This window comes from Uloborus diversus, chromosome 7 (genome assembly GCF_026930045.1).
Source record: "Uloborus diversus isolate 005 chromosome 7, Udiv.v.3.1, whole genome shotgun sequence".
Lineage (NCBI taxonomy): Eukaryota > Metazoa > Arthropoda > Arachnida > Araneae > Uloboridae > Uloborus > Uloborus diversus.
In genome coordinates, this window is record NC_072737.1 from 27,536,806 (window position 1) to 27,680,984 (window position 144,179).

General features: G+C 33.8%; 1 protein-coding gene across 1 annotated transcript; it reads left to right on the top strand.

The window, feature by feature from the left end:
* Nucleotides 1-688: 688 nt before the first annotated feature.
* LOC129225936 (SEC14-like protein 2) lies at nucleotides 689-80,766 on the top strand. Its single transcript, XM_054860478.1, has 14 exons — nucleotides 689-839; nucleotides 24,742-24,820; nucleotides 25,399-25,468; nucleotides 27,859-27,902; nucleotides 43,923-43,985; nucleotides 47,366-47,459; nucleotides 50,340-50,434; nucleotides 51,422-51,500; nucleotides 53,186-53,266; nucleotides 56,225-56,311; nucleotides 63,298-63,404; nucleotides 71,681-71,904; nucleotides 75,501-75,643; nucleotides 79,217-80,766. The coding sequence occupies exons 2-14, from the start codon at nucleotides 24,767-24,769 to the stop codon at nucleotides 79,366-79,368; spliced, it is 1,293 nt and encodes a 430-aa protein (XP_054716453.1). The 5' UTR covers nucleotides 689-839; nucleotides 24,742-24,766; the 3' UTR covers nucleotides 79,369-80,766.
* The last annotated feature ends 63,413 nt before the right edge of the window (nucleotides 80,767-144,179 follow it).

Here is a 144,179-nt window from a genome sequence, read left to right on the forward strand (position 1 = left end):
GTAAAATCGTTTACGATTTTACAGTAACACGATTAACGTAGTAAAACACAATTTTGCAGTAAAATCGCAAACGATTTTACAGTAACACGATTAACGTAGTAAAACACGATTTTACAGTAAAATCGTATGATTTTACAGTAAAAAGCACGTGAACTTAAGTGATTTTACAGTAAAAAACACGTGAACGTAAGTGATTTTACAGTAAATTTTCAGCTCGCGAAAACACAGATATCTTCATTTTCGCGAACGTAAATGCTTTTACAGTAATTGGGCCAACACTGCATAGTACAAATGATAAAAATGACCGACAGTTTTTTTTTCTTTTTTTTCTGTACTTAAAACTGCCTACTGGTTAAAATTGACTCTAGCAACGCACTTCTTCCATTAAAACGCTTTGTTTTCCCCCTTCCATGCTCAATTTAAAAATCTAAAACAAATACAGCACTCGTAAAGGTCATTTCTGCAATGTACACTTTAACGTTTAGATGGAACACATTTTTTCCTGGTCACACAGGGCTTGTAATTGGGCTGCAATCTTCTATTACCCCCCCCCCCCTCCTCCTAAGTGTTGTCCAACTAATCTCTCCAATTTTGTTTCGATAATAGCTTCGAGGAACGGCCATGACGTGGTGTTATTCCAGAAAATAAATTCTGTTGTGTTGTTCTTTCTCTCTCTTTTGGGGGGGAATGGTTGCTTTGCTAACCAAGGACGTTGAGTTCGAATACTAGTTTTTGTTCGAAAGAGTGTATATCAGGTTGCAGGATCACGCATTCGCCTGGAAGAGCGGAGAGACTTGTTTATTCTACTGAAGTTTGTTTGTAAACCTTAGCTTCAACAGGTGAGTCTCGTGGTCTCAATGTCTTTAGTAATACCAATTAAAGATAATGTATTTCTTAATTTTTAGGACTTATTTGAACATGGTAAATTTGCTCGTACTTTTGTTCCGTGCGCTTTAAATAGCGTAAATAACACTTACTGTCTGTCAAATTTAAAATAGTTATTACTTTTTGAAATATGTGTTATATTTTTTTCTTCCTTTCTTTGATAGAATTGAAAAGTGTAACTTGTCGTAAGGAAATCTAATATGAGAAGACAAAAGGAGTGTTGTATTTTAATATTCCACAATCAATAATGTAAAGCACTCATATCTTTTATGTTTTTCGAATTTTTTTTTTTTTTTTTTTTCTGAAAAATGAGAAACGTACGTTTGTTTTTTGCAAAAAGGTTTAATTTTAAATCGTGTTTTTCTTATTGTGAGAAATATGCTGTTATCGATGATTTTAAACTGAGTTCATTTATTTACAAATGAGGAAGGGAGAAACTAAGGGATGCAAGTGGACTTTTCAAAGTTTTGGGTAAAACTCGTTTAAAGTTGAGATATTAAGTAGGCTCGAGTGGAGCTCGAGTTCTAAGTAGGCTCAAGTGTGATACTCTAAAATGGTTGTCCCACAACGAGGGCTCCAACTTTGAGTTCTTTGATATTGAACATTTCGCACAATGTGCAACTCATTGAACATTTGTGTAACTTTATCGGACAAAAAATGGTATACATATTTATTTTTAATTCCATGTATTACTTATTGCTATATGTGCAGTAGTTTCAAAAATATGTTTTGAAATCTAGTCCATCAGTTACTCTCAGCCTGTACAAATGAAGCAGTACTCTAAGTCAGGGGTTCCCATTTTTTTTTCGATTCGCTGCACTCTTTGAAGAATTAGCATTGTTGCTTCATAGACATTAATACCATGGACACTTCGTGGTACTCCTCACCTCTACCTGTGGTACTCCAGGGTGCCGAGGCACCCAATTTAGGAACCCCTGCCCTAAGTGGCAGAAATATGAAGCCAGATATGTACATTGCGAAACGCTTGAAGGCAAAAGTATCATTCTTCTGGGGTGTAAGACACCCACCTGACTAGCTAAGGGTTAACTTAAGTTAATTTTAATAACAGCATAAATATTTCAAAAACTAGATTTAAGTGTAGCTAGTCGAGATAGTATAATATCCAAAGATAAGTATTTTATAGAAGCTACACGATTATCATAACCACGAGAAGAATATGTCTCTTTGGGTTTGATCTTTGATGCAATTTCCACAAAGATAAGTGAATTAGAAGGAAACTACGAAATACAATGTCTACAAAGATAAGACATAAACGGGAAATACAAATGCAACATATTCTCCGCAATTATGTTACTTTTGTGTAGTAAGTGATAAGCATGATGAAATAATGGATTATAAAAAGATTAAAATTTTAAAGACGTAGCATTAATGAAAAATCTTTAAAAAGCACAAAATCTGAAGCCGGGTCATTAGACCACCCACACACGTTCAGTTTCATGTTACAAAGACAATCTTCCGACATCAGCTTATTAAAGGAATTATGTTATTTAAGTTGGACAGAAACCGTGCACTAAAAACTGCTTCCGTTGATTTTTCTTTGATTAAGGAGAAAGATACAGTAAATTATGTAGTTTAGAAAGATATTAAAAAATCAAGTGTACATGCTCCTAATGTAAATTGAACTGAGAACTATACAGTTGAATCCTCACACAAGCAATTTTATTTGAGCTTTTCAATTAAAGGGAAATTGAAATTTCATTCATCACTGTTGAACTGACAATGGAGGCTGAGTGAGAGTGAAATACGTATACTCACATGAACTTTACAGTTGAACTGCTCAATTTATCAGTTATAACTAGCGATTGCAATACCGGTATACCGGTATTGATCATTCATTTCATTCATCACAGTTGAACTGTCAGAGGAGACTGAATGAGAGTGAAATACGTATACTGACACGTACTAACAGTTGAACTGCTCAATGTATCAGTTATAACTAGCGATTGCAATACCGGTATACCGATGTTGATCATTCATTTCATTCATCACAGTTGTGCTGACAGAAGAGACTGAATGAGAGTGAAATACGTATACTGACACGTACTAACAGTTGAACTGCTCAATTTTTCAGTTATAATTAGCGATTGCAATACCGGTACACCGGTATTGATCATTCATTTCATTCATCACAGTTGAACTGTCAGAGGAGACTGAATGAGAGTGAAATACGTATACTGACACGTACTTTACAAGTTTAACTGCTCAATTTATCAGTTGTAACTAGCGATTGCAATACCGGTATACCGAATACCGGTATTTCGAGCAATTTTGCAGTTTCGTAATACCAGTATTTGCTGAGGTAAAATTCCAGCATTTTCGATATTACCTGAAAATAATAAATACTCGTAGTTTCAATTAAAGAATTTTCAATTTAACTTATTAAATATCTACATATATATTTTAAGTGTACATTTCTTTTTCCATGATATAGAACTAAAATCAATCTATTGACGCAAAAATTTGGCTTCAAAAGCACGAACTAACAGAATATCATCAAACAAAAGTAGCGGAAAGATTGCAAAATGATATTGTCATTTAGATGGTGAGATGAATCGCATTTTCGAGCGCTTTTGTGCGACAAGTTTTTATCATTTCTATTTCCGTGATCATCACAATCCCTTTTGTGACAGTTAATTTCGAGCGTAATTTCGAATGTATTTGTCCTATGAACAATTTTTGACAACCATCAATTTCAGTAATACTTTATAATTTCTTTCTTAACTATTCGTCTCAACTGTACTAAATTTTGGCTTTTTTTTTTAAGTATAACAAATGGTAATTGGTTGTCACCAGTATTGGTTTGCTGTTCTGTCTCGCTATGTGGCATTATGCTTGCCAAGATATCATTTGGAAACTATATAGTGCCTTGGAGTTTTGCAATTTGCGAAGAGATGAAGCATGATCAATTGAAACATATTTTCATATATTTACATAATTACAATTGTAAAGAATTTTGAAACGAAAGCGAAAACGAATAAGAGAAACCAGCGAGATTAAATTTGTTCAAATTTATAGAAATTTTCTAACCAATGGGCTAATAAAAAGCAAATACAAACCTCTCCTGCTCAAGGGAAAATGATGTTAATATTGGAAAAGTATCGTCTCTCGGAAAGAAATTACAACTAGCTTTAAATTATAAAATAATAATAATAATAATGTAATACACATACGTAATACAAAAGAAACACACACACAAAAGGATTTATCCAAAAATACCACCCAAGAGACTGAATTTTAATGAATTTTCTTTATTAGGGCAAAACTATTATACCAGCCTGTACTTCCTCCAGTAAGAAATTTAGCTAGAAACCAGTAATCTCTTAATTGTCTATTTGTTTCGTGAATACACATCGGGGAATAGAGCTCTTACAACTTGTCCAAAATAGGGCTGTGTGCCTGTGAATAGGTCGCTGTGGTCTGATCGGTAAGGCGTCGGACATGTAACCGACGGGTTCCGGGATTGATGCTTACCGGTCGAAGATCTACCATGCTCGTTATTGGTGACAGGAGCACTTTAAATATGCCGTGATGACAAAGTACTCCAAGTGAATCAATACCTAGAGGGGTGCTGGACCAGGGCATTGCTTGGCTTCTGGTCTGGATCAAAAAACAGAGCTGTCTTCAGGGCCTTCATCCAACCGATTAAACCACTATCAAAGGTTGTTCTCAGGCAGGATTGCCAGCCAGACGTCCCGGATTTCAAGGGAACTTCGTTCTATTGCTTGTTTTATTCTTTGAGTTACAGTTCCTCCAAAAATCTACTTACCCATAAACATACTGAGAGGAATCTTTCGAAAGCTATTGAAACACGATTGTTTATCACCCCTTAAAAATACACCATAACCAGTAACTGCCCTCAACCACAAAAATACTCCCCCCCCCCCCTTTCACTCTTAGAAGCCTGTCCCGTATTTACTGTTCTTAAATCTAGCAGCCCTGGCCCCGGGGGACATTGGAGTGTGATGTTGTGATGTCTGCATCGGAATGACTAAAAACAGAGCAAAGGTAGAAATAGTTCTAATGCGTAACGTAAACAGTGGTAGGTCGCGAAAATTTTTGCAAGAACAGAAGGGTTGTTCGGAAGTAAACTCAACTTAGTAACTGTGATTCTTTTTTATGCTTTTTTTTAGTAATATCTATTTATTACAAGTAGTTTGCACCAACTAAAAATAATTTATCATTTTAACACATATAGCCATATTATTCCAGTTCTTTATTCTTTAGAATAAAAGCACCATCAAAAATTTAGTAATTACCCATATTTAGGGTAACGGCAAAAGTCACAGACATGCTTAAGACATCGCTCTCAGTTTAACTCAATTTTCTGAACCTTTTAATGTAGGAGGGTAAATCAAAAAGTCTTTGCGCCTATTTTTTTAAAGCCAAAATATGGCTGGGAATGCAAAACGAATATGTACATTCCCAGCAGTGACAGTTCCTTTAACCGTACCAGCCGTATCTGCTTTTTGCTCGGAAGAGCGGAGCTGCTATCAGTCATTTAAGATGACGGTCCGTCTTCAGACGTCCACAGCTAATGAGTAGCGAAATGTTATGTGGAGCAAGGGACAAACGCAATTAGCAATTCGCAGGGAAATGTTCCTTACGCACGGGGAAGTGTCTCTCTTGGAGACTCACTTGAAGAGACACAAGGGGCGTTTGTCTCTTTTGCTCCATAGAAAACGAATAACTGCGCTCGTTCGCTGCTCATAAGCTGTGGACGTCTGAAGACGGACCGTCATCTAAAGCATTGGTTTCCTAGAAGCGAACACGCTTAGCGTCGGCGTCGTTCCTCGCCGAGGCGAAAACTTGATTCTTCTGCACATGCGCGCCTGAGCCAATTCGGCGTTCTGAGTGGTCACGTCGGAATCCACTTGACTTTGATTTCAGCGTTACGTCGATGAGCGACGTCGAAGATCGGCGATTCGCTTCTAGGAAACCAAGGCTTAAAGCATTGGTTTCCTAGGAGCGAATCGCCGACCTTCGGCGTCGCTTATCGCCGAGAGGAAAAGTTGATTCTTCTGCGCATGCGCGCCCGAGCGAAATCGACGTCGTGAATGGCCACGCGGGAATCACTTGATTTTGATTTCAGCGTCACGCCGAGTAGCGACGCCAAAGCTCGGTGATTTCGCTTCTAGGAATCCAGGGCTTTAAATGACTGATAGCAGCTCCGCTCTTCTGAACAAAAAGCAGATACGGCTGGTTCGGTTAAGGAGCTGTCACTGCTGGGAATGTACATATTCGTTTTGCATTCCCAGCCATATTTTGGCTTAAAAAAATAGGCGCAAAGATTTTTTGATTTGCCCTCGTATTTAGGCTTTTTAAAGTATTTTTCTCTCATGCAACTACATCTCATCTAGTGTTTGGCTGCTTCTGGCTTCTCTGAATTAGTTAATCCTGTTTTAATTTGCTCAATTTCAAGAAAAGGTCCAACCTCCAGTAACAGACACCGACAATTCTGATGATACCAAGTAACAGATAGGATGAGGAAAGAACGAGTAATATACAGAATTTCCCTTTTCTCTTCTAAATGTGCAAAAGTTTTTTTTTTATTTTTAGGTCTAAAACTTCATTGAACTCAAATGAAAATGAAACACCGACAGATCTCGTGGTAACTGATCATAACCTGCCACCACTGCCTTGTAAATACCAACTGACTCATAAAATTCACTCTGATAAAGCTTGACCACGAAAAGAAGGCGGATGACCTTGAAGCGAAACATCATTTGTATCATTTGTAAAAAGTAGAATCTGCTAGAAAAGACCAAATAGTAAAGAGGCATGGTCTCGCTAATCCCCCAAAATAATAACAAACAACCTAATAGAAATGATACAAATGATGTTTTTGCTTTAAGGTCATCCGCCTTCTTTTCGTGGTCAAGCTATAAACACTACATGGTTGCACCGTATTCATGGGTCGCAGCAACATCAGTTTTGCCCACCTAAAATTCTTATTATTTCAATCCAAACGTACGACTGTCTGTTACAGGACCCTTGACTACTACTGGTACCGTAACCCTACCTGATAATTACCCTTGTGTAATTATCACAAAGTTAAAACGTACATATTCTATTTTTTAAATGAATGGGGTTGTTTCCTTCAGTCAAAATTACTACTTTTAGTCACTGAAATTGATAGGATGAGTAAAAAAAAAATAACATGAACCCAGAAAATACTTTCATTTTCCCAACAGTTACTTTTTAACTATTTTTTTAAAATGTCCGATTTTGAAAACAAGGCGTGGTCTTTATGACGTCACAAATGAAGCAATTTGGCGCACCTTCTACCACGTTTGCACGTTATGATAATCAAGAAGCGAATTAAATATTGCGCTCTACGCTTGCTATCAACCCTATCGTTGCCAATACACGTGAGTAAAGATGCGAATTAAATATTTTTTTCCGTGAATGGCAACACTGAATGGCATTTCATCATTTGTGATGTCACACGACAGAAACGTAAACAATGAAAGCACACCGATTTAAGTAATTTTTTTAAAATATTAAACTTGAACAAATTATTTAAAAAATAATCAGATCCTATATTTTTAAGCATGCTCTTTCAGAAAAAAATACTTTTAAAATTTTGGAAACGACCCCATTGTAGAACTCCCTTGTCCTAATTCAGTAAGTAAAGAAATTGAAATATAAACTTTAACATTCAACAAGTCACCATAAAGAAATTGCAAATTTTTTCGTGATAGTTGGGCAGTAAGAGACAACCATTTGCGATCGAACTGTTTCAGTCACGGTAGCAAATGCTAATGACCTTTACACACATTGCATCGGTGGCACATTTTAGCATTTGAAATTTACTTTTTCTCGACAAGGAAAAAACTTACACTAAATTATGCGGCAACAGTGCTATTACCTACAACAATTGCAGGTTGCCAATGTGGTAGGGAAATGACACGCAAAATGAAACACTTGGGAAATATCAGTAGTTGTCAATGAGGTTCAGAAAAGGGGGGGGGGCGCTAAAATTGATGAATATGTTGCAAAGTTGATAAGTCATGCGACATGACCTTGATTTCTGACTTTACAATGACAAATAGGACGTTTTTACTTCCTTTTACGAAGTAAAGGAAGTACTGGATTCGCGCTAAAAAAAAAATGTCACCCAAATATCGGCCTTAATTTTCATTCTGCTCGCCTCCGAATGAATTTTGAGTTTTTTTTCCTACCCCACCATACGTGGATATACGCCTATGAACGTATAGACGGCCGAAATATCCTTTTTGACCGATCCACAAGTTAATTACAACGAGTTATCTCGTGACATCCGTATGTATATGCGTATGTATCTCGCATAACTAAAAACGGTATGTCCTAGAAAGTTAAAATTTGGTACGTAGACTTCTTGTGGGGTCTAGTTGTGCGCCTTTCCTTTTGGTTGCATACATTCGGATGTTCCAAAGGGGGTCTTTTACACCTTTTTGTGGGGAAATCATTGTTAATTTCAATGCAAACTCAAGTGGTGTCATAATTTGGCAAACACTTAGCGATATATCGCCAAGCTTTTGGTCGCCTAGTTTTTGTCACCAACTTGGCGACAAATTTGGCGTTTTATTTTAAATCTGGTTTCATTTTGGCTACTATTGGCTATATTTAGAGCGTCAATCATTGAACCACATTAAAATGTCTAATATTGGGGAAATTAATCTGTATAAAATGTTTTTTTTGTTTTTTTTTGAGCAATCACGATTGCTTATTGTTCTCATTTGACAGTCCTTGACGTTGGATTATTTTTCAGCTTGGACCAGCAGCACCACCGGCGCGGCGGCGGCACGGCTGCTCTGTTCCTGAGCACTGTCCCCCGGAATCCACTTCTGCTGGGTGGTGGCGTCCATGTCCTTCACACGCATGCTCATACACACTCGCCAACGCGTGAGCGCCTTTACACACATACACAGGCCTACGTGCACACACTTAAGCCGACAAACACACAACTATACACACATAACCACCCAGGGGGAGGGACATGCTTAGGGGGGGGGGCATTTCTAGAAACAATAACTCTAATGAGTAGGGTCTTGTCGCAACTCGTGATTGCGAAAAACATAATTTGAATTCAAAGTTTCAGAATTCAAATTAGATTTTTTTTTTTTTTTTTGCTTTGGTTCGCAACAAACTTGGGGTAACCATATTTGAAGTGTTTCTTTGCTTACTCCAAGGCACTATTATCATTGAATTGGCGTAAAAGGAAGTCATATGGTGCACACATCAGCTCGTTTTTTAATGCTTAAATGGAGCAGGGAGAGCAATAGTGGAGTAAGTCAAAAAAAATGACGATTTTAGTTAATGTAGCATGGATTTGAGTTGCCCTTTAGTTCCGTTTATGTTTTCAATTTTGTATAGCTTTTTCATGCCGATTATAATGTATTCAAATCCGACATGGAGATGAAGGGTGATGACGCTCACGTGAGCAGGTTAGTATATGACACCAGCTTTAAGGCGTTGAAACCAGCTCACATTGATGAGCCTCAGTTGTCTGACGATAATGGTGATGAGTCAGATGATATGCTTCTTATCAAATAGGATATTTAGACAGAAATCTGCTGTTTTGTGGAGAATTCGGGATAGACAACAAAATGTGGTTTTGCTGTACTCAATGAGTGGTTACCATAAGCGGAAAGTGTTCGCATAAAGCCACATGGACTGGTCAAAAATGTTTAGAGGTATGAAGAGCCCACACAACTGCATATCGCACAGGTAGTATGAAAAAAGGTACTTCTATAGTAATCCTTAATATATAATAGCGAATCATCGAGTAACGCTCCTGACGTCAACAATGAAACTCGCTCCACGGCATGATGATTTGATAATACTTTTTAACAACGTTTGACATGCAAGGAAATGCTCTATTGTGACAAGGCTGAATTGGATCCGGTCACTTAACTGTTTTACTGGTAAGACTATCATTTTAGGAGAGTGAAGAAACGAAAAAGGGGTCAACTATTAACGCTATCTACTGAGGTTTTAGGGTTAATCCACTGGAATTAGGATTGCTTCTGTAGAAGAGTAGAAGCAATTTTCCCCCGTCATACCTTGACGGGCGACTTTATAGTAATAATATAATTGGAAAAGTGCCCATTTCATTCTTCCTGTGCCGTACATCAGTTATGTGATGCTTAAATGTTGTACCCAAGCTTTGAGCTCAATTACCTTACCATGTCTGGCATCACCGAAGTAAACCGACCGATTAATGGTGTAGTTAAATCAGCGATAAAAGAAATGGCAGAAACTTTTATGCAAACTAGTAGATTGCAAACTGTTACAAACACTTTATAGTTATACTTTTTTTTTTTTTTTGCAAATCTGACTTGCTGATCATGTTCTCACCTAATTGAGCGGTATTCCTCTACTTTCCCTTACTCGAAATAAATTTACAATGCCTTACACCACTCTGATTTTTACCATGCCTACAGAGGTACAAGCATGAGAGTACAAACCGACAGAGTGGTGTAGTGGTTAGACGATGGTTCCATACGCTCTAAGGCGCAGGTTTGGCCCGGGCTCCAGTCGGTGGATTTTCAAGATGCCGGAAATCTACAGCGTCCATGTCGTATGATTATGCGGCATGTAAAAGATCTCTCGAGTACTCGTTTGGCAAGGAGTATCTCTTGGAAAAATTTAATTCCCAGTGCTGTTTCGCATCGAATAGAGCCCAGGTGCCTCCATCTAGAAGGGAAACTGGGCGTCAAAATTCTCGTGGCAATGGCATCGCACCGAAAGTGGTGCCACGTGAAAGAGTGCTTGTTTCGCCGGGGATCGCACTAGGCCTGCAAAAGGCCTCTACCTCAGCCCCATTAGAAAGGGAAAAAAAATGTACACTGCAAATATTTACGTGCTTACTAAAATATCAAATACTGTTCGTTTGTGGACGGTGTAAATTTGACTTTCCTTTCGGGTGTGTAAAAAATGCAAATACACACGAAGCCCAGCCAAGTATTTGGCACTCAGTTTTTCTAACGTCCGTTATTACGTGTAATAGTTACTAAGCATAATATAATATAATAGTTACTAAGTATATAAGAGTTATTAAATCATAATAAATTATACATGATGCTACATGTATTACGTACCACAGCTTAATAGCTCTTCTCTTTAGTAACAAAACTCGACTTTTTGCGATTCCTAGAGCCAGACTAACGTAATTCCAACAAGTAACTAAATTTAAAATTTTTAAAAACCCCTGACTGGGTCGCAAATGTCAAGGGGGAAAATTGAAAATCCTATTAAAAGCCCTATACCATTAAAAATCAATTGCAAATATTTTATTTGATAAGAAATAGAAACTGGTAACAGATAAAAATTTTAACCATTGCTTTTAATTTCCTTGTCGGCCAACATCGAGTTCGATTACCAAACGCTGAATAAAGGCCTAGCCGTATTTAAAATCAACTTTAAAAAGCGTAATAATTCGAATTCTATACAACATGGAAGTTCCAAACACATTCTATCAGACGCAAAAAAAAAAAAAACCTCTTTATTTTGGTACTAATTTTTAAAAATTTTAAAGACATTTTCACTGCAAAAATGGCGAAAAACCTTTTGGAGGTTTTTAATGAATATCTTCATTGATTAATGTCATCCGAAGACGCAACCTAGCTAAGAACACTCTTAACCAACTCTCCTATCGAACAAAAAAGAGTTTTTCAAAAACGGCCCATCCGTTTAAGCCCTTGAGTGCCACAGACAGAAACAAAGATACAGACATGTCAAACTTAAAAACCCCCTTCCTTTGTGTGTCGGGGGTTAAAAATGGTGATTTTCAGGAACGATGTTGAGAAATGTTCCTCTCAAAATGTTTCCCATTCCGAACATTTTCAGCGCAGAGAAATTGTTCCACTCTCTGAGGTTAATTACATCCTGTTGTGTAAGGTGAAAACAGAAGAAAGAAGAATAACTCATGAGAAAAATTATTCTTATTTCTGTTTTTCGCCTTAACATTTTTGTGTCTTTTTTTCTTCTTATTTTCCCTCTTTTTAAATGCAGAAAAAAAGGGGGTTAAAGAGACAGGATAGATATAAGAGCACTAACTTAGCAACCCAATAGCAACCCCACTGTGTTTGTCAAGAGACGATATATGATGGTTTTAGAGCCCCCCAGGTATTACAGCCACCCAAGGAATGGCATTTCAAAAATTTTCTTTCTGTTTTCCTTACATACCAGTACTGATACGATGTACGTAGATACGAAATGTTTAAGCATACTCATATCTTGCTTAGAGACGAAGAGACTGTCCTTTGGGGGGACTCTCCTATTCGTCGTTACGTCAACGATTATTTGAAATTTGATTTAAAGTAAAACTTTTGTCTGATTTAAGTGAAATTAGGTATATTTAAAGCCCATAATTGCCCTGATTTTAGGTGAGTTAAAAAGTGATAAAGATACTTCAAGAAAGTATTGCTATTTCTACTTTATTTTTTATTGCTAAATGTTTTGTTCAAGAAACTGCTAATAGAAAAATTTTATCATAAGCAGAGGGTTACAATTCATAAAATTTGTATCGAAAATGGTTTTCATTGAAAAGTTCTTTTTTTTTTTTTTTTTTTCAAATAAAAAATGGTAAATGCATTTTTTGCCTTGTTAACCTGTAAATACCGTTCGTAGTTTATTCCAAAAAAATCGTTTTGAAGTTTCAGGAAGTATTTTTCCACGTTCAGTAAAGTATTGAATCATTTTACTTAATATACTTTATATTTGATAGAAATAATGCTTTTCTTTTTGTAAAATTTTTTTTTTTTTTTTTTTTACTAAACAGTTAACCATTAACTTTTAAATATCTCCTCTACATTTTTTAAAATTGATTCTTTAATAAAACATGGAAGCTATATTTTATTTGTTGTTTTTACCAAATCTCCTTTCTTTTAACTTGGTGGTTAAAAATCTTTCTTGTAATTTACATGTTCAATTAAAATTATAAGTTTATAAAATTATAAAAACTTAATATTTAAAAATTACAAATGAGGCCGTGAGAAGCAAAGGGATGCAAGTGGACTATTTTAAGTTTCGAGTAAAACGCGTTTAAAGATTAGCTTCTAGGTAGGCTTTTATTGATTTTTTTTTCTAAATCATGCTATACAGCAGCACCTACCAGGGCTACTAGTACAATCTGTTGCCCCAAGAGGAAAGGTTCACCTACCATGTGTACTGCTTATCTCCAAATTTTTAATGTTGCCACTTGCATCCCTTTGCTTCTCACTACCGCAAATGTAACTATAAATTTAAGTTGAAAATTTATATAAATTAACTTGCAAACTTTTGGTTTAAAATTTAATGTTTCAAACAAAGAAATTTTAAATACATGGTATCATGTTTGTAAATTTCCATACAGGAAACAGTAGGTTTTTACGTTGATAAAAGTATACCATAAATCTCTTTCTTTATGTTTTAAATAATATTTGAAGTGAAAAATCTCCAAAGAACTAAAATGTTTATTTAACTATCCTTCCTTTTTTTTTTTCTTTTTCTTTCATATTTTCTTCATGATAAATGGAAAAACCTTCTTCATAAAAGAATATTTCCTTCGAGATTTCAACCTTAGCAAAAGGTTTTGTATGTTCATCAAGGGCGCCCATATAGGGGGGCAAGGGGGGCTCAAGCCCCCCCCCCCTTTTAAATGAGAACTTCCTTGATTTTAGTGCTTTTTTCTTTGCAATTATGTATAAAAATTTCTTTTCCAGCCATTAATGAATAAGTTATTAAAAATGTCAAATTTTAATGTCTCTAATCTGTACTGAAATCGGTTTCCATGGGGAAAATATTCTGCTAAACTATGGGAAAATTTTTTGAGCCCCCCCCCCCCTTAAAATTTTGAATATGGGCCCCTTGATGTTCATGGTTCAATTTCAATCAAATCTTAAAATTATTTCATTCTTTGTTGCAAGAAATATTATCTGTCTGTAATGCCTTATTATTTAAGTAAAATTTTATTAATATGCGTAATTATGCATCAAAATTTTTACGTCAATAATTTGATTCCCCAAAAAAAAATTTTAATGAAAAATTCTAAATATTCAAAAATATTTTTAGAATAAAATAGTATGGCTTTTTTTTTTGTTCATATCACACATTTGTTTCGTAGAATTTTTCCAAGAAGTACTATCCATATATAATGAATTTTTGCTTGGGCAAAAATTTAAATAATTTTATATAACAATTTGTGCGTGGATAATTTAGATTTACGGGGAAATAATTTGTGCGAGTAATCAAAGATGACATTTTTTCGCATAAAATAGCTACTAATTTATTTTCTGGTGGATTGATTGAATTGTTAATTAGACATCGTGCCTTAATAGCTTATTATTTGGATAAAAGTTCAAATTTATTTAAACTTTGATTTACGGGAAAAAAAATCAGCCAAAATTTATAAATGTAATTTTTTCGCATAAAATAGTTATGTAACTTTCTTGTCATTCTTTGTATTTATTTCACGGATGTTTAACAAGAAATATTGTCCATCCATAATGGTGTATTATTTTTGTAAAAGGCTGTGTTTATTCATAATTTGTTTCACGAAAAAAATTTTTTGCGAAAAAGTATCAACGTATTTTTTTTTTTTTTTGCTAAAAAAATAAATAAATACATTTAAAAAATTTCAGTCATGCCTTAAAATTTACAGATTTTTTCTTTTTTTTTTCAACTGCTTCCTTATTTATGACGGTTTATTTTTTACAAGAAAGAAAAAATTCACCAGCGAGTAGTATAACTCATAGCATATGCATTGTAAGATGAAAATAAAAAAAATCTTATGCTCCAATCATCGGCTCACATTCTCTACAATAGACCTTGATGAGGGGAAAAAAAACAAGAGTATGATTTAGGCAGAGAGTGTGGCTTCTAGAAGTCGTAAAACGGACTTTTCTCCTTGCATAATCCTCGAGGCATGTTTTTCTCCTCTACAAGAGATAATTGATAATCTCTCATATTTATATTCAAGGGTCATTGAAAAAGTGTTAAAAACCAACTAACAAACTCTTCATTGCCTTTCCTTATGGCCTGTTATTTTATTAGGGATGGAATATTTCCTTTCTTTCATTGATATTTTGTGGGAAATCACTTGTTGCTGTTTGTATTAATCAATTAAGTTAACAATGTGTTGGGACATTTTTTTTCCTTATCGCCTGCACATGCAATGATATAGTTTAGATAACGAAATGAAGTAAAAGTTTTGAAAAAAAGAAGTTTTCTGTTTTTTTCCTTATTGCAGACATTCATAGCTGGGTCATTCCACGGAAAACGGTCATTTTGTCCCGCACGTGACAGCTCATATATTTCACTAAAAATAATTACTTAAAAGGATAATGGTAAAACTTTTATTGCTTAAGAAATTACAAACGAATATGTGATTCCTTAAGCAAAAGATTTCGTCATTACCTTTTTAGGTAATTGCTTTTTAATGAAATATACGAACCGTCACGTGCGGGACAAAGTGACTACTTTTTCGTGGAATGGTCCAATACATATTTTTTTTTCAATGGTTTAAACTATTGTTTCTCAACAAATGACCTTTTACATTGGAATCTTTGCTCTCAAAGTCTACAGTTTATTTTAGCATTTATATATTAAAAGAGCAAATATATTAGCTAATTCATAAGCAAGTTACAAGAAGTTGATTTTGGATGTTCTGCACGTGACACATGCAAAAAAAAAAAAATAATAATAATAATAATAAATTTTAAATAGCAAAATTGTTTAACGAAAATATAACTATGTCATTTAACTATATCAGGAGTATCTTTGTATCTACTGTAAAGATTTAAAAAATTTACTTTCTGCTATTTCATTAAAAATATTAAGAGATATGACAAAATGTTAAAGAAATTTAATCGTCTTTTTGTCCCGCACGTGACGGTGGAATGGCCCAGCTATTCATTTCATTTCAGTTAGTTTCAAAGAAACAAAATCTTTTTTTTTTTTTTTTAAATGATTCAAACTTCCTGTTTGTTTACATATCTTTCTTGTATATTTTTCACGAAATTCCGTTGAATTCAATATCTGATCAAATAGAAACTACTGCAGTATTATTTAAAATTAACCTGTTTCATTTTAGATACTTCTTGATAAAAAGCAATACTATTAGCAAGCCTAACTATTTCAGGAAATAGTCAATTAAATTATTAGGACAAAAAGAAGTTTTCGCGTCAAATTTAAATTTTGATTATTTTTTTTCATTTCCTACTATTAGTTCACACTCTTCCTAAATATACAGTCGAATCCCGATTTACGCGAGGGATGCGATCCAAGACTCCTCGCGTAAGTCGAAATTTTGCGTTGTGGAAAAGGATATGTATATGATTTTTTTTCTTAACATAATATCAAACTATTCTGGACATCTTTTAAATACCTTTCAAACTGTTTTAGACAATTGTTTTACTTTCTATTACCGTTTCTTACATAAGGAGCAGAACTTTTACTGTATTTTTGAAAAAAAACTGCATTATTCAACATAAAATACTGCATCGATGCACAAAATCAATGATAAATTGGAGAGAGGGAGGCATAAAATAAAACAGTACGGTACGTACAGTATGTGGTAATAATAAAATGTTGCACCGTACACACACAGTAGGTACAGTTATAGTTATATTTATAACTTAAAAATTGAAGATGATGATTTATGATGCGCAATCAGATCGTTATTCTAATATGTTTTTCTTAAACTGTCGCAAACTTTCGCTTATTGTTCTTCACAAACTTTAGATGAAACAACGTGCCTAGGTGCCATGCTTATGTCATCACCTTTCATATAAAGCACAAATAAATGAAAAATGTGGAGTGGTTATTTATAAACACTAATAAAGTTATGTTTGGACTAGTGCGGTGTGGAAACTTGCGCAGTCAGTGATGCTTAAAGGATGAAAGTACATTCACGAAATCAATATGTTGTTGTTGTCGTGTGCCAGCTAGGCTGGCAATTTGGGGTGCGCTGCTTCACTTTCCCAACTGTACCGTAATTTGGTGTGAAGTCCGACTTCCACAGTACACACATGCCATAAGAACCCGTTTATAGGGTAGGCAACCATTTACAGCAGAACAACACATTCACACAAAGAAAGGACAAGGGCAGGAGAGAGAAAGTACGTCCATGACCGAGCCGGGATTCGAACCCGGACCTTCCTGTCGCGGTCAGACATCTCTGACCACTAGACAAGGCAGACGACACGAAATCAATATTCAGCAGTCAATTACGAAACCGACACTTAGTACCGTGATTCCTTTCCAAGTATGTTTGTGTTGCGAGTGAGAAATTCGCTAAAGCTATAAAATTCGTTGCTCGTGAAAAACGCGCGTTATAACCTTCTTCGCGTAAGTCAAATCGCGTTGTAGCGGGAGTCGACTGCATAGTTACATATCCTGTTCAAATTTTATCCACTTTCACACTGTCGAGAAACAACTTCCTACTCTCTTCTGCCACGCGGTTATAACAGATACATGAAACCAATTAACTTATAACATTTTATTTAAAAAATTTATGAACTAAAATGAACGAACATAAATTAAAATCATAACAGAACTAACCCACTTGAACATGAATTCACTGGGTATATATACCAAACTGCTTGGCTAATACTGTTGCCATTTTAAATAACATAAAAGTTTTTCCACACACACTGCTGTTTTTTTTTCTTCCGATTTCTTTAACACAGATTTCTTTAACGGTTAAGCATAATGTTACAACTTTGGTATCATATTGCTCAGAAACTGGTTCCTGAAAAAGTGATGCAAACTGATTATTAACAAAATAATTAAGGTAACAACCCTTCTTTGTTTTTGCAATTTTCGGTCCCTCTCTATGTTTTTCCATGTTACCTAAAAAATTTTTAAATATGTTTAACACCAGAATTACGGAAGGATTTTGACCCCAAGCAAACTTTTTTTGCTAATTACTCTTCTGTATTTTCATAAAAAGATTAATCCTTCCTTGACTTTTCCTAAATAATAGTGCTGTAAATTAATATTAAGTTTTCAAGAAACTTAACCTTTTTTTAAACCCCTAACTAAAGGGTTATACTTAAAAGTGTAGGCACGTGTGATTTTGAGCCTTTTGAGAAAACAGAGATGCAAATATATTTATTGTCCGTTTTTCACGAGAAGGCACTTCGCCCCCCCCCCCCCTTCTAGAACGCAGACTTCCATTTTACTCGGGGGTGATCGGTAAGCAATCCTTGCGCTTCTAAAAGGGTCAACCAGACAGCCTTAACTTGGGCGTGCATTTTAATGTGTGAAAAAGTGTTAGTGTCCTTTACATCACTTGTCTGTTGTCATTTTAGTTGTTCTTACAATTTAAGAACTGCTGCTTTTACAACAAAATGCTGTGATCCGAATATACCTTCTGCCGAAAACTGCGAAATAGAATCATCGGGTACCACGTGACGAAGGAGGAGTCAAGTGCTTTCTCGTGGAAAACGGAAAATACTAATGCTGAAGACACTCAAAAATGCCTCTTAGAACATACCGTTGCATGAACTTGAAGCATTCACAATATTTCTGTACATAAAAAGGAGCATCAGCCGCCAGTTTCTCAAATGCAAATAAAACAGCACTGGCTATTTTAAAGGTCATGAAACTTTTTTTAATGCTTATTATACATCCTTAAAATCTCTGCATCCCTTAAATAAACTGCAGTTATTTAAATATGTTTATTTTAAACTATTTTTTACAAATATCCATTCTGGAGGAAACAATGCAGATTTCTTCTCTCCCCCCCCCCCCCCCCCCGCGCCTTATTTCTAGGTATACAAGGATCGCCGTTATTCTAGTGTTAAGTTTTGTTTGAATTTTCGCCAGCGAGATTTATCTTAATTTGAGGCGCAGCCCTCAGGTAAAAAAGGCATCACAGGCTTAAACAATTATGTACATTCAAACTTTCTGTAAGCAGGGGCGGATCCAGACTATGGATTTGGGAGGGGAACTTTTCTAGCAAGTATGTTTATGGGGGTGGGGGAGTTATATGAAATTACTCATTAAAAAATAACCATAAATATTGAGTTTTACAACGTATCTACTGCTTCTTAATGCCTCTTATGAAAAAAATGTATTCATTACAAATTCTAAAAGTACAATTCTTAAATAATTAGTTTAAAAAGTTAGTTCATTTTTCTATTTGTATGTGCTTAAAGGAAATAATATTTGCACCAGTGGTTCAATCACAAAAGTTTTATAGAGGGTGCACTTTTAAAATTTTCACCATCTGATAGGGCGGTTGTTGAAAAAAAATGTTGAAATTTTAGTCTTAAGGACGCAGTTTTAGACGGCCTCTGGTGATGTTACGAAAAAGAAAGGTTTGGGGGCCGCCTGCGGAAATTAAAGTTTTAAAAACGCAATTATAGGCGATATTTATTGACGGTAGGGTCAGAGGTGGGATTTTTTTGGAGGGCTGCCTCCGTTTTTTTGTAAAATAGATTTAAATCGAAAATCCCTCCGCTAAATTTTCTGAAATTGAATTTCCAAAAACGCAGTTACAGACTAACTTTGACAATACTTCGAGCAGTACGGTTCTGGGGCTTTTCCCAAAAAATGTTTCGAAATTGAAGTCCTAGAAAACGAAGTTTTTGAGCGATATTTAGTGATAAAGGATTTAAACGCTTTCCTCATTCAATTTTTCAAAACCTTAATTTTTCAATGTTCAGATTTTCTACAGGAGCATTCGGACTCTTGTCCGGAAATTTTTCGTTATCGACATCTTAAATAAATGACTGTAGACCATATTTGGTAACGTCAGGGGTTTGGCAATTTTTCAAAATTGAAGCTCCAAAAAAGCAATTTTAAACGATTCTCGATGTTATAAGAATGCAAGGTGTTAGGTAGTTCTCCCCTTTAAAATTTTCAAAATTGAAGTCCTGAAAACAAGATTTGAGACGCGCTTTAAAGGTATTGGCGGAGGAAGCGGACTTCCGACATTATGAAGACTTTCTTATTTTTAGACCGACTAAAAAAGGCGACTGTTTCCAAGGTACGTTCTATTTTTCTCTTTAATAATAGGAAATGTTTTACAAAAACATTCTACTCGGCCTTCTGGGGGATCACGGATCCTGTCGCCCTGTGTCCCCCCCCTTCCTCCAGCCTCCACCTCTAATAGTGCCACTGAATTGCAGTAGCTTTAAATATAATGATCAATCCTTCACCAAATAAATGCAAAAAAACAGTTTAAACAGGTTTGTGTTTATTTATTTATTTATTTTTATGCAGGGAAGAGGGGAACATTCCCCAGTTCTCCTCTTTAGATCCGCTTTTGCAATTCTCTCCTATCTTTTTTTTTTTTTGCGCCTTTCTTCAAGCTAAAGTTCTATATAACTGGAGAACTTCGCTGTAATACGTTGTGAAAATTTTTAAGTACACATGAGAATTTAGAGGAAGGGGAACGTTCCCCCAGTTTCCTTCCAGGGATCCGCCTCTGCTGTTGTTTGATCGAATTTTCTGGAGCTTTTCCTCGAGTTTAAGTTCTATGAAACAGAAGATTTTTTCTACACTCTATTGTGAAAATTTTTAGGTATATATGGGGGTTTTGAGGGGAGGAGAAGGTTCCCCCAGTTCCCTCCATGGATCCGTTTCTGTTGTTGCCTAATTGCTTTTCCTGGTGCCTTAGTTCACGTTCTAAAGTGTGTGTGTGGGGGGGGGGACATTCCAGCAGTTCCTCTTTTTAGATCCGCTTTTGAAATTCTCTCCTTACTTTTTCTGGCGCCTTTCTTATAGTTCAAGTTTTGAAAAACGGAATTATTTTCCCGTACTCTCTTTTGAAAATTTTTAGGTACACTTGGGATTTTGGAGGGGGAACGTTCCCCCAGTTCCCCTCCCGTGGATCCGTGCCTGTCTGTAAGTGCAGGGTCATTTAATTATTAAAAAAAGTCTCAATATACTCTTTCGAATGCTACTATTTTAAACTTTTTTCGTTATTATATAAGTCGTGCACCCCGTAAGGATTTCCAAAATATCTAGAAAGGAAGGCGATTTCCTTACAAGTTGGCTATTTTAGGTCAATTTAAAAAAGCCGTTTGGCTATTTTCCTGAATTTTCACCTGGCAACCCTGACTTCTAACAGATAGTCACGGAGCCCCCCCCCCCCCCCCTCCGTCGTAGAACATCTTTAGAATGTTTTATGTAATTTAAAAAAAATCGTTTTTGTACCTATTTTACTGTCAGAAACATACACGTTTAAAAACCCAACAATCCTTTTCGAATAACCCTGCCTATTAAACTACGATGACGAGAGTTCAACGCTGCAATCCAGAACAATTTAAAATAGATTAAACAGGAAAATTCTTCATTTTTTTTCTTGGTTTCATACATCCTTGATGTTATCGTATCATTACCGAAAACTGCTGATGGCGTTTGATGATGTTATGACATTCAATGTTGTTTTCATTTCCGCCGAATTGTGAACTACATTATTGTCACGTCTTTGTCAACGGCAGTGAATTTGCAATGAAATTGCGCAGCAATATTTCGCCGCTGTAGAATATGCGGTGGTTGTTGGAGGAAATCGGGAGATAATATAAGCCGCAGATTTAAACTTAGTACAGTCGAACTCGTTTATAAAGAGCGCGAAGGGACCACGTTATTTGCTCGTTATAACCACGTGCTCGTAAAAAACGGGTTCACGAAAAAAACATAACAATTTATACATGCTTGCTTTGTTATTTTTACATTTCTGTACAGGACCAAAGAAGTTGGTTATTTGATTTGAACTGTCTTATTGGCTCTATATTGTTATTGTTTTTGAGGAATGTGGGATCCGAAAAACACCGCCATTTGAATCCGTGGCTTCAAAATAGTTTGAAGTTTTTCTGCACTTTAGAAGCCAAGTATTTAACTTCGAATTCTTCACATTTGTCGTTACGGTGGTTGCTTCCTTCCCCCCCCCCTCTCTCTTGACTTTCAGCTACAATATCTTCGTAAGTATTTCTCAGAAATGATAACATTCTCTTCGACAAATATATAATTTTTAAATACTCCTCTGCTCTACGAATTTTTTTAAAAAATGCCATGGCATCACTTGTTCTCATGATTTATGTCTTATCTCGAACTTTCGGTTGAATTCAAAATGTTAATGGATTTTTTCCAAAAATAGAATAATTTTTTCTGAGAAGGAAATCAACAGGCATTTTATGAATTACAAAAATATTGCTCGCTTTATGCGGGATTTGCTCATTAAAAGCAAGTTTTGTTCTCATTGACTTAACATTGTTCCAGCAAAGTCTTTTTGATTTCCTAATCCAAGTTTTCGTTAAAACAGGGCTCCCTATAAGAGAGTTCGACTGTACAAAGAATATTTTTCTCGAACATTTTTTTTTTAATTTTTAATTTAATGATACTTCTTGTTACGAGTTAAATTTCGTGAATTTTCAAGACGCAGAACCAACTTCCTTAAAGAGTAATTCTTGGAATTTTGAAAATTTCACGGAAAATTCATTATCTTTAAATGCTCGTTTTATTAACCTTAAAATAGAAACTCCACACTCAAAAATTAAGGTTGCATATTATTCTTCCTTTACAGTTAAATTAAGATAAAGTGATCTTGGTTTGTTCTTTTAAGCAAAAAATTTTAAGAATGTTTTGAGATAGTATATTATGGAGCAATGACTTTGAAAATTATTTTGGACATAACTTTGAGCTGCATAGTTTTCTTTGTATACCACTATATTTTTAATATTAAAAAAAAAAAAAATACACAAAGAGAAACTTTGAAAATGAAGAAAACTGCGGACGAAATTGTGTACATTCGATCACTAGTTACTTATGTATGTTAATTAATGGGTAACATACTAGGGCAATGATTTAAGGGAAAAATTAATAAAGTACTTTTTCTTTTTACTTACGTGTAACTAATGGGGTAAATGAGTGTAGGACAAAGGTATGAAAAAGATGGGGGAAAAATCTGTACTCTAAATTCATTCTAGAGTTTTGTCCTACACTTTAGCTAGTTTCCGTTTTATTCATTTTTTTCATCATTATTAAATCTTCCATATGGTGAAGTCTATTTTGCTGAACGAATTAAATATTGAGAAGTTTCTTTAAACTTACACAAAAAATTCATTATTAAGAAACTGTTTTTCTACTGACAATCACACAAACAAATTTTACTCTATATTTAGTTTTTTCCTCTTGTAACTTATTGTCCTTCTAAACTGCCTCAAATTTGGTAATAAGTTATCGTAAATCACAAAAGTTAATTTCTCCTTTGAAAAAACTTTGTATTGACTTACAGCTTTTGATCACCAAGATGAAAGATGGAACCAGGAAATAGATCCAAGAGGATAACTAAATAAGATCTAACTAATTTTTGGACGTTAAAAGATGTTTATTTCCTCGTTTAAGTTTAATTTGTCGATTATGTATCATCAGATTTCCCTTGCTAATTTTGACTATCAAGGAAATGTTTTAAAAGTTGAAAATATTCGCTTCACGAAAGTAATTCAGTTTTGTTCTCTGTTTTCACCATCGTTTATCAAATTTCTTTTCTGTATTCATTACTTATAATCAGCTTTTTTTTTTAAATCTGTATTCGTCACGTAAAATCAGTTTTCTTTTTCATTCGTCAAGTAAAGCCCCATTTCACAGTACTCTCTCCAAATTTAGATTCCGGACATTTTTGCCATAACTATTCAATCTAATGTTTGATTAGCACATTATTTTATTTTGAGTTAGTCCCATCAACACCCAAAATAACCGACAAAATAAAATAATGTGCGAATCAAACAGTAAATTAAATACTTGTGGCTAAAATGTCTCATGTTGTAGGCTCTATATTTGGGCGAAATACCATGAAATGACCTTAAAATCAATTCTCTGTATTTGTCAGTCACCAAGTAATCGTTACCTTCTTTTTGTTTCTCCGCTATAAATCAGTTTTATTTGATAACTTTCGCCCTTCACCCCTGTATTCGTGACCATGTATGAGATCCTTCTACATTTGGGCAAACCTAACTAGACGTAATTGGGAAGGTTACACAGATCTTAATCACAGCATTACAACGTTGACAGGTTAGGTTTGCCTCAACTGTAGGTATTCCTCACAACATAAGAAATGTAATTGTTGGAAGATAAAATTTATCGTAAATTTGCTCGTTCGTGTTATGGTAATTTTCTCGTCCATGTTTTGGTAATTTACTCGACCATGTTATGGTAATTCGCTCGGTCTTGCTGCAGAGGAATTAAATCCACCAATGATGGCTTAAAATTGGAATAAAAAAAGAACAAAATCGAATTTTTGAAAAATTGCTTCAAGTTGCTCTCCCCAATGCTACGAACTAATTTTGTGCCAAATTTCATGAAAATCGGCCGAACGGTCTAAGCGCTATGCGTGTAATAGACATCCAGACATACAGACTTTCAGCTTTATTATTAGTCAAGAAAGATAATCTCGAGAGTCTCGCGAAGAGACCACATCATCATAATCCCGCCCATTTTTTGCCAATGTATCCACTACGACTTCAATTTCGTCTCTTTTTTACCATTGGCGCGTCATCTCTTTTAAATTTCCTTACTCTATGCAGTACACTAGCAATGAGAAACTAATTTTCGGAAATATCGTCGCAAAAAAGCAACAAAGATATCCTACTGTTATTACTGGGATTAGATGTCTTACTATTGTTCTAAGGCGACGATATGTAATATTCTTTTGGATTGTCAGTGCATATTCAAATATATTTTTTATATTTGAGTAACATATTTGAATATGCATGCCAAATATGGATACCAAATCTTCAAGAATCAGCACGAAATAATGTTTTGTTAGTTTGACATATCTTGCTTTCTCATAAAAAAGTATTGTGTACATTATATCAATAGCAATCAAAAATACCACGGTACAATAAAGCTTCTATTTTACAGCGCTATCTCCGCTGGATTAGGCACAATGGGAAATTACGCGGAAGAATTAAATGATGTACAGAAAGAAGCCCTAAAACAGGTATGTTAAGTTCTGTAAGAAGTGCAGGATTTTAATTTACTAAAAGTGGAAATTAAATACGGAGATTGTTTTGTAGAAGCATCACAATTACCATTTTTCTTTTCATTAATCTAAGGAGACAAAGTTCATTATACAGTGTAATTGTGAGTGGATATAAGATATTTACATAGTTAAATAAAATTTCCATCTAATTTAAAGAACAAATTTACAACTGCAAGCTGAAAATATGGCCTTATTCTATGATGAATTCATCGAAACAAACTTAATGCCAAATGTGAAGCAATTTTTCCGCTTTAAGTTCTGTCTCATTTACCCTAGAAGAGGGGTATCTTGCAGTATGCATTTACTGCCTCTTCCGTCACTGTCATATTCAATTAGCAATTGTTAATAATTAACTAAATGCAGAGAAGCAAACTAGACCACCAATGTTAGAGTCAATAACGTTTTTAAAATGCATTTTTTGTTTTTACAAAAGCACAGACAATTACATCTAAGAAGAAAATATTGTGTTGCTCTTTTTATGATAAAATATTATGCAAAGGTCTTTAACACACGAATTTAAATTTTCCTTTTTATAGTTTAAAAAGAATCTTGGGAACGACCTTAAGCCAGAGGATAACGATATCATTCTTCTTAGGTGGCTAAGAGGTAAGTTTTTGCATTGTTCAGTTCTGACCATTTGAAATTTTTATCACTAAAGAGTTTAAGTGCGCAATTGAACAAAAGAGTTGGCAAGATGAAGAGGATCTTCGCCATTTCTTCTTTTTCACATTTTCCATAAATCAACTTTCGGAGAGGGAGAGAATTAAAGAGACCATGTTCACAACACACACAAACTAATTAATTTTTCTACTCACTGACACAATATACATGATGGGCAGCCAATTTGCCCTTTTTCCCGAATAGCGGTCAAAAGATATGCCATAAAGTTATCCCGCTATTCGGTCAGGAGGTTTTTTCCAGTCATGCCTTCACGACTGTCTATAGCCATATGAACTCAGGCGCTCTCATGCATCTGCGCAGTAGGCAATCGCGGAAAGCCCCATTACGCAATTATGGAGATCCCAGTTATTAATCTTGGGATCCCTGTCCAGTGTTACGCAATGTAACCGCGTGGAGCATATAATTTCTTACACAAGATAACCTGATTACGAGTGATAGTGTGCCAACCAGGCTTGCCAGAATAAAGAACAGTAAATACGGGACAGGTTTCTAGGAGTGAAAAGGGGGGGGGAGATATTTTTGAGACGTCTATTCTTGATAAATCTGAAAAATTCAATTGCAACAAAGCATTGAACCTCACAAAATGTCGCTTTTAAAAGTATAAAAATTGTTTTCATTGCGATTGACGACGCATGCGCAGAGACTTATTTCCAATATTTATGACTATATTTCCAATATAGTCAATAAGCAAAGAATGAACAACCATTCGGTCCTCATGGTCTGCCGCCAAAACAAAAACAAACAAACCAAATCAGAAGGAAAATAATTTTTGCGTTTGCTGCCACACGATTTTCTTATTGATCATTGTTTCATTTTCTGTTTCACTTTATTTTTTTCCCTTAAAATAATGTCTCGTTCTGTGTAATAATGTTATCAGCTAGAATACGGGACTCTAGCCGTCCCGTATGGAAGTTCCCCGGGACGCGGGACAATTTTTAAAAAATACGGGACTGTCCCTTGAAATCCGGGGCGTCTGGCAACCTTGGTGCCAACTATGACAAGCAGTAATTAGAGCTATAACTCGTCATATCCAATAAGAATTCATTGACAGGATGAGTGTGGACTTTGCACAGAGAGAAAGAACAATACAAGACGCATAAAAAAACAAAAAATTAATTTAAAAAAAAAAGAAAATTTGAATTTTTGACATCTCGGATTCAGATTAGGCTTTTTGCAATCACGAGTGTACGTGTGTGTATGTAGACGTGCGTGGTTGTGTGTGTAGGCATGCGCGGGTGTGTGTGTAGGCGTACGTATGTGTAGACGTGCGTGTGTGTGTGTGTGTAGACATGTGTTTGTGTGTATGTAGGCATGAGAAAAAATAAGTCAAAATTAAGAAAAAAAAAAGTCATTCACCCCATGTTTTCGACCATGCTCTTTCAGAAAAATATTTTTGAAAAATGAGAAATCACCCAATTCAAAACTTCCTTTGATTCGCATGAGGATCAAATCATAGTGCTTTCAAGTGCACTTAAACAACAAGGTGATGAAATGAACAGAAATGAAAACAAGCGATAATTTAGAAACAGAACTAAAAAGTTAAACTACAACTTATGTTTAGATTGAATATTATGACAGTACAATATATGCTGTACTTTAATGTGTGAGAGGGTCAAAATAGGTAATAGCTGAGAAGGAGACATTTAAATCTGATAGTTACTAATTGACATAGTGTTTTATTGTGGACGTTGCGTAAACGTGTTCATTATTTTATAAATGTGTTAATGCATGGCCCCACTAGATGGCGCCCGCGCTTAACGAGCTTTGACAATTTATGACTTTTCTGTGTTAAACCGATGCAGCGTATGCATCCACCAATCAATGTCAAGGTTTCAAAGGTTTGTTTCTTTTTGATTAAACGTCGCCCATTTTGATCGCAAGAGGCGCTGAGCGGAGCTCCTGCATCCACCAATCAATGGCAACGTAATGGGAACAGGGATTCCCTGTAGCGCCCTCTCTGTTGCCATAGGTTTCAGCGATTGTCACGGAGTATAAGAATTAAGTGGGGACATGATTAATGTGAAATACTGAAACTTGATGAATGTCGACATTCACAAAGCAAAAACATCAGTGAAACACCGAATTCTTGAGGTGTCCCCTGTAGGTCTCTAATGTAGGTCTATCAGAGAAACGTATTTTTTAAAAAATATATTACTTGGTGTTAGTAAAATATGAACTATATAAGCATTCGTTGAAGTGATTAGCATGTTTTTTTTTTTTTTTTTTTTTTGAAACTTTTGTTTTGTTTTGTTCACATTTTTTATGGTATAAATTGGATTGATGGTGATTAACATATTTTGTTTCTCTCCCATCAGCAAAAAATTTCAATTTGAAGAAAGCAGAAAGGTTGTATAGAGAAGTAAGTTGTATTTCCTTTTATCCAGAAAAATATCAAGAGATTAATGTTCTGCTATTTATCCATGATTTTAAATCTTAAGCCTCATTTTTGCAATCATAGTTCATTATTCTTGTGTCGTCCTATAGTATAATAACTCTAATAACTTAAACTCCAAAATATGAAAAACGGTAACGTTTGTTGAAATAGGGATAAAGAAAGACGATTTCATCAGCCAATAGTATGCTTTGGCTTTGTGGTAATATAAGAATTATTCCTGTTTCTCCCCAAGTAGAAATAAATGCGTCCAGGGTTAGATGTCATGGCATTTATTCTATACAATTAGGGATTGTAATCCTGGACCAAAAATTCAATAACGGTATTCGGTATTTTTAAAACGTGATACCGGAATACCGGCATTAGAAATTTCTCAGAAAATGATCGAAAACATATTGTTTCGTTGCCACACTTCATAATTTTGTGCGAAAATTGTATTATTTATAAAACGTATTGTGAACAAATATAAAATGAAGGAACAAATGCCATAACTAAAAACCAACAATAGTTAGAAAACTAATGCCTCTATTGAATTGTCTCTAAGCCTGGACCTTGTTTAGTGCACGCGACTTTCCTGCAGTTGAAAATACTCTTTCAGAATTCACACAGGTCGATGATACTGTTAACAACGCGCAATACACCTCCTCTATAATTCTTCATCTTCAAATAATTTAGTCTCTTGGGTATTATTTTGGAAAAATTCTTTTGTGTGTATGTATCAGTTTCATTTGTATTGTATGTATGTATTATTATTATTATTATTGAGCAATCACATTGCTTATTGTTCTCATTTGACTGTTTTGAATTCCAATGGTTTTATTTTCCCCTCGTCAGCACCACCGTCGACCAGCCCCTCCCGGCTGCTCCTCTAGCGAAAACTGTCTCCAGGGTGCGTCCTGAGACTGTTTGCGCCAGACCTTAAGAGCCAATGTCTGTAAGAATCAGGCAGTTTACGGCATTTGTGATTGTTGACATTTTTAATTTTTCTTATTTTTGCAGATGTTGTTCCTTGTCATAAATGTAATGTTTGTGCAAAATATGAGCTTTGTCTGCCTTACCGTTTTTGGGAAATTAAATTTTTAAATTTAGGGGGCGTGGCACATTTTTGCGTGTTTTTCAAATTTGCAGATTTTAAAGTTCTTGTTGCTTTAAGCGCCCCTATAATGACATGGATTTTTAAATTCTATACTATTATGTGGTCTTCTTAGATACTATTACAGCTGTCAAATTGGTGTCACTACGAGGGCGACGGCCACAAACTCCGTTTAAAAATGACCGAAAATGATTTTTTTTACTACATTCAAAGCCAATTTTCTCAAAGCGCCTTCATGATGACACCAACGTTTTTACATAAATTCCTAGCTACACTTGCATACATCAAAAATATGTAATAAAATTGGTGTCACTATAAGGGCGCCAGAAGATATTGGAACTTTTATGTGATAAATTTTACAAAAATGCAAATGTTTAAAATCTAACTACTACTCTCGCCTTCATAGCAGAGATCTGAAACTAATTAAGTTTGCTAACCAACATGATCGTCTAACATATGAAATAAAAAAATCGGTGTCACTCCTATTACTTTCGGAAATATAATCATTCGAAACTAGTATGTTATGGAGTTATTTAAAAAAAAAAAAGACTTTTCTAATTCGAATGGCTTTTTGCACGGTTTGTTTTAAACATTAATATAAAATTACAGTAGTGACACCTAAAATATGTTTCTAATGCTTTTTATAAAAAAAAGCTTTATAAAAAAAAAACATTAGAAACACAGTAAATCGATATAGGTACAGATGGACGTATTGTGTAATGTGCATAATGGCTAAAATAGTCGTACTAATATTCACAAATTTTTTATCTGTTATTTATATTAAAAATGCAACTATTTATAACATAATGTCTTAAATAGTGATGAACATAATGTATTATATAGTGAGCATTCAGAATCTGAAACATAATTTGAGGATGACGTAGACTAAAACAAAGAAAACATAAAAAATCAAATCACCCAGTTTCAGAAAGACGGTCATCTCTTATTGATGTCTGGTAATTTTGTAGCACTAAAGCTTGGGAAAACATGGTATCCCAGAGAAATAGTAGGAGTTAACCATTTTCTAATCTGAATACAACTAGCCCTCTCATTGCAGAGATCTGAAACTAATTAAGTTTGATAACCAACACGTTTGTCTAACATTTGAACTAATAAAATTAGTGTCACTCCTTCTACTTTTGGAAATAGAATCATTCGAAGTTAGTATGTTGTGGTGCATTTTTTTTTCATTTATTATTATTCTTTTTAATTTATTTTATTTGTTTATTTATGTATTTTGTTAATTTAATCTTATCACACCCAGATACTGTTTTGACCATATTTATTTTAAATTCATTACAAAGAAGCAACGTTTAACGTAAACAGCTTTGGGCGGTAAGAGCGTCTTTATCTTGAATAGAAAATGCTCGTTTTGATATAGGTACAGGTGGATCTATTGTGCATAATATGTTTAGATTATCATACCAATACTCGCCTTTTCTCCAGTCAAATAAATTTATTTATTCCAATCCTTCTTGCCATGCATTTGACCTTTACTTGCAAATGGTCAACTTCTATTATTTCTCCGGGATACTATGTTTTCCCAAGCTTTAGTGCTACAAAATTACCAGATATCAATAAGAGATGACCGTCTCTCTGAAACTGGGTGATTTGATTTTTTATGTTTTCTTTGTTTTATTCTACGTCATCCTCAAACTATGTTTCAGATTTTGAATGCTCGCTATATAATACATTATGTTCATCACTGTTTAAGACATTATGTTATAAATAGTTGCATTTTTAATATAAATAACAGATAAAAAATTAGGGAATATTAGTACGACTATTTTAGCCATAATGCACATTACACAATAAGTCCATCTGTACCTATATCGTGTTACTGTTTTTCTAATGCTTTTTATAAAGCATTTTTTTATAAAAAGCATTAGAAACATATTATTTTAGGTGTCACTACTGTAATTTTATATTAAAGTTTAAAACAAACCGTGCAAAAAGCCATTCGAATTAGAAAAGTCTTTTTTTAAATAGCTCCATAACATACTAATTTCGAATGATTATATTTCCGAAAATAATAGGAGTGACACCGATTTTTTTATTTCATATGTTAGACGAACATGTTAGTTATCAAACTTAATTAGTTTCCGATCTCTGCTATGAGGGCGAGAGTAGATTTTAAACATTTGCATTTTTGAGAAATTTATCACATAAAAATTCCAATATCTTCTTTCGCCCTTATAGTGACACCAATTTTATTACATATTTTTGATGTATGCAAGTGTAGCTAGGAATTTATGTAAAAACGTTGGTTTCATCATGAAGGCGCTTTGAGAAAATTGGCATTGAATGTAGTTAAAAAATTTATTTTCGGTCATTTTTAAACGGAGTTTGTGGCCGTCGCCCTCGTAGTGACACCGATTTGACAGCTGTAATAGTATCTAAGAAGACCACATAATAGTATAGAATTTAAAAATCCATGTCATTATAGGGGCGCTTAAAGCAACAAGAACTTAAACACGCAAAAATGTGCCACGCCCCCTAAATTTAAAAATTTAATTTCCCAAAAACGGTAAGGCAGACAAAGCTCATATTTTGCACAAACATTACATTCATGATAAGGAACAACATTTGCAAAAATAAAGAAAATTAAAAATGTCAACAATCACAACCTGCCTGATCCTTACAGACAATGGCTCTTAACGCACAGGCATACATACACACATGCATACATACACACACACATGCCTGCACACAAGCATGCCTACACACTGTCGCATGCATATACACACACGCCTACATACACACTCACCATCGCCTACACACACGCGCGCGCATATATATACACACACAAGCACCTGCGTACATACACACACACAAGCGCCCGCGTACATACACACACTCACACGCCTACACAAAGACACACACGCCTACATACACACACGCAAACGCCTACACAAAGACACACACCTACACAAAGACACACGCTTACACAAAGACACACATGCTCGTGATTGCGAAAAACATAATTTGAATTTAAAATGCCAAAAATTCAAATAATTATTTTTTTGGAGCAATCACGATTGCTTATTGCTTTCATTTGACCGTTCTTGGCGTCCGGTTTCTTTTTCAGCTTGGACGAGGGACACCAGCACCACCGCCCGCCGACTTCTGCAGGCGCGGCTGTCCCCTGTGGTCCTGAGCTATCCGCTTCTCCTGTTCGGAGGCGTCCATGTCCTACACACAAGCACGCTCAAACACATACAAACACACGACTTCATACACTCACACACGCTTACGTGCATACACACAGGTCTACGTACACACACCCAAGGCTACACTTACACGAACGCGCGCCTACACACACACACACAAACCTACACAAACACACAACTACGCACACGTAACCGCCCAAGAGGAGGGGCAGGCTTGGAGGGACAGACGCCGTTTCTAGAAACAATAACTCCAATGAGTAGGGTCCTGTCGCAGTTCGTGATTGCGAAAAACATAATTTGAATTCCAAATTTCAGAATTCAAATTAATTTTCTTTTTTTTTAAATATTATTTTCTTTTTTCTTTTTTTCCTACTGTACCAAAGAATGAACTTCCCTGTTCGGATTTCAGACTATCGCGTAACGCTGCTTTTACTCCGAACGACACCTAAAATACCTTTCAGGGGGTCCGGGACACATTTTGAAAAAAAAAAATTCTTAAACAGTTTAGAGTTTTAAATTTTTTGCACTGACTCACCATCTATTTAATAAGCAAAATCATAACATAAATTAAGAAAAAACATTTTATTTAAATTTAATTTTTTTTAATGGGGTTGCTTTAAATCGCTAAAACTCAAATATATTCTTGGTCAATTTTCAATTTCTTTTCAAAAATTATGCACAAATAGCTGAGCTTTAATTTTTATTCGGCGATTAAAAAAATATTAATTCAATAAAAAATAGAAAATATTTAAACAAAAATTTCAAAAAATTCGAAGATAGTTAAAAAAAAATTTGCAGTTACCCTTTTTTTTTAAAATTTGCCGAATAAAAATTAAAGTAAACTGTGGAACAAATCTGATATACCCCCCTCTTGGCGACTTTTTCCTGTTGGCGCCAAAAAAGCGTCGCCAAGAAAACTATGTATGACGTCATATGTCATACATCGTTCTTAGCGATGCTTTTTTAGCGCCAACAGGAAAAATTCAAATTATGTCATTAATTATTTAATGAAATTAATGCATTAATTTTTTTCCGTTGTTTCTCCGGGATACGAGCCCTCGGTCTCATAGTACTTTCGTAATGAGACCTGTCTCATTACGAAAGTACTATGAGACCTCGGGCTCGCCAGGACCTCGCTGCCGCTCGGTCCGTTATCCCTCCGACTTTTAATATACATCACAGTCGGATATAAGTCACAGATCTCCTCCGTTCAGTATACAATAAAGTCACAGATTTTATGTGAAATTAACACCATTTTTGTGCTACAAAAATGCCAACCAGACCAAAATACAAACTACCAGAAACACACTAAAAACACAATAATTCAAAATATGTTCACTTACCTTTTTTACTTTTCTTTTACTTCCTCACGTGAGGCAGTGCACATATGTTCCGCTCTTAGGGAAATTATCCCATTTTTTATTATCATTACTTTACAAAAATATTTAAATTATGTTTGTTTAGACAAAAAAAATTCCAAAAAAAAAACAACCTTATTTTACTTGTATTTTGTACTCCACCCAATTAATTTCGCGAATTATTTCCAAAAACTTTACAAACATATCCTCATTTTTGTATTCACAATTTTTTTTGTATAAATAATAAGCTAAATAAAATTTAAAATCCCCTAATCTATTATATGTTGGTAGAGTACTTTTAACGTGTCTCCATGTGGATTCAATTGTGTTAGTGTGACATTTAGTTTCTGGATCTACAAAATTAAGTTTATGGTTGAATGTTAAATGCTCATACCCCTCCTCCCCCAATGTATCATATGCCCTCCAACAATCGGAGTGCACCGTCGTGCCTGGTAGTATCCACTGCTTAATTGCCAAAAATAGAGTTTCCCTACCCCTATCCCCAACAGCAACCAAAAAAGTTTTCCCCGAACCCCGTTCAACCCCCCCAAAAACCCATTGTCCCTCAACTGCATGTCCCCGATTATATTTTCTTTTCCCAAATTTAGATTCATCAACTTCAATAACTTTCCCAACCCCCCCTATTTGTTCGGATTTTAATTCAATGTAATTTAATATTTCTTCATTAATATAATTTCGCCAATCGGCTAAAGTTTGTGATGAAAAAAAATATTGACTTTCAATATCAGCAGTTTTGGTCCCAATTAAAATCTCATATGTTATCAAAAAAATCTCCTCTATTTTCAACTTGCTAGAACTAAACCATGACCCACTCCTGATCGTTGCTTCTTTTCCACAAACAACACCCCCAATAACCTTTCTACAAAAAAAAATTAACCCATCTGAACATTTTTTAGTTTTTTTAATTTTCATAACAGAATTACATCTAGAACATAACATTTCATTCTTAAGTAAACCAATTTCCCTTAAAAATTCTAAAAAAACCTCTTTATTTTCAATTAGTTTAAATATAAAAAATCTATTTAGGACTCCGGTACGTCCAAACGTTGGACGACCTGACGAAAAAGAAAAAGAAGATTCATTCAAAAATTTCAATTGATACATTTGGACAACATCACAAACCGAACTCATAATTAAAATAGAAAATTCAACTAAATTAACATTAAAAAACAACAAGAAAAAGAATACTCTAAAATAAAGTTTGAATTGAAACTTTATTTTAGAGTATTCAACTTAAAATCTCCCTAAGAGCGGAACATATGAGCACCTACCTCCTACCACACAGACACGTGCAAAAAGACAGACTTCGAGAAACTACTTTCCAGCGTTCAAGTTGCAAAACCAGGGTTGCCAAGTTATCGCCTTATTGGCGATTTTCGTATCGAGCGAAAAATTAAAATCTCGCCAAGAGGGGGGCATATCAGAGGAGAGCCTAAACTGTTTGAAAAAGATATGCTCCCAATTTCATTACTTTATCAGTTCTTGACTTATAATAGTCCAGTCAATAGGTAGAAAAAAACGGGCTTGCCTTACAAAAAATGGGGTCAAAGATTTTATTTTTTAAATTTGTGTATACTAGTACCAATATGAAAAAACCAAGTTATCCAACACGAAAGACCTCGGGAGAAGTTTTGGGGGGCGAAAACCCCCAAAAATTTGTGACTTTTTGTAGTATTTTCGAAATATCTCAAAAATGGTTAAAATTACAAAAAAACTTCCAATGCAAATGTTAAAGGGGATTAAATTTCCTTCAACTTTTGTCATTTCAACATTTTTGTAGCATGAAAAGCAAGCGAGTTACAGCTTCTTGAAAGTCACACTTTTTCTGAACCCCCCAGCGAAGTGCGTGAAAGCGCATCGGATAACGGAGGAAAAAAGGAGAAACGCCGGCAGTGTGACCTTGGAAATCATTTGTCTTTCACAGTTGAGGGTAAATGGCTCCGTTCCCTTTAACTTAAACAAAACACCCGCATTCCATCCCCCCCTTTTTTTTCTCCAAATGAGATGAATCGACTCAATAGCTACTCATGTTGGTCACTTCAGGGTTTGAGCGAGAGTATGTTTTATCAATTTGTGTGTTCTGTATTATAATTTTTTCCCTAGAAATGATTACGCCTGACCAAGGTGTTTTTTTTTTTATAATTATTATTATTATTATATGCGAAATCAGTTTGCATGAATGCGAAATAAAGATTGTGAAGGAGAAGGGAATAGAAAATCTTCAAAGATGCAGCGCAAAACGGCAAAATGAAGAACATCAGCGTTTTTTGAAGTTCTTAAAAGAAGTGACAATTCACACTGCCTGTCACAAATGCTTTATCAATGAGCAATCAATCTCTTCCCTTGAAGTAATGGTTGAACCTAACATGTTAACTAAATTCCTCAAGAAAGATTACTGGCAAATTATAACAACAAGAATTTTCTTATTCAACTTCTTGAGACATATTTCGAAGAGTGGCATTTAAGTCAGGCAGACTCAAGATGATGCCAACTTACTTACTGCTCTTTCAAAGGCAAAAGAAATTGAAAAGGTTGTTATAGTGGGCGAGAGGACATAGATCTGTTGGTGCTGATGACAGCTTTAGGACAGAATAATACAGATCAGCAACTTGTTCTTTTTAAAACCTGGAAGAGGGAATGCTTGTGATTTGTTTTTTTCCCCACTATATCTTTTAAGTTTGACCCCAGCAATATTCTTTTCATCCATGCGTTTAGTGGGTGTGATACGATTTCGGCAATCTTTGGCCAAGGCAAAATTAAGTTGTACAAAATAATCAAAAAAAAAAAAAAAACCAGAAATTAAGGAAGCTATTGAAGCATTTATGGACCCAATCTATCATTATGATGCCTTAGCTGCAGCTGGAGAAAACATTTTGCAAATATTATAAACAGGTGACCTTAAGTATTTGAACCTACCTTTGGATACTTTGCAATTTAATCTTCTTATGAAACTAGCATACAGGATTAAGATAAATCTTGCAGGGCTACCTCCAAAGTGCGGGGAGGAGGGGGGGGAGGATGCTGGACGTTATCACTCATATCGGTTCTACCACCAAATTCAAAGTTGGTTGGGCAACATAATTGAACCAGAGAAATGGGGTTGGGAACGCAGAAAGCAAGGTCTAATGCATGTTGACACGAAAAGAGATTCAGTTACTCAGAATCTTTTGAAGATTGTGCTTTGTACCTGCAAGAAAAATTGTACTGGAGCCGGAGCCTGTTCTTGTCACAAGGCAGGTTTAAAATGCTCCAGCACGTGCAAACACTGCAGTGGCACAAATTGTGAAAATGTTGCAGAAATTTCATCTTTCGATGAGACTGCTGAAGATGATTTGTTCCAGGAGCTTTTGGAATTACCGCAACAAGGAGATGATACACTCGAGTTCGTTTGGACCCCTGCCCACGTGGGAATCAAAGCAAATGAAACTGCAGACAGACTAGCTAACATGGGACACGGGGAAAATTTCATTCTCAACTGGATTGCCCCTGAAGACATAATACAGAACCTGAAACAAAAGCACAGAGATAAAGCTACAACTTCCTGGAACAGATCTAAATACTATATCGGATACAGCCACTTAAATGGTCAAGGAAACAGCAAACACAATTTAACAAAAAATCGATATGAAGATGTCCTGCTATCAAGAGCTCAGACCCGTACCACTCTCACGCAATTCAACCAGCACCGAATCAAACATAGTAACTCCCCTCTGTGCTTAACATGTAATACTCCTGATACAGTAGACCATGCCATTCTTGTCTGCAATAAATATAATAAGGAAAGAGACAGAATTCGCGCCTATATGGGATGTGTCCCCTTGTCCTTCTCTCTTGTTTTCTCGGCCGCTCATGCTTCTCGCCGCTTGATGTCCCTTCTCATTGATTTGCTCAAGGCTATTGATTCATAATTTCCTTTTCCTTTTGGTGTTCTCCTTCCTGGGCTTCCCCCTAGTTGGGATTTTGCTTTGTTTCCTTTTTGCATCTTTCTTGCCCTCAGCCTCTCGTTCTTTATTATTTTGTCGAATTTTCTGATTATTGAACCTTGTCCTTCCTTTTGTTTCAAATAGAAACAGAAATTTTTTTTGGAGTAATAGAGGTGAAGCCACTGTGTTAGAGTGAAGCATATACCTCAAAATAGAGAAGAAGAAGAAGAAGAAGGAGATGAACAATTAAAGGACCACAGCTTCTTTCTACCCCCTACAGGTTCTGAACCGGGAGAACCTGGACCTTCAAAACGGCTTCGAAGAAGATACACAGCGTATTCTGTTGTCCTTTCTCTATTTGCTTTAAGGTCGAATAAATCTCTCTGTAATTTAGATCTGTATTATTCTGTCTGTAATTAATCTGTATTAAGCTTCTACATTTTAATTTTCATTTTGAAAGGTAATTCTTTTGGGTTTTTCATGCTTCAAAAAGTCAGTTTCTGCAGAATTTTTTCAAAGTGTTCATTACGTATTACTATTGTACCTTTATTTACGCATTATTATGTCTATTGTTTGCTTATTATCACTCTAATATTTATTCATTCACATTTATATTCGAATATTGCATTTTCGCTTGTAATAGAATAGATGGTATGAATTATGTGCTTTAAATGAATGAGAAGATTATGTAATTCAATTAAAAACTGCAATATAAATCATATGTTATTGGAGTCTGACTGAAGACTACCTCTGTCAGACTAGGAATATTAGTTCGTGAGCGGTGTGGGAGGGTTTGTTATTATTATTGTATCAGAGCATAGGATGCATGACTGTGTTGATTGTTTGCTTATTAGCTGCCTAATATTCATTCCTTCACATTAATATTTAAAAATCGCATCTCTGTTTGCAATAATTAGACTAGAATGTACGAATTATATCCCTCAAATGAATGTATATATTGTGTAATCCAGTTACAAATAGCAATATATCATCTATTATTGGAGTCTGATGAAGACTACCTTTGTCAGATCAGAAAAGTTAGTTCGTGAGCAGTGGGGAAGGTTTTTTTTTATTATTATTGCATCGTCATATGTGCTTTAAATGAATGTGTATATATGTATTTCAGTTTCATAATACATCGTTTGTTTTTGGAGTCTAGTGGGAACTAATCTGTCAGCCAGAATTGCAACTCTGTGTCCAGCGGGGGGGGGGAGGGGGAGCAAGAAACTCAAACTACTCTAACTGTCAATAAACTCTCTGAAACTAAAGTTTCTGTTCAAGTTCTAATAGTTATGATGCCTTGCTTCCGGTGTGAAAGATTTTTTTTCGGAGTGGAGGAAAACTGCCTATTTTCAAAGAGCTATAACAAGCTTGTTATTTGTGCTACAAAAAAGTTGTAAATGCAAAAGTTGTAGGAAATTTTACGTTCTTTAAACTTTACATTCAAAACTTTTTTCTAAGTTGAACCATTTCGGAGATATTTTGGAAAAAACAAAAAAAGTCATAAATTTTTGTGGTTTTTCGGCCCCCAAAAGTTCTCCCGGGGTTTTTCGTGTTGGATAACTTGGTTTTTCCATGTCGGCACCAATATGTACAAATTGAAAAAATAAAATCTTTGACCCCATTTTTTGCAAGGTAAAATGTATCTATTGACTGGACTATAAGAGTTTGGATGCAAAAAATCGGAAAGTTAATGTTAGTTAAATATAATGTTATTTAAATGCATGCAACAAATATAATTATATCTTTCGTTTTAATTAAGATTGAAACAAGATTCAAAGTTCCTTTTAAGCAGACGGAGAAGTTTTTTGAATGAATTTTTAAAAAATGCAAAATTTGACGATTTTTGTCACCCGGACCTCCTCAACACAGGTTTTCCGCAAACACTATTGGTTCTTTATAATTTACTTAACACCTCACAGTGCTTACTCATTGGCTGCCATTCAGTGCATCATCAAATTTTAATTTACTTGAAATTAACTATATTGAAAATTACTTGAATAACTCCGATTTCTTTTATTACGTTTAGAATAGGCATCAATTAAGGCATGGCCGTTGCGCCCAGGCTCAAAGTCCCCAAGTTTTAAAGTCTCCATTTAGTTTCAAAGTTACATTGTGTGTAACAGAATTTGCATTTATTAAGTTTCAAATATAAAATTACCTAAAACAAAATATTTGTCAAAACGTTTTATGTTTATTTTATTTTATTTCCCTATTATTTGTAGTTTAAATTTAACATTCATAACATTATGTTCTTATTTGTTAAAATGCTATTGAAGTTTGTAATAATAGAGTACAGTAGACCCTAATTTTACGCGGAGGGTTACGTTCCACGGAAATGCCGCGTAAAACGAAACCCCGTAAATTGAGACTTAATAAGAGTGTTGACATAGGGGTAAGGTTCCGTAGATGAAAAAAAATCCATTCTAGTGATATACAGGGTGTTCCGTTTTAACCTGCAAAGACCTTTATTTTCGCAACCATTAGTCCTAGATGCATACTTCTAATTGCAAAAATGTTCAAAATCAGATGAAGAGTTAGGATATGGAAAGTTTGAAGTGGAAATAAAAAAGAGTCGAAAAATACAAAATCTAACTTTTTATACGGGCCCTAGCTTCCCTAACTTGTATTTAGCGAAAAAATCTCCATTGAAAAAAAATTCTAACACAAAAAGTTTGAAATTAATACGACCAATATTCACCGAGATATGAAAAGCAGCGTTTTGTGACTTACACACACCACTTTTCACTCGTTGTCAATAACACCTTTTGGGGGAAAATATAGTGGTTAACAAGTGTTTAAAATTCCATGTGTGCAAAAAGTGTGATTTTTCAGATTATTCAAGGTTTTGTAGTGTGTTTTTGCGCATCACAATATAACATTTGTTTTGTTTTTGAACAGCAATGAAAAATATAAATATCTTGTTTTTCTTCCTTTAACGACCAGTCATTCTTCTGAAAGAGCGATAAGTTCGAATCTCATCTTCTGTATGGTCCCTTAAAACTTTAAACTGGAATATCTCCTTGAGTTTTGGTCGCACAAATGTCATGTTTTTTGTGTTAATAATAGTTTTAAATGGTGATTATTTCTCTAAATATCAGTTAGGGGACCTAGGGCCCGTATAAAAAGTTAAATTTCGTATTTTTTTACTCATTTTTATTATTGCTTCAAACATTCAATATCTTAACTGTACATCTGATATTGAACATTTTTGCAATTGGAAGTATACATCTAGGACTAAAGGTTGCAAAAATAAAGCTCTTGCAGGTTAAAATGGAACACCTTGTATATAAATAAATTTAATATGAACTTATTCCAATACATACGCACAACGTGCATAAAGAATACATGAATTCACTTATTGCTTATTAAAAAGAGCTATTTATGTTATTCTTTTGGCATACAATAAAAAAAAATTCTCTGTAGTTCGATGCGGGTCATTAACCCGTCCATGATCATTCGCTTAATCTCCATGACGGGATCTTCTTTCTTTATCTTTCTTTATCTTTATCTTTATCTTTATCAATAATAAAGCTGAAAGTCTCTCTGTCCGGAGGATGTCTGGATGTCTGTAGGATGTCTGGATCTCTGTGACGCGCATAGCGCCTAGACCGTTCGGCCGATTTTCATGAAATTTGGCACAGAGTTAGTTTGTAGCATGGGGGTGTGCACCTCAAAGCGATTTTTCGAAAATTCGATGTGGTTCTTTTTCTATTCCAATTTTAAGAACAAAATTATCATACGATTGACGAGAAAATTGCGAAATTATCATAACGTGGAACCGTAACATGGGCACAAGCCAATTGGCGAGATACGAAATTATCATAACGTGGAACCGTAACATGGGTACAAGCCAATTGGCGAGAAGATTCACCATACATTATTTGTAAATATACAGGCGAACCAAAAGACCTTTTAATTTTTCTATTACGGGCAAAGCCGTGCGGGTACCACTAGTCACTAATAAATCAGATCATTTGTCATTGTCCAGGAATGGCTCAAAATGTTCAGTGAAAAAGCTTTTGGTTGTGTGTTATTGATATTCTAATTGGTTTTGTTCTCCCTTTGTCACTTCTAAAAGTTCTTCCCGTGAATTCTAAATTGTCCGAGTTTAATAACTTTACTTCTGGAAAGTGCTCTGGAACCAATCGCAAAAAATGTCTCCAGTGGCCCAAGCTCGATTATTAGCACGTCAAAATGCAGTTGATAACGTGTAATCTGCAATCTTTAGGAGTTCGGATTTTGAAAGAGGAGAGAATTTCAACTGTTTGCATTGCCGCATCCGGGTAAAACCGAAACTCATCCGCGTAAAATAAAATAAAGGTGTCAAATCTTAAACCGCGTATAATCGAAACCGCGTAAAATAAACCCGCGTAAAACGAGGATCTACTGTAAATATTATGTTTAAAAACGAATAAAAAGTCGGAGCACTTTTTGTTACATTCATACCACAAATGAGAGAGGGCATGAACTCTAGGCATAGGTATTTTTAGCAGTAAGTTACCTCCCCTCAGCCAGGCCTAAGGCAGAATCCCATGCACTATACCAGACAGCCCGCTTATAACATCTTGAGACTGCAGTTTCGTACTTATTAGAACTCCTCAGTTCGGAATAATGAATAACCGTGCTGGAGGCAGATGTCAACTCATTGAAGCTGAGAGCGCCAACTAACTGGTTGACTGCATGTGGTTCTGCCTTAGAGGCGGTAAGTTACTGTTAAAAAATACCAAAGACTTGCCTTCAGTTCATGAACCGAACCACACCAGGCTGCGGACACTCGCTGGTGAGATAAATTCACTTTATCTACCAGTTAAGGGCTGTTCACTTATCAGCCGTCCGTCCCGTCCATCCCGTTTTTTCACGTGACGGATGCGACGGAAGCAGAGTAGCCTTCACATACGGTCGCCGTACATCAATCACGTGACTGAATTCACCCGCCAGGGGAGAAGAGCGCGCTGCTTGGCGGAAACCAATGGCCGTTCCACTTATGACGGACGTCAGATATCAAGGTTCTTCTGAGCAAACCGTCCAAGATGGTTTGCTGTCATGGCAACCAGCAAACAAAACCTGTTTCGGGTGCAAAAGAACGGGATGGACGGTTGACATCTGCTTCAAGCTCGATAATTCACTACTCCCTGACTGAGGAGTTGTAATAGGATCGAAACTGCCGTCTCAGGATGTGATAACTGGACTGTCTCATATAGTGCATCTAGGCATAGGGTCCCACTATGGATTGTTCGGGCTCTGGCTATGAACTAAAATGGCATATATAAATTTTCAGTGTTATGCAGTAATCGTTAGTATGATCTTAAAAATATCGTTAACCAGACCATGGCAGCCATGATCAGACGCAGCTGGAATCAAAACCCATTGCCAACGAACGGCTATACGCGAATGACGTAGCGACATCTTAATTTAATCGGTAGTTTAATACTTGACAATATGTGTAATGCGTTTCTTACATGTTGTAGGGAATTATACATTGTGTTAAAAAGACATTAAATAAAGTGAGTTTTCATTGCAAATGCTGAATACCATCGTTAAAACTATTTTGAATTCATTTTGCTCTATTATCCATGAACTTGCTTTGAATCTTTTATATATGAGTGAAATTTGATGAAATTTTTAGTATTCTATGAGAGCTGTTAGGAAAGTGTTATTCGATATTTTTTTCTATGTAAGTTCCAGATGGATATGAATCAAGTACGCTTGCATGGTCTGACATTGGAACTTTCGCACGCACATGCATGAATTATTTCCCGCCAGTCAATAGCGGCAGTCACTGGAAAACGAGTTTGACTGAGTTAGTGTGCATGGATCTCGTCAAAGTTTACAATTTCAAGGAAAATCACGGAATGAATGGAGCATACATACTGCACCAAATGATGACAGAAACTGGGAGACAGTCAATTATAAATCACTCGAAAAATGCAGAGAGCTTTCGGTGACGATTTCTCAGCACACATTCCTCTTTTTCATTTAGATATTTTTGGGGGAAAAGACCCCGTAGTTTAACAGGCTGCTTACTCTCTTGATATGGCCCCTTGCGACTTCTAGCTGTTCACCAAATTCAAGAGGCAATTGAAATGTTAGGGCTGCTCTAGTCGTTTCGTCATTTTGCTTGATTTTCAAAATACCGACGAGAGTACTACACTTTGTGTCAGTCAAACTCTGTTTGTCAGCGACAAATGATATTGACAGAGGGGAAAAAGTTCACACATGAGCAGAAAGGTTCCATGTCGGCTCATGAAAGCGTAATTGATTCACATCTATCGGGTTTTTACGCAAAAGATGAGATCGGATACTTTTCTAACAGTCCTTGTAGAATTTAAATAATATAAACAACAATTTTTTTTAAAAAATGTTAAAATGTTTATCGCTTTGTCTGATATACTTTCTTCTATTTTCTCTTTTTTTTCAAGAACTTATACGCCCGTGCTGTTCATTTAGTGGATGATTACGTCGATCATTACATGAAACCTGAGGTAAAAAAAATTCTATCTATTCATAGTTTTTCTTTTCTTGTTGTTCCACTACTGCTGTTGTCATAGATTTTAAGTTATAGTCAGAGCTACAGCGATTCCCTCTCAATTTGTTAAGTGATCCAGAAATTCTATATCCCCTGACAAACACCTATCAGCTAATTTAGAAATTATAGTTGAATAAAGTGGGTGCGCCAAATAAAGCCGTGTGGAACATTAAGGCCAACGGTAGATTCTTAGCTGTTGGAAAGCAAAAATTCGCTTAACCATGATTTTATCTTCATCAGAAAGCCTAGTTGTTGATAAAGCGTTATCAACCAGCAATTTACTATGATCAGGCAAAAATGCAAGAAAAGGTATTACAGAAAAGTCTTATCCAAATTTCCTGTTCTTATTTTACAGTAAATTTTGTTTCTTCGTAGTTCCCTATTGTTTAATCGTACAAAAAAAAGTTGTTAATTTGCTTTTAGAATGGGGTCGCTTCCAAAATTTTAAAAGTATTTTTTTCTGAAAGAATATGTTTAAAAACATAGGATCTGACCATTTTGGTTAATTATTTGACAAAGTTTAATATTCAAAAAAAATATTTTAATCAATACGCATTCATTGTGTACGCTTCTGTCGATGACATCACAAGTGATGAAATGCCATTTACTGTTGCCATTCACAGAGCACAATATTTAATTCGTTTCTTTACTCACATTCGTTGGCAACCATATGGTTGATAGCAAGCGTAGAACGCAATATTTTATTCGCTTTTTGATTATCATAACATGGAAATGCAGCAGACAGATGCGCCGAAGTGCATTATTTGTGATGTCATAAAGACCACACCTTATTTTCAAAATTGGACATTTTAAAAAAAGAATTAAAAACTAATCGTTGGGAAAATGAAAGTTTTTTCTCGCTCCATGCTTTTTTTTTTCTTATTCTATCAATTTCAGTGACTAAAAGTAGTACTTTTGACTGAAGGAAATCACCCCATTATAAGTCTAATTCATGCAATTGACATATTAAAAAAAAAAATGTCAAATGTCATTATGTATCAACATTTTTTTCTGCAATTTGATAACCTTAGCAAATTAGCTTGTAAATCAATAAGTCCACGATTGGAATTATTTAGACTCTAGTGTCCTTATTAAGGCACTAAAGGAAAGGGTAGAGGATATGATCCTGTGCTGCATATGCTGCTCATTACGTGCACGAACTGTGAGCAGGAGTCAAGGATGGACCCAGCTTCTGGTTTTGGAGGGGGTCATCATCAGAAGGAGGTGGTCAAAGTGCAATTTTCAAGCGAAAATAGTGTGTCTGGAGCAAATTTTCTGATATATAAGCCCAAAAACACCGATTTAGATAATATTTATTTGGGAAAAACTAACATTTTGCTTTAAATGACACATGTAGCCATAAACTTTATGTTAAGTAGCTGGCTGACGTATTTTAGTTTCAAAAAGTAAATATATCTTTTATAATTTATGTATCTCTCTTAATTTCAAAGTTGTTTAAAAAATGAATTAAGGCAGTGAGAAGCAAAGGGATGCAAATGGACTGTTTTAAGTTTCGAGTAAAACGCGTTTAAAGTTCAGATCCTAGGTAGGCTTTCATTGAAATTTTTTTCTAAATCATGCTGCACAGCAGCACCTACCAGGGCTACTCGTACCATCTCTTGCCCAAAGACAGAGGAGAGGTTCACCTACCATGTGTACTGGTTATCTCCAAATTTTTAGTTTTGCCACTTGCATCCCTTTGCTTCTCACTACCTCAATTGTAATTCCTGTATTACAGGGGTGCCCACCCCCCTAAGAGCAAGGGCGCACCCCCCCGCCAAATATAGCAAAGACCTCCCTCCCCAAGCAAGAGCCCTCCTCCCAAAAAAAGTGAAAAAAACCCTCAAACCTCCCCTCCCCACCGAAGTGGGTGTTTGGCACAGTCATGGCGCAGACTGCGCCATGACCCCCCTCCCCCCAGGTGGGCACCCCTGTGTATTAAAGAGTTGAGAATAGTTCTTAGGGCAAGACTAAAAACTTTAGTGACCAGTGAGCGAGCGCGACGCACTAAGGATTAGTAATCTTTATTGGACAGCGTCTGGGAGATGCCGATGGTCAGCGAACAAAGGGCGGAGTCCCCTAGTTATGCTTGAAATGTTTTACGTGATCTAGAGGTTGGGATCACTCTTTCTCCTTTGTGACCGAGCTTGATCACCGACATTTGAAGAACGAAATTTCTATGCATGTAACAATCCTAAGTTTTTAGGCTAGAAAGCAGGGAGTTGTAAGAGAAAATAGGGTAACGCACCAGTTAGAGACATGTGCTTAAGACATCGCTGTCAGGTTAACTCAATTTTCTAAGCCTTTTAATGTATTTAGACTTTTTAAACTATTTTTCTCTCATGCAACTACATCTCATCTAACGTTTGGCTGCTTCTGGGTCCTTTGAATTAGTTCATTCTATTTCTATTTGCTCAATTTCGAGAAAAGGTCCGACCCTCGGTAACAGACACCGAAAAATCTGATGATACTCAGTAACAGATAGGATGAGGAAAGGATGAGTAATGGACAAAACTCCCTTTTTCTCTTCAAAATGTGCTAAAGTTCTTTATTTTTAGAACTAAAGCCTTATTTAATTCAAATTAAAATGAAACGCGGCCTGACCTCGTAATGGCTGTTCACAACCTTCCACCACAGCTTTATAAATATCAACTGGCTTATTCAACAACATAATATTCACTCTGATAACACTAGATGATTGCACCCTATTCATGGGCCACAGCAACATTAGTTTTATCCGCCTAAAATTCTTATTATAAAATCCAAACTTAGAACTGTCTGTTACTGGACCCTTGTCAGTTACTGGTGCCGTCACCCTACTGCTTGGAACTAAAATAATTGTATTTTATGCTAATTGTAAGTTTCAGAGGAATAATTTTTGAAAAATTCAACTGTTACAATGTGCCTTACTTTTTTTTTGCCTATTATATCAACATAAAAATCCTCTTTATGGTTTAAAGAAGCTAAGGTTGTATTTTGAGCTCTTTTCTGCTCAACCGTTCCTCAGTTTGCCATCTCATGAACCTTACATGTGTTTCTAACGATTCTGCATGAATGAGTAATTCTTACAGTTAAACCCTCATAGTAGCAGTTCCGAATACACGCAGGATGGTCTAAGTAGTTCACTTTTGGTTGGTGTGGTGTGATCCAGTTTCTAAGAAGATTAAGTAGTTCTAAAACTCAGTGTTTACCGATACAGTGGTCATTTCTTTTACTTGTCTCGATGTCCTGTTGTCAAACGTATTGGCATTTGTATGTCTGATGTACAGTTTTTTTTTCTTTTCAACACACCTTTTTATCTAGATAAATATGATACGAATAATTTTAATTTTTCAGATTTGCCAAAAGTATGAGTTTGCCGCTCATTTAGGGTATGCAAAGGACGGAACCCCCGTTAGTTACATTGCAATGGGAAGAGGAGACATAAGAGGTAAATATCGTATTTATATTCCTTAATTAGAAGTGGATGAATAAATCTTTCTACACAGAGTTTAACTACTGAACGATTATTTTCTGAAAGCAGAATTGTAGTTAAAAAGAATCATACCAGCAATTCTTTCGACAGTAAAGAACGGATAAGATAAGATCAGATACGTCCATCAAAGCAGCATCAAAATCGTGTGGATCTGTAGCAGAAGCTTTGCGTCATATGCCGGAGGTCGTGAGTTCTATTCTCACCAATGCACTGGGTGTTATTTCCGCTCTTTTACTGCAAATCTTTCTTGTGTTGTCTTATCTGTAAACAAATAAAAAAGTCCAATATCTCGAGGCAATGGCACCTTGTGGACACCTCAACAACAAAAACGCGGAAATTAAACATTTTGGAGAGAGCTGTGCTCACAACCATCATCGTTTGTATCTAAGACTGTTCAGTATGTTGAATAAATACCTTTGTGCTTGTAAAATAAAAGAATATAAAACAATGTTTTAACACGCAAATTAGCAAGAAAGCTGCATTAGTTATGTTTATTATAAATTAGCAGCTCTACTGCTAATTTGTTTTGAAATATTGTTCTATATATATCCTTTTACTTTTCAGTACTTTGTTCATCTTATTGTGTGTTTCATTTTCAAGCAAATAATCCAAGATTTTTTATTACCAGGGAACCACACGACAAGAATTATAATGAAAAAAATAAATTAAGATTCCAATCGAAATAGCACATTGAAACTTTCTTTATTATTTGACGCAAAAATAATTTGCCCTTATGCCCCCGTTATCGAGACATAAGGTCTTAAAATCGCCAAATTTCAAGTCTTGGCGAGTAACGGAAGATTCCACAAGACTTCCTTGTCTGCATGAAACAAGACATCCATCAGTGTAAGAAAGTGTTATGGTCTTCTCCATAACACACTGAAATTCGATACATTCGGCGACATTTAATGAAAATTTGGGCAGTTTAAGATCTTATATTTTGACAACGGAGACACAAGGCAAATTATTTATGCTTCCAAAAACATTTTTTACTATGCTTTATGTGTTGCTACTTGTTTAGATATTTTCCATTATTACATTATCGTACGGTTTCCTGGTAAGAAATACTTCTTGACACACTTTACACAAGTCAAAGTTTTTAGCAGTGAAGTGGGTGAAAGCAACACAGAAGACTGAGTATTTGATTACAAAAATGATTGAAAGATTTTTATAGAATTTGAAACACATTTTTTGCATTGAAAGAGAGTAGCAACCGTTACTTACTTCAAATTTAAGTTTCGAAAGGAATATATTTTGGTAATTCATTTAAACAGGTAGATGAATGTTCGAAAGGAAAAAAGTTTGGTAATTCTTTCAGAAAATAAAAAATTTTTAAGATCGACAATTATAAACAAGAATATTTGACTCCAATTATGTTCAGAAAAGTTTCACTATATGGTATGCTTAGAAATGGGTAATACTTGTGTATTTAAACAATTTGAGATTTCTAAAAACATCTTAAAACAACCGTAGTGTGACTGTGTAAAATTAGTAATTTGTTTATCCGTTTTTTCAAATGTTAATTGAAATTTTACGCTCCATGCATGAAAAAATGATGCTTAATATCTACGCTTTACTTAATAGATATTTCATCATTTATTTTTGTTTCTACAGATGCTAATACTTAAAATTCTTCAACATTTTTTTTTTTTTATGAGGGGATATTATTTCGTAATTTTAGTCCATGAAAAAGTTTTCATAAAGCGCAACGTTATATTTAACTAATTTCCTTTTATATTTCATGCATTTAGACTGCGGGAAAAAAAACTTTCTCTTTGTGGCAAAAATTTTAAACTTTTTTTAAAAATCACGATTGCTTATTGCTTTCATTTGACTGTTTGGATGTGCTATCATTTTATTTTTCCTCTACCATCGCCACCCTCTGCACCATCACCGTCGACCGGCTCCACACAATGCTGCTCCTATAGCGAAAACCGTCTCCAGGTTGCATGCATATGCTACACACACGCGCATACATTCACAACTACACACACACAAACACATACACACACATACACCTACACACATACACAAACACATGCACACACAAACAAATACACACACGCATACATACAGACACCTACACATTCACACACACACAACTACCCACATATTCATGCATGCACACAGACACAAACACATATGCCTACACACACATACACATACCCCCTACACACAAGCACACATACCCCCCACACACAAGCACACGCCTACACACACACACACACACACACACACACTCGTGATTGCGAAAAACATAATTTGAATTCAAGATGTCAAAATTCAAATTATTTTTTGCATTTTTTCCTTTTTTTTTTTTTTTGTATATTCTCGAGTTTGGTTAAAATAAAAGTTAAAAATGTATTTAGCAGTAAGAAACCATCCCTAAACAAGGACTAAAGCAGAGATACATGCAATATACCAGAGAGCCCGGTTATCACATCCTGAGACTGCAGTTCAGTTCTAATGAGAACTCATCAGTCTGGAATAGTGAAAAACTATGCTGGAGGCTAATGTCCCCTTATTAAATTTGAGAGTGCCAACAAACTGGCAGATAAAAAAAATAGTGAGATAAATTCTCTTTGTCTATCAGTTAGTTGTACTCTCAGTTTTAATGAGATGGCATCTGCCTTCAGCTCGGTTATTTACTTATCCAGACTGATGAGCTCTAACAAGAACGAAACTGCAGTCTCTGGATGTGATAACTAAGTTGCCTGGTATATTGCATGTATAAAATGTATATCTATACGTAAAACACATATCTATTTTTTTTTCCTTATTTTTAATGATTGATTTCGTTTTATTTTAATTCATTATTTATTTATTTATTTTCAGGTTTCGTTATGTCATTGCATTCATTTGACTTGTCAAAGTATTGTAGCTTAGTGATTGAATCTGATCTTAAGAAAGTACGAGAACAAAGAAAAAAGGTATGCTCTCAGATGAGGGAGTGAGAAGCAAAGGGATGCAAGTGGCAAAATTAAAAATTTGGAGCTATCCAGTACAATTGGTAGGTGAACCTCTCCTCTGTCTTGGAGCAAGAGATGGTCCTAGTAGCCTTGCAGGTGCACTGCTATACAGCATGATATAGGAAAACTTTTCAATGAAAGTCTACCTAGGACTTGATCTTCAAACATGTTTTACTCAACACTTGAAAATGTCCACTTACATCCCTTTGCTTTTCCCTGTCTCATACGTGCTTCACATATCAGTAAATGGAAATAAAATTTTAAAAAATGAAGAAAAATTTTTAAAAAAAATTAAACAAAAACCTCGACTGCGTTAAAACCAAAAAAACTAAAAAGAATAATGTATAAGACCAGTAATTTATTATGCTATTAAGTACTACTGAATAACTACACTGTTGAAATAGTTTTATAATCGTACACAGATAAGACAAATCATAAATTAAAAAGCAGAATAGAAGGATCAACAGCCGGGGCTCATTCCTTTCTAAATCAAATAATCCCGTAAAATTTGAATGGACCCCGATTGTTGAGCCTTGTATTCTGCTTTTGAATTTATGATTTGTCTTATCCGTGTACGATTATAAAACTATTTCAACGGTGTAGTTATTCAGTAGTACTTAATAGCATAATAAACTACTGGTCTTATACATTATTCTTTTTAGTTTTTTTGGTTTTTACGCAGTCGGGTTTTTTGTTTTTATTTAATAATTTTTTTTTTAAAGTTTTTTTCAAATTTAGTTATGATAGAACAGAAACAACTATGTTTACATACATGTTTCTGCAGAAACATAAGCATGTTTAATTTTGATGTTTCATGATTTCCTGTTCGCGAGGAACATCAGCTTTCGTTCAATAAATATAAAGTTTCTGAAATTTTCGTTTCTTGTTCTAAATGTACGGGAATTTTGTAACGGCATCAAAGATGTGAGTACTTTATTTTTCTTTCAGACTGGCAGAGAGATAAATGAAATTTTATACATCGTAGATATGGAAAATTTGTCCTTGAGAGAATGTTGTCACACTTGCGGTAAGTTGAAAAAAACTAGTTTGGATTCTCTTCATCTACTCTAGCTAGGTATAAAACTGAAAAATAATGTAATTATCATTCTCGATCGCGAAGGATTAATAATGATAAAAGGAACTTCTGAAAGAAATTGTTACTTTTTCACCGAGTAAAAGATTTCTTTTACTTAGAACATCGTATAAAGGTAGTTTGCATTAGACATATCTAGAAAAATTTCGTTTTAGAAATTCGTCACAAATTTGTTTGATATATCACGACATCAAATGATAAGTAATTTGTCGCTAAAAGGAAGAATGGGCTTATCTCACTTTTAAGCATTTTGCAAAAAACGATTTAAAAAATTCTAGTTTACTATATTGCTTGAGAACCGCCAACAGTGTGAGGGACTGTAACTTTTTTACTGCATAAAAGGTTAGTCAGAAAGTTAGTTAGTTGCCCTTCTTTGTAAATCTGTTCCGTCTAAGACAATTTTGATGAAACTCTATGGCAATACTTCAGACATGTACCTTTATTGTGTGGTGTACCGGCTTCCCCAAGACTAGTTCAGTTTTTCTGATTATCAGTCGCAAACATGTCTCGACAGCTGCAAGTAGCGTCCAAATTGGAAATGCGTGCAGTGATTCAATTTTGAGGGCAAAAAGGTGCAATTGCACTAAAATTTATGTGCAGTAGCATGAAGTGTATGGTGAAAATGCAATGTTACATTAAGGTATCGTGAAATGGTGCAACATGTTTAAGAATGGACGTAAAGATATTGACGATGCTGAGCGCGAGGGAAGACCAAGTTTAGGTAGGAAGTGTGGAATCACCTTCCCAAGCTACCCTAACTTTTCACCTCCTGACTTTGATTTTTTTGGTCCCATAAAACAAGAACTTTCAAAGCGATTATGCCATGCGGATGACGAAGTGAAAGATGCAACCCAACAATGGCAATCGGACATTGGACGGGATTTCTTTGCAGATGGCATCGAAAAACTTGTACCACGCCTCGACAAGCGCTTAAATAACGGAGGTGGTTACGTTAAAAAGTAGATTTTGAATGGAACTTTAAGATGCGAATAAAGTTATAGTAAAATTTCAATCATTTTTCTGTTTTCTTGAGCAGTGCAACTAACTTTCTAAATGACCCTCGTATTTATTGTAGAGATACGCCCATTGTTCATGTTATACAATCGACTTTGGATATTTCTGTGGTGGTTATAACTCTTTTTTTTTTTTTTTTTTTTTGAGATACGCCCATTCGTCTTTTTGGAGAGGTGCAATGTAACATTTAGATAGTTACACTCAAATTATTTCTAAAGGTTAATGTATCTTTACTTTCTTCGTCATTGTCAAAGTCTAAATGGCCAACAACTGAATGGGGCCCAATAACTATCCCGTTTGCCCTAATTGCCTGGAGTTTAGCTAAATTATGCTTTAGAACGTTACAGGAAATCTTTAAATATTTTGAAGTAGTTTATTTAAATGCAATGACAAATTCAACGTAAATATCAAAAGTGTGAATAAGAATAAAATTTAAATCACGTCATGGTTTCAATTTTTTTTAAACATCTTTCTTTTAAAACGAATGAATATTCCGATACCAAAATGCTTGTGTTATCTTTGAATGAGATTTTCTTTCACAGAAAAGAAAGAAAAAACTTCAAAAATGTAATATCCTGTAGGGTTTTTTTTTTTTACTTTTGCAGTAATTGAAATGGGATTAGACAATTTTAGAATGTTGCAAGAACACTATCCAGAAATTTGGAAGTATGTCATCATAGTCAATGGTAAGTTTGTTTTTAGTTTACACATTTCTTGATTTGATGAAAGTGTAGAATTCGCACTGAGGTGTTTCCTTCAGCCAGAAGTCCTTCTTTTAGTGACTAAAATTGATGGAATAAGCAAAAAAAAAAAAAAAAACACAAGGAGACAGAAAATACTTTTATTTTTTCAACATTTACTTATTTTTTCAAAATGTTAGATGTCTAAAACAAGATTTTTCAACGTGTAACGTCACAAGTAAAGACAACCATCTTCAATTGGACGCGTGGTTGTCTTTTCTGGCAAGGAATCGTCTTTTGGTGATTTTTTTCACACCGAGCTATTATTAGCGGAGCGAGAATCGTTAGTATCAAAATATCATTTGGCAAAGTTTGGCAATGTCCTAAATCCCTTTCTGGCAACCCTAGCGACTTGTTCACTTGTGACGTCAGCAGTGGAAATGAAAATAGCGACTGAACGTCTGTTAAAATTATTTTTTTAAAAGAGAGCAAAAAAGTCAGAATGAAGAAAAAAATTAACTCATCCCATATTTCCGATCATGTTCTATCAGAAAAGAATATTTTTGACAAATGGGAAACAATGCAATTCCAATTAATTGTAGGTGTCACTGTTGTCTTTAGCCAATGGCTGGTGAATAGGCAAAACAAAAAACAAAAATACACCCACCCACACACGTCCAATGAAACAATTTCCTTGTCCATTCCAAATTGAAGTGTTTTACCTTTTTGGCTGTTTTCTTAAATCCTCACAAGGAGGTGTGTTCAAGCTCTGGAAATGCAAATAAGATTTCACTCTTTAAAAAAAAAAAAAAAAACCCTGCGGCACTACGAGAAAATGTCGAGGAAACTGAGCTTTCATAAAAGTTTCGAGTAACAAGTTACAGTTTCTTCTCAAAAAAAAAAAAAAAAAGCTGTCAAAATCAGTACTTAAGAGTTACCACGTTACGTTACTAAATTCCTATACATTTTCTAGCCGTACTGCATTTTTTTTTTTTTTTTTGGCAACTTCAGCACTCGAATACGCTACCTTGTGGTGATTTACAAATTTCAGAAAAAGGCGTTCCACGTGTGTTTGTTGAGGTAAACATAGGCAGTTTGTTATGGGTATTTATTAACGCATTCGATGTGTCTTACATTGCTTTCAACAACAGATATTGTTTCGTCCGTCATTGGTACTCTCAAGCTTCTCAAATTAATGTTAGTTTCCATTATTTCCTCCTAAAAAGTCATGAAATTAATGACGAATATGCTCGTCTGTTCGAAGCATTTCTTATTTATTTATTTATTCATTCATTTTTTTTTTTTTTTTTTTGAAAGGGGATCAAGTTTTACCAGGTAAATTTTTTTTATTGTTTTTTGTGAATTTGAATAAGTATGAGATTTTTTAAAAATCTAAATCTCGAAAGGAAGATTTGATAACATTAACTAAAAAATAAGGACTTTCATCTCCGCCTAATTTTGAAATAATTAATTTAACTAACCTTATTTTACTGCAGCATTTAGTTGCAATGGACAACATGCAAAATACATTCTTGAAAATACTGTCGCAGAACGGAATAAAAAATTTTAACCGAGAAAGAAAGTTTAGAATTTGGACTGGCAAAAACAAAAGCTGAGAATTTTAATCGTTAAAATAGTGCGCCAACTTTACTTCATTGCTTACATCATCGGTTGATGAATTTCACCAAAACTATGTTTTGGATTATAGTTTTAGTATTGTGCTAGCAAAGAACCCTTGACGAGATATCGCTTATAAGTTAAACCATTTTTATGATGAGTCGATTAAAAAGGTAGAAAGATTACAGAATCTGATAAGTTTGAAGAAATAATGGAAAACCAAATTAAAAAGAAAACTACCACTATATATCCATGAGAATTTTATTGATGATTTGCATAGCTCATTTAATTTAAAAATTAGGAACATACCAAACAGAAAAAAATTAAATTAACCGATTCGGCAGTTAGAGAAATAACTCAGCTACAAATGTAAAATAACAGAACCAAAAAAAGAAATACTAAGCACTTTTAATAATGCACTGAAAAGGAAAAAGAAACTTTTCTGGGTCAGAAAGGACAATTTATTTACGTATTTATGTAGTTTTTAGTTATTCCAAGAAAATGACTCCACAAACGAGGGAAAATGCGGCTCGAGTCATTTCTAACCAAACTTTTCCAATAAGAAAAATATGCATGTTTCAACACTCAAATTTATGACAAGAAGTTAGATAACGATAAGAAATTTTCTAAATGACTAACTGAATAATTGAAAACTACAGGAGTACTTAAATATTGTCCTTTCTGACCAAAAAAGTTATTTTGTCCTTTTGAGTGCATTATGAAAAGTGCTTAGTATTTTTTTTAAAGAATTCTATTATTTATTCTTTTTACTGTAAATGTCTTTCAGAAATAGAATAGTGCTACCATCACGAAAATTCACCTCTTTTCTTTTCATATAAATGCTTCATACTAAAAGGAAAAGAAAACTATGTACGTGTCTAAAACTTTAAGCATTTGGCACTAAAAATTAATGCTTGTTCCCCTATGGGATTTGTTTGTGTGCTAATTTAATTAGAACCATTTAAATATTAAAGGTTTGCTAAACTAATTCATATTTCTAAACATACTAGTTACTCGTGATAAAGATCCTAATATGTATATCGATTACATTGAGCTCGGAATCTTCCATGCAATGTTTTGCAGTCCGGTATGTTTTGCTTTTAAATACAACTTCAACCAAATTTCATAAACAAATTATCCACCACCAAACGCATCAACAAACGCATATTGAAGACCGATGGCCTGCATTGACCATTTTGCGAACCAATAAATTTCACTCACAAATAATTTAGCTGAATTTATATGCATGCTTCTTCAATATCATAGGACCTCTTTCACAAGTTTTTATTCAAAAATATGCTGGCTCCCTGTCACTTTTTTGATTGATACAACCTGTTTTTGTTTTAGCACCTTCCTACTTTTATGCTGCATTTAATCTGTTCCGTCCTATATTTGGGAATACTTTCATGCAAAATTTCCACGTAGTGTCCAGAGGTAAGTTTTCCATCCATTTGTATTTAATTATAAGATTTTACTTCACAGTGCATGATTTAAAAAAAAATATATATATATATATATATATATATATATATATATATATATATATATATATATATATATATATATATATATACTGGGTGGTTATAAAATAACATGTGGTGTTCAGAGCACTCTAGCAAGTGAAGTATTGGACGAAACATTGCCAAATTTCATGGGCGTACGTAGCAGACCATGGGATTTCGTTTTCTGCAATAAAAAAAAATAGCATCAAAATTCACCAACAGGGCGGATTTGAGCCCTGCAAAAGTGTATTACTTGCGAATACTGAAGAATTAAATGCCAAAAAATGCAGCACTTATAAAGTTTTTAACTAACAAATGTTTGTTGCTTTCAAATAAGGTTCAATAAAACCAACAAGAAATTTTAATTCGTAACAAGAGAAGAATAATACTAAAAGTCGTCACGAAGAAATTTTGGCTCGGAAGCAAGGATTTCTTCTTGAATAATATTCATATAAGATGGTGCACCACCCCACGTTGAGCTTTAGGTACTGAGTGTATGGCGACAACATTTCTTTGATAGCAGATTTATTAGTCATGCATTTCCTACGGTCGGTATGGTCACTGTGGTCTTTCACCTTGTGACATTCCGCTATGGGGATTTCTTAATGGTGTTGTGTTTCTACGACATGTTCTCGCTGTCTCAACTTTGAAAACTCGAATAACCTTGCAGGTAGGGGAAATTAATCCCCCCCCCTGGATGTGTGGAAAATATTGTGCATTGTATGCAGTGCATGGAAAGTACCTCGATATGGGTCATATTGAACCTCATTTGTTAGTAAAAATCATATTTTGGGAATAAAATTGATGCATATTTTGGCAGTTAGCATTTAATCCTTCAATATTCACAAATATTTCCCCTCAATATTCAAAATTTCCCTTGGTGACGATTTTTTGTACTAAGTTTTTTTTATTTTAAAAATCGAAATCCAATGGTCTACTGTGTATGTGCACGCCCATGAAATTTTGCAATGTTTCGTCCAATACTTCACTTGCTAGAGAGTTCTGAACATCTGACGTTATTTTATAACCACCCTGTGTGTGTGTATATATATATATATATATATATATATATATATATATATATATATATATACAATTCGCGATAACTCGAAGTTTGATAACTCAAATATTATTTTACTCGAAGTTTTTTTTAAGATGACTCGAAATTTTTTTCGAAAGAACGATAAAAAAAAAATTTAATTTGAATTTTGACCTCTTGAATTCAAATTATGTTTTCCGCAATCACGAGTGTGCGTACGTAGAAGTGTGTGTTTGTGTGTGGGGGTATGTATATTGTGTGTAGGGGTATGTGTGTGTTGGCATGTGTGTTTGTGTCTGTGTGCAGGTATGAATGTGTGGATAGTTGTGTGTATGTGTGTGTATGTGTAGGTGTCTGTATGTATGCATGAATGTGTGAGTAGTTGTGTGTTTGTGTGTGTGTATGTGTTTGTGTGTGTGTATGTGTTTGTGTGTGTGTATGTGTTTGTGTGTGTGTATGTGTTTGTGTGTGTGTATGTGTGCGCGTGTGTGTGTAGTTGTGTATGTATGCGCGTGTGTGTAGGACATGGATGCAACCTGGAGACGGCTTTCGCTATAGGAGCAGCATCGTGAGGACCCGGTTGACGGTGACAGGGTGCGGAGGATGGCGGTGGGAAAATAAAAAGATAGGACATCAAAACAGTCAAATGAGAACAATAAGCAATCGTGATTGCTCAAAAAAAAATAGAAAGAAACAAGTGACTATGAGAGAAAAATCAGTTCACCTTCACTTGCAATTCCTGAACAATAGACCTCTAGAGCAAGAAGAGCACTTGTTGAGATAATGTGCGATAGAGCAGTTTCCCCGTGCAGAAATGAGTTAGCTTGTTTTCTTTTGCTGTACTGTACTGTTTACACTTTGACACGTTGCTGGACTACGAATTTGCTTTTAAGCTGTCAAGTTGTCAACTGATTGTACCTTCATTCAAAGGCTGACCTAAGTTAAGATGCGTTCCCCTTCATTCTTTAGTTCGGTCATTTGCTGATAGGTTCCTGAGAGAGAGAGAGAGAGTGAGTTTTCTTTACTGTTAAAGATGTCTAAGCAAGTATTCTGTCAATGATATTAAAAGAAAAAGAGAAACTTTTCTAAAGCGGTAGAAGCCATGAATCCAAGTTTGAAACGCATGAAGATGTGCACCTTTCCTGAAGTAGAATCAGCTCTATTCAAGTGGTTCCAGCAGTATCGAAATCAAAACCATGCTTTTGATTTTTTTTCTCTAAATATTTTTTGATTAAACTGTGCATACTGTGCTTTAAAACTTTTAAGTTCTGTAATTTTGTTATATGTACATATCAATTAAAATATTCGATGGTTTTGATAGTGAAATGTCGAAAACCGAAACTAGTGGTAAGTCAAACTTCCGGTAAGTCGAAGTTTTTCGTCGGTCCCTTTAGATTCGAGTTATCGCGAATTGGCTGTATATATTTATATAGATAAATTGTATTTTTCTTATAAGCATTAAAAACAGATAGTTGAAGTACTAACCAAGGCACATTTATCTTGAATTTAAATCAATGACACAAAAGTTTCAATAGATATTTAATATCAAGACGATACCATATGTAGGATAATCTGGCTAATAAAGAGACATTCAAACATAATTTAATTTTCAGCATTTCATAATGTGGTTAAACACTCTATAGCTCGGTACAAGCAGAACCCGATTAATCTCTGAGTTTAGGGGATGCTCAGTCTCTTCCCCCTCCCCCTACATTTTGTGGGGATTTTATTTCAAATTCTACAGTCATTGAAAGCAAACTCACTGAAGTTACAGTTATAAGTTCCAAAAGTGACTCAGCAGTATTCAGGATTAGGTTTTCCCCCTTTCCCCCATCGGCACATAAATTTTGCATGCGTTACATGTGGTTTTAATTGCAACTCTACAGTTAGATGTTTAATCACGTGACTAGACTGGTGCAAAATAGAAGATATTTTTGCTTTTTCATGACAAGAAGTTACTAAATACTTTTTTCTCTATGCTAACAGTTTTTTCTCTAAGTTTCAAAGGATGTCTGTGCCAAATTTGGCTAAGATTCGACGAAAGTTGTGGATTTGTATAAGAAACATACACAGGCACACACACAAATAATCAGGGTTTTTTAATTCTGTAACATTGATTATTAATACTGTTAGAGGTAACAGTATTGTCAGAAATCAAACAAAAAATGCATTTTTGTTATTTTCTGTAAATAACTTCCTGCTGATAGAAGTTATTTGATTTATTTCTTCACTTATTTGATAATCAGATAAGATCCCCAATAGAGTCACAGCCGATATTGGCAAAACTTGTTCATTCGGTCATCCGCTTTCTTTTTAAATCAAAATATGGAGAACAGAATCTAAAAAAATAAATAATTGTCATTGTGCTGAAATGTAAAGAATAATTAAACAACGTTTTGGTACACAAATTTGCAACTTAAATTCACATTCTTACTCTAATTTTGCTTAATCATTTCTGACCGAGCAGATTGTAAATTAAATGGTCAATTAAATTGATAAAATTTAAAAGTTTCTCAACTTAATTTTTGCGCTTTCAACTTCCTCATTTACGAGTTTCCTGGTCGATGGATAAGACGAGGTTCGGACGACGACAATGGGGTGGTTTCCTTCAGTCAAAAGTACTTTTTTAGTCATTGAAATGGATAGAATGAGCAAAAAAAAAATAACATGGACCCAGAAACTACTTTCATTTTCCCAACAGTTTTTTTTTATTAATTTTTTAAAATATCCGATTTTTCAAACAAGGCGTGCTCTTGATGACGTCACAAATGATGTACTTTACTGCATTTTTCTACTACGTTTCCACGTAATGATAATCAAGCAGCGATTTAAATATTGCGCTCTGCGCTTGCTATCAACCCTATCGCTGCCAATACACGTGAGTAAAGATGCGAATTAAATATTTTACTCCGTGAATGGCAACATGGAACGGCATTTCATCATTTGTGATGTCATCGGCAGAAGCCGTAAACAATGAAAGCGCTCCAATTTAAGTTTTTTTTTTTAATATTAAATGTAAACAAATTTATCAAAAAATGGTCAGATCCTATCCTAATGGTCAGGCTCATGTTTTTAAGCATGCTCTTTCACAAAAAAATACTTTTAAAATTTGGGAAACGATCCCATTGTCTTCTTCCGTGACCACCACACTCTCCGGACCTAACTCTATTCGATTTTTTATGCAGTTGCAACAAATATCACGTGTTCGTGACATGTTACAATGAGTGCAACAAGAATTAGTCTTTTCGAATTAATCTCTGCCACATTACGAAATAAGTGCAAAGATTCTGCATCGATAATATGTCTGTCTGAATAAACCTTCCAAACCCCGGTGTTAATTGTGACATAATCTGTACGTAGGCAATTTTTCGTTCTCAGTAGCCACGTGAATAATTCACAGTTACAAGTTAGAGATGTTTCCTTCAGTCAAAAGTTCTACTTTTTGTCACTGATATTGATAGAATAAGCAAAAAAAAATATTAAAAAACCGGAAAAGACTTTCATTTTCCCAAAGTTCTATTGTTAATTAATTTTTTTAAATGTCTGAATTTTGAACCAAAATGTTTCATCGTGTGACGTCACAGATATTGAAAGCCATCTTTATCGGAGTGCATGGTTGTCTTTTCAGGCAAGATATCGCCTGTTAATGATTTTTTTCACCGTGAGCAATTTATTAGCGGAACAAAAACTGTTAGTTAAATAAAATATTTATTTAGCGAAGCTTGGTAATGTCCTGAAACTTTATTCTGGTAATTAGAGGTGCGACATCGATGGCAAAATATCGATGTTTCAAAACATCGATATTGGAAATTAAAACATCGATGGTATTGATACATCGATCAAAAAAGATCGATGTTTCCAAACATCGATGTTTTAAAAGATCGATCTTTTTATCAATGTATAACATTCATTTTTGAATATACTACACTAATGTAAGCAAATAAAAAAATACGTACCCGACGAATATATTAAAAATACTTAACCTCAAATCATGAACATAATTTAATAAGAATAATTTCGCAACATCTTCGTATTATAAAGGGTGTCCCAAAATTAACGCAAGATTTGAATTTGCCGCCATTTTTGCAATAAATTGTGGGCAATCTTGAAAAAAAGGACAATTTGGCAGCTGAGGGTCGAGGGTTATTACAAATGGAGCGTTTTCGATTCTATAATGCGTTTTCATTATCGAACAATTATTTGAAAAATAATGAAGTTTGGGCGGGTCAAGCAGTTTACTGTTATTGGCGCTCGATATCGCAATTAGGTAATGCGCAGGTGGTTGTGGGATTGCTGACATAGACGTTTGACTTCAAATAACCCCATAGGGAGAAGTCTAATGATGTAAAATCACACGATCTAGGGTACAATTCATATCACCGAAACGAGAGAGTACACGAACAGGAAATTCCTTATGCAGTGATTGAATTGTTTCGCTGGCTGTATAATAGCATAACACTCCATTTTTACTAACCCTAAACTCCCAGCTGTCAAATTGTTCTTTTTCCGTGGCTGCCAACAATTCACAGCAAAAATTGTGGCAAATTCAAATCTAGAGTTAATTTTGGGACACCCTTTAGTAGGACAAATATTGATAATAAGATAAGCACCGATCGATACAAACTAGTTATAGTAATAAGGAAATATTTTCAAACTGAATGAAACTAAAAGTAATTTGCACCAAAAAAAATTTCTAAGAAAAAATGTATCATAGCACTTACCGTCAGTTGAATGATGAGAAAAAGTTGTCTAATTATTTTAAAAATACGAAATTAATTCTAACAATTATTTTTAAGATCAAGAAATATGTGTTGTACTGTTAGTTAATAATTGAACGCAAATTGTAAGTAATACAGGGACAACTTGGTGAGGGAAATCGATACGTAACCCCGAATATTGTGTTAAGAGTTTGGAGAAAAAGAAGTTAGTTTACTATTACTTTGTCCCCCAGAAGCGCATTTCTCTTTTCGCAGACTATCCCGCCAGTCAGAGAAACATCTCTTTCCGATGGAACAGAAGTTGCCATCACTATCAAATACTTTAAAGCAACTTATACTAGCTCTGAATTTTTAAAGTTATAATTTTCACCCCGTAGTAACGTATAGGATTTTCCTTTACTTTAAGAACTAGAGCCTTGAAATAGACTGCAAGTTCTGGCACCAAACTACCAGTGTCAAGTTCTCCCAATAGCTTTGACCTCTCTTCCTCACCTCTAGTAATCTTCTATTATCTTGTAGTCTTACCAAAAATCCTCCTCTGCACAGAAAATTGATCTTATAAAATGAGTGCCAAAAAAAAATTTTTTTTTTTTTTTTCGGCAACTCCATAAGTAAACTTAATTACCTAGCGAGAAAATTTGAGCAAATTTTATGACAATTTTCATTAAAATGCAAAAACATCAACATCGAAACCAAAACATCGATGGTCCAAAAACATCGAAAGTAAAACATCGATGTTTTGACAAAAACATCGATGTTTCCAAAACATCGACATCGATGTCGCACCCCTACTGGTAACCCCAGTGATTTTCATACTTGTGACGTCAGCAGCGAAAGTAGAAAACAACGGCTGAATGTTGTTTAAGAATATTTTTTAAGAGAGAAAATTAAGAAAAAAAAGTAACATTCCCATTTTTTGGCCATGTTCTTTCAGAATATTTTTTAAGAATGGGAAACAACCCAATTATGAATCGATAATCAAAATTGAAAATGTGTTGAGAGTAGTAAGTTAAAAAATGATAATTGCTATGAGTCAAACTACAGTTGGGGCAAAGCTAACCTGGAAGCGTCGTAATGCTGTGATTAGAATCTGCGTAGCCTTCACAAAGTTGCCAGGATAGCTTTACCCCGATTATAGTATGCATATTACATTATTTTCAGAGGCTACTCCGGAGTTGCTACTGAAGTACATCGATGAAGATGTTCTGCCTGCATTTTTAGGTGGAAAAAAAGTAGATTCCAATGGAGATCCCATGTGTTCAGAATTTGTAAGTAATATGATGAGAAATTTTGCAACTGATTTCCAAATATGTTTGTACTACATAAATGTGCACATTAGGGTGGTTCAAAAATACATGTAAAAATAAAAAGTTTCTCCTAGATAACAGGACTCATCTCAATATTTTCAGGCTTGTGAATAGTAACATACTGGAAGAGTTTTAGCTTCCTTTTTCAACCCCCAAACTTCATAAGTATTGGGAGGAGTATTAAAAAGATACATTGAGATGAAAAAATAATGCTACATGTTATAATATACACTAGTAATATGCATATACATTGCAATAAAATAATTATTTACAAAAAAAAAAAAAAAAACAGCAGGGGAAATTAAATGTTTCTAAATTTGAGGCATTTTTTATGCTACGGCTAATGTTAAATCAATGTGTCATTGAGCAGCCTCTTAAAATTTGAGTACGAAGCTAAAACTTTTACAGAATAATACTATTAGTAAGTCTAAAAAAAAATAGGGGGTGTCCTGGACTCTAGCTGATTTTTTTTTTTTTTTTTTGAACCACCCTAGTTCACACTTAACCAAAAATTTTTGATTCATTAAACAAATCACTATCAATGAGTTTCCCCTCATGTTTCGTTTTAAATGCAAATTAAATAAATAAATTTATCTCAAAATCAAAATGATAAATAACAATCAAATTGATGTGACGGTTAATGTGATAATAATGAAGCAAATCAAACTCGCAGTTATTTAAATATCTTAAATTGACGATATCAAAGTTTGAGAACGAAAAGATATACTTATCTGACCATACTATTCGAAAACAAATGTGATGATTGAATTGCATTTTTTACATATTTTTTTTAATGTTTTTTATTGTTATTTTAAACCTACGCACAGTATTAAATTACACTGGTGTGCAAAAATTAAGGACAAAGTCGAAAAATTAGCATACCAGCTGAACGAAGAGGCAGAGCGGACAGAAAGACCAATCAGGAGATTAAGTAAGGTGATGTACGGTAGCACATGCGCAGATATGCAGGCAGACGTAATGGGGAAGTGTCTGAGTAGTATAAAGCATGTTGTCGGTATAATATCAGTATTTCTGGCAAAGAGATTGCACGCCGTATAGCAGTTAAAATCACACCGAGTTGCTGCCTCAGCGAGAAATGGCGAATAATCAATCTGTTAGACGACATCTGGATGCTTTTACCAGAGGTCGAATCATTGGGAAGTTGGAAGAAGGCCGCAGTGTGACAAGTGTGACTGCAGAGTTCGGAATTGCTCACAGCATCGTTTCACGACTTTAGGAGACAATTTCAAACTACAGGAACAGCTATCCGGGGGTTCAGTAGTGGTCGTCCACGAGGAACCACACCCGCAGATGACCGGTATATTGTCTTACAGACCAGAAGAAACAGGCGGCAGACAGCGGGAGAAATCGCTAGACACACGACACAGGCGACTGGACGACCGATATTGCGTTTTACCGTGGCCAGAAGACTGCACGGTGGTAGTCTGTTTGCACGACGCCCTATACGGTGTGTACCTCTAACGCCTGCCCATCGGAGAAGGCGTTCTCTGTGGTGCCGGGAACACCGGAATTGGAGAGACAATGAATGGGGACGAGTACTCTTTACAGATGAGAGCAGATTCAGTCTGAGTAGCGATTCTCATCGCATACTCATCTGGAGAGAGCGGGGAAGCCGCAATCATCCCTCGAACATCATTGAAAGGGACAGGTATGGAGGTCGCGGTGTTCTCGTTTGGGGAGGCATCATGCTTGGTAGTCGTACAGACCTTCACATCTTCGACGCAGGTTCAGTCAACAGGACCCGTTATTGTAACGAGATTCTTCTTCCATATGTGCGTCTTTTTAGAGGCGCTATGGGTCCGCAGTTCCTCTTCATGGACGACAATGCACCATGTCATCGCACAGTAGCTGCCGAACAGCTCTTAGAGAGTGAGGATATTGAACGTATGAATTGGCCGGCACGATCTCCGGATCTCAATCCCATCGAGCATGTATGGGATTTTCTAGGTAGACGCTTGGCAGCTCGTACTTTACCACCAGTAACGATTCGGGAGCTTCGATTGGCGCTGCAAGACGAATGGGCAACAATGCCTCAACAACTCATTGACACCCTCATTCTCAGCATGGGCAGACGCTGTGAAACCTGCCTAGCAGTCGGGGGAGATCATATCCCCTACTAAAGACCGGATGTTTCTTGCTGGACACCCATCACAGGGATGTTTCGGCCTTCATTCGCATTGCGCTCCATGCTACTTTTTCAATAAAGCTTCTTTTTATCCCTCTGATTTCTCTTTTAGTAAGTGTTGCTTACATTACACATGTCCTTACGTATTGGGGATCTTACGGCATTAAATGTGTTGATTTGGAAAGCTTTTGTACAAAGTTATATTGAAAAAACCGTCTTGTCCTTAATTTTTGCACACCAGTGTATGTTTTACATTAATCTGAAAATGATATTAAATGGTTCACGGAATAAGTAAGAAGTTACGTTAGCCACAAAAATAATCTGATAATTTCTACTAAAATTCAGCTGTTAATTGAAGAGTTTGGTGGATGGATATGTTAACTGATATTTTTGAAGAAATGGGGATTTGTGAGCAGACTAAAATGATATTGTGTCCCCTTCAATTATATGTATTTCATTTTTCCAAAAGCCCTTCAAAAAAAAAAAAAAAACTTTCAGTGCAAAGATAAAACTTGCACGCATGTAAGTAATCGAGTCTGAAAGAACCACAACGAAATGAAGTGGATATATATTTCCTCACACTGCTGGAGCAAGAATTATTATAAAAATATTTTAACAAAAAGAATTCATATAAATAAAAAAGACAACCCGGAAGAGGTGCTGGATCCAGTTTGGCTAGTCCTAGTCTATGTAATTCTTAATGAAGATCAACTGCTTTTGATTAGGTGTTCAAAATGCCTGAAAGACTGTTGAAGTGGTCATTTATGCTTCCTTCAAGCCCTTCTGGTTAACTTAGCGCCCCTTCAAATATTTAACTATACACCCAAACCTGTTTTTGTGCGATTTTCTTTCTTTCTTTTTTTTTTTTTTTTTTTTTTTTGGTGCATTTTTTTTTTTTTTTTTCGGTATGAAATTTTTTTATAAAACGAACGGAAATCTTTACTAATAATAAAGCTGAAACTCTCTCCGTCTGGATCTCTGTGACGCGCATAGTGACGTGCCTAGACAGTTTGTTCGATTTTCATGAAATTTGGCCCAAAATTAGTTTGCAGCATTGGGGTGTGCACCTCGAAGTGATTTTTCGAAAATTCGATTTTGTTATTTTTCTAAATTCACCATCCATTATTTGTAAATATGCAGGCAAACCAAATGACCTTTTAATTTTCTACTACAGGCAAAGCCGTGGGAGTACCACTAGTTATTTATTAAACAAGTGTGAGGTAGTATCTTTAAGTGACGACATAGGTATCCCGATGGGAAGTCACTGTGACCTCCCCAAAATTTCCTTATTCAGGAAATATTTCGAGATTCGGCAAAATTATCATCATTTGGTTTATTTTGATATCGTTTAAAGATACCTTTTTGGGTTATTTTCTACGCGAGACTTTTTTTATGTGATCCTTATCCACCGCATAAAAAAAAAAAATTAAAAAGAAGAAGAAGAAGAAAAATAACTGTGTTGCGAAAACAACTTTTTACAGCTACTCGTGAAGTTTCGAACAATTTTTTCTATGCTATCCCTATCCACCGCATAAAACAGGTTTAGGTGTATTTGAATTTTTAAAAAACTATAGTTTGAGCAATCTTAACCTAGCTACGTCGTAATCTATATAATTAAAATCTGTGAGCGTTTGTCTGTGAGTTTAACTCTATCTCCTTCGAACTGTCAATGTATCTCAGGCCAATGCTGGTACAGTTCGATACAGGATATCCTGAGGAAAGCCATTATGCCTGTCTCATGCTTCTAACCCTTATCGAGCCAGAGATATAAATGAAAAACTATGCCGTTAAATTTTTTAAATGTCATACCTGTGGCCTCAAATTTGGTGGCAATTATCAGATATCGTCGCCGAATTTGGTGTGAAATTACCGACACTGTTTTCAAATTTGGCAAAATATTGCCAAGCAACAGGTGAAAGGGGGCAGAGAAATCAAGGTACGCGACCAAAGACGGCGTCCATGCCTTGCCGCCACAGGCAGTGAGGAGGGGGCGAAGCCATCGAAATACACCACCGAAGCCGGATTGGTGTTCCGACCGCCGCAGGTGGCGAACGGTGGTTGGCGAGCGAAGCGAAAAAGGGGAAAAGCCCACTAGTCTATACTATTAACACCTCTGTGTGTCTAAGTGTGTTCGCAACCCTATCTCCACCGCACTATCAATAACTACGGGTCAATACTGGTACTGTTAAATACAGGACAACCAGGAAAAGCCATTCCGTCCTGTCTCACCTCTCCAAGCTTTAAAGGACCGGAGATATAAATTGATAAATATACCATTAAACTCATCAATTACCACATGCCGCAAGTGGCGAACGGGTGTTGGCAAGCGAAGCGAGCTGGAGGTGGAGCCCTCTAGTGTTGTGATTAGGATATTCGTAGCATTCACAATGCTGCCGTTTATTTTTGCCCTTTTCGTAGAAGGCTCTGTGCTGCACTGTGCTGTTCAAGGCTCTGTGCTGCGTGGGTATAGTTTATATTCCGGGGGATATGGAAGCCCTGCCCAGGACAAGGGACATTGACGCCACCGCTCAGGAGGAGCAGTCGCGTGCGAAGGCCTGTGACCCTTAAAAGTAACCCGGAATGCCAACTTTAATCAAATGAAGACAACTTGCGATTCAGGACTCCTCAAAGAAAGAATAACTTGATCCTCATATATATAATAGCGAATTCACTGGTCGAGTATCGCTCTTGACGTCACCAACACTGAAACTTGAGCCACATCATGACAATCTTATATAATTACAAACCGAGCGTATGTATCTATGTATGTACCTATAAAGTCATCTATGTATGTAGTCATCTATGTCCGAGTTACTTCTCCCTAAAGACAGTGAACTGACCAGCGAACCAGGTATCAATGGATTCATAATCTTCCCGTCTTTATGTTTGGCTACTTAACATAATCCTCCGATAATGCACTCTATAACAAAGAAATCGACGCACCAAGAAGGAGTAATCCGATTGAGACGAAAATTGGCGGATTGCAAGACAATGCACGGAATATTAAATGATTAAATTTCTTAGAACAATTGAATAATTTATGTGGGAGTTACAGTAACAAGTTCAATAAGGTATTGACCCGCCTCTATCCTGGATACAAGCTGAAGCACGGCGTGGCAAACACCGATAAAGCTCCCGGAGGGTGTCTTGCGGTATTTCCGGCCAAATTCGCTCCAACTGTCGGATGAGGTTGTCAACATTTCTTGCCAGATGCAATCGCCATCCCATCATATCCCAGACATGCTCGATGGATGAGAGATCTGGCGATCTGGCAGGCCACGGAAGAGTTTGACAAGCTTGCAGACAGTTTATAGCAACATGTGCCGTATGGCATTGCCCTGCTGAAACCCAGCCGAGGGTACTGCAAGAGGAACGGCAGCAAAACAGGTCTTAGGATGTCGTCGACGTACCACTGTGCAGTAAGTGTACCTCTAATTACGACTAAAAGGGTCCAGTTATCAAAGGAAATGGCACCCCAGACTATAATGCCTTGTTGAGGGCCAGTGTGGCGTACAAAAGTGAAACCAGGATCCTCCTTCTGCCTTGGGTGGCTCCAAACACGTCTTCGATGATCGTCGATGACACAGTTGGAAGCGGGATTCGTCGCTAAAGACTATACGTCCCCAGTCGGCAACATTCCAACCTGATCGAGTCATGCACCACTGTAATCTGGCTTGACAGTGTGTAGGTGTCAGTGGCAGGTAGCGTAACGGTCGGCGCGAGCGTAGATTTCGCTATCCCAACCATCTGTAAATGTTCATGATGGACACTGGTGTTTGGGTTGAACGTCTGATGGTTCATTGAGATGAGGAAAGCGCTGTGAGCGCTGATCGGACAATCACTCTGTCATCACGATCTGTTGTGACCCTAGGTCGAACGCTACCATCCTGACCTTGAACTCTGCCATTTTCCACCCATCCTTTGCCAGCATCTTCGAATCGCCGCATCGCTTCGACTCAAATGACGAGCTATTCTCCGATTTGACCAACCGCCCTCTTTCAATCCAATGATACGACCTCTTTTAAACTCTGGCAGTTGCTCGTAATGAGCACGAACCATGCGGCGAAGCATTTTTAAGTTGTTGAAAGGTAATCTGAATCGCAATCAAACCGAAAGTTTTAACAACTGTTGAAGAACTGCTCTTTATACAAATCTACTGGATGCGCAGTTTCGATGCGCTGGAGATCAAACTATTCATTCATTGGACACCAAATTTTAATCATTTGTATATCTGGTCAAAACACTCATGCATGCAAAATTTCAAAGTAATCGGATGATTACTTCTTGGTGAGTCGATTTTCTTTGTTATAGAGTGTCATTAGCGGAGATATCAATTAAAAACTATTAATTATATGACACTTAGATTTCGACATAAAATTCCTAGTTTTCTCGAAAGCTTTCCTCCATTCAAATTATTATTCAGTGCTTTGCTTCATATTAACTTTCCGCAACAATCCTTTTATTAAAATTTATAGCATCGAATAAATATTTATTATTATATAGTAAAATTATAGCGCAGTATAAGAAAATCATTGAGACGAAAGATCTGCTGCCATTTTTGTTTCTCGAATATGAACAAGTAAAATTCTGGGTTTTGTTTCGAGGCTTTTCCTGTAATCGGGGGATTGAAAATGTTTCCTTTTTGGTTATTTTTCCGCAATCTGCCACAAAATTTTAAAGTTTTTTTTTTTTTTTTTTGTTCAAGCCTGAGTGTTGAACACGCGTCACTTGACATAACTTTTATTTTCGAGGTAGACTTTGCAAAGCAGGTGACGCAGCTAGTTAGGAATAAAAATTAAACACATCAATGTGTATACACTTTCAATTATAACTTTTTCGAGCAAATTCCTATTTTTTGTGGAATTTTTGTGAAATGTTTTTTTTTTAATCTGAAACGCAAGAGACTTAAGTATTAGATATGAAATATAATTCAGGTCTTTTTAGAAATAAGTCTCACATTTGCCACCACATTTGTTTTTTTCGTCAAGAGTTTGGCTGGGACACCTGGTATGGGCCGATTGGAAACTCTTTGGGACATGGACTTTGGATGGACTGATTGGAAAAGGACCTTCGCTGCGCTTTTTAAGGATGTTCACGCATATCGAGAACCTTTACTCTTTCTATAACTGTCAAACCTTCTGTTTTCTTTCCATCTTCAAACTTTAGATAAAACATCGCGCTTAGGTGTCGCTATATTCCATCAACTTTCATATGAGGCAGTGAGATGCAAAGGGATGTAAGGGGACATTTTCATGTTTTGTGTAAAACGCGTTTGAAGTTGCAGTCCTAGGTAGAATTTCACTGAAAAGTTTTTCTTAATCGTGCAGTATAGCAGCATATACCCAGGGCTACTAGTACTATCTCTTGCCTCGAAACAGAGGAGAGGTTCATCTACCATTTGTGTGTACTGGTTACCTCCAAATTTTTCATTTTGACACTAACATCCCTTTGCTTCTCACTGCCTCAATCTTAAAATGAAAAAGAAATAATAATAATAATAATACAAACTGGTTATTTATACACCAACAAAGCGGTAGTTTGACTAGTAGAAAGTGGGATCTTCTGCTGCCAATGAGACTAAACATATGAAAGTCCATTCACCGAACCAATATTTAGTAGCCAGCGTGATCCCCCTTCGAAATGCTTTATTGAGACACGGATGAACTGGATCTGGTCACTTAACTGTTTTACTGGTAAGACTCATTTCAGGGGAATGAGGGAACGAAAAAGTGGTCAACAATGAACGCTATCTACTGGAGTTTAGGGTTAATCCACTGGAGTTACGGTTCAAATTTCAACTATCACAATATCATCAAAAAGGTTATTGCTTCGTTTAAATGTAGAAGCAATTTTCACCCGTCATACACCCGATTTTCTAGTAAATAAATAAACTCTTTGACAGCACGAATAACAGAAAAGGAGTAGGTCGAAAGTTGTAAGAAATATTTACTTATTTCTCACCTAACATGTTCTTCCACTTACTTTTAACATATATATTAATAAGCAAACTTATGTGACAACTTAAAACGACAATAACTTAGAACTTTTAGAATTACTCTATTTCAATGTACATGTTTGATTTTCACCGCAGTTGAAATTCGGTGGTCCTGTCCCCGAGAAGTACTACCTCCGAAACCGCTGTCCGTTGCAAGAAACTGATCCCGGGGCTGAGAGCTTCTTCCTGCTTCAACGGGGCTTCTACAACTACCCCTTGGTAGTGCGAGAGGCAAATTCTATTCAGACCATCGAGCTTCGATTTGAGGGAGGATCTGTCACCACAGTATTGCTGTACAAGCCATTCGGAAACGACATGGAGTAAGATTCTAACTCACTTCTTCCCTGATGTTTCGCACTCTTGTATGAGGTTGAGATAACTCTCTACAAAATGTCTAAATCTGACGTTTTTGTATTGAGGCTGTGAAAAGCAAAGTGGAGTAAGTGGTTGAGATTTCTCTAAAAAGTGTCTCAATCTGACGTTTTAGAATTGAAGTAGTGAAAAGCAAAGTGATGTAAGTGGTTGAGATTACTCTACAGAGTGTCTCAATCTGACGTTTTAGAATTGAAGCAGTGAAAAGCAAAGTGATGTAAGTGGTTGAGATTACTCTACAGAGTGTCTCAATCTGACGTTTTAGAATTGAAACAGTGAAAAGCAAAGTGATGTAAGTGGTTGAGATTACTCCACAGAGTGTCTCAATCTGACGCTTTAGAATAAAAGCAGAGAAAAGCAAAGTGATGTGAGTGAACTTCTAAAAGTTTTCATTAAAACACGTGTAAAGTTTAAACCATAAGTTGGCTTCCATTGAAATGTTTTTCTAAATTATACTGTTTAGCAGCTCTTGCCAGGGCTACTACTACCATTGATGAGAAAATCTCCTACCATTCGTAGTAATTATCTCCACACTTTAATTTTGTTATCTACGCCCGGTCCTTCCTCAAGTTGGGACAAACCAAATCTGGTAGTGCTGTAATACTGTGATTAAAAGCTGCGTCGCCTTTACAAAGCTGCCGGTTTAGGTTTGCCCCATCTATAGTAGCTTTAAATTCTAAGAAACAAGAGAGGGGATTTTATGTATTAGTCACATTCTTTGAAATGTTTGAAGCAGCTTTTTCACAACGATGAACTCACTGCACTCACTGAATCAGCTCGATCTCACTAAGGACTTTCAGACACAATTTAAAAAATATATCCGTATTGGGAGTTTGCTTCAAGAACTCCCGACCTATTAGCAAGAAGCCTGAAAGACACGTCGAGCTATAAAACACTTAGAACATGAGGTGTTGGAAGTGTGAGCAACAGTACCTATTGGAAAGCAGCATCACTCTGGGCTAATAACTATCAGTGGGTTCCGAGTTTTGTAAATCAGTAAAGAGTAGCTCCTGCTTACATCTTAAAACAAACGAGATGAATTCGAAAGTGGGTTAAAGTTCATTTAACCTTCAGAAAAATGTGCAGCAGAATTTTTTTAAAGAGAAATACTGGGGTCATTCGGAAAGTAGGTTTCGTAAAAGGAGAAAAAAAATCGAGCACACTTTTATGACAACCATTTTGAAACGTGACCTGCACGAATGATTTGAAAGAATTTATTTCAAAAGATGCACCAATATTTTAGCTACACTTCAACTGAAAAATCATCGAAAGTATGGCACTTGTCATACCGTGTGATAAGTTTTCGTTGACTAGAGTCATAGGAGATTTTCATCCCATCTGAAAAGTTTTTGTGGCTCAGTATTATAGACGTCCATCGTGGACCGCGAGCGCCATATGAATCAGTGAGAAGCAAAGGGATGTAATAGACATTTTCAAGTTTTGAGTAATACGCCTTCAAAGTTCCGGTGTCCTAAGTAGACTTTTATTGAAAAGGTTTTCGAAATCATGCTGTATAGCATCATCTACCAGGACTATTAGTATTATATCTTGCCCCAAAACAGAGGAGAGGTTCACCTACCCAATGTATTGGTTAACTCCAAATTTTTAATTTTGACACTTGCATCCCTTTGCTTCTCATTGCCTCAGTTGATCTTTTCTCCAACAATCAGGTAATCTAGATAGTCAGTTTCCTGCTGTCAATAAAAAGGAGCAAAACATAATTACCTCGCATGCAAAAGATTCCACAGTATATTTTGCTATCTCTAAGGACAACGGGAGTTGTAACATTTGATCATAGAATTCGGTCACCTGGGAATGTAGCCAGAGTGTCAAAGCTATCCGCATGTTTTCGTCTGAGGAAAAAGGGCTCCGAGTGCCCACACAGAGTTTTTTTAGGTACAAGGATTAGGAGAAATTCCGAGCAGCAAGTTAAGAAATACAAGGTAGATGGTAAAGTAACTCACAGCAAAACGTATGCAGCATTTTTTTTTTTTTTTTTTTTTTTTTTGCGAAATACACCAACTACGGCAGCGAAAATTGGTCACATATGAGACGGTGAGAAGCAAAGGGATGTAAGTGTCAAAATTAAAAATTTGGAGTTAACCAATACATTTGCTTCTCACCGTCTCATATGTGACCAATTTTCACTGCCGTAGTTGGTGTATTTCGCAAAAAAAAAAAAAAAAAAAAAAAAAAAATGCTGCATACGTTTTGCTGCGAGTTACTTTACCATCTATCTTGTATTTCTTAACTTGCTGCTCGGAATTTCTCCTAATCCTTGTACCTAAAAAAACTCTGTGTGGGTACTCGGAGAACTTTTTCCTCAGACGAAAACATGCGGATAGCTTTGACACTCTGGCTACATTCCCAGATGACCGAATTCTATGATCAAATGTTACAATTCCTGCTGTCCTTAGAGACAGCAAAATATACTGTTGAATCTTTTGCATGCGAGGTAATTATGTTTTGCTCCTTTTTATGGATAGCAGGAAACTGACTATCTAGATTACCTGATTGCTGGAGAAAATATCAACTGAGGCAATGAGAAGCAAAGGGATGCAAGTGGCAAAATTAAAAATTTGGAGATAACCAGTACACATGGTAGGTGAACCTCTCCTATGTCTTGGGGCAAGAGATAGTACTAGTAGCCTTGGCAGGTGTGCTGCTATACAGCATGTTTTAGAAAAAAATTTCAATGAAAGCCTACCTAGGATGTTATCTTTAAACGTGTTTTACTCAAAACTTGAAAATGTCCCCTTATATCCCTTTGCTTCTCACTGCCTCAACTAATAAGCAAATTTTCGACGTTGAAAAAATATAATGACTTAGTTTACTCTTTGAATAATGATGGGAAACGTCACCCATCATGGCAGTGAAAAGCCTGACATTTTACCAATTTATATTTCTCTGGTGAAGTATCTGCTCAATGTAAATATTTTATTTCTTTTTTCAGCTTTATGAGAAAAAAGTTTTCAGACGCATAAAATAATTTGCCTTCGTGTCCCCGTTATTAAAAGATAAGGTCTCAAAGTCTGCCGAAATTTTAAGAAACGTTGTCAAATTTAGTGTGTTTTGGAAAGTACTAAAAAAAATGTTTCACCCGCTTTGCAGATGGATGTCTTACCACACGCAGCCAAAGCCGCGGGTTACCTTCCATTTCTCGCCAAATCTTACAAGTTACTTGGCGCTTTTCTTAAAATTTAGAAATTCTTTAAGACTTTGTATCGTCGCCTGAGAGTAACAGTAAAATATCTTAGTATTATTTATGGGATTAGATATCTTACTATTGCTCTGACGCGACGATATATCGATAATTAGGGCACAGGGGGGAAAAATTTTGCGTCAAAAAATGTCTCAAATGTCTTTCTACTGCTATCCAATTATTTTTTTTCCTTTTTACACTATTTGTGTGGTTAACTGGTTAGAATTTGGGGCGAAAATTTAAATTGTTTCCTTTTATTTCTTTTAATCATTATTAAAGTATCTTTTTTGTTTTAATTGACGGATTAATTGATAACATCATCATATTTTAATTAATGTCTAGGAACATAGACATTCCCCCTCGTGACGAGTACATCAATGAGCATAGCGAGTCCTGTGAGTTCCGGCAAGTTAGCCCCAAACAGAAGCTGCAGGCCCACCTTGCTCCCATTGATAACTTCGTGTTGGCCCCCTGGCCGGGAATATGTAAGTATTGAATATTTTCTGAACTTTAATACCAACAAGACTAATTTAAACCTATAAAGTCAGCAATAATATGATCATTTTATCTTAACCTCTTCAAAAGTAAAAATAATAGGTCAGCGTATTCATGTAAAAGCATTAGAAATGTGTATCATATTGACGTAAATTCATATTTTTAATGAAATTTTAGTTTTTTGTTTGACACACCTGATATATATTTATTTAGTATTTTAAAATTAAAATATCGATTTTTTTTAAATATACAAGAAGTACCTTAGATAGAAGATATTCTTTCAATCCCTAACTTCCTGGGTTTTTTTACGAAGAGATATAGGAAGCAGTTTTATAAATAGAGTAGACGGATTTCATGCCAGGGGTATGACATTTACAATAAATTTGCCAAATATCGCCAAACTGACCCTGGATTTTGCACCTCACTCTTCTCGTCGAATTTGGCGAGATATCCGTATGTTACCGGCAAATAGGTCGTGTATGTTAAATCGGCACTTCCTTTTGCATTATGCTTCTTTGCTTCCTTTTTAAATTAAAATTTTATCTTCATCGTTCAGAAAAAAAAGGAAGTTTTCATTAGAAAAATGAGTACTTAAAGTAAGATAAAATAGAAAACTGGATAAGCAATAATGGTTGGAAAAGAAAAAACTGAAAATGGGGTTGTTTCCTTCAAACTAAAGTACTACTTTTAGTCACTGAAATTGATGAAATAAGCAAACAAAATAACATGGACCCAGGAAATACTTTAATTTTCCCAACAGTTATTTTTTAATTAATTTTTTTTAAAGTCCGATTTTTCAAACAAGGCGTCGTCTTTATGACGTCACAAATGATGCACTTTGGCGCATCTTTCTACCACGTTTCCACGTTATGATAATCAAGAAGCGAATTAAATATTGCGCTCTGCGCTTGCTTATGAACCCTATCGTTGCCAATACACGTTTAGTCCAGTCATCTGGTAGTTTTACCTGGAAAGTTTTCCGGGAGTTTTGAAAATTGGTAATTTTATAGATTTTGATGTGCTCTTTTCGAATTTCCACTTTGCCACCTCGTACTTTGCCGCTCGCGACGCCATATTGAAAAAATGGCGTCTAAAAGCAGTATTTTGAGGATATCTCCGTACTGACTCATTTTACAACAAAAATACATTTTACAAAATTAAACTAGAGAAAATTTCCTACAATTTATGTCATAACAGTTGTTTTGTAAAATAAATAGTTTCGACGTACGAGCGCCGCAAAGTATTATTTAACACGCGTTATCGCAGAATAAGTCGTTCCCATACTAGTTTTAGGTTTAGTTATCCCATCTTGTATGCAGAAAAATAACATCACTTAAAATAATAGTAAAACAACGCTTAAAATAAAAGTAAAACATGCGATGAAAATCTAATCGAAAAAATTAAATATTCTATAAATATAATTCGAACGATAAATTACTGACCGACTGATTAATTCCAATTGTGAATATTGGAGGTTGACGAAGACGTCGTAGTCTCAGAGTCTGATACAGGAACTCCAGATATGTTTCCATTGGGAGAAGGGGGCTTTGGGTTCATCAATTTTTTCAACAGTCCAAAAAAAGAGACTACACTGCTTTGTCACTCGAGCGCTTCAGTGTTTTTGTAATAGGTCAGGGGTTCCCAAAGTGGGTGCCGCAAGGAGGGGCGAAGAGTGCTGCAAGCTGTACACATTTTCAATATGCGTGTGTAATTGAAATAGATCAGGGTGCCGTAAAAAATTGTAATTCGTCAAAGAGTTCCGTGATTCGGAATAAATTGGGAACCCCTGTTATATGTAGTTTTTTTCTAACAAACGCGGTTTTTTTTTCGATTGGTTTTCCGTCTAATACGGTAGGTTAGTTTACGAGACTCTTGGTATAATGAGGTTTTGCGATAACACGACACTCGAATTTTACATTTCCTGCACGATACTAAATCCAAAACACTGATTTAAATTATTAACTATTTACAGCACATTTAAAAATAAACTCAGCACAGCTAAAAACGAAACTATCTAAAAATTACAACAAAAAGAAATAATAATCTACAGAGGCTTTACATAAAATAAAACATTTACACACTCAAAGGTTTTATCAATTGAAGCGATGCCTGCAGCTATGGATACAGTTTTAACCATACAACAAATTTAATCAACTATCGTTGATTAAATTTGTTGCAAAAAAAAAAAAAAAAAAAGCGATCGGGAGTCAGACACTTCTTTGTTGCTTTTCATTATACTGGCTCCTGAACACAGCGCCGCAGACTGTCTCAAGAAAAGTTATTTTACTGTTTATATATTTTAAATACATATATTAGAAAATACAGGAAATAAACCCCTTCCCCCCCAAAAAAAAGAATTCGAAAACTATTTACTGTTTTTTATTTTGTGGTTTCGGTCTGGTTTTTCTTTTTTTTTTTTTTAAGCAGCCATGTTCACTGCTTTAATGCAATGAACCTCAAAACAGATTACAAAGGATTGTCGCGGATTTTGATGGGGGAGGGGGGTCACGACCCCAAAGATCCCCCCTCCTTGTATGCATTTTTTACGGTTTCGATCAAGTTTTTTATTTTTTCGAGCAAACATTCGAATAATGTTGCGTGTTGCAGGGGGGACCCCCATGACCCCCCCCCCCCCTTGTATCCGCCACTGCGTCTCAATCAATACTGAAGACGATGAACAGGTGTAACTTCTGGTCTATCAAAAACATCTACGCGAAAATGTTGTTAAATAACACTTTTCGGCGCTCGTACGCTTAAATTGTTTATTTTGCAAAAAGAAAAAATGTTATGATATAAATTGTAGGAAATTTTTTCTTATTCAGTTTTGTATGTAAATTAATATATATATATAATGCATAAATTAATGTTGTATATGATTTTTTGTCGCAAAATAAGTCAGAGGAGACCTCAAACTAGTGTGGGAACGACTTATTCTGCGATAACGCGTGTTAAATAATACTTTGCGGCGCTCGTACGTCGAAACTATTTATTTTACAAAAAAACTGTTATGACATAAATTGTAGGAAATTTTCTCTAGTTTAATTTTGTAAAATATATTTTTGTCGTAAAATAAGTCGGTACGGAAATATCCTCAAAATACCGCTTTTAGACGCCATTTTTTCAATATGGCGTCGCGAGCGGCAAAGATACGAGGTGGCAAAGTGGAAATTCGAAAAGAGCACATCAAAATCTATAAAATATCCAATTTTCAAAACTCCCGGAAAACTTTCCAGGTAACCCCCTTTTTTTTCGACCAAATGACTGGACTAGTTAGTAAAGATGCGAATTAAATATTTTGCTCTGCGAATGGCAACAGTGAATTGCTATCATCACTTATGATGTCATCGGCAGAAGCGTAAACAATGAAAGCGCACCGATTAAAGTAATCTTTTAAAAAGATTAAAATTTGCCAAATTATTTATAAAATGGTCAGATCCTATGTTTTTAAGCATGCTCTTTCAGATAAAAATACTTTTGAAATTTTGGAAAAGACCCCATTCCCTTCGCATGTTTGCATACTCCTGTTGCTCTTTAAAATTTTTACGTGATTCTTTTCTTTGTAGATGTTTGGAAATTCGATAACAGCTGCAACTGGCTCACTTCTAGAAAAGTCATTTGCCGTTTCAAAGTTTTGCCGCCAGGGACGCCCCTTGCTTCGAAATACAACATGCTGGGATTCACCGGACTCTCGCGAGACACCACTTCTAAACCATAAAATCAGAACCTTTCAGTATCTTTTAAACTCAGAGAACTTTCTAGTAGCATCTGTGATGCTTCAGAATGCCAACAAATGCAGTATTTCGATTGAATCTGAGTATAGTGTGTCTCTGATACGTTGAAGCCTGGCCTTGACTGTATTTATTTCTTTTTGAAGAGTGCAATGAAAAGGAGCCTCGGTATTAGCGAGTATTTGAGAGAAATATTTTTACTAAACTATTACGAAAGTAATCCAGTGCCAATCATTCATCCCTAGTACCTCCAAAAGAAGGACACATTGTCAAGGTCAAGCTTCAAATTATTGGAACCACACTACAACACTGCAAATATGAATGCATAAACATAGTAAGTAATATGAGAAGTAAACTGACTAATTAATTAAAAAAGTACCATTTGCAACGTGTGTAAAAGCGCAAATAAAAATGTTGGGAAAAAACACAAAATTTTGCAAACAGTCTAACGTGGAAAGTATCTTCATAGGTAAAAACAAATGGGGGGGGGGGGGACAGCTTTAAAAAAAAAAACGAAAACGAACTTCTTTCGAGTTTGTAATCTTAACAGGGGCGACCTGAACTAAAATTTTTAGGAGGGCGAAAATTCTCAATTTGCCGAATGGAACTCCAAAATTTTGCCGAATCGTCTGACAAAATTTGCCGAATAAGAAAACTTTTGGACGGTCACAGTGACCTCCTGTGCAAAGCCCCATCGAGGTGCCCCTGGCTCTTAATTACGACTTAACTTTACTCCTCATATTTTAGGACACATTTTCCGGCAGTTTTTACGGACATGGAGTGTCATTCTCATTAAAACGACAGGAAGTTTCTTTGGCTCGGTAAATGTATCTATTTTCGATCTAATGATGTAACGTTTAAGATGTGTTTAAGAAAACAAGTTTTCTATTCTATTCTATTCTATTCAAGAGTCACAACTGACTACAACTGTATTCATGTCGAGGACTGCATACTAAGTGCCTTGCCTCCATTATTTTATATACCGATAGATGGCAGCACCATCACCGGATCGAACAGTTAATGAGAATTTAGAACTAGTCCAAGAGCTAATAGCTGCCTGGTACTAGCACCCCCAGAGGTATCGTTTCACTTGGAGGACATTGAGACCACGAGCATATTTAACGTCGCCCAGTCCCCTTTAATGACGACGGTGGGTCTTCGACCAGCGGGGATCGAACCCGAGCCCCTCCGGCCCCGAGTCCAATGCCCTACCGATCAGGCTACCACGGCCTAAAACAAGTTTTACTCATAGATTTCGTTTGCTGAAGGTAATGTTGAGCATTACCGTAACTGATTTTGCAACGACTGCGAAGACAACAAGATTGCAGCTGTTGGAACAGATTGTTAATTCTTCTACAAAGTTATTTCTTAATAAATTCATTTTGTGAACAGATGTGTTTTCATTTTTTTTTTCGTACAGAAATTGTACACTATGACGGCCCAACGATACTTGTATAATGTGCTGCGGCCGGTGGCAATCCCTTCCCTTCAAAGGCTACCTAATGCAATTTTTCAGCAGGATAACGCCCGACCACACAGTGCTTGCATCTGCCAACATGCTCTCCAAGGCACACAGATGCTTCCCTGACCACCATACTCTCCTGACCTGTCACCAATCGAACATGTGATAGGACGCCGTTTGCAGATTCTGTCCCTGCCTCGTTCAGAAGACGAACTGTGGCAAATGGTTGAAAGGGAATGGATAGCCATCCCTCTGGACACCATCCGCATCTTATTGACTCTATGCCTAGACGTGTTTCTTCGTGTATCGCTGTCCGCGGTGGTCCCACATCCTACTGAGCCGACGCCGTTCTCGCTCTGTATTCTGCCTATCATTTTGAAATTAAGATCATTCATTATTCCTTGCTGTCTCTGTCTTTTTTTCCAAATTTCATCACTTTCTGACCACTCCTTCTTGGTGTTGCATTTTCAATGTCGAGCAGTGTACATACATACATATATATTACAGTCGTCGCCGCTTATATGGATCACGTTTGTTCTAAACAGTTTTGATTCCATAAAGCGGCTGATTCAATAAAGCGGCTACTTCAATAAAGCTGGATCTTTTTCTGTGTTTGGCGACTTGATTCATTAAAGCGGTTGATTCAATTAACCACTGATTCAGTAAACCGGCGACCATTGTATCTGTTTTATTTATATAGATGGCGTTCGAAATATAGAATCAATTATCTTTGGAATGCTTTGGATCTGGACTATACTGCCGTGCTAAGCACAAAAAGGTCAAATCTGAACTTTTTATAAAAATTAAGTTACGGTCACCAGGTGGCTCTTTAACCGATATTTCAGTTAAATGCAAGGTTTCATGGTCGATTCTCAATGGGAAATATATATATATTTTTTAATCTGAAAAAATTGCATCTGAATCACATACATGAAGGCACAAAAATTTAAACGGAAGTCACTCATTTCAAACTCAGCTGCAGTTACGACTTTCGCCCTTAGCACGGCAGTATATCTAATAGCATCTGGAAAATATCCAATTTATGTTTCAACGTCTTGAATTCAAATTATAGCTTTTGTAATCATGATTGCGATAGGAGCCATTTGTAGAAACAAGAAACCCAACGAGTTGGGTCCTATCGCAATTCGTAATTGCGAAAAACCTAATTTGAATTCAAGAAGTAAAAATTTAAATTGGACATATTGCTGTTGCTATTTTTGAGCAATCACATTGCTTTTTGTTCTCATTTGACTGTTTTGATTTCCTATGATTTTATTCCCCCCCCCCCCCCCGTACACCAACGTCGACCGGCCCCTCCCGATGCTGCTCCTCTAGCGAGCAAAGTCTCCAGGTTGCGTCCATATCCTACACACACACGCATACATACACACACACGCATACATACACACACACGCATACATACACACACCTACACACACACACACACCTGCACACATACCCACTCACTCATGCCTGCACACAGACGCAAACACACACACCTACACACACCTACACACACACACACACACAAACTCGTGATTGCGAAAAACGTAATTTGAATTCAAGGTGTCAAAATTCAAATTAATATATATATATATTTTATATATATATATATATAGTGAAGATGAATCAATTGCATCCTGAAAAACAGAAAGAGTTAGTGCAATGAATTTGTCGTGAACAACAACGATAGTGGAAATTTCTGTAACTTTTTCCACGGTCAGAAACCATATCAAGCAGTTAATGGACACGCGGTAATTTTGTGAGAATGAATAAAATAATATACTTTAAGGTAAGACAATGCTTTGAAATAACTGTGCACGGAAATTTGATTTGTTCCGTTAGCGATGACAATCGAGGGAGATTTTTTAAAAACGAGAATTTTTTCTGGATCTGATTTGAACTTCGTATTTTTTTCTTCTTTAAATAATCACTTACCATGCTCCAAGCCAAGGAATTTTTTTTTTAATTTTTTTTTAAATTATTTACTGCAAAACTTACGTTATTTTATATTTACTGAAATCATTCGAAACGGCTTGTGTTAAGACAGACGATATTTTGTTTCTGCCTTAACTGAAACCGTATTTGCGTTGGTTTGTAAACAAATCGAATGTTCAGAAGTTTGTCTGAAACGTGGCTCAATGTTCAAGTCAATTGATTCGAATTTTCAAAAATTAACTTTCATTATTGCTAAAGTGTTCCCTTTTAACGAAGATATATTCACACATTGGTTTAAAAAAAAATGAAAGTGCTTGTTTCAAAGACGTTCGGTCAACATTGTCAAACTGCACTGCTTTGAACATTTGGTTGCATATATAATTCTTCCAGAATGGAGGTGAGTGTAAGCTCCATTAATTTTTATTTCTCCCTTTAAATTTAACATGAATTTATGACTTCAGATAAATCAAGAAGTTCATCTTTTACTGATATGAACTGCAATTCGATAATTAATGTGTTTTAAATAATACATGCATTTGTACGTCAAACGATTCTCAGCACAAATGTAAAATATCTACAATGTCTAGTTACAAACTTTGAAAAAATATCTAATCAGATTGAAAAATTTTGCATCGAAAAAAAATTATCACAGTACATTATTGAACGATTAGCTTTGTTTTATTTAAAAGAACCGTAAGGGGGGATGGGGCACATTGGTCCGCTTTTTTTACTTATCATTTTTTACCTCATCAAAACACTTAATGAGCAATTTGATTTTCTACAATAAGTTTCAATAAACTCTTCTCACCATCACAGATTTTTGAGAAGTGTTGAATTGATAAACTTTTTTTACGTTAATTTTTTAACGGAACCTTGTAAAGTGGACCAACGTGCCCCACGGGTGGGGCACGTTGGACCGCATAACTTCAACAACATCTGTTACAATTTTAGTGATAAAAACTATCAAATGTTGTAACTACCTTGTTCTCTTTTGTGTGTAGTGTGAAAAATACAAAGCTTAAAGATCAATATAACATATTAAATTGATTTTTAGTGATAAATCTTCTTTAATTAATAACAGCAATAAGCATTCACCATTAGTACACAATTATTTTTCAAAAATCAAAAGAGAATTCAATTACTGAATATTATGAGACAATTAATGCATATTAAGGTTAACTAAAGATGTATTAAATGATATCTGGGAATATAAAAATGCTACTTCCATAGCTTTGGAAGAACCCCTTTTATTAAACGGGGTTTTAGAAGGGTAGGTCATATATTACTTTTATGCAAAGTTACATCTATATTTTTTGCTAGGAGGAAAAAGCTATTTTTTTTTACTTTATTTTATTGCATTAAACAGCTCCAAAAAGAATAGAATCCTGTTCTACTAATACCATTATTTTGAAGAAAAATTACAATGAAATTGACAACTTTAAGTTAGAATCTCTTTGTGTTCTAAAATCAAAATTAGATAATCTTAAGTAAAAGTATATTTTTGTATTCCTTTAATCAATTATTTGTTTTATTTTGTTTCTATGTAGAATGTTTGCTTAGCAAAAATATTTTGTTCAATACAGGAACTTTATTATAGCATGTATTGCATATTTTATTCTTAGAAAACAGTTGTCTGCAAAAATTTGGAAGAAAATTTGAAAATATAAATAGTAAAAAAGGGCAGACATGAAGTAAATCTTTTGGTAAAATTAATTTAGTAAAATTTTTGTTAAATAATTATAAAATATATCTTTGTTTTTTTCCCCCATAAGTTTTATTATTATTGTTTCGAAACATGTGTAACATGAAATGAAATGAATGTATGATTTTTCCTCTCACTTAGAATATTGTGATAATTATTGAGATTTAAGAGAAAAAGTAAATTTTTAAATTATGTGGGGTAGGTTGGTCGGTCCAGCGTGTCCCGCAAAGAGTGAACCAACCTACCCCACCTTTTTGATCTGAAGAAGTGATGTGTTTTTTTTTTTTTTTTTTTTTGACAAAAAATGCAAAAATTTTCAATTGTGAACTAAAAGAACTTACTTTTAGAATGGAGTCCAATTCTTTTTCCCGCAATCTTGATGAAAACCATTAAAAAAATTAAGTTAGTTTTCTGAAAATTACTCAGGACTACTGAAATAACACTTTCTAGAATAAAATGTGTTCAATATAACTGCACTATGTGATTTCCTTATAGGATTTGTAGGACCATAGGTGCTATTTGTTGGTCATAAAATAAAATGAAAAATATTAATAGTACTAAAATAATTGAGACCGGTCCAACGTACCCCACCTCCCCCTACAATTCGGATTTCACAAAAACTCGAATGTACGAGCATTGACGAAATGTTTGGAATAAAAAAACATTGTTTAAATAAAAACATTAAATAGCAAATGATATTAAATTAAAATTTTAATTAATAATTTCTCAGTACAATTAACAGTTCACAAATTATTCATTATTTAGTAAAAGTTTACGTAAAATAGAGGTTTACTCTAATAACTTTCATCGAATTGTTACGATATTTCTGTATTCAATATATTCTACAACTGGTTAATGAAAGTTAGACATAGCGTTTTTAATCGACATATTTGGTATTTTTGAAAAGTTTCTCTTGACATATAGTGGATATTTTTATTTGTTTTTATAGGCGTAAACAAAAAGTATTTTAAAACTGTTTTCGCTTTTCCTTTCCATTTTTTTTTCGAAAGCCACATTATTTATGTAATTTCTTCGGGGTTTAATACACTAATTAAAGTACTATGTCAACTAACTAAAATCAAGTAAAAAATAGATTGTAATAGTTAACTATAAATCATTTTTCTAGCTACCAACGTAACAACACTGATCTTTGCATACGAATCAAAACGGTCATAGTAATTCGACTAAAGAAACGTTCAGCGAAATTTTAAACTAAGTGCAATAAACGATTATTTTAGTATAAGATTGAAACCCTCAGTTGATTCTTCTTTTTTTTTACATTTTTGTACTTCACGATTAATTTGGTAAAATCGGAATTTAGTTCAAAGTTGATGAATAGTAATCTCACAAAATTTCTGCGAAAAGTTTTAACATGCTTTACACCCCAAATTTCAAAAGCTTTGACCAGAAATTTTAGTTACCTATTTTATATTTGACTAATAAATTTTCACTGCATTTACTTTATAGTAATAAAAGTTTGGAACAGTTTATTTTGGTAAAGTTCCTTCATCCAAACATTTTGTATTTTATGCATTTTTATGTAGTACCTACTAGGGATTTTTGCGCTAGCTTATTAAATTAAAAACTAAGTTAAATATTTAAAATTACGGAATTTTTTTTTTTATATCTCTTTATAATGTATAAAAAATTGATTTCAGATCTATTTGACCGCATGCGTAGCATCCCCTGTTGTTTTCTATTCCAATACGTTGTCACTTGTCATACACTTCCCTCCCCCGCCTTGTTTTTTTCTTTCAATGTTTTTGCACTTTTCCGTATTGTATCTTTGGTTTGTGCGTTTTCTGTTTGATGACGAGAAAATGTTTCTGTTCTAACGCTTGATGTTATATGAGACGCACAATAAATCGATTAGAGCCGTGCTGTTGGATTAACATAAACAGTGTGACTTCGCTTGAGGGCAGTTCTCAAAAGGTGGGAGCAAACACAGACCTCAACTTTGAAGCTTCAAACACCAAATAACTTTCATTTTAATTAACTCAAAATTTTTTGAGTTAAATTATAATATTGTATAGAGACAAGAATTGACATAAACTATGGAGAAATTGCTCTTCAAATGCCCTTAAAAAAAATATTTTCTTTGCTAAAAGGCACAATTTTGGACATACCAAAACGTTAACTGAGCAAATGTACCATTAAAAAAAAATTTTTTTTAATTATTTCCATACGTTTCAAAAAAAAATTAAAGGTATGAATCTTACACTGAATAATTTTTTGTTAATATTTTACACAAATAACAAAAGTAAAGACAGATTATTTACTTTGTAAACGATTTTTGAAAAAAGTAAGTTTGAAATTTGATGTATGTCCAAAAGTTACAATCTTTACAATGCTATTATTTGAGAACTATGTGTATGATGTTTTCGTTTTAAAGGTATTTATCGATCCTGAGAATCAATTTTTAATTGTTTAAAAGTGTTTTCATAAGCTTTTATGCAGTATCTCAGAAGATAAATAATTTTTTCTTAAACATACATGTGAGATGTCCAAAACGCGTTACGATCTTGACGCCGATAATTCTGTCCGTTTATTCATAATTTTTGATCATCCACTGTCTTCTAACCTCAATAAAAAAGGTTATTATAATGTTATCTTCTTTAATCCATTGGTATTTTGCATAATTAATACGTTTACACATTGAACAATACATAAATTACAGTAGAAACATGGCTGGTTATGATCGAACGAAAGCCATTTTGAGCTAAAATCGCCAAGCAAACTCCGTTGGCGACAACGCAGTGTACGATAAGCTAAAGGTTACCAGAGGGGAATTCCAGTTTGACAAATGTAGTTTTTTCGTCAGCTGCACCAGTTTTGGCGACTTTATCACCTGCGCTAGCAATTTTTTTCCCCCGCTTTTATTATTTTGGAATTTTTTTTTCTCTCTTTCTTTTCGAAACATAATTTAACGATCTCCAAATAGAAATACGAATTTCTTTTTTCAATAATTATTTTTAGACATCGTTTTAATTTTTATGACATTAAAAAATATATTCATTTTTAAAACTGTATGTCACTTTTTACATATTATTTTTAATTTGAAGCTTTTTTTTACCTTTCATCAACTTTTTCAAAATCATTCCAAAACTTATATTTAACTTTATTTATCAATATATGTAAAGAGCAGTACGTATAGCCATTCAAGTACTTGATTAATATCCTCTTTATTTATTAAATTGCAAAATTCAAAAAGTAGTAAATAAAATTTTCATTGGAAAAGTTAAAAATCAGATTAACAATTGTCGAAAATGGTGAAACTTACATTAAGATGATGTCCAAAATCCGTTACCTACAGGACAAACAATGTCCAAAATCCGTTACCTACATGACAACAATGTCCAAAATCTGTTACCTACAGACTACTGATTTAATTTGCTAATTAACAATTTTTACAAATACCTGCTGTCTTTTCATGTTCATATATTGTGTTCTAGGTGTGCATACTATAGAATAAAAGCAAAATTGATGCCAAATTTGAAAATTTTTGAAATTGCTCAAAGTTAACTTTTTTGTTCCCACCTTTTGAGAACTGCCCTTGAGGGGCATTCTACGGTATTTTTGACATTTATGTAGAGTCCGTAACGTGACCTTTTTTGCCATAACTTTTTAATTTACTGTTTGATTAGCATATTATTTTATCTTGATCTTTTACTACCAACACACCAGCTCAAATTAAAATAATTTGCAAATCAAACGGTAAATTAAAAAGTTATGGCAAAAAAGGTCACGTTACGGACTCTATATAAATGTCAAAAATACTTTGGAATGCCCCTTGAGCGAATGTCTATAAAACGTATTCTTCAAAAAACGAATATTTCCCGACCGTTTGAAGAAAACTTTTAATAAGTTTACTCATGGGCGTAGCCAGGATTCCTGTTGGGGGGGGGGGCAAGCATAGACATTCATGATGGTGGTTTTTAGTCACCCCCCCCCCTAGTTCCGAATCTTTTGATTTTTTCTTTGCGCGGCAAAGACTTTATACCGCCGATAAGGGGTGAATTTATAAAAGTTACCAGTGTTGTACCCAGCATGGGTAACACCTGGGGAGCTAATTTGCGGTGTCACCCCCCCCTCCCCTACTCTCTACATACGAAAAAAGAAAAGAAAGTTTTAATGTTCTATAAAAACATTAAATTCATACAATTTCCAGAAACAACTACATTTGGGTCATTACGAAATTTTAATTGGGTGATTGCACAAAAGAGGAATAAAAAATATGAAGGCTTTATACATAACTTGCGCTAGACGCAATATGTACAGAGCCGTTACGAGGTCCAAAAAGTAAGGGGTGTTATGAAATTCATGTTCCATTAATTATTTCAAATCTAACTCAAACACAGAGAAAAATAATGGGTTTCAGGTTTTTGGTTAAAGAGTAAGTCAATATTAGGACCAAAATCTGATAGTATGAACCTAATCCTGAGTATAGTATTCACTCCATGATATGGGGGGGGGGAGGATGTGGGGAACCGGAAACTTTTAAAATTTGTAGTCTTAAAATTGTATTTTAGCTTTTTTTCTCCTTAAAAACTTGCAACTCAATTTTGGGTGTTACCCTCCAGGCGGGTGATACCCGGGGTGGACCGCCCCCACCCCTCGACCCCCGTAGCGAGGCCACTGAAGTTACTACAAGGTTAATTTTCAGAAATTCTTTATTTGCAATATACTGCTTTGAAGGAAACATCGATATCAAAGATAACATGTCCAAAAAACAGTTTTAGGCTCTGGTAATATCAGAGGTACGACAGGGTGAGGGATGGGGGACCTCTCCCGAAAGTTTTTACCGATTGAAGTCTTACAAACGCAGTTTTAGTCGATCTTTAGTGATGTCAGCGGGAGTTGAGGGAAAGGTCGCGGGGGTCCACCTCCAGATATATATATATATTTTTAATTCGTGCCAAAATTCGCAATTTTTGACAATTTAAGTATTGTTTAGCTTTAGGGAAAGGGGGGTTGATGTTCCCTTTCGAATATTTCTTTGAAATTGAAGTCAATTTTAGGTTACCTGTGAGGTTGACGTCAAATCTTCTTCTCGGAAATTGAGCTTTGTTGACGTTAGAAGTTTTTCAGGAATTTGTTGGCATTGAAATTTTCGAAACACAATTTTGCTACATGTTCGGGGAGAGATCAGGGGTACTCCCTCGCGGAAATTACAAAATATAAGGCCATGGAATGCACTTTTTATCTCTTTTCGGTTGCATTAGCGGGAGAGAAAGGGCACGTGGAAATTTGTCGATATTGAGGCTCTAAAAGCACAGTTTTGAGTTATCTTTGGAGATGCTGGGAGAAAGGGTCGGATATTCAGTGTTTCCGTAACGTTGAGAAGCTACGTTACACAAAATAAGCGGGGTGAGGGGGGGAGGGGGAGCGCCAGAAAACACTTAAATAAAGTTCCCCCCCCCCCCCCAAAAAAAAAACATTTTATGCTATTTTTTGGTCAGGTATGGGGAAAAAAGGCTATTAAGCGATTCTCCTCTAGAAATTTTCGAAAATGGATTCCTAAAAATGCAATTTTGAATTATCTTTGCGGACATCAGGGAAGGAGATTTGGAAAACAGATTCTCCTCTCGGGAGGGGCGGTTGCCCCTCCCTGTCCCCCTCTGACTACGCCCATGGGTTCACTGATGAAAGATCTCAAGTTGCAGACTTTTATTCTAGGAAGATTTCGGATCAACGAAAATTTTTTTTATTAATGGTTTATTCTCAGTATATTCAACTGAAAACGTAAAAAATAAGTTTTCGTAAGCTGCGTGCATATTTTTCACCCCATTTGTTTGATAAAGGAATTTCATATTTTACATGTATAAAAACTGGGAGCTTGTAAACTTAGCTTATCATAGCTTGGGCAATTTTCCGAAATTGTAGCTCCACAAACGCAATTCCAGGACAATCTTGGTGATACTGGGGGGGGGCGGATTTCGAGGGCTCTTGTCACGGAATTATTGTGAAATTCAAATCACTAAATTGCGATAATAGGCCTTTTTGGTACTGTTATGGATAGGGATGATGGAAAGAGACTTTCCAGCCATTTTTCGTAAACAAGTCCCGAAAAATTTCAAACAATCTTAGATGATATTATGAGAAAGGGATCACACACAGGGGGTTCTCCTTCGAAGCTGTTGAAAATTTTAGCTCTAAAAACGCAACTCTACACTTGATATTAGGGGAGGGGAGTTCAGAGATACATCTCCTTTAAAAAAAATCTGAGTTAAGGTCATAAAACGCGGTCAATTTTAATGAAATTGGGAACGAAATGGCTTTCAGTGTCTCTTTCTAGGATTTTTTTTGAAATTGAAATTCCAAAAATACAGCTTCACGCGATCTTCGATGATATTAGTGATTCAAGGGAGTTTTTCCGAAATTTTTCCGACATTAACATCTTGAAAACAAAGTTTTAAATGGTCTTTAACGGTTCTGTAGGCGGGGGGGGGGGGGGAGGAGTATTGGGTAGACCCGTCATTTGGGAGATCAAGGAGAGGTCGCAATTCCCCCACCCCCTCCCGTATTTAAAAAACATAAAATGTAATTATGTATTTCGATGTTTTTCCCCCCACAAAATGCATTGAGAGTAAACTCCTTCCCCTTTAAAACTTAGAAATGACGGGCCTGATCTTGAGTGTTAACCCCCCCCCCCCCCTCTGGAGTAGTTTGAAATGACAAGCCTGTGTTCAAAAGGAAATTTTTTTTTTTTTTTTTGGACAAACGTTTCGGGAATGACGTCCCAAAAAACGTAAGTAATGTTTTTAAACGGAGTGTATTTTGGATGTTTTCTTCGAGAAACAAAATCATAACTGAATCGATTATTGCAGAAAGGGCATGTCGCATTTTTTTCAAAATTGAGTTAGCTGTGGTTTTCCCATACTTGTATGTAGAGGCATCGACTAGGGTAGCAGGCAAGTCAATTTTTGTACAACAAAGCACTTCATTTAGAGGTCACATTTTTCGTTTAGTGCAGAAAGGCTTAAGTCGTGGACTTATGCCCTTTCTGCACTAAACGCGAAGGAAGAAATAGTAAGACGCAATGGCAAGAGTAGGGTCAGGTGGGGTAAAATGGGTAGTGGGGTAAAATGGGTAGTCAAAATATATGGTTTTAAAAACAAATTATTTTAAATTAAATTTGCATTTTTTTGAGTGGGACATTATATTTGGCTGTTCTGAATTCTGTTTCACAAAATATATTTTTCCAATAGATTATTTTTTAGTGAGAGGTAACACTTTAAATTGAAGTAGATAAATTCAAGCCGCATGTTGTCTGCTTAAACTTCTATCTCCAGCTCTTGATTTTTGAGAAATTATTGTTACTGAGTCATAATATTTTTAGTTGGACATTTTTGTTGCTGATTCAACTTACAGGGAAGAAAAAAAATATTTTTTTCTATTTTTAATCTCATGTTTTGAAAATGGGGTAAAACGGGTATATGGTTAGACTTATCATTCCAGCAAGATGTTTTAAAAGATACAAGAGCATAATTTCTTTTAAATGAATATTAATTCATTTGTGGTTAATTTAAAATGATTGAAACATAAAAGTATGCAATGCCATGACTTTATAAAGTAAACTTTGCTCCATCATAACAAATAATAAGAAGTCAGCGGCATACTTATTCTAGAGTTTTTGTGCACTTGCGCACAAAATAACAATTTCCTCAGAATATGCTGGGTCCAGCCTGTTGCTGGTCGTCACATTTGTATTTGATTGCAATCAGATGCTACCAATTTCTCTAATATACCTTTAAATTCTCAGAACACATTCTCGTTTCAATCCGAAAATTATACGTCACAAAGCACGATTTCGTCACCTTATAGATTTGAAAAGTGCAATATTGTCTGCAATTTTAACAAGAGCTTCAGATTTGACAACTACCTGCATTAGTTATTTAAAACAACTTAAATGTATGCTCGCAAATACAGGAAGTATTGACAAAGATGTTTCAGAAAGGCTAAGAGTTGAAAGTGAAAATAATAATGAATTAAAAAACAAGAAAAAAAAATAATGGAAAAAGAGTTTCCATTCAGATGAAATATCTGGAGTAGAAGCTGCTAAAAATATGCTTATGAAGCAAATATTTACCATAGGTACCTAGGTATAAATATTATACTAAGAGGAAACGAGCAAGAAAGAATTTATTGGCTGTTGAGGCAAATATTATGAGATGAAATATTTTTAAAAAATCCGAGATGGGGGATTTTTCTTATTTTTCCTGATATAGACGACATGGATTTCATTGACAAACATCAAATAATATAAAAAATTAATGAGCCACAACTTAACAATAGAGGCCATTACTTTTTTTAAAGAATGAAAAGTATGGATATCATGCATTGAAAGAAACCTCATTAATATTTTGTCAAATTTACTGTTTTTCACTATTTTTTTTTAAATTAAATTGTAAAATTTTGTTAACTGACTCTTAAGTCTATATTATCACACTGCATTTATCATATAGTATGCTTTTTTATCACTTCTTAGACTTCAATGCCCATTTTACCCAACAGGCTACCCATTTTCACCTGCGTGGGGTAAAATGGGTATAGAAAACATATAGTCATAAACACTCCTCTCAAAAATAAATTTTTATCAAATTATGTGTGAAAATCATTTAATTCTACTCTCAACATATGTAATGTATACATAAAACATAAAAAAATTAGAAACAAAATATTTTGACAAAAATATTTGATTCAAAATCCAAAAGTAGGCTATTTTATACCCATTTTACCCCACCTGACCCTATAGAAGAACTAGATCTTTTGGCGTAATGAAAGTAAAAACAAATAACTTCTTTGAATCTAACATGATTTCGGTAATAGGAAAGTTGCAACCTATTAAATGTTCATATTTTGGCTTTTGGATATTGTTAATTGACCCTCAAAACTAAAAAATTCACCATCGCCAAACTTTAAAACACCGTGGTTGAATTTTTAAAAATCCACGCGCAAAAGTGCGCTCTTCTGAAACGTCACGAGCCTACGTCACAGGGCGCGAATGGGCAGCCTTCCGCCGAAGATCCCTTGTTTTCGTTAGGGAAATTTTGAGCGCGCTGATATTTTTATTTTTTAGAAATTCAATAATCCTTTTGAAGATACTATGGAGGTCAGATTCGTTAAAGCACAATCTAAATAATCTTCCTCAAGTAATATCAATGGTGATATTCGAATATTTTCGTGAGGATGAGAGGTTTAATGTTCCAGAAACGCGAGGAGTGAAATGCGAGGAGATAAGGCTTTTACGTTTCGTCTTCGAAGTCGAAAGCACGTTCTTCGGTTTCTCCCATGACATGGGAACCGGTTCGCTAGCGTTTCTCTCCTATCGGAAGAGCGCATGACGTCACTTCCTATGCCATTTGACGTCACAAGGGCTGGAACTTTAAAAATTAATTTAAAAAAAAACAACTTATCGTATCGCAAAAATGTTTTCACCTATGATGTTCATACATGTTACTCTGTCCTATAAAAATAAAATTGAAAAATCGAAAACTTCCCTATTGTAGTTCGTCAGTTCGGGGGGTTAGGGGGGGGATTCGAAATCACGGAATCCTAATGAAATTCGCTAATTTCTGAGGGGTTTATTAACATCGCTCTAGAAATTGCGAATAAAACTGTATGATTTTAGTGAAATGTACGCTGGTCAAAATAAGAACAACACTACAGGAGATTTTTACCGGTGGTGTATCTACCCCACCGCCGTCCCTCCCCACCGCCATCCTTCCCCCCTGCACCTGGAACTTGAAGAAGATAACGGAAGGTTTTCGCACGACCTCGTTTTCGCGCACCCGCGTTTTCGCATCGTGAAAGGTTAAGAGAGTTTAGTTTCGGTTTCGGAATAAATTTTTGGACTTTGTAGTTTTTACTTTTAGGGAATGGCAACACTTGTTGTCATGACAACTAAAGTTTTCGGGTGGCAACACTTGTTGCTATGGTAACCAATGTTTTTACTTTTCGATTTTTACTTTTAAGAACGTTGGTGGCGCCATCTATCGTGACTTTGAATATTTTTTTCTGGACTTAGAATATTTCTGCGAATTTAATTATTTTACAGAGTGTTGGAGTTGGGAATCGAACAACCAAACTTTGAGTTAGCAAAAACGTATGCTAACCACTATGCTACATTTCCCATAACTCTTTCAGTCTTAATGTGAATCTGTACCATGACAACGAATATTACAATTAAATTAATTTTAAAACCATCAATTAATTTACTCTTTAGTACTAATCATGGCACATCATTAACTAAATTTCAGCTCATCATTGAAACTATCATCATTATTATTATTTTTCATAATAACAAAGTTTTTCACTTAAGTTAAGATTTATTTAAATACAACCCATTCGAGATTTTTGATTTATTTCAATGCTTTGTGGACTTGAAATATATTTTAAACTTTGATTTTCTTTTTCATGCATTTCAAACTTTATCATTTTTTTTTTACAACATTGATTCTTTGCATGAATTTCAAAACTTGCAATCAATTTACTCTTAGCATTAATTAACACTTATCATTAACAAATTTTCACGGAATTCTTTTAAATCATCTTAAATATGTTTTTTTTTTCTTTTTTTACTTTTATACAACAAAATATTTTTTCTAACCTGTTAAATTTTCTTAACTATTTTTTTTTTCTTTGTCAAATTTACAAAATAATTTTTCTAACTTGTAAAAATTTCGAAGAAATAATTTTCTTAACTATTTTTTTTTACTCGTAAATTTTTTTTTTATTACGAATAAAAATGAAATCAATTTTTTTTTTTTTTTAACTTTCATACAACAAAATATTTTTTCTTACTCGTTAAATTTTCGAAGAAATAATTAACTTAAATATTCCTTCATACATTTTGAACTTTAACGTTTTTTTCTGTCATTTAGCACTTTGATTATTTTTTTTAAAACTATTTTAGCGTTTTTCAATTATTTTTAGTCTTTAACTATTTTCTTACTTTTTAGTCTTTAACTAATTTCAAGCATTTCAGGCTTAGATTATTTTTTCGTGATTTCGATTTTTTTTAGTATATTTTAGAGTTTGATCATTTTCTCGCTTGTTTTTTACTTTATCGTTTTTTTTTTCCCCGATATTTTTAAACTTAGAAATTTTTCGCAATTAGTGACAGGAATCGAACCCTCAAATTTTTCGAAACATTATCAGGTCTACAATTTTTATCCAACTAATTTAATTTAAAAACTTGCAATCAATTTACTCTTAGTAGTAATTAACACTTATCATTAACAAATTTTCACGAATTTTAAAAAATCAACTTATTTAATTTTTTTTCAGTAAGCAAATTTCACACTCAAGTTACATATCATCACTTTATATGCTTTTCAAGAGTTTCATTTAATTTATCACATTTTATTTAATCAACTCTAATAATTATTTTTTGATTAGTATTTATCTTAGTCATTTTATCGCATAGTATTTTACTTTATTATTATTTTTTTTCATACAAGCACTCTTGTTAGAATAAAACAAAATTTTCAACTTTCATGAATTAGAATCACTTTGACTATTTCATTTTCCCAATAATATTTTATTTTACTTTAGCAACTAATTTCTTTAACAAAATCGATATCATTTATTTTAGTCTTTATCCTTTTCGAACGATACATTCAAATGGTCAGCTATACGTTAAATTAAGAAACTTAATCTAAAATTTGACAAATTAAGTTATAGCTAAATACTGAGTAAAATTAAGTACAAAAGACTAACCTTTTTGGGGTGAAATCCCTCAAGTACCAGCTATCGCGAAGTTATTTAAAAGCAATGAATGAAATTGTAATAAGTGGATTGTTAATTATAACTCAATCTCACAAAATTACAATTACACGCATGTTTTATTTGGAATCGCTGCATACGGCTGGCTGCCCCTCGATTTGCAGAAGGCATGCCGTGATATCGGCAAATCAACGCGGCTGTTGAAAAAAGCTACCCTCATCCTACAGCACTTCGGATCGTCCACACACACCGATGCGAATTGAGGAAATGACTTTATCAATATTGCTATCTACCCCTTTACCGATAACAGATAACAAACCCCACGTGCGAGTATTATTCACCCCCTAGCCTACATCTTTCAAGTGACGTCACTGTTTCTGACCAATTAAAATTAGTTCACGTTTCTCAAACGTCACAGCAAATCTCAATCATAGATCGTCAATAGCCTGATGCCAGGTTTTCCAAACAAAATTTTAGATTTTAATTCGTAGTTTCGAATTAATTTCTTTTTCATTTCAAACTTATAAAAAAAATTTCCAACTTGTAAGAATATTTCTTTCAAAAACAGATTTTTTATTCAAAACAGTATGTTTTCAAACTTGTAATATTTTTCTACTTAAAAAATGAAATCAAATATTTTTTTTTCTTCAATCATATAAAATGTTTTTAAGAAATAATTTCTCAAACTTGTAATATTTTTCCACTAATTAAAAAAAAATCAATTTTTTTTTGTTTTTAATCATATAAAAATAAATTTTTAATCTTACAAAAATAAATTTTTCCGCAAAAATATTTTTTTCAAAACAAAAAAAAAATAATATTTTTGTAACATATTATTTTTTTTCTTTTCAATCTTTTTTTTTGCAAAACCTTTTTTTTTTTTTTTCAAAAATTTTCAAACTTACAAAATAAAATTTTTTTAAACTGAATCTTCAAACGCAATGATTTAGAATCACTCTGAAAATGATTCTCAAAACATCCACTATAAACCAATGAATATTCACTTTAACCAATGGAAGTGTACATAAGTCTCTTGCTACTGACGTCATAGAATAGACACGAACTTTTGAGCAGAGTTGAGTTGTTTTCCACAGCATTCAGATTTTTAGAAAAAACCAACACTTTGACTTCCAACTTCATCCTGACCTACTACGAGTAATTTTAAGATGGTAGCAGGTTTTCACATCACACCGAATGTCGATGATGTTTCGCATCTGGCGCATGACATGGTCAATCACGTGTAATTGATCATGTCAATTTGCATTTTCAGAGTGATTCTGAGCTTTGAAAGACGTCGTGAAATTTTATTCTATGTACTTAGGATTTTTCTTCACCCGCTAGTGTTAAAACCTAGTTTGATTTATTTTTTAAGTTCACAGGAAGTTATTTTAGTATTGTGACTCCTAATCCTATGAGAGTTAAGAATGACTAACGTTGGTGAAAATCATTCTGAAACTTTGAAGCCTGAAGATGAACAGATGGGATGCAACGAAAATGAAAATGAACATTGAGGCTTCTCCACAGCCTGATGATATGATACACTTGGGTGATTGTATTTTCACTTTAGGTGAATACTTTTCGGAAACGTACACGCGTGCATATTAGAAGATATAAGTGTGGGAAAGATGGTATTCTTCGACCAACTAAGGATGGTATTTCCTTAGAACCAGATGTGTGGAGATCACTTATTTCAAGCCTACGTTAAAATATAAATCAAAAATTAATCGAAGACCGTGATTTCGCTTTTGTTATAAAAAAGAACTTACGTGTATTCATCGAGAGTGCGAATGGTAACATATGTGTTAGTGTGCAAAGATTGTTCAAACTGAAACGAGAAGTGTTCCAGTTGATGCCTGATAGAGTTCTATTTTTGGAAAGCCAGATTGACAAATTGTGTTACGCGTCCCCTTGTATCTCGCGTAGTGTCAAAGACAAACTTATGACTTATACTCTAAAAGAGTACATCCTTTCGGAAATTGAGAAAAAATATCCCTGTGATTGTCGATGTGATAAAATCAGCACATATACATCACAAGAAGTTGGTAAATTGGCTGATTCTCTACGTAAGTGTCTATTTGATGAGCTCATATGCAACATAAACTACCTTTCTAAAAAAGAATGTGTGGATTGTAAAAATGGATTCATTTTTTACATGAGAGTGCATGAATGTGAATCATTAACAAGGGGTCGAAAGTTCGACAGTTTTTTCGAACAGGCTCTTTATAATGTTAATTGGGAAAACTTGGCTCGTGACTTCGTTACTTTGAATGTTGATAGTCCATGTTTAAAATGTCATGTGTCTGATTTATTTGATGCAATCGATGTTAAAAATATGCTTGAAAGTTTTGAAGAGTTTTACTTAAAGATGTAAGTTTATTTAATTGTCTTTTACTGTGTGTGTGAATAAATTGTGTTTATCATTTTAAAAGAGACTTGTGTTTTTATTGAGTTGTTGAATATGGTTGATGGATTATACTTTGAAATCACTCTTACATATATTTTTTATATGCACTTTCTTGTAAGTAATCTTTATACTATCGGTGTTGTCTTCATCTTATTGTATGGTTTTGTAATTAAGACTGAATGAAAATATAATTTTCTGTGATATTTCAATAGATTAATACATGCGAAGGACTTCGACTAATGCTAAGTGGAAAGTCAAAATTAGAATCGTAAAGCTTAAACATGTCAATGGTTTGAAAACAATACACAGTTATATTCACATACACAAACTCGTACGTATCAATACACTTACATTAAAGAGAAATATTAAAGACTTATAAATTCTCATATGAGATAAGAACGCTCTTTCTTAACTTAGTTGGTCACATGATCGATAAAAGACCCTCACCTATTTGTGATTTGTCATGAAATAATATCGATAGATATGTTACTAAGTGTGTAATAGTTTTTATTTTTCTTAAATTCAAAGTTAAAACCAATTTGTTAATTGTAGGATTATATTAAGTGCTAAAAATGTGATATTTTCGCTTATAATTTCGGTTGATGAATAAAGTTTTATTACAAGTTCCCTCACACGAATGAACAATAACATGCTAGATGGATATTTGAAAGCTTGAGTGGATGATTTGTAAGTATCTAAAACATTATTATTATTATTTGTAATGCGTGTGTGTTAATTAATACTTAGAGTGCAAAGAGTAAATGGTTAAGTGCTATTGGTTATTAATACTAAGAGTAAAGTGTTATTGAGTTTTATTTTAATTAAATCATTGCGTTTAAAGATTCAGTTTAAAAAAAATTATTTTGTAAGTTTGAAAATTTTTGAAAAAAAAAAAAAGGTTTTGCAGAAAAAGATTGAAAAGAAAAAAAATAATATGTTACAAAAATATTATTATTATTATTATTATTGTTTTTTTTTTTTTTTTTTGTTTTGAAAAAAAATATTTTTGCGGAAAAATTTATTTTTGTAAGATTAAAAATTTATTTTTATATGATTGAAAACAAAAAAAAAATTGATTTTTTTTTTAATTAGTGGAAAAATATTACAAGTTTGAGAAATTATTTCTTAAAAACATTTTATATGATTGAAGAAAAAAAAAATATTTGATTTCATTTTTTAAGTAGAAAAATATTACAAGTTTGAAAACATACTGTTTTGAATCAAAAATCTGTTTTTGAAAGAAATATTCTTACAAGTTGGAAATTTTTTTTATAAGTTTGAAATGAAAAAGAAATTAATTCGAAACTACGAATTAAAATCTAAAATTTTGTTTGGAAAACCTGGCATCAGGCTATTGACGATCTAGGATTGAGATTTGCTGTGACGTTTGAGAAACGTGAACTAATTTTAATTGGTCAGAAACAGTGACGTCACTTGAAAGATGTAGGCGATGTAGGTGAATAATACTCGCACGTGGGGTTTGTTATCTGTTATCGGTAAAGGGGTAGATAGCAATATTGATAAAGTCATTTCCTCAATTCGCATCGGTGTGTGTGGACGATCCGAAGTGCTGTAGGATGAGGGTAGCTTTTTTCAACAGCCGCGTTGATTTGCCGATATCACGGCATGCCTTCTGCAAATCGACGATGGGCAGCCAGCCGTATGCAGCGATTTCAAATAAAACATGCGTGTAATTGTAATTTTGTGAGATTGATTTATAATCAACAATCCACTTATTACAATTTCATTCATTGTTTTTAAATAACTTCGCGATAGCTGGTACTTGAGGGATTTCACCCCAAAAAGGTTAGTCTTTTGTACTTAATTTTACTCAGTATTTAGCTATAACTTAATTTGTCAAATTTTAGATTAAGTTTCTTAATTTAACGTATAGCTGACCATTTGAATGTATCGTTCGAAAAGGATAAAGACTAAAATAAATGATATAGATTTTGTTAAAGAAATTAGTTGTTAAAGTAAAATAAAATATTATTGGGAAAATGAAATAGTCAAAGGATTCTAATTCATGAGAGTTGAAAATTTTGTTTTATTCTAACAAGAGTGCTTGTATGAAAAAAAATAATAATAAAGTAAAATACTATGCGATAAAATGACTAAGTTAAATACTAATCAAAAAATAACTGTTAGAGTTGATTAAATAAAATGTGATAAATTAAATGAAACTCTTGAAAAGCATATAAAGTGATGAAATGTAACTTGAGTGCGAAATTTGCTTACTGGAAAAAAATTAAATAAGTTGATTTTTTAAAATTCGTGAAAATTTGTTAATGATAAGTGTTAATTACTACTAAGAGTAAATTGATTGCAAGTTTTTAAATTAAATTAGTTGGATGAAAATTGTAGACCTGATAATGTTTCGAAAAATTTGTGGGTTCGATTCCTGTCACTAATTGCGAAAAATTTCTACGTTTAAAAATATCGGGAAAAAAAACGATAAAGTAAAAACAAGCAAGAAAATGATTAAGTTAAATACTAAGCGATAAAATGACTAAGTTGAATACTAATCAAAAAATAATTAAATAAAATGTGATAAATTCAATAAAACTCTTGAAAAGCATATGTAGTGATAAAATGTAACTTGAGCGCGAAATTTGCTTACACGAAAAAATTATTTAAGATGATTTTTAAAATCCATGAAAATTTCTTAATGATAAGTGTTTATTAATGCTAAGAGTAAATTGATTGTAAGTTTTGAAATTAATTTCAGTAGAAGTTATTTTTCGGTGAGTCTATTTTTAAAATTTGTAGGATTGTAGACATGAAGTTTTGATACTCGACTTATAAATTTAACATTTCTTGGGTTCTTCATTGATGTTTAACATTTTTATGTGATGTGTTTTATTTTATCGTAGGAAAAAATTATTAAATAAAACTGAAATTTATAAATTGTAATGAAAATTCTGTTAATGAAATTAGTTGGTTGTAAAGTAATATTTTGGAAAAGCTGTAATGAATGATAAATAGTAAAACGCAGTAAGTAAAATAGTAAAGTATGGTAAAGTAAAATAAAATATTATTGGGAAAATGAAATAGTCAAAGTGATTCTAATTCATGAAAGTTGAAAATTTTGTTTTATTCTAACAAGAGTGCTTGTATGAAAAAAAAAATAATAAAGTAAAATACTATGCGATGAAATGACTAAGTTAAATACTAATCAAAAAATAATTATTAGAGTTGATTAAATAAAATGTGATGAATAAAATGAAACTCTTGAAAAGCATATGTAGTGATGAAATGTAATTTGAGTGCGAAATTAGCTTGCATGAAAAAATTAATTAAGTTGATTTTTTTAAAATCGTGAAAATTTGTTAATGATAAGTGTTAGTTACTACTAAGAGTAAATTGATTGCAAGTTTTTAAATTAAATTAGTTGGATGAAAATTGTAGACCTGATAATGTTTCGAAAAATTTGAGGGTTCGATTCCTGTCACTAATTGCGAAAAATTTCTAAGTTTAAAAATATCGGAAAAAAAAAACGATAAAGTAAAAACAAGCGAGAAAATGATCAAACTCTAAAATACACTAAAAAAAAATCGAAATCACGAAAAAATAATCTAAGTCTGAAATACTTGAAATTAGTTAAAGACTAAAAAGTAAGAAAATAGTTAAAGACTGAAAATAATTGAAAAACGCTAAAATAGTAAAAAAAATAATCAAAGTGCTAAATGACAGGAAAAAACGTTAAAGTTCAAAATGTATGAAAGAATATTTAAGTTAATTATTTCTCCGAAAATTTAACAAGTAAGAAAAAATATTTTGTTGTATGAAAGTAAAAAAAAAAAAAAAAAAAAAAATTGATTTCTATTTTATTCGTAATAAAAAAAAAACGAGTAAAAAAAATAGTTAAGAAAATTATTTCTTCGAAATTTTAACAAGTTAGAAAAAATATTTTGTTGTATGAAAGTTAAAAAAAAAAAATTAGAAAAGAAAATTATTTCTTCGAAATTTTTACAATTTAGAAAAATTATTTTGTAAATTTGACAAAGAAAAAAAAATAGTTAAGAAACATTAACAAGTTAGAAAAAATATTTTGTTGTATAAAAGTAAAAAAAGAAAAAAAAAACATATTTAAGATGATTTTAAAAAATTCCGTGAAAATTTGTTAATGATAAGTGTTAATTAATGCTAAGAGTAAATTGATTGCAAGTTTTGAAATTCATGCAAAGAATCAATGTTGTAAAAAAAAAAGATAAAGTTTGAAATGCATGAAAAAGAAAATCAAAGCTTAAAATATATTTCAAGTCCACAAAGCATTGAAATAAATCAAAAATCTCGAACGGGTTGTATTTAAATAAATCTTAACTTAAGTGAAAAACTTTGTTATTATGAAAAATTATAATAATGATGATAGTTTCAATTATGAGCTGAAATTTAGTTAATGATGTGCCATGATTAGTACTAAAGAGTAAATTAATTGATGGTTTTAAAATTAATTTAATTGTAATATTCGTTGTCATGGTACAGACTCACATTAAGACTGAAAGAGTAATGGGAAATATAGCATAGTGGTTAGCATACGTTTTTGCTAACTCAAAGTTTGGTTGTTCGATTCCCAACTCCAACACTCTGTAAAATAATTAAATTCGCAGAAATATTCTAAGTCCAGAAAAAAATATTCAAAGTCACGATAGATGGCGCCACCAACGTTCTTAAAAGTAAAAATCGAAAAGTAAAAACATTGGTTACCATAGCAACAAGTGTTGCCACCCGAAAACTTTAGTTGTCATGACAACAAGTGTTGCCATTCCCTAAAAGTAAAAACGACAAAGTCCAAAAACTTATTCCGAAACCGAAACTAAACCCTCTTAACCTTCCACGATGCGAAAACGCGGGCGCGCGAAAACGAGGTCGTGCGAAAACCCTCCGTTATCTTCTTCAAGTTCCAGGCGGTGGGGAGGGATCGGCAGGCGGTGGAGGCGCAATGGCGCAATTATGAGCCGGAGAGCCGCCGGCTGGCGCAGAACCGGCCTTTATCCCCTACTATTAGTTTGTTTGCCGTCGTAATTTTCATACTTCACCAATATTTATATTGAAAAAAGCACTTATTTTCGCGAAAATGAAAATATCGGTGATTTCGCGAGTTGAAAATTTGGTGAATTTTATATGAACAGATCGAAGATTGAAAAACCAAAATATTTTAGCGAGGCTTAAATTTTCGACAGTATTCACCAAATAAAAAGAAGCTACTGAAACTGTTATACACTGTTATAACCAGGGGTTCCAGACGAGAGAAAATATTCCCTCTAAGGTGAAAGCATAGTGCCTGAAGGTGCAATGCAGGCCAGAAAATAGAGCAGAGGAGCCAAAACAGCATGCAATCGCAGAAAGACTCATTGCGCATGCGCTTTTTGCCTTAGACATACATTCAACCACCTCAATATGGCGGACAAATGGTGATTGCGTTTGTGTGTCTTTCACATTGAATGAAGTACACTATTGGATTAAAACACAACTTTTCTAGGATTAATTATCCGAAATTACAAGTAAGTACAGCTTTTGATCACTTTGTAGCTTTTAGGGCTTTCAAACATAGTTAAGTGTTTAAAAGTGCATTTATTGCTTTTCAGTAACTGTTAGTCTTCTAGTTCTCGTTTACCATTAGTTACTATCGTTTTTGCTTTTTCATTCAAGTGTTAGAATCATTTCCTGTTAGCGGTTAATGCCTGGATAGCGTTAGAAATTCCTTTTGGTTTTTTATTTAACTGGTTGAAAAACTTTATGTGCGTTTTATTTTGTTACTCTTGATTAACGTTTATGAAACGATTTTGTTCTTCCGTAATTGTAATATCCCTGAATATTTTTGGCTTATCATGTAAATAATCCATAAGTACAGCTATGCTTCATTTTCGGAATACGTCATGTTTTAGTAAATATATAATTTCTCACATGTTTTAAATAATTACTCGTTTTTAAATTATAACGTATTTGTCACAGATCTTTGATACCAAGTGAAGGGGTAGATATTTATTGTTTTATTAATTTTTAACATTACTTTTTGTTTAAAAAAAAAAACATCAGAACCCTGAATTTTTTCACATGTTTTTTAACGGCCCCAGAGTTATTATTCATATTATTTATTTTATGAATTTTTAAGAAAACGATAAAGATTTCACCGCCGGTCCGCAGTTTTTTATTTGCTTTTACCGCGCCCGTGGGTCAAAAGAGGTTGAGAAACACTGAGTTAGAGCACGATCAGATGAATTAAAGCTATGAGCACTTCTTAACTATGTTGAAAACTCTGAAATATGATCAAATGCTGTAATTACATGTTTTAATCATTTCCAATACCGAGTTCAATGTGAAAAATGTCCAAAACGTAGAATATCATAAATCAAAACAAAACTTAAAAAAAAAAAATACACAACTGTATTCAAAAACGCACACAATACGGGGGAGGGGGGGGAGGATCTATAGTAAGGGTGCCATTTCTCTCTCCGAAGGTTCCTTTTTTTCACTCCGGCTGTCTAGTTTTTAAAAGGTGCCTGTTTTTCACTCTATTTAGAGGTGCGATTTCGGCTCCGTATTGGGTTCCGCTGGTGAACAAGCGTTTCTCCCCTGAAAGGTGCCGAATGCATCCTGTAGTTTTAACAGTGTAGAAAAGAATGAAATTGAACTGTTCTGGAGGACTTACAATAAATGCCAGCATTACAGTGTATGAGAGTATGATAACGGACATTTTTCTTATAGTGTCTTCTGATGAGCTAATTTATCAATCTTTTTTGTTCAACCCTCTTATGGTGTGTTTGTGTATTAGGGTGTCCCCCCCCCCCCCCAAAAAAAAATCGAAAGTTGATTTTTCAAGTCGCACACTCTCTTATATTTTATCCTTTTACGTAAAAAAAAAAAAATCATATAATTTGAACAACGGCAACAAGTGCCGATTATGTCTGAAAGTGGGAACCAGCACTTGTGTAGTGCTAGGCCAAATTAAAATAAAATATTTTTTAGAAACTCAAAATGTCTGTTGATAAAACGTTGCTCCTATACCCCATATATGCACCACAAAAATATTTATTCAAATTAAAAACCATTTAGATATCGCATACGTGGCCTAACATTTATAATTTTCTTCAAAAAATTAAGTTTTTGATACATATTTTCAGATATGTTAGATTTTACGAAATTATCAAGCTGAAAAATATAAACAGTAAAGTAGAAAAGTAGGTAATTAGCGTTAAATAGAAATTTTTTTTTCCTGCAATTTTTAAGTCTCCCACATAGTACTCAAAGATATGGATTTTTCCCAGGTTGAGTTAAATTTTTCATTTAAAATATTATAATTTTTTATTATTCGTTTGTAATTGTTGATCTGTAAATGTGTTCGACAGTAATTTTTGAACTTGATATTCTATTTAAATTTATATGTAATTTTTTGAAAGATAACTGAAAAATCAATTTTTTAAATAAAATTATAAATTTTAGGTCAAGTGTGGCATATCTAAATGTTTTTTAATTTGAATAAATGTTCTTGGGGGACATGTGGGGGTGTTGGGTACAGGGGCAAAGTTTTATTAACAGAAATTTCGAGTTTCTAAAAAAAGTTTTTTTTTTTAGATTTGGCCTAGCATATAAGTATTGTTTTACACTTTCAGGTGCAAGTCGGCACGGGTTGCCGTTGTGCAAATTATATGAAACTTTTTTTCACGATTTTTTTGACACAAGAGACTAAAAAAAATTGACTTTCATTTTTTGAGGGACAACCTATTGTGTATGATTTTTATTTACTTATTTTTTGGAAAGTAGCGAAGTAGCGACTACATTTCAAAAGTAGTTTGTAGTTGCTACATTTTGAAAAAAGTAGTTGTAGTTGTAGTTAACTACATTTGTAACAAAGTAGTTGTAGTTCGCTACAAAAAAAATGTAGTTTTTCCAACCACTGATATGAATGTAGTTTTATACACATGTAAAACTTTTGCTTTTACCTCAGTTTATTAGTTTTTGTATTTTTTCTTTTTTTTTACGCCAAACTTCAGTATTTCACTAAAACAAGACGAGAAAAAGAGGAAAATACACGATGTATTTTATAAGTTACTGAATTTATGATTTCGTCCTTCACTAATTATTTTTGTCACTTTGTAGTATTATATTTTACTATCTTAAATCAGTTTGAAGCAAATCTGTTTCACTTCATTTTCATTTTCATCACTGTAAAACTAGTCTTTCAGGATATTTATTGCAGAAAAGGCATAAGTCCAAATTAAAAAATAATAATAATAATTAATTTCAGTGACGAAATGAAACGCAATTTAAGGTGAGGTAATGATCCTACTTGTGGCTAGATTAGTCATAAAAGTTTTTGTAGAATTTAGTTCATTCTGAATAAAATAATCACTTTTTATTGATTCCTGAAAAGTTGTATTAGTTGGGCTTATGCCTTTTCTGAAATAATCGATTCAGCTGTTGTTAGTGCTGCCATCTGTTATTTTTCAAAGCGGTTACAACTACGACTCGCAGACAGTTCTCAAAACACAGTAAAACCTCGTTTATTCGGATCCCCGTTCATCTGGATCTCCGGTTAATCAAAGGGTACCCACCTAGGGAGGAGTGGGGGCCATGACGCAGACTGCGCCATTGATTTTTTTTTTTTTTGGGGGGGGGGGGGGGTTTGAGAGGTATGTTGCACTTTTGGAGGGGGACTCTTGTTTTTTTTTGGGGGGAGGGGTCATCGCAATATTTAGGGAGTGCGCCTTTGCTCTTAGGGGGGGCACTCCTGTTTAATCCAGATTAAATTTGCAGAGTTTTTGAAAAGTTTAACTTTCATATAAATAATAATTTCAGCTGAACTATAAGCACGTTAAGCATTCGCTTTTTAGTTTGATTGAATGTGCGACTTCTGCAAAGACCGTGCAATAAATTCTAGCAATAACACAAACACCAAAACGTGCTTCGAGCGTCAGTACAATACCGCTGCAGGTGAGCAGCGTTGACGTGAAACATTCCTGCGTAATTTTGTTACATAGAATATTGCTTTTTGCTGTAATAAAAGGTAGGGTAACAGCACCAGTAACAGACATGCTTAAGACATCGCTCTCAGGTTAACTCAATTTTCTTAGCTTTTTAATATATTCAGACTTTTAAAACTATTTTTATCTCATGCAACTACATCTCATCTAACATTTGGCTGCTTCTGGATCCTCTGAATTCGTTAATTCTATTTTTATTTGCTCAATTTCAATAAAAGGTCCGACCCCCCAGTAACAGACACCGACAATTCTGATGATACCCAGTAACCGATAGGATGAGGAAAGGATGAGTCATGGACAGAATTCCCCTTTTCTCTTCAAAATATGCCAAAGTTCTTTATTTTTAGCTCTAAAGCCTTATTAAACTCAAATGAACATGGAACACCGGCAGACCTCGCGGTGGCCGTTCCTAACCTTCCACCATTGCCTCGCAAATACCAACGGGCTCATAAAATTCATTCTGATAACACTCTTATGGTTGCACCGTATTCAAGGGTCGCATCAACATCAGCTCAAGCAGCCTAAATTTCTTATTATTTAAATCGAAACTTACGACTGTCTGTTACTGGACCCTTGTCTGTTACTGGTGCCATTACCCAACATCTGCTCATTTAGGATTTTGTTTTGCTTATTACCCATATCATCCGTTTATCCGGATTGTTTTTGGTCCCGGATATACAACGTTCTACAGTACAGCAGTTTATTTTTTGCAAATATTCGTAATAGTAGTGTAGCGAAATGGGATAAGGAAAAAATACAAAAAATACCTGCACTCAGTGTTTGCTCGTGGATCATTTGAATGGACTACAGCTCACAGAATTTATACTGACGGCAGCAAAAATGACCGGAACTCATGTAGCAGTAGAATCTTAATAAAGGCTCCTAATTGCTCTCATAAATTCAAAATTAGAAATCCAGACTTCCGTTCCGTTTTTAGATCCGATTTAATTGCCATTGATGAAGCTCTCAGAATCATCAAGACAGTAACATCATCTGCTGAAATATGGATTTTATCTGACAGCCGCAGTGCTATCCAACATCTTAGCAACTGGACAAACGTTGGAGACAAAACATCTGTCTCAATCATAGACATGGGAACCGGTTCGCGGATAAACCGATTTTGGCGGATAAAACTCGAACATACCTTTTGGCGTCGAAAAAATTAACTCTTGGAAAAATAACTTATTGTCTAATTATGTATAACATACAGACAGCCAGGCGTCACTCGAAAAATTCTATTTGATTTGCATTTTTGAAAACATAAGACTTATATATCAATCAAAAATTAGCGTTGGGGCCCTGGTGATGTTTTGCGGGGCGGGGGGGGGGGGCAGAGTTGGCAGATCCGGGCATAGCTATACCTTCCCATGACAGTACAGGTGAGCACCATGATGACAGCTTACTACCCTGTAAATTTATCCTGCTCGACTAATTACGAAATAATGACCAAAAAAATGTATTTCAATCATGTTGACTTTGAACTTTATACATTTTATGTTTCGGATTTTGTATAGTTTGCTTTCATTATTTAGTATTTACTTATTTTGTATGTAAGATTTTTTTTTAATTTTTTTTTTTTTTTTTTTTTTTTTTTTGAGATTATCTAAAAATTACTTTTTATTTCACACATTGTGTGTACATATCTTTGTTATGTTCACCTCTTTAGTAACATCTTGAAAAAATTAATGGTGCCCGCGGTGCGACCGATATTTTAGTATGTGCTCTTAGGTACAAAAATGTTAGAGAGCGCTGTAATAGGGAATTAATAGCAGGTGGTTTAATAGAACAGGTGTTTGTGTTTCACCAACAATTTCGTTGCAAGTTGTTCGTATTTGTGATTTATGATAGTTCATTGTGTAACAATTGTTATTGATTCTGATCAGAAAGTGACTGTGCAATTTACAAACCTAATGCACTTTAGGTTACTTTTGTTCATTAAAAATATTTTGTAAATTTAACTGCTCTCATCAGGGGCGGATTTACAGTCTATTAGAGGGGGCGGTGGTTGAAAAGCGTAAAAGCCATTCCTCCCCCCAAACCCGTCATGTAGGGGGCAATGCCCCCCCCTTTATCCTGTCTTTTAAATACTAATCGCCCCCGATTGCCCCTCACGAACTTATCGCTCCCTTGAAGTGTCAAATGTCCCCTTTGGAGGCTATCTCCCCCCACTGTTCTAAATCATAGCAATGTATTATCATACCATTATAGTGTTGTCCATAGAAGAAAAAGGTTTAAAGACACTTAAAGAAACATAAAAATTATTAAAGTTCAAAAAAAAGGGGGGGCGAGGGGCGAGCTTAGGTTCAAATTAAAAAGTGGGTAACTCTATCATCTATCCTCGACTACAATAATTGTCTAAACTTAATTTTAAGTAAATTTGTGGAATGTATTTGATTGAAATTAGTAGCGATTACTAGTAATTCCTTCAGTTCTATATTATTGGTGTTATAAAATGACGGTAACGGAGGGGGGCGGTCCCCCCCCCCCCCGCCCCCAGTAAATCCGCTACTGATTCAACTGATTGCTAGCAATAAATCATTGCTATCATGATTTCAAAACGCATGAAATATCAATTTTACATTTTATAATTTATTACCAACCAAGAGTACATATAAATTTGCCTACGAATTGAAAATTTCATGAGGTAAATTTCAAATATGTCCATGTTAATTTAAAGCCTTTCATTTAAAAAGATTCGAGAATTCATATAAGACGTGAGTCTCAATCCTTAAAAATCTTAAAGAACTCACACAGCAACATGAGATATACCTCCAATGGATTCCATCCCACATTGGTCTCTTTGGCAATGACTCCTGATTAAGGAAAGTGTCACTGAAAATTTGGTATCGAGAAGAACTTTGACCTTCTCAGAAATTTGTTCTACACAGGAATTCAAGTGAAACACGGCCGATCGCAATGCACCGATGCGATCGCTATTTCCCCAATTTGAATTCAGTGTAACATTGCGATTGTCTTCAGTCCCGATTCCCTCGCAAAATTTGCAATTGTTCTCGAGCTCTCACAAGTCTGGAAAATCCCTCGCAAGTGCAGAAAAACATCAATGGCGTCTGTTTTGAATGCAAAGTTGATTTTAGAATTAATGGAATATTATTGTTGAAAATTTTCAATTCTAAATTGGCAACTCAATGCAAGACTCGTTTTTTGTTTACCGTAGCATTTTTGCAGTAGCCTTCATTTTAAATTGGAAGTATAATTGGTTTTATTTACTTAAAATATGCGATACTTCTTCAATTTAACATTGTTTTCATCCACAAATGCAGTACTTATTTTAATTGTGACTTAATACTTGATGGCATAATATTCTGCATAGTCATTATACTACTTCGTCGTTTTGAAGAAATCAACGGAATTTTTTTCCGGCTGAACAACAGTACAAGTTGAATTACGACTGTGATGAGAAATTATAATTGAATTCTCTTCATTGTTGTAATTTTACTAGTTAGTATTATACTAGTTGAGAAAGAAAAAGAAAAGGGACTGTTGAAAGTGAGTAAATTTGTTTAACGTTCACTATCTTACTAATATCAAATCTTAATTCTAGGCTAGTATTTTTTAACTATTTGCTAAAATTGCATTTACTTGTGTATTATGGTTCAATAACAAAATGCATCAAACTTAGCTACATGGCCCCCCGGCATAAGTTCCTACTATGACATGCATTGTACTCCCTTTAAAAGTTAAACTGTGAAAGTCTGAAATCTGGTAAATGTCGACACTAGTCAGTGCATATCAACATACACATACCAAAGGCATCAGTGATAAACTTAATATTTCTGGTGAATCGCCAGTAAAAGTCGACATTCTTTACTTTTGGTGTTTTACAGTAACATATATGTACTGCATACACATGATTTTAAAAAAGTAATTGGCAGAAACATTTCGCTGTAAATAAATGAAAAAAAAAAAAGATAATTAATTTGAATTCTGAAATTTTGAATTCAAATTATGTTTTTCGCAATCACGAGTTGCGACAGGACCCTACTCATTGGGGGCTATTGTTTCTAGAAACAGCTCCTGTCCTCCCAAGCCTACCTCTCCTCCTGGGCGGTTACAGATGTATAGTTGTGTGTGTGCAGGTATGTGTAGGCGTGCGTGCATGTGTAGGCTTGTATGTGTGCGTAAACCTGTGTGTATGAGTGTAGACGTGTGTGTGTGTATGAGCGTAGACGTGTGTGTGTAGGTCATGGACGCCCCTGATCTGGAGAAACGGATTCGAAGGGGCAGTGCTCGGAGCCGCACCTGCACAGGCTGGTGGTGCTGGTGTCCCTGGTCGAAGCTGAAAAAGGAACCACAACATCAAGGACGGTCAAATGAAAGCAATAAGCAATCGTAATTGCTCAATAACGATCCAAATCCTGTTGTTTTTTTTCCAATGAGGAAAAAATAATGGCAGTACTTCACAAAGGTGCATATACAAAACGTAGTCAGACAAGGGGGGCAAATTTCGAATTCAGTCGTTTAATACTGGTTTGGGAGGGGGTGATAGTGAAAAGCGAGCAGTGCCAGATGTTTAATTTTTCTGTTATTTTTATATTTCTGTGGCAAATGTTGAAACTGATGCCCTCACTAGTGATGGGCATTATCGAGACCTTTGGATAATCAAGATCTTTCCAAATCGAGAACTTGAGCGATTGATAATCCAGATCTTTTAAAACCGAGAACTCCAGCTGAGTCAATAACCAAGAATTCGTGTTCTCGAGTGATTCGATTATGCCCATCACTAGTCTTTACCCATCTACCTTCAAGGTTTTATATCAAGTTTGAATAAATTTGAAGAAAATAATTATGGTGAATTTTGCCACCTTTCAGAAGTTGCCGCCTGTAGCAAGGGCTTGCTCCCATATATGTAGTACAGTCCAACTCACTAAAAACAAGCGTAATGAGACTGCAGCATTTGCTTGTTATATATAACAGAGTGCTTGTAAAAAAAAGGAGTTTGTGGAAAAAATCATGAAAATTTATACATACTGAGTTATTTTTATATTTCAATATAACACCAAAGTTAGCTATTTGCTTTGAACTGTCTTATTTCTCTCTTTCTTGCTATTTTTTCAAGGATTTCGTGGTATGAAAAACATTGCCAATGGCATCTGCGGCTTAAAATAGTTCGAATTTTTTCTGCACTTTAGAAACTATTGAATACTGTAAGCCCCGCTTAATCGAGTAACGGATAAACGAATAACACATTTATACGAATAAAACCTCCTGGAACCGAATATTTCCCCATAGATGCAATGCTAAAGATCCCCGCTTAATCGAATAATTTCCCGGATAATCAAAAAATATTAATCAGCTTTCACAAACAATTTTGATGAGAAACATTTTGAATTCATTAGAAAAAAATTAAGTAAGAACACTTATTGTTTGCGTTCGACGAACCTCACCGGTCGACCGGTGAGTAACCGGTTACTAACTGCAGCGTTCTATCATCTTACGGTTACCATTTTAAGCTGTTGATTGGTTGATTAAAGCACATGATCGGTTAACTGGTTGAGCTGGTCGCAAGCAAGCATTGAGTTAAACTATAAAGTAATATTTATTTCCAACTGTCTTTAAGCCCAGTCGATAACCTGATTAAATAACACAAATAAATACTGTACGCAATTTAGACGATGATAAATTGACAAATATTTAATGTAAGATACGGTAGAGAAGGAGGGGGAAAAGGGTATCAGAGAAAGTGTTCCCAAAAGATCTTGAGCGAGCATTCGCCTATTATGGAATTTTTCAAAAAACAATGTTGTTCTGAAAAAAAGTGCCAAAAATAAAGATTTCATAACTGAAGTTGTAAGCTACTTTTTATAATTTTCATACGTATTTGTAATATACTTGTTTATATAAGAAACTATTTTGTTGTTTATTTAGCTTATTTCTAAAACTTAAGAAATAACACTAATTATTTTCCTTAAAAACTTGTTTTTTTATTATTATATTTTAAGACAAGTTGTAAATTTAAAAAGGTAAATAAAATTTCACCGCTTAATCAAATAATATTTCTTGGAACCGACGATATTCGATTAAGCCGGTCTGACAGTATGTCCCAAGCTTAAGGCTTAGAGCTACAATATTGTCGGAAGTATATCTCGGAAATGATTTAACATTCGCTTCAACAAATATAATTTCTAAATCCTCCTAAACTCCACGAATTTTTTAAAAAAAGGCTGTGTCTTCACTTTTTCTCAGGATTTATGTCTTTTTTTTTTTTAATTCAAAATGTTAATGAAATTTTTCGAGAAATAGAATAATGTTTTCTGCAGTGGAAATTGACAGAAATTTTATGAATGACAAAAATATTGCTCGCTTGAAGCGGGGTTTGCTCGATAAGGCGAATTACGTTCTTATAGGCTTAACATTGTACCAACCAAAGCTTTTTTTGATTCCCTCGCTAAATCCAAGTTCTCGTTAAAACAGGGCTCGTTATAAGCAAATTCGACTGTATTAACCAGATACACTACAAGAAACGGTTCCGTAGGTAATTGAGACCTTTTAGTAAATAGACAAGTGCTCGAACAAGACGTGCACAAACAACTTCTGCCGTAGCCTCTGATAGGATGGAAACAGCATTGTATCCTCGTTGGCTATGTTTTTGCCCATTTAACTTCAAAATTCGCACAGTCGGTTTGCTGCAGCTGAGTTTTGCATCTAGTTATATTACAACATGCTTCCTTCGTCCTGGATCTGGCACTTGATGTACGAGAGCATAACCTGCAATGGGAAATTTTGAAAAATCGCTTCGAGGTGCACACTCTCATGCTACAAACTTTGCTAAATTTCATGAAAATCGGCCAAAAGGTCTAGGTGCTATGCGAGTCACAGAGATCCAGACAGAGAGACTTTCAGCTTTATTATTAGTAAAAATTTAATTTAAAATACTAACACATTCCTGTCTTTTTTAATAGAAGGAAAGATAACATGGTCAGTCTCGTCGGACGGCCCTGCCCCTGCTTTCCTACCCTCTGTGCGGCCTTGGTCAGGGCCAGATCTACATACTCGCAGAACCTGCAGTGTGTGTGGGGAGGGGGGCATGCCACTGAAAGTGCCCCCCAGCCCTTAGTGACATAGAAATTTAGTAGGCAGTTAGCCGCTGTGCTGATTTTTGGCAGGGGGCCTCAAAATTGATAGATTCGAGCCTGGCCCGGGTCATACTATGTTCTTTCATTGTTCGTTTTACAGTACATGTAGTCTAATTAGTTTTAAAATTTTGTATTTGAATAAAAAAATTTTTTTTGAAGCTACTTATTTCAGGGTAACAAGAAATTAGTTTACATTTTACTGATGAAAACACAACTGACTTCCCTTAATAACAAAGAAGACATACTGCAATCACACCTGTTTAAACGAAATTAAAGAGACCTACTATGATCTAGATGATCTAGTAAAATACAGTAAAAATGTGTTAGTTGAAGCAAAAAGAACTTATCTCTGCACAATGTGTATCGCCATTTCAAAACTGGATGTATCTTATCAATGTGATTATTTGTAGCTATTCTAGAAATTGGCTCCAACTTTTGAATTTAAACTTGTACATAACCCAAACTATTATCAAAAACTCTCATTTTGCTTCATAAGTAAACATATTTTTACTTACTACTTGTGCAAATGTATTCAACGTAGGGAAACAAACATGTTCAAATCAAACAGATATTACAACAGGCAGTTTAAATTCAAAATTCTCTAAGTATTATTCAATTGTCGTTGTGAGAAAATTATTTGAAAATCTTTTATCCTCATCAGATTCATTCTCATCGGATGATTATCAAATCGTAATTTTCCTTTAAACATCATGCGTTTTATTCAAAACAAATACAATATGTATGTGGAACATATAAAGCATTTCTTAAACGGCAACATTTTTTTATCCAGTTTGCTTTCTTTTCCAACTGTAGAACTGAAAGTTGAAAAAAAATAGCACGGAACATATCCATTACGCGAGCGAACATGAATTCAACATCAAAACAAATATTGCATCACGATTTTAACCATCTCAAACCCAGGGAGCGCAAACCTAATTCTCTCATTGGTTGACATCAGTTAATCGCTCCTAGAGTCCCTATATGAAAACGTAGTTTTCAGAGTTGTGACAACGCGGCATCATTTTCCTATTGGTCGAAGACCGCCTGAGGCAGTGTTTCTTCTTCTCCCGTAGGATTAACATGGAGCGTATGACAGTGCTGTGGAAAAACCCAGAATCTGGAAAATTAAAGGTGAGTCCAAGATTTTAATGCTCATATTACTGTTCTACAATGTTCAAATTATACGTGTGTAGCTTTACTTGAGTGAGTCCATTCCTATTTCTTTAACTATCGCGTAATTATATCAAGAACATGTGTTCCGGTGTGCTAAAATTCCCTTCTGACACTTTATTTGGGTCTTTTATAGTTAGTTTTCTTGTTAAATCGATTAATCCAATCACAACAATGTTGAAAAACAACACTTTAAGACAAGGCAAAAGTTTAAATTGTGTAAATTAAATTTTTTTAACGATAGATCTCTGTATTCGGTTTGACGCGATCAATTTCGTGCTTGGCGACGAGTGGAAGTGACAAAACATACACTTGTGATGTACGTGAGGATGTCTTAACTTGTGATTTGTATTATAAGTGCTGTATGTTGTAGAAATTTTTTTAAAAAATAAATGTGACTTGATATTAAAACCCATTTTAACTTATGTTTTAATGTTAGGGTTTTTATTTTTCCTGATCATTGACAAAAATTGACTTATGTATCGTTTTTAATATTCCTTCAAGCTATAAAACTCCAAGTTAAATCTTCTCTTTATGCAACGTAAGTATTTACAGTGTCAAATTTTCGTTTTTTGAAAGGAGATGCAGAGGAAATAAAATGCTTATATATTATAGAACTTTCAATGCTTACTGGCATTTTCTTTTAATAACATTTAGATTTAAGGAAAAACGATTTGTTATGATTTTCTGCCAAATATTTATTAGTTAAAAATTGTAAAAAAAATGTCATTTCGATTATGAAATTAATGTCACCACATGAATTTGCCAAAACGTTTGAATTGGATATGAAGTAGAACACTTGCTTGACACACGGCAGTTTTTATCGATTTTTTAGGTTGAGCGAACCAATTTAAAATGCACTATTTTATTAAAAATTTAATGAATTGTAGGCAGTTTTGGTTATTTTGGTAATTTACTCTTTTTTATTCAACAAGCATGTCTCGCTGTGTGTTCCATCATAAACAGAAAACTGAGATGTTCTAAGATTCGTTTCAAGTTGTGTGTTGGTACTTTTTATTATGCTCTAATTAGGGTTTACTAATTTTTAGGTTGCCTAGTTATTTCCTTTACATGCTACTCTTTCTTTATCACCTGAGGAATAAATTGCATGCTATCACCCCGCTTCAGGTTAGTAAAAATTTCTATTTTTATTGAGAAAATGATTTTTAACTCTCTGGCGGTTTGACATACGAGCGGAATTTCACCTGGAAAAGGTCACCTTGGGAACATGGCTATCTGCTCGAAATGGTCAATACTTTTTATCTTGAAATTCCCTCCCCCTTTCGGAAGGAGATAAAAAGCACTTTTAATCCCTTTTGACCAGGACGTGCTGTCAAAGCTCAACCCCTTTCTTTTCAACGCGTGTCGCAGGGAAGAGTGGAACTCCTCCAGACATGCTGTCAAGGTCCGTCCCGCCCATTTCTCCCCTCAACACGTGTAGCAAACGAGTTGAATTCCTTTCAGCCAGTCGTGTTTTACTAATCACAATTTTCTGTAATATTTATGAAGTAATAATCTAGATTTTAAATCTCTGGAATTGCTATCTCCTACTACTGCTCTAAATTACTATTCACATATTTTATTATTGAATGTAACTACTCATATTCAACATTTATAAAACAATATTTGGAACAAGTTATTTCAATATGAAATAGCTAAATGCATTTAGTTATGATTGTAATGTTTTGCATAACCTGAAATGATACGTAATAATAAAAAGCAATAAAGGAATTCCCTCCCCCCTTCCGCGCAACAGCAATTCGTTGTTTTTCTTTTAACGCTGGGGGAAAAAAGCACTGCAAATTTATACATCTATGCATACTTTTTACATACTATGTTTGTATATGTATATTTTTTTCTTTATTTGTGCATTTTTATGTTTCGAATCTCGCCATATTTGAGACTAAGTGATCGTAATAGCGGTATACCTAGACTTGCCTTATTTCCGAAATGTTCAACCAGCCCCCCCCCCCCCCCAACGTGGGTATTTCAAAAGGCACACACCCCGGCTGGTTTTCAGAGTGTTTTAGAAGGTAGTTTATTCTCAATGCTATGGATAAATGATTACTAATTATCAGCCTAAACCAGAAATAATAAATGATACATGACGCAAGCAGATACATTTAAACAATTTATTTTGTAAACGTTAATCTTTTGAAGTTACTTCAGCAAGAAATGAGGAATTGAATTTTGAACAATATTTACTTGTTTATTGCATTGGCTAGGACTTTTTTAGAAAGTCTTTTTTGTTTTAAATCTTTTTGTAAAATTCCTTACAAGCAAATCCGATAGTAATTTTATAGCTCATAAATTACAAATCTGTACCTCAGAGCTAAACTAACGTGATTCACATACGCTACTTTACAGGAGAGAAAAAAATATGTCATGTGAGTGCAATTTTCGAAAATATGTAAAATATCCGATATTTTCAATCAACGCAAACTAATGTCTTCAAAATAGTAAATGCATCCTCAAATCACTCTTTATTTATTATTATAATGTGCAGACTTAAAATTAAGGTTTCTTTAATTATTCATATCTAATACAGTGCAGAACCTTTTATCCGGGAACCAAAAAACCGGGAAACCAGAAAATTGGCAAATGTTTGCAGATTTTCCCGCCATTATTTAAAAATACGCATTTTCGGCAATTTTTGAAAAATTAAGTTTTTTTTTTTTTTTTTTTTTTGACATACCTAAAAGAATATGAACTGTTTCTTAATAAATATCATATTACTTACGTAAAACTGGGGAAAATGTTTACAAAAACGAACTTTAAAGGGACCTTTACGCGGGGGCAAAATTTCCGAAATATTTTCTTGAATTAAGAAGTACACTCTTAAGTCAGAAATTTTCGTGTTTTATTCTAACTGAAAAGTAAAGAAATGAAGAAATGAATATTGTCGAATTCTAATGCAATATTTTATTGTATGGTCTTTAAAATTAAAGCCGTTTAGAGCGTCAGTGTTGTTAGCGAAATTGCGGGAAACGCCGAAAACCAGATTCGCGAATTTTCTGGATAGTTAATTGTGGAATCTAGAAATTGTTAAACGCAAGACTGTAATAATACTGCAAGAACTCATAAATCAAACTGCTATTGATATTGCAAAAAGCAATAGTTATCAATAACCACCGTAATCGCAAGCACAAAATCTTTATAAAAAATTTAAAAACAAAACGCGTTAATGAAAACAAATTTTTTCATACAGAATATCAGGAAAATCGCACATTTCCGTTCAAAAAACTTGTTTCTAGCCCTTCCTTTCATTTTTTTTTTTCGTTTTAAATATCGAAAAGTGGTGGTTTATTTCTTTTTCAGATTGAATGTGAGGGTCTCTGGTCTTATGAACAACTTGAATTTTTTTGGTGTTTAAATTATTCTTTCACTAGTAGTTTTTAATATTTCGACACTATTTATAAGCAATTCTGAACTGTTTTATTCTTATTTTAATATGTATTACTATTTATTATAGTAATTTAAGTTTTATAAACAATCGGCCAACAGTGATTTTTAGCGATTCAGAAAACCGGGAAATTCAGATATCCGGGATAGCGATGGTCCCGAACTTCCCGGATAATTGGTTCTCTACTGTATTCCATTTTACATTTTAGTCAATTTTAATACAGTTAATATAGCGTTAGCTGTTCTACTCATTTGTCTTCTGTTAGCTACTTTTACACAGTTATATGATTCAGAAAAAAACAATATGCAACAGTCAGGGGCATAGTCATAAGACATTTTCTTTTGTTCCAACCAATGGTTAACATTTAATTAGGTACTTTTAATATGCATTAAAATTGTTACATTACTAATAATTTTATGAATAAAAAAAATACATTATTTTGTTATATTAATGTGTAATAATACATCACAAAACTATAGTGCATAACTTTTTAGGTATTTTTAATAATAAATGAGCTATATTACTATGATTAATATAATTTTTATACTGAAAATACCGTAGTTGGAAAAATAAATATCGAAAATATCAAAATATCATGATATTTTCAGAACAAATATCGGATATATATTGGCGAACCCTAGCAGTAATAAACAGAAAATTCAAATTTTTGGACTTACGTCAGTCTGGCTACGAGGTACAGAAATGAAAAATTTATTATTTTAAATAATCCTTCACGGTTAATTATTTTTATATTTTTTTGGTCATCTGTAATGAAACTTATATTTTACCGAGACGTGAAGTAAACTGGCCGGGACACTGGATTTTGAATGAAAATCGGGACTGTCTAGGATCCCGTTTGAAAATCGGAAAACAAATACTAAATCCAACATTCACTGAATTATGGCGTATTTAACAAAGCTATTATTAAAGAAACACTGACAATCACATGGGATCTAGTATGGGGCGCCTCGATGAGAGGCTCAGAAGGACAGTGTAACCTCCCCAAAAAATTCTCATTTGAAAAATGTGGAAACATTATTGCAACATTGAGATTCTTCTTTCAAATTTTAAAAATTGTTTTTAATGATGCATAATGTTGCTTCTCATTAGATGTTATGTAAGTATGATATAATGTGCATGCTCATGTTTATCATTTGGAAAAAGTAGAACTTCATTCGAAAATTTGAGAATCAACCTCTCCCCCCCCCCCCCTCTCATTTTATTTCGGAGTGCCCCTGCTAGTAGTTAAGACCTAAGTGACCGAACTAGGTATCAAATCAAAGTTATGAAAACACAATTAAAGCAAAAAATAGTAAACAACGAAATACTTTTAAATTATAGTGGTAAAAAAAAAGTCGCAGCAAAAAAGTTGTTAAAATAATTTTACGAATTTTCATCCCCGTAAAAGGTTTATTAATTAGTATGAAGCATGAATTATGATGATTTTTCTATAAAAATCAAGGTTTTATAATTATTTTTGCTTAATTTGTTCCAAGGAATTGAAAGATCATATGACTTGTATCAAGCAATCGCACAGATTAAATAGTGATTTGAGATAAATATCAGGCTTTGGGCAAATTGAGATCAATGAAAATTCTGGATTTGTTGCTTAATAAAGTACAAATAGTTAAGCTCTGCTGAAGTTTTATTTTAATTATAAAACGGTTTAAACCTTTATTTATTTTTCTCTATTTATTATTATTCCTTTTTTTACATAAAAGAATAGTTATAAATTCTCACTTAACCATTTCCCCATTTCCATCTTCCTACAAAATACTGTAGATCTTAAGCAACTCCATAGAAATTTCCGTTACTAAGAGTCAGGTCCCATTCTTCTGAATTTCTTCCCCCTCTGAATGAAAAAAATTCCGAGGCTCTTTATTTTTTTATTGAAAAGAAAAAGCTACAAACGATTCAATTTTTGATTTTTTTTTTTTTTTTTTTTTTGAAAACTATTCATTTTTATATACTTTTCCATTTTTAATAACAATAAAAAAAAATATTATTATTGTTCTTTGCTAACAACTGAAGTTTTTTTTTTTTTTTTGTATAAATGTTAACACAATAGCCGCCTGGTGTTGTGCAAAATTTTTGCTCCTACTATATATTGTTTATTTAGTTTTTTTTTACTTATACAGAATTGAAATTGTATGCTAAGAGATAAATGTTTGTTTTTCTTTGTGATTAAAATAATTATAAGCTGAAGTATTAGACAGAATCGGTGAATTTAAAATGTTTCTGATATTAATGATTGAAATTTGCGACCAAAACCCAAGGCCAATCAGTTAGAGTAAATAAATTTGAAAAAATATCCCTTTTTTTTTACATTTTTTATAATGTGTTTTGAGTACAACATCTGCCTAAATGTGCGTAAAACGCGACGTAAGTGCACATAAAAGTTGAAAATTGATCTTTTACGAGTACTCTTTGGTTTTTTTTACAGCATTGTGATTTTATAAATTAAAGTTCCTAAATTATATGTTAGTAGCGAATAAAGCCGTAGCTATAAATTTATTTCCAAAAGGATACTTAGTTTGTTTTCGTTCAATTTGAAATCTCACGGCTTTTATTTATTAATTTATTTGAAATGTAATTGAATGTCATTGTCGTCGATTAAATTATGTTGCATCCATTTACAGCACAATCATTAATTTAATGTAAATTTTAAGCTTAGAAGAAAGAGAAGTGGATATTTCATTCTTGGAATCAAGTTTTGCTTTTAGCAGATGGAGGTTTGCTTAGAAATCTTTGCGTTGATAAGAAGGATGCACTGAACCTTGAAACCCCAACCTGATGAAAGGGTATTGTTTGCATGTGTGAATACAGAAGGTGGGCCCCTGCGCTCCGGGGTGCCGCTCTCAGGAGAGGGGAAAGGAAACGCAGGATTCTACGCCTTGGACCGTTTGACAACGAAAATTTAGTGTCAGAAAAATACGTGTAAAACGCTAGCGACGTGATCTTGCTACGGCGTGATAAGACGTGCAAAACCGCCGGTAAGTTAAATAATTATGGCCATGATTGATACATAGTTAAGTTTTAACAAGTGTTGAATTACCTTTGAGATCAGGACCGTTATCATGGGTTTTTGAGATTGTAAAAGTCCTCCCAGCCACAGCTCTTGTTTGTCAGAAATTAGGTACATTTAAAGTTTTGCGGGTTGAAATATCAATACTTTTATGATAAAATGCTGAATCAAAGATTTTTTTAAGTGAAACTTTTTATGCGAGGGCTTTGAAGTTGTGATCCAACCTTTTTGTGTGACGAAAAGTGGTGGGGATAAGCAATGTCGGTTAGAAGGAAAGCAGTGGCTTGCTTGCCTTCAGGTATTGGAGAAAAGTGAGACATTACACTCTTCTCGCTTCCTTTCTCATTCTGTATGGTTGCATGTACTGCGTCCAGGCAGCGCGGAGATCAATATGTACATTTGTAATTACTTACTTTAGTTATCGTAAACAGATCATTTCTGTTCTTAAGAAGGAAGAAGATGATCATTATCAGTAGACACATGTATATAATTTTATGTAAAAATATGAATAAGAAACACAATCTGTTCAAAAGTGTTTGATGAATAGTTAAAATGTTTCACGTCTATCGTGTGTCATTATGACACAACCTGTTTCTTGGAATCAAACTTTAGAAGAATTCTACCCTTCTAGATCAGCAGAAAAATAAAGTACATGAAGCTCTCACCCCACATCAAAATTTCGATATTTGGTGGGAAAATGTTTTTTAAATAATCCGATCTCGATTAATGTGGAGTTAAATTTTAACTAGTGTGGAATTGCATTTTAAACTAAAGGCTGTCATCGTGGGGTTTTGAGATTATCTGTAAAGATCAGGGTTCGAAAATATCCTATATTTTCATAGACAGTCGAGTCCCGACTTACGCGAGGGATGCGTTCCAAGACTCCTCGCGTAAGTCGAAATTTCGCATTGTGGAAAAAGGTATGTGTAAAAACTTTTATAAACATAACCAATCATTTTAGACATGTGTAAACACAACCTTAAACAGTTAAAAACCTTTTCCTAACCATACCTTACTGTTTCTTACATAAAGAACTGAATTTTTATTTGTATTTAAAAAAAAGCCGTTTTATTCAACATAAAATGCTGCTATGATGCACAAAAACAATGATCAATGGGAAATAAAGACATAAAATAAACCAGTACTGTACGTACGGCATGTAGTAAGGAGAACAAATGCCCTATAGTTGTACTGTACAGTTGATTCAGTAATGATATTTGTAACTTAAAAAAGTGAAAATGATGATTTATACTGCAGTTATTCTAATATATTTTTAAATAGTTGCTTCATTGGTTCTTTTATAAAGTTTCCATCTATGGCATTACCCCTCTTCCAGGTTTCTTTAATTTACAATAAAAAACAGCTTCCATTTTCATAATTTTTGCATTTTGCTTGGATACTATTACTCGGTGAACTTTTTATAGATTTCCTTTTCTGGACTTTTAATTGTGCGAATGGAAGATTCACTCATACCGTCATTCCTAATTGTTGTGCTACCCTTCGAAGCATTTTTTGGTTCAGCTTCAGCTTTTCAAGAAGCTTTACCTTTTCTGTAATTGTCAGACACGTTCTCTTTTTCTTTCTATCTTCACCAACCTTAGATAAAGCAGCGCTCCTAGGTGTTGTTATATTTCGTTAACTTTCGCATTTAGAATGAAAAAAAAAATAATGGAAAATGGGAAGTAGTTATTTATATAAGCGATAAAAAACTAGTACAGTGTGGGTACTTCTGCTCTCAGTGATTCTGAAGGGATGAAGGTCCGTTCACGAAAACAACTTACACATCGCGGTTCCTTTCCGAAAATTTTCATGTTGCGGGCGAGGAATTCGCGCTAGCTCAAAAATTCTTTACTGTTGAAAAAATCGCGTTATAGCCATTTTGCGTAAGTCGGATCGCTTTGTAGCGGGAGTCGACTGTATATTGGATATTTTAAAATTTATCCGATGTTTTCAGCCAATGCAAAATAAAGTGTTTAGTAACTGCTTCCTTAAATCAGAGTTATTTATTTTCTTATATTATTATTATAATGCATCAACTTTAAAAGCAATTTTTCTTTCCTTATTTATATTCATTTATTACATGTTCATGATTTTGCCTCACCCACTCAAAAAGTAGTTCAATTGCATCCGAGTTCATTACAGCCACTCATAAAAATAAATATATAAATAAATAAATATTCAATTTATCAGAGCTTATCTTAATTTGTTGAAGTCTTTAGAAAATCAATACTTTTGTCAGGAAATAGAACATTGAAATAAAGGGGAATTCAAATGCTCTAAAACAGTGGTGCCCAACATACGGCTTTCAAAACTGATTCATGTGGCCAGCTGAAATATCAGGTATAGATAAATGAATTTATTAAAAAATGTGGCTTTATTTTAAAGAATTTAAATTCAAGCATCAGTATATTGCATTCTCTATATTTTTACTTCACTTAAATTTATATATTAAAAACAAACAAAAACAGTTTATAATTAATTTCTTTAGTATGCACTCACATTTTTTCAATCACAATCACAAGTAAGCACTTTGATGAGGTAGTGGCATTCATGTAAAAGTTTAAAACAGGAGTTCAATTTTTTTTTTCCGCAATCTTGACTTAAACCATTAAAAAAATTAATTCATAGTTTTCTGAAAAGTACTCAGGACTGCTGAAGTAACTTTCTGGAATAAAATTTGTTCAATATAACTGTACCATGTGATTTCATTATAGGATTTGCAGGACCATAGGAACTATTTGTTGGTCAAAAAATAAAATAAAAAATATTAATATTATTCAAATAATTGGAACCCGTACAACATGCCCCACTGTCCAACGTGCCCCACCTCCCCCTACAATTTTGTTGTAGATATTCCTAAGTGAGGTGCAGAAAAAACAAGCAAGTTTTCTCACGGTTCCTAAAAAATTTAGAATCACGAACGTTCGTTACTTATTTTAGTCATCATAAACTGACGATTTCTCTTCTTAAGAGCAAAGATGATGCACAGTAACAAACATGTACATAATTTTATGTACATAATTTAATGAAAAACAATCTATGCTAGTCAAAAGAGATTGATGAATTATGTAAAATATTCCCCTGTAATATGTGTTTTACTTTTTCAAGTGTTTTTAAAACACATCCTGTTATTTGAAATTAAATTTTACAACACACTTAATGCAAAGTAGTTGAAATACAGCTCTATTTCAATTAAAGTGTGTTTATTTATTTTCCATTTATAATTTTATGAACTAGTTTTAAAAAAACATTCCTGCCAATTGTGTTCAGCCGTATTGAATATTTAGCACATTTGAAGAGTTTTACTTCTGCTTTTAAATTTATTTGCGCTTAATGTTTTTTAAGTTTTTTCCAGATATTCTGCAACTTGAAGAAAGCTCAACTACTTGCTGAAGTATTTCCCTGATGCAGATGTTCTAGAAAACTCATGATAGAATTGTACTGTTCGCTTAAAGAATTGTATAATAGAATGATCTCCAATATTTAGTTTACAAGGATGTCCAGAAAACATTTTCCAAGTTTTCTTAGCTTGACAGCTTTATCAAAACTAATGAAGTTGTTTAAAAAAATAATAAACTTCCATACATAATATGCCATTCATGTTTGTTATGCTTCTTATTATGCTGATGACTTCAGGAAATTTGTTGCCGAAATGATCTTTGGACTTTCAACAATGACATACAAACCAACAAAAATTCTGTGTTTAAATGCTAAATAGTGTACCCAGATAGCATTTTTTGCTTGCAGCAAACTTGCAACAAATTTGCTTTGCAATTCTGCAAACTTGCATCAAATTGGATGAGACAAGTCTGCAAGTCAGATGCAAACGAGATGCAAGCTTATGCAAGTCTTGCTTTCCCCACGAAGTGAACTTGCAAGCAAGTTTGTCCTGCAAGTCTTATCAAGTTTGCTGCAAGTTCGTTGCAAACCAGTAGGAAAGTCATTTTTGTGGTATCAAACTTGCTGCAAGTTCAAAGCAACTGAAGCTTTGCTGTGACAAGTTTGCTTCAAACTGAGCTTTGTCATATCAAATTTGCTACCAGTTCATATCAAATTTGCATAGCATTTTTTTGCTTGCAGCAAACTTGCTTTGCAATTCTGGCAAACTTGCATCAAAATGGATGCGACAAGTCTGCAAGTCTGATGCAAGCCTTGTAGTCCCCACGAACTGAACTTGCAGCAAGTTTGTCCTGTAAGTCATATCAAACTGTTGCAGGTTCATTGAAAATTTTCTTAATTGCATCAAATTCTGAAAATTTTCTGCAAACTAATAGAAAAGTTTGTTGTTACCAAATTTTCCACAAATTAATGAATAAGTATAGCCATTTTTAAACAAAAAGTATTGTGAACCCACTGCAAACTAGAAACATACTTTTATTGTATTCATTGCAGAAATATTTGTAATCAAACAAACTTTATTGTATTAAAAAATTTGAATTTATAATACTACACTCCTTTGAAAAAAATCAGGTCTCAAAATTAGTAGTATTTCTAGCAAACAATTATTTTAGTTTTAGCAATAACTGTAGAAAAATATTTTACACTATAAAAATATAATTAAATTAAACAATGAATATTTATGTTATGCATCCTAGAGAAGTTTATAATAGTTGTGCAATAAGTTAACAGTACCTTTGATCTCATTCACGAAAATTTGATACAACAAAATTTTTTCAGAAAATTTGCAAAAATTATAACGCTGCTAATTTTATAAAAGTTTTTCCCTAAACAAATTCTCACTTGTTTTTTAATAAAGGATTAAAACCTTTTCAAAATTTATATCCCAATTTACACAATGTGATACAGTAAAACCTGTGAAGTTGAGCCACCTGTCTAAGTTGATCACTTTTTTCAGGCACGGAATTGGCCCTTATCATATAAATCTACCTTTGTAAATTGACAACTAAAGTAATGCACCACAGGTGGTCAACTTATAACAGGTTTCCACTGTACTAGCTTTCTTTAATAAAAATTCTCATGCATTCATCGAATGCTGTAAATACAATGTTAATTATATACAGGTGAATGTAAATTTAAACCCAATTTGCAAGTAAATTTGAAGACTTTTTTTTTTTTTTTGCTTTATTTACTATGTAGGATCTAATTCTGGAGTAAAAAGTTTGCTAATGTGTGACCATACATTCATCTAATTTTATGAAGAACAGTTGATTATCAAGCAGATGAACACAAAACAAATCCCAAATTCAACGTAACATTATATTATTATTAAATAAATTCATTTGTTTTTGGATATTGAACTGGCATAATCAAGCAGATGAACACAAAAACAAATCCCAAATTCAAAGTAACATTATATTATTATTAAATAAATTAATTTGCTTTTGGATATTGAACTGGCATTTAGTTCACGGTTCTCATAGCGACCTTCCAACAAATTTGAGCACAGGAAGTAAGGTATAGGTCAAATTGTACAATTTGTACTGAATAACATTGAATTGATACAGTAGACTTCTCCAGAAATGTTAATTTTTGCTATTATTTTTAATAAAATATACTTGTTAAAATGTACAATTCAAACTAAATTATACGGAGAATAAATTACTAGTAAATTATTTTTTGGACTTTTTTTTTTCTATGATATAAATACATGGCACAAGCATCAATTAAAGAAACTTTTACTCTACGGAGACTTTTGCAGTTTTGTGGTAACCCTATTTTCAGCAAACACAAAATAAATTTTAAAAAGACACTTATAATAAAATCAATACAGACTGTTTATTAACAATAATTACAAACAAATTGTCCAACAGTATTTACAGTATTATAATACATCGATTCTTCACTTTTCTTCATGTCTTTGTGTCCTAAAATAAAAAAAAAGCATTGTAGAAAAATTATAAGTTTTACTTTCATTAAAGAATTCTGCTAACAGTAGTCTTAAAGTCAGGCATAAACTATAGTTCCCCAGTTATGAACCCTACTCGCATTAAAGGGGCTATTTGAAAACCACCAATTGCTAATGTTAACTTAAAGAGAAATATATTTTTAATGTTATATTTGCATTTATTTTCAAATCTTTTTTCAATGGAGAGCTTTTGTTACCACACAATTTGTTTTTTACTTCTATTAAAAATGAAGAAGAATCTTTGCTGGTAAGTTTTATTACTTTTGGAGACGTTTTCACTTTTGAAACATGTTTTAAAAGAAAAATTAGCCTTGTATTCTCAAAACTATTTAATGCAAAAATAACCGCCAGCACTGAAATGCAAACTAGACCCGTTAAAACATAATGGTCCTATGGCATTAACATAAGCGATCATTTTTACAAGATCAGGAACTTATTTACAGATCCCCAAACTCTGGGCGCAAAGCAGATTAAGCCTTCAAATAGAATGAACAAGTCCTCAGCTAATATGAATAGTTTGAAATCCCAGTACCAAAATATATTTTTTCAGATGATAGTAAATATAAACAGTGCGAAGCTTCTTTTAGAAGTACATCATATGAAGCAGTGAGAAGCGAAGGGATGTAAAAGGACATATGCAAGTTTTGAATAAAATGACTTTAAAGATAACGTTCTAAGTGGACTAACATTGATTTTTTTTTAAAAGTCATACTGTACAGCAGCACCTTCTAGGGTTAGGGTTGCCAACCTTGGAGAAACAATTTGACAAGCATCTGTAGCAGGATTGGCAAGATTTTGGACACAACAGTAAAAACCACGGTTTTTACCGTCCTGTCCAAAACTACATTTTCTTAAAAAACTATTTTGTGAGAAAATATCAAAAACAGAACAAAATGCATCAAAGTTATGTTTTATATTGAATATTCATTCAATGGTGAACATTCAAGTATAAGAATATATGTAACTGAATGATACAGCTAATTCTAATCTAGTTACATAGAAGTTGAATTCATCATTAAACATTCCAAATTGTACGCATTTTTTTTTCTTTTTTTTTTTTTTTTTTTTTTTTTGGGTTCATAATAGTAACCAAACTTTTTGGCATTTATGCACGTGTGCAAAAGAAAGTGTTCAAAATATAGTTTAATAATTGACTGAAATGCAATAAATAGTTACCAGAATGTATATTATATTAAAATATGGAATTTAAAAAAATGCACAAGTTTTAAAAATTTTAGTAAATGTCAATTTATTACTCTTTAATCTATCGTTAAAAAAAATGTTAAAATATCATGTAAAACTTGAATGCAAAAACCATTAAAAAAATATTCTTTTTTTTCCCACCAAAAAATTACATTTAATAACATTTTTCTGAGTTATAAATGGAACTGAAACCTAGTTGTCTTGGTAGTGCAGTGAATTTCTTTTCAATAACTCTACCAACTGTTACTAAGAAAGTTTTTGCATAATAGAGTTATGGGAAATTTGTTTAGGTAAAATATTTATTAATGAACCTTTCAGAGAAAATACAAATACTCATTAATTAAAACTTATTATTATTTATGAATGATTAATATTGCAGTAAATGATCAGTTGATTTGATTACACCTTTTAGCTTTAGCATACTTTGATAGAAAAGTGTATTTTTGGACGGTAAAAAACCGCCTGTTCTGTCCGAAACCAGTTTTAGGACAGTTCAAAACTCAACCCTGATCTGTGGTGAATTTTAGGAGCAGCTCGGTATTTTGCATAAAATTCAACAAAAAACTAACTTTAAATCTCAAAAATCACTTATCTAAAATTATTTTTGAGCTATAATAATCATTTTAAACACTTGCATAAAAATAATTATTTTTTACTTAATAAGATAGTTTTAAGCACTATGTCATGCCTTATGCTTTTGAACGCCCGACTGTGAAATGCGGAGCCAAAATAACTTTTTTTGCAGAGCTACGGAGTTTTGCAGACATACTTTGTTTTAAGTAAAATTTAGAAATGATAGTTTAATAGCATAATCCAGCCTTCACATTCCCCATAAATAGTAAAAAAAAAAAAAATTAATTTGGCGAGTTTTCTTCAAAGCAAAAATCCTGACTTGTCAAGACCTACTTGTAACATTCCCCACACAAATTGAAGGATTTATTACTTCCAAACAAGCTTAGGTTTGTAAATATGACGGAAATACAATACCGGTTTAAACTAAAAAACTCCAATCGTTCAAATTTGCTTGCGAACAAAAGCTTACTAAAAAACCATTCAAATTAAAAAACTTGCAATAGCTGTCATAAATCCTGCTGAAATTTTAAATGGGTAATTGGTTGGTCTAAACTTGATAGGAAGTAAAATGAAATGACAAGCTTAAAATCTGATTTTCAATGCATACTCAAAAATTTTTGTGTTCCCCCCCTTTTCTTAAATAATTCAAGCTAGCATATGTATTTGCTATAGCCGAAATGCATTAATTTAGCTTACATGCTAAATGCAATGTATATATAAGATTTTCAAAAAGAGCTAACCTCATATACAAGTGCATGATATTCTTTATTAATGTTATTTTCACAATTATTTACTATCTAGTCAGTCCAATTAACTTAAAAATATTTATAATTAATGCACTTACTTTAAAAAAAACAATCATTTTTACCTCTAAGTGTTTTTTTTGCCAAACATTAAATACATTTAAGTATTATCTATGCACACCTATTTGACCCCTAAAAGTAAATTGAAAATGAATATTTACCTTGAAGCAAATAAGAAGGGAAGTAATTATTCTGCTGCTGAATACTTTATATAAAGCCATTCGAATAAAACTTGGGAAATATGATAGGTTGCGGTTACTAAGATATGGTAAACATTTTTGACTAGAGGTGCAAGAGTTTACACTGTGAAAGACTGTTACTAGTCAAAAACCTGACAACCCAGCTTTAAAAAATCCTATTTATGAAGTTTATTAATAAAAATAAAAATGTTGTACTCAAAAACTCACATTATTTCTTGATGCCAGCTGCCATATATCCTTATACAACCCTTTGACAAGCAGCTATAAAAAAAACATAAGAATAAACAGGACATGCTATATTTGCTAATACATTTAACAAGAGCTCAAAGCAAAGTCAACAAACAAGAATACTATTTTGAAATTGTCAACTAAAATTATTTTATGGAAATATAACTAGTTTTAAAATTGGAGACAAATATTATTAATGGAGCTAATATCTTTTGAACAATAAAAACAAGTTATTGCTAAAAGCTAAACTAAGTTACAGTTAAGCTATATATTCAATTTAATTTGAATTCCGAAATATAGCGATATAAAACATATGAAATCATCTGGCAATCCACAGGCAAAAAAGAAATTATTCGAGCAAACTTTGTTTCGATAAAGGTAAAAAATCCTACAATAATTATCAGAATAATCATTCTGCACAGGTATATTTCAAGCCTTGTGTTAAACACAAAAGTTATGTTTTTCCTTTTTTTTTTTTGGTATAGAAATCTCAAAGAAATGTTTTTAAATTTTAAACCATTTCTATAAAACAGCTTCTCAAAATAGTTAACAATAATCAGTGCAAATGTAAATCATGCTGTGCAACAAGCATGTCTAGAAAAATGGCATGAAATTTACAGAGCTCATAGAACATTTTCAGTGTCAAAAAGTAGAATATTTTCGAAAAAAGGAGGAAAAAGTAGAATTAATACTTGATTTCAAAAGCAAGAACAAAAGCAAAACAATTAAAAAGTGAACACATAAGTATGTCATTATCTGTTTACTGCATCTTACTAGAAGTTTTGCCACGAGAAAACTACATACATTATAAAAATCAGAATGCCCCGAAAGGAGGTATTAGTCAAAATCCCATATTCAGCAAATTTTAGCTGATGATTTGGCAAATCTGGAGATTAAATTGCAAGTTTTTAAATATCCAAATATTCCTTTTCATTGGTTGTAGGGGGGAAAGAGACACATAGGAACAATTTTTTACATTTCTTTATTTTTCAAAAAGAAATATCAATTTCGCAACACCAAAATATCTCCAAAATTAAATAGGTAGCCTTTTCTTTGTGTCATGAACTTTTAAAAAAATGTGTTTAATTGCTTACATGTGCCCTTTTTGGGGAGAACATATAAACAGGCCTGGGACACATATGAACATGATTAAAAAATGCAGGACATGCATCATATTTTAAAGAACAATATAACGATTTGCAATAATGAAGTTTGACTAAGCAATTTAAAATATGTTTTCACAAGTAAAAGAAAACGGTGAAATTACGTAAAACAGCTGCTCAAAGGAAGAAGTTTCGACCCGAGAAACATAAATCTCATTGTTGCAAATATTTGTAAAAGAGAATGAGTACTGGGACTGCTATTATTTGAGATTTTTTCAAGATAAACATGCCATGTTCACAAGTCTCTCTCCCCCCCCCCCCAAGTGTGAATAACCATATTTCACCAGTCGATAAAATTTGAAGTCCCTATCAGAAAACTGAGAGGGTCCCTGATAACAATAATGGCAGTAGTATTTTACTTCGTGCAAAATTTAAACTGAATGAAATATACACCAATATTTTGAAAATTGGGATTGAAGGCTGGTAAAGAAAACACATTCATTTGAAATGCTTATAATCAATATTTCACAAAAGATCATACATTTAATTTACTGCATTTTAATTTGATGTAAAATATTCCTTCAATGAGAAGAACAAATAGTATATTCGTAGTTATTCTGTCTAGAAGTTTTTACAAAATAAAGGTACGATTGATCCAGGGTGCAAGGCAGCCGTGAGCTAAGGCAAGCCACTTGTCGGTTTTATCGCCGGGCCCCGTGCCCCCATTTAGCTTGTTAAATTTGTCTACTGCGATTCCAAGCCGGGCCCCTTCAAAGGACGGGTCGCTAGTTTCCGACTAAGCTGACATGGCCTCTCGTCGGCACTGCCAGGGTGGTAAAATGGATAATTTTACCAGGTATTCAAGAAAAGACCAAAGAGGAATACAATTCGCAACAAATTAACAAAATTATGAATTTTATTTAATATATAGATTGAAGCAAACCTAACGCTTTAGTGATACACTGAATATTCAGTTGGTATTCAGTACACTGCCTATTCCGCAGACAAACCGAATATTCAAAATACAAAAGAGTCTTAAAAGTTCTGGGTTCTGCTCTACTTGAGGTGCTTAATGTTTCTAGTTACATTTTTTGTTAGAATGAAATGATTTTCATTAACATCTGAAAAATGAAATATTTTGCTACGTTGTAATCCCAACTACATCTGATTTTCGAGACTCTACGGCACTTAAAATATGTTTAACAAGAGTAAAAGTTAAAGTAGCGTTTTAACAAATTTAAATATACAATAATAGGTCAGGGCTACAAAATTCTTTAAAATTTTAACATGCCCTGCTGGGCACGTATGTAAAAAAAAAAAAAAAACATGTCAGAATAAAAAATTTTAAATGCCCAGTTTTTTTAAATTTTATAATAATAAAAATATTTGAATTTGTCGTATAGCATTAATCAGACAAAAATTACACCTGATTCAAGAACTGTTTCAATATAAAACATATAAAATAAAAGTTATAATAAATAGTAGGGGACTGTGGGGCAAAGCGAAATGGTTAAGATGACTGAGCTTTTTCAAAATGAACAAATAGGAAGTTTGTTTTGAATATTACAATATATAGAGAAATAACATTACACATAAAATAAAACTTGCGTGAAAACATTATTTTTTATTATTGGCAGTAAAATTTAGCCTTCGAGAAAAAGTAGAAGTTTTTTTCACGTTTTTTTTTTTTTTTTTCATGGGAAAAAGTGAAAAATGAAATATTTTCCATTTGATTGTGAAATTTTTTCGAACAAAATAATGATCAAATAAATAATAATTCACTAAATGAAAAGATAATGAAACAATGAACTAATAAATAAATTTATTAATTGATACAAAGAAAATAAATGAGTGAATAAAATAGAAAGTGAATGCATAAGAAAATAAGTGAAAGAGTGAATTAATAAGTGAATGATTAAATTAAGGAAAAATTAGTTAATTAATGAATGCGTAAGTGATTTGGTAAATGATTGAATAAGCAAACAAAATGAATTATTTCACTTTGCCCCGCATTCACTTGACTAATTGAGAAAAATATTAAAAATACAAATGAGTGAATATCAATTAAATAAATACTGCACAGAATATTAGGAGTTCCCAATTAATATTTCAAATGTTAATTACAAGAACTTTATGATTTAATAACACCAAAAATAATTTTCGACTAACAACAAAACATTACAATTTGAGTATCAATTTTGGAAAATAGCTTGTATTATCATATGCTGATTTTCAGAGGTATTTTTTTCTTGACTGGAATCGACTATGTAGTAAATCACTATAGTACGAAAAAATTCAAACTGTTACTTTGAAATATTATCATTCCACTCAATTTTAATGTAAGAGAACATTCTCAGATGGTCAGATGTTAAGTTATCAGTTATGCAAAATTGCAGATAAACAAAGTTTCCCATTAACTATACTTATTGATTAGCTTTTGTTTTAGGAATGATTTTCATTTTATTTGCATGAAGTATTTGCATGAACTATTAAATTAAAGAAAGGATTCAATGCCAACACAACGTAAAAAAAAAAACCGACTACAGTATATTTGGGATCGAGTTTAAACTTTATTTTAAGACATCGACAGTCGATCGAATTAAAACATACGGTTTGATAAAATCTTTCAAATAAAAATTGTTACCAACTGTATTTAATCCATCCTGTATGCATATATTCAAAATTATTCATAAACCTCAAGTTTAAAAAGCTTAACATTGAGTTTGAAACATGTGCTACGCTACAAAGAAATGCTTTGACGCGAATCGTGATAGAGAAAAAATATAAACACCAGTGCATTCTTCTGAATTACAATTTAAAGAAAATTGCATTTGAATAAATATTAAACTGATAAATACCTTTTCTCTGCTGTTCCAACGTGCAGCTTACTTCGTCAATCCATCATGGCTCCCTGCTTCGTTTGCTTCTCCGTGTTTGGCGCCGAACCGTAGACTATGTACTACCGCGCATGCGCTGGGTGTCGTGATTGAAACAAGTGTTCATCAAACAAGCGTTTGCAAGAGTAGTTTACGGTGGTGGCGCCCAACTTGCTGAAAGTCTGCCGCTAACGAGTCACGTCAAGTTTGACACAACAAGATAATATCAAGAAAAAATCAAACTTGCCGCAAGTGAGCATGCTATCTGGGTAATTAAATGAAATTTTGATCTTCATACAAACAGTGCTGTATTTCTGATTTGTCACGCTTATTATCATATTTATTATCATTCATTTGTATATTAATATTGAAATGTAAAGAGGTAAAACAAACAATAATTTTGCAACAGAAATTGAGAAATAGCTGGAATTCTGTTTTGATTCTCTAAATTAAGAGTTTTGAATTTGTTTTGTAAAACAAATGCTTTAAGGTTTATGCTTGTTTGTCATGTAAAAATATTGTTTTCAATTTAGATTTTTAATAAATTTTTCGGTATTCAATGCAAGGCAAAAAAATTTAGGTATACATAAAATTATGAAAGATATATTTAGGTTTGTTTATTTCAGTATTAAATGAACAGTTCATTGATGCTTATTCTCTTTGTGTAGTTATCCAGAAATCCCCCCCTCCTCTCAAGAAGAGATTTTTCTCCCCACTTAAACTACAGGACAGGATTTGAATAACTGCAAATAACTCCAATTTTGGAAGGGATAGGTAGCAACTGTTATCTTAGTCCACTTCCGACTGTCAATGCTCCTTTTCTGTTTCTGACTAAATTCTGGAAGCATTTTTCAGGATGCTGGAATATAGGTCATGTTCATCCATCCATGATACAGGGTAATGAATGAAATTGCAATCTATGAAAAAATCTGAACAAAAAAATTCAATTTATTTCGATCAAGGGTTTCTCTCCCCCCCCCCCCCACACACACAAACATTCACTTCACAAATAGTATAAAAGAAAATAAATTACAAGCATCAGTATATTTTGCCCTGTCTAATAGAAACTCCCTAATTGAGTAAATGGGAATAAAGCCTATAACAAAATTTATTTTCTTTATGCTTATAAGTGACTGAAATTTTTGATTAAACTTGTGTTTTGTCCATAGTTATTAGTTTTAGGAAATGATACTTTGGAGTAAAGAATTTTAAAAAATTTGATAATAATAACCATATTTTGAACATGTGAATATTTTAAAGTTATGTTGCATTTCAGAAAACACAAAGATTAATCTTTGCTTATTTTGTTACTTAAGCAGTTATTGACAATAATAGTGTGCTCCAAAATCTATAAAAACTACAAATTCTGTTTTGGTACCCTGAATTTGATTTTAATTGCCTCATTGAGAAAAAAGTCTTTGTTTTCTTTCTTTCTTTTTTTTTTTTCTTTTTTTTTTTTTCTTTTTTGTGTAAAAATGTTAGAAATTCTATGTTTGAAATAAAGTTTACAGATTTAACAACACCAAAAAATAAAATGAACATTAGAGACTTTTGTTGTAATCTTTATGTGGTAATGACCTGAACTGTTAGTATGGAATGAATGAGTTTTCTTCATGCTAAGTTGTATTTAAAATCTCTGTCAAAATTAAATGTAAACATTGCTTTTCCACGAACATTGAAAATAAGTACAAGTCCTCTACTGGTGCTGGGAATGATTTTTTTCTTTGTTTCATTAAGAAAGTGTCTACTTTCTTTTCTTTTTAATATTGTTTATATTTGAAAATATTGTTCAAAATGTAAGTAATAGATGCATGATGTGATGCAGAGAAATAAATAAATAACAATAGATATATTTGTTTCTTATTCATATGAGTTGAAAATAAGTAATGTTTCAAATTACACCCCCTCAACTCCTCAATTTATTTCTGAATATTTCTACTACATCAAATTAAAGTAATAATTTTCAACTTTATTCAAATTAATATTTTAACCAAGAGTGCCTACTGAACCATTGAAATATTTCGAGGTACTTGGTATTCTTTCTATCTTTTTTTTTTTTGCGGGGGAGGTTACCTCGTTTTGACCATCTACCTATTTCTAGTATTAAACTTAAATTTTCCTTTGCATATTTATCTTTCAAATTTTTAATTTAATGTTTAACTTAATCACATTTAAATCAGAAAATTGTACAGGGTAAACTTAAACATGCAGTTTTAATTAGCATTTTTTTTAAATAGCAAACCATTTTAATTAGTGATATTGCTTTTTGGATGGTTACAGGAAATATTTTTAGATTTAAAACTCTTTACAACGTTTGCCTTTCCGAAACAAAAACAAGCTATTTTTAATGTGCATTATCTGTCTTTCATTTATTTATTTTCATTTTCTTACCTTTTTTATCTCTTTATTTATTTTGAATCAATTAAATTCTAACACATGGAGGTGAGAATTCTTATGCTGCGAACCAAAAAAAAAAAAAAGAAATAAAAATTATTACAAAAAAAAAAAAAAAAAAAACTGTCGGCAGATTTAAATGGATATATTTTTGCTGAAATTAAAAAATAATAAATTATTCCTTAGTCTTAACTGTAAAAGGCATGTGACAGCAAAGTTGCACTTTTTGAAGATAAGCCCATTAGTGACTGAAGTTTTTAATTAACTTAATGTTTTCTTTTTCGGATGAAAATGCTGAAAATTTTGTGTTTTAAATAAAGTTTATACATACAATAACACCAAAAAGTAAATTGAACAACAGAGATCGATGTTGTTTACAACAACAACAAGATTGGAACAATAAGATCATGCTATTGATCTGAAAACTTTGCATGAAATAAATGAGTTTTCCTCATGCTAAATTGTTTTCAATTTTTAGTTTTTGCTTTGTCATAAAAATTCAAAGTACAAGTGCTTTTTTGGAGCTCTGAATTGTTTTAATTTTGTTTCATGAAAAAAATGTCTACTATCTAACTACTTTTCATTCTAATATTGTTTTGGTATAAAAATGTTGTTGAAAATTTTAAATAATAGATAGTGTACTTTCAAGAAATAAATATAAAATAATGGAGACATCTGTTTCTTTTGCATATAAGAATGTTGAAAATATATAATGTGTCAAAATACACCCCTCCCCCCTTAACTTCCCAATTTATTTCTGAATATTTCTATCTGCATCTAGTTTCAAATAAAAATGACCTCTGATTAATATAATTTCAGTTTTCAACTTTATACAAATTAATCTATTAACTAGGTGTACCCACTAAACCATTAAAATATTCAGAGGTTCTTACTCTTTTTTTTTTTTTTTTTTTGGAGTTGGTTGGGGCGAGATAGGATCCCCGCAGTGTGGGGTGCCCCACGTCTTAAGGAATCCAACGGCCTCTGAAATTAAAGAAAAAAAACTAGCACTAAGACTTATTTAACGTTACAAATGTACACTGATGGCCTCTGGAGAGGGGCTACAGATTTTGTTGCAGGGAGGCCTAAAATGTATAGATCCTGGCCTGGATAGGATACCTTGTTTTAAGCTTCTACATATTTCTAGTATTACTCTTTCAAACTTTCCTTTGCATATACATGGGTGCCACACCCCTAACAGCCCCCCCCCCCACCCCCGTAGGTGGGCATCCTAGGCATATATTTCGTTTCGGAATTTTTAAGCTAATGCTAAACTTTTTTCCATTTAAATCAGAAAATTGTACATTTTTCCTTTTATAGAAAAAAAATAAGTAATGCTTTTGATATCAATCCAAGAAATATTTCTATGTTCAAAAATCTTTATAAAGCTTAATTTAATGTAGCAAAAACAAGCAATTTTTTATGTTCGTTATTTGTTGCTTATTTATTTATTTTCATTTTCTTAATCAGTCTTTATTCTTTCATTCATTTTAAATCAATTAAAATTATAATATAATTTTCGTTGTCTCGGAATCTTTTGATTAATTTAAAATTGATCGTATTAAAGAGAATAAGGCTTAAGAAAAAAAACCTGCTCTTAATTCTGCTAACACACAGCCATTTTGTCTTTTTTTAATGCTTGAATCAAAAATCGAGCGTTTCACTTATTGAACAGCATGCATTTTCGAATCCGCGGTGCTAACATCCTTCAGAACCCGTTTTAGCCACTCTTTCCGCTCCCATTTGCGACTATTTTTTTAAATAAAACTCAAAAGCGAGCAAGGAGCCAATCTTGCAGCTCGGCGGCAACCCTATCTTCCCCCTGTAACCGGTTGCGCTTTCCGAGCGTAGCTATTGTCGCAACTCTGAAAACTACGTTTTCATTGGACCGCTTATCGTCCGCCGGGAAGTGACACAAATTGGGCGCCAACGCATCACCCCCAGAGCAGCCATTCTAGCCGTGCTTTGCATGCTGTATTAGATCTTGTTTGTTTTAATAAACTTCTTCCACCGATTTTTACCATCTAGTATGCCGACTTGCAGTGCTGTTGATTGTTCCTACAAACATTGCATATAATACAGGATGGTATTAAGATAATTTCACGCCGTTTCTTTTTCTTTCTAATTTCTGCACAATACTTTAGAACAAATTAAAACAGAACAAAATTTTAGAAAAAAAAAAAAAAAACAGCATTTTTTATGTTTGTCACAGAAAAATCTGAGGCCTGCTTTTGCTTATATCTCGGCAACTAGACCACGTAAAGACTTCGGGATTTCACTAAATGATTTGCTTAATCTTAAGGTACAACTGAATGCTGAAAAATTGAAACTCCAAAATTAAATTATTTCAGTTAGCAGGGGTGCCCACGTAGGGGGGGGGGGGGGAGTTGTGGCGTAGAATGCCCATTGAAATTTTTAGGGGGGTTTTGAGGGGTAGTTTTTCATTTTTGGGGGTCCTCCACGGTATTGGGGGGGGGTGCGCCCCTGCAGTTAGGTTGGAAAACAGTAAATTCACTGGTGCCCACCTGGGGGGGGGTCGTGGCACAGGCTGTGCTATTGAAATTTTTAGGGGGGTTGTTTTGAGGGGTATTTTTTCATTTTGGGGAAGGGTCTCGTCAGCACTGGGGATGGTGTCCTTGCTTTTAAGGGAGACACCCCGGGTAAATTTCTTGTAACTTCCCCACTAAATGATCATTGTAACAAATATTCGTAGCCACAATAGTAATATTAATTGTAATTGTAATGAGAATTTTGAATGACGGCTTCTCTAGAGCAAGCATGAAAAGTGTTCCCTATCATTGATCTCATCTATGCCAACAATCGATAACGGGGTAAAGTAAATAGACATATTACAGAGGTTCCCACCTGGGTCTGGCGTAGACTGCGGCCTTGGCATTTGGGGGTGGGGATCTTGCTCGAAAGGGGGCACCCCTGCATATTAGGATCTTTATCATGAGTAGCTTATATGGTTGGAAACATAAATTAGTTTGGAAATTTTTTAATGTTTAAATGGTTTTAGTTAAATTAGCAAACAAATTAATCATAGAGAGGAGCAAGGATTAATTTTTAGTGCTAACTGCTTAAAGTTTTAGATATATATATAGGTTTCTTTTCTTTTTAGTACAGAGCATTTATATGAAAAATAAGGTGAAGTTTCGTGATTGTAACATTATTCTATTTCTGAAGTACATTTACACTAAACACAATAAAATAATAGATTTTTTTTAAAAAAAACTAAGCACTTTTCATTACGCACTCAAAAGGTCAAAGTAACTTCTCTGGGTCAGAAAAGACTAGTTTTATCTCTAATGTTTTCGGAGAAACACATTCTGTTATTGTTTCTTAGTTTAGATGATATTTGATTTGAATCAACAGTATTTAAAAATTAAAAATATATATATTTTGTTAAAAATCGTAATTTTAATTCTGCAGCATGCCATGCATAACAATTTGGAAGAAATCGAAAGTGGATAATTAGCGCTTGAGTTTATCGCTTTATTTATTTATTTATTTTTTTTTTTTTTTTCGAAAAACAAAAGACGTATGCATAACGTTTGACTGAAATATTTCTTCTTACAAAGTTCGTTTCACTTTTTGAATTCACCTTTAACTCTTAGACGAAAGGAAAAAATAAAATTTCCTTATTTCGCGAGCTACAAAACGAGTAGTACAACGAGCACTTTTTGTAGCTGTGCGAGTAGTCGCACAGCTACAAAAAGTGCCAAAAGTTACTAACAGTTTTATACATCATATTCTTCCTAAAAAAAAGTGTTGTTTGAAACAACTATTGAAGAGGATTTCTTCTTTTCATTTACTGCAATTATCCAAAATTAAACCAAGCATCAAACGTAGAATACAATTACAAAACCGTTTTTAACCTAGCATTATTGCTATAATAACATGCGCGTTGGCTCAAACTGGGGGGTGAACATGGCGAAACTCCGTCGTTTCAATTTGTGTCAACGTTTTCTCCTGAGAATGCGGAGGTGGTTTGTCAGGGACTCTAGTAGAAATCAGGGCTGCGGAGTCGGAAGGAAAATGGCCGACTCCGACTTGCCGATCACTCTTAAAAGTTTCCACCTGAGCTACGGGCCTCGACTTATTAAATTGCTGCGTTCCTTTCACTATTTTATAACTGAGAACGAACAAAACATTATATTTCTATTTTTATTTAAAAGTGATTACTTGAAAATGTTAGGCAACAAAACCGTTTGCTGACGGTAGCTATTAGTTAAGTTAAAAACTAGGGGACGGCTACAGAAAGTTCGGTAAGCACTCAAGCTAGCTGATTGCAATAATGGCAGTTATTTTCTCATTAGTAGCTTTTTATACATGTAATTCAACCAATTAGTAGTCAGTTTTTAAAAAATGCAAGGAGAGTCAGTGAAAATTAAAGAAAAAAAGAAGCCCGGAGTCGGAGTTGGCATGTTTTCTAACGACTCCGACTCCGACTCCTTTACCCCAAAATTAGCCCGACTCCGACTCCACAGCCCTGGTAGAAATCGCCAGATACCAACCACTAATACCAACACTTCGCGCTGCGCTTTTTTTTTTTTGCGCTTCCTGTCGCTTGCTTGTGGTCGCGCATTTTCTTATTTTGCGCTTTTTGCTGTTATGACAATCATTGTATTACCTTTAGCTCAGCGATTCCCAACCATTGGTCAAGCGAACCGGAACCAGGTCGGTGAAAAAGTTTAGCCGGTCCTCAGAGATGTTTGCTTGTCGAGGTTTAAAATAAAAAAAAAAAAAATAAGAAAAAGTAATTAATAAAAATAGGAAAAAAAAGCAAAGCATAAGAGCATTTTTTCGTAAATTTTGTGATTACTTTCCGTTATTTCCTATGATTTTCATACGTTTATTTATTTCTGCATAATTATTATTTTAATCACTTATCTTTACATTTAACTATATTTGGTGACAGTTGGAAAATAACAGATTTTTTTTTTTTAATACTAAGCACTTTTCATAATGCACTCAAAAGGACAAAATAACTTTTCTGGGTCAGAAAGTACATTATTTAAGTATTCTTGTAGTTTTCAATTATTCCAAGAAAATGACTCCACAAACGAGGAAAAGTGCGGCTCAAGTTAGGTAGAAAATTTCTTATCCTTATCAAACATACTCTCATTAATTTGAGGGTTGAAACATGCTTAATTTTCTGGGAAAGTTTGGTTTGAAATGACTTGAGTCGCACATTAATCGTTAGTGGAGTCATTTTCTTGGAATTATTGAAAAATACAGGAATATTTAAATAATGTACTTTCTGACCCAAAAAAGTTATTTTGTCCTTTTGTGCTTAGTATTTTTTAAAAAATTCTGTTATTTTATTCTTTTTAGTGCAAATATATTTCAGAAATAGAATAATGTTACCATCACAAAATTTCACCTCATTTTTTTAAATATATATAAAAGAAAAAAAAAAAAAAAAATATAAATATATATATATATCTCAGGGTTTTCGCTACGGTCGCATTTTTCGCATAATGCGAAAACACTATCTGAATTGCGAAAATAAAGCAATGCATTTTCGCTTTTTTGCTCAAATAAAAAATAAATTAGTTTTTTAAAAAAAGAAGAAATGTATGATCCTAGAGAAGAAGCGTGCATGGCGATAATCAACTTAATCTTTTTTGAATCTTAGCTAAGATGTTTAAACTACAATTAAGTTCAATAACTATTAGTCTTATCCAGCATTATGTCCCCCCCAAAAACTGCTTTATTAGGAGGAGGGGACTGCAACGTTCTAAACACCAATCGTGTTTTCTTTTTTTATTTTACGCTTTAAAAAATTGCTGTTGTACTTATTTCTTCAAGGATGTCACAAATGAAATATGAATTTTATTTTCAACTGGAGATGAAACACTGAGGCATATATAAATATATGAGAATGTGAAACATTTTAGCATTTTGCTAACATTTTTCCATCAATTTTAGCTTTTATGCTAAAGAACTTTTGAACCCAGCTTAAACCTGATATATGTATATATATATATATATATATATATATATATATATATATATATATATATATATACACGAGTCTGAAACTTTAAGCATTTGGCACTAAAAATGAGTCCTTGTTCCCCTCTAGGATTTGTTTGTGTGCTAATTTAATTAGAACTATTTAAATATTAAAGGTTTGCGAAACTAATTCATATTTCACAATATACAAGTTATTGCCCAAGTAACATAAATCACGTTACATCACGTTGCTCTGAAGCGTTGACATCACGTTACTGGTGACGTTGATAGAGCGAAAATATCTCTCGTTGCAAAACGCAAAAGCAACGATTTTAGTAACGTTACATCAACGGTTTCAGTAACGTTACATCAACGATTTTTGAAACGTTACATCAACCTTTATTTATCACGTTGCTTTTAAACGTTGTATTAAGCTTTTTATTATCATTATTATTATTTTTTTCAAAGCTTGAATAAAGTTTTTTTTCCTTGGTAAGAAGGGAGCTGGGTTCATTGAACCTTTAATTTTTGATACAGTAAGTATTCTGCATTTTTTGTTAATGCAATTACTGTTAATATACTTTTATAAAATCTTTACTTTTTTTTCCAATTTATAAAATGTCTCATGCCGTTTAAAGGCGTGTTTGAGTATTTTCACACTGTTGCTTCATTTACAATATTT

What these genes read in the sequence shown, in the direction of transcription:
- LOC129225936 (XM_054860478.1), top strand. Translation starts at nt 24,767, where the DNA reads ATGGGAAATTACGCGGAAGAATTAAATGATGTACAGAAAGAAGCCCTA. An exon ending in AGAAAGAAGCCCTAAAACAG is followed by an intron (nt 24,821 to 25,398) that starts GTATGTTAAGTT and finishes TCCTTTTTATAG; the next exon opens with TTTAAAAAGAATCTTGGGAA. An exon ending in ATCATTACATGAAACCTGAG is followed by an intron (nt 43,986 to 47,365) that starts GTAAAAAAAATT and finishes TTAATTTTTCAG; the next exon opens with ATTTGCCAAAAGTATGAGTT.